Below are 144,179 nucleotides of genomic sequence, written 5' to 3'. Positions count from 1 at the left end.
CTCTTGACCAAGGACACCAAAATAAAAACCTTCCTTTGCTCCCTGGACCTATCTTAGGTCTATTCATACCTGAAAATCGCGATTTTCTAAGACTTTTCTTTATTGCTTGAAATCTTAAAGTTTTGGGATAGTGTAACATTTCGCCAGTGTTACCATGTTAAACCATGAAAATAAGTAAGCAAAATTAATCAATTAAACTTGAGGATGATATTTTCCGTTAAAATTCAAACATTAAATATTTTCCGATTCTTTCATTTCTTCGATATTTTTCGATTCTTTCAATATTTTTCGATCTTTGTAAGCTATTTGGGTGCCTTATTTTTGGCTGATTTTTTACCCATGTTTTTTTTTTATTCTTAGCCTGTTACTATGAAAAGCTGCATAACTGTGCATGGATTCTCTTTTCATTAAAAACTGATATCAGAGTTTTTAAGACATTGTACAGGTTTCCTATTCAGCAGTTCAAACAACCTAACTGTATTTTCACTGTCCTTGGGACTTTAGGGATCTACGCAGATCCCTGCGTAGGTAGGGTATTGTCAGGTACTGGTTACCCTAAGAATATTTTTAAAATCTTCTGACACTATCCTAGATTTTCAACTTAATTTGCCTATCTCTAATGTTTTCTTAATCCTGTGCTCCCTGTAAAAAATTACGCCCCTAACCAATAACGCACACATGATTTTTGTGAGGGGGGTTGATATGAAAAACCACATTTTATTTCATATTCTGAATAAGAAGTGACTATAAATTCAAGAGAATTTAGAGTTTTAGGAGGATTCGGGCCCTGAGGCCCTTGGCGTATGTCCCTGTCCTCAGAAAATGTTATAACTATCCAAAATAAATGTTATACCCATTCGTCTGCACCTGAATCTACTTATTTTGTCGCTGTTTATGTCAGAACTGGGGAGATCACGACTGGGAACTTAGACGGAGAATTGATGGCAAGAATAGAAGTAGCCACGTGGGCTAAGCAAAATTATACCCACGTAAAACTTAATCCGGAACATCAGTGATAATAATGATAACACAGTGATCACATTGATATCACTGAACAAAACTTGAATTTTGCATATTCTGCAAAATTCAAGCAACACGAAATCATTGACATAGGGAAAAACTCAAACCAAAATAACAACTTGCGAAAAACTGGGAAAAAAAAAACCGCTCAACCAAGGGCATATCCAAGAACTATTTGGGAGTGGTGGTGGCAAAAAAAAAATGAAAAACGCACAAAATTTCTTTCTATGCATTTTTGTTACGTTTCTACGAGTAAGACAATTTTTTTTTGGGGGGGGGGGGGCGGGGGAGGCCATAGTAATAGAGCAAATTTTATTTGATTATTTGAAAAAGAGTTGCCAAGAAATTCAGGCAAATTTTGAAGTTTAGGGGGATTGGGCCCCAAGCCCTCCATCCCCTCCGTACGTCCCTGTTTCAGAAGCTTTCATTTTTCAACCATTTCTGCAAGAAAAAAAAGATGACGTAGCATTTTGGAAAAAGATAAACTCCAAATATATTGGGAACCAAAAAAGATAGGTGGGGACAGATTGAACCATTGATAGAACTAGCTTGTTTCAGGGGTTAGATTTAAACTCACGTGACCCGAAAACACGGCATAACGCCTTAATTGCAGCAACAATTTGCGACAGGGACTTGAGTCGGCTGGTAGTTGTGTGAAGAAATTTTCAAAAGAAATAGGTGTGCAGCACAGAGGAAGGGGAACATTACCCTTTTTCTGCTGAAACCAGATTTACTGTCTTGCCTGATGCATTTATATTAAAATTATTTGAAGGAACGTTTATCTCCGATCGGGTCGTTAACACGGGCAAACGTCAGCCAGTTCTTGTCCCAACTATCCCTTCTGATATGAACCCACGGCTCCAGCAGGGTTGCCACCCCTAGTGGCTTATCATTATTTCTAGTGATTTCTCTTGTTTTATAAATAAAAACTAAATCAGTACATAAATCGCTAGATTATTGAAGAAAGTCACTAGATCAGCCGAAAAATCCCTAAAATTTAGTGATCTTTTTTCACTGGGTGACAACCCTGGGCTCCATACCCAATGTACTCAGTTGTATTATAATAACTTGAATCATTTGTATACAATAAAGGAGGTCTTTTCAAGCACAAAGTTTGTTCATTTTTGACTAGGGATGACTGTGGATAGTTATTTGAGGGAATTTTGGGAGGGGAAAAATTTCGTAAATTATCAGGAAATCCCCAAAATACTAATTCCTTGGACCCCTATTTAAGATCCCCTTGTATGAACAATTAGACTTTACAGTCCCTACCCACGGTGCTGATCATTGTTTCATGGTCCTTCAGCGAGGAAGTACAGTGAGGGGTGGGGAGCCTGCCATCCTTTGCTTTCGCACATCCTTCCTGGTTACCTTCCGCAGATTTCTCCAGGTACCCATTTATAGCTGTGTTGACTCAGGCTGAGCTTACAGAGTCACAACACTGAATCCCGTTCCAAACAAAAAAAAATGGATACACTAGGATTCGAAACAGAATGAGTAATACAGAATAATACAAAATTTAATATAAAAGCGACACCAGGACTCGATCCCTTGTCCTCACGAACAAGTCAAGTCTAGCGCGCTAACCACTTGGCTAGGACTCGGCTAGGCATTCCCGCTTATGGGAATGCCTATAATTGACAGCCAAGAACCCCTCATATTCACATTCATCAAAATTTGAGGTAATTTTTCAATGTTAGCTTGTTATGCTTAAATAAATTAACTGCATTTCCAAATTTATGCAGGAATTTGTCAGGTCTTATCAGCTGTAATCTTTGCAGTGTGAAATTTCATCACGTAGTCATGTTATTACAATAGCTTATATTTAGGCCTTGGCAATTAGTAATTATTCTGTCAGTGACCGTTCAACTCCACCAAATGACTTTCAAATTTAACAGAATTTGTCAATTCGACTTTATTTGCCTATGATCTTAGCTACGTTAAATTTATGGACATATTGATGTATATCATAGCTTATTTATACTATTTCTATTATATCACGTAGGTATTTACATTTAGGCCAGAAACTTACATTTAGTCAATAATAAAGGAGAAAGCTTTACAACTCAGGTATTTGAATGAATCCTATCAATCGGTACTTTTATGATATACCCCATACCTAATATTCTTCTAATGTGTTTCTCTGACGCTCAATCCTAATGAAATATACTTAGGTATGATAAAAATATAATACTTTAGAAGCAAATTTTGCTATGTATTAGCACATCATAGGGTGGGGGTAAAGTATAGTGGATCAGCATGCCTAATGTGTTAGATACACCTATTCTGCATATTATGAAGTAAGAACTGTTTTCTAACTTCACACGATTCAAATGCTTTAACACCACCCAAAGTGCAAATATGTAGCCCAAACTATATATTTCCCGTTTATTCAGTCTCTTCTCTTTGTCTTGTCTCACTCTTAGCTGAAATAAACTAACTAAAAAAAAACGGTTCTACTATGTGTCAATGGATGAACAACTTGGGAAGTCGGGGCTATATCATAAAAGTGCCCAACCCTCTTCTAGCCAATGAACCGGAAATTATTTATGACCCAGAACTAATTGTTTTGCTCTGTATAAATATCATTAATTTTAATTGTAATACTTTAGTTTATCTGCTGTTGACGATCACTGTTGTATGTGATCAAAATATCCAAAGCTTTTTGTATCTGTTTCACTGTCTAATAAAAGGACTTATCCCTATTTTGAAATTTCATTTGTTCTAGTTACATCATTTTTTTCGTCTCAGCCGAATAAAATAATATATATAATTAAATATATACTATTTAATTTAATATATATATATATATATATATATATATATATATATATATATATATATATATATATATATATATATATGTGTATATATATATATAATTAAAAAAACGAATTTTTCCGAGGGTAGTAAAGAGTGAAGTTGAAACTTAAAACGGACAAAAATTATTACTTCACAACCTATCTAACATATGGCATTAAAACTAATACAAGTAAACTAACTAATTATGTTTTCCTATGTTTCTAGGGTTATAGAAAACTAGCGCTTTACTGAAAACGCAAAAGTCAAGTATAAAAAAAAGGAATATTGATTTGGGAGTCAAAAGTGAGTATGTAGCCTGACAATAATAAACTAATCTTTAAAGTTTTTCATAGTCTTGCACCAGTTGCATCAGTAACTTTCAATATACAGAAATATTGGATTGATTTGTCAGGTAGTATTTTGGTCTCTCCAGCTATAATACCAATAGTGATTAATATCACTGCATATATAATTAGTGGAGTATAGTAATATCCTATTATATATACAGTGGAGTAATATACAATCTTAAATTGTAAGACATATGCTTAAGTATTACTTGAAATAAAGATCAAATAAGACATAATATGAACTCTGGAAATCCGATTATTTCTCTCTGTACAACAGTGAATTTCAAGCTATGATACAAATTCTAAAGCTAGTGTATAGTCCTAATACTATCAAGATGGCTTTACTTAGAACTCGTATAAAAACTAATAATGACATATCCTTATCAGACCCAAAACGAGAACCAGTTATTGAACTGAGCCATTGTGCAGAAGTGATACTAAATTAAACGAAAAAAGTAAAGTAACAATCCTGAAATACTTTATTTTTATTCCATAAAAAGTGTCCTTAATTGGTTTGCTTTTATTGTACCAAAAATCCTATATTATTTTGTGTTTTCAGTAAAGTTGTGTTTTCTATAATCCTAGAAATATAGGGAAACATAATTAGTTGGTTTATTTGTACTAATGTTATTGATGTATGTTAGATAGACTGTGAAGTAATATTTTTTTTCCGTTTTAAGTTTCAACTTTGCTCGTTTTTGATAATTTGATGTAGAAACAACGCCGCCATGATCATTTTTTATTTATGCAGAATAACCTCTGTTCCTGTTAATTTTAATGTCACTCCTACTCCGTAGTTTCAGTTGAATTTTTTAATATTTTAACTTTAATATTTTAACATTTTTGAATATAATTTCTGATCATCACCGATCTAGGGGAGATAAGATACCTCTAGAAAATACTGCAGAAAGGACTCTATAAAGGACGTTCCTTCCCCTCAATTACTGCAGTTAGAACTAGCACACAGGCTTCATCGCAGAATGAAGTCTGAAGGTTCAATTCAAAACTGTTGATTATTCAAGCTTAATTTTTGGTAGATTTTTAGTTGAAAAGTTTTTAGTTTTAGTTAATTTGTTTTCGCAATAATCTTTTAATTTTAGGATTAGTAGGTGATTTATGAAACTTAATAAGAGGGCTTGGAGGGGGAGTATTCTTGAAGGGTTCTTAAAAAACCTCCAGTTAAGGGCTTCGAACCTAAACTATTGCAATGGTATTCTTTTATACTTCCAAACTCTTCAGCTTAGGAAGCAACACCAAAAGTGTCGCTTTTAGTGTTACATGGCACTTATGGACAGTAAAATTGATAAAAAGCACGTAGATATGAGTAATAGCTTTAAAATGAGTCTTCCCGGGATATACTTTGAAAAATGAGTGCACCACATTTGCAAAACTAATGAATTATCTGAAAAGTAATTATAAGAAGGGACAAACCATGATAAAAAACATAATCCAAGCAGGAATCGAACGCATGATAATCTACATGATGAAAAAGCACGTAGATTTTTTTTTTTTTTTTTATTCCAATATTCACGGCGCCAGGTACTTCAAAGTATCTGATATGCCGCTATTCATTTACCTCTTTCAATGGCCTCGAGGTTTTAAATGTCTGTTGAACCTTCTTTTGAAGGTGTCAACAGAGGGATTTGCAGGGATAATATCCCCATGAAGATCGTTCCAGAAAGAAGTGCAACGCCGGATGAAGCTGTTCCTCAAGTACTCGGTTTTCGGCGTATCCTCCTTTAGATAATTGGACCGAGCTGTGTACATTCTTGTCTGCCTTGTTGGCTGGACAAAGGGAAGCACAATTCGAGAGAGCTCGTCTGAGGGAAGTAAATTCATGTACATGTAGAAAACAGCCATTGACGCTATGTTAAACCTTTCATTCAGAGGCAGGAACAAATCTTGTGTACAGGCGTAGCCCACCCTGATCGCCCACTTTTGGATCTATTTTCTGAAATGGTGCCAACAGCGTTTTCGGAGCACCAGCAAATAGCGGGCATCCATATTCAGCTATGGGTCTGATGCAAGACTTGTAGAGTGGGATGATCGAGCTTGATGGAAGAAGGTTTTTGCAGTGAAGAGTAACTCCCAGCTTTCTTGCGCAGTAGGTTTTCACCCAATCAAGGTGGTTGTTCCAAGAGAGATCGGTGGAGAAATGAATCCCCAGTAGACGAGGCTCGTCGACTCTCTTTATAGCTTCATTTTTTGAAGATGAAACTGGGGTGTTCACGTGGCACCTTTGATCGGGTAATTAGAAGCTCCTTTGTTTTCGATGCATTAAAGTTGATCATCCATGCATCAGACCACTTTTCAATTTTCAAAAGATCCATCTGTAGGGAAAGGGAGGCTTGTGTTGGGTCTTCGTGTTTAGGGACGGCTGAGTGTGTCGTGGTATCGTCGGCAAAGTGATGCAGAGGGTTTGCGAGCTTGTCTCCCATGTCGTTTATGTAGATAAGGAAGAGCGTAGGTCCCAAGAAACTGCCCTAGGGTACCCCTGCTTTCACTGGATATTCGCGGGAAATAAACCCGTCAAGAACAACCCGCAGTAAACGATCGGAAAGAAAGCTCTCAATCACTTTTAACAGACATCCACGAACACCATACACATAGAGTTTCTTTAGCAGGCCACGGTGCCACACTCTGTCAAAAGCTTTCGCAATGTCGAAGGATAGTAGCCTGATGTCGTCACACCTCCTAGGGAAAGGATTGTAAGTTATGGGATGGGGTCATAAAAGGTTTTTATAGAATCAAGTGAAAATTTCGAGATAGCCATTTTTTTTAACGTAGTTGAAGGTTCTGGAAATTAGGTCTATGAGGATGACAACCACCCCTCCCCCCACAACCCACAGGGCAGGGGTTGCAAGCTACGCCCTGGGGGTATATAAGGTTCTTATAGAAAGTGTTGTCGTAGAAACTTAAAAAGGGGCTCATTCGATTGGAAATTGAAAGAGCTAGTGCCCTTTTTAATATTTGAAAGAGATAGGAGGGAAACTAAACCCCCTCTTACGCTCACCATCTCCCCGACCATATTCAATCAAAATTTTGAAATAACCACTTTGTTCAACGTAGTTGAAAGGTCCGGTAATTGTGTCTGAGGATGAGAAACTTCCCACAACCCCCAGGACTAAGGTTGTAAGTTATGTCCTGGGGACATATAAGGTTTTTGTAGCAAGCGTTGTCGTAGAAACTTCAAAAAGAGCTCGTTTAAATGGGAATTGAGAGGGCTAGTGCCCTTATTAATAGTCAAAACCGATCAGAGGGTGAATGCCCCCCCACGCCCATCATTTCCCCAAACACTTCCAATTAACATTTTCACATAGCCATTTTATTGAATATAGTTGAAGGGTTTAGAAATTATGTCTTTGAGTATGACAACCCCCCCCCCGCAGCACTCAAGGCTAAGGTTTTAAGTCATAACCTGGGAACATATAAGGTTTATATAGAAAGCGTTGTCTTAAAAACTTCAAAAAGGACTCATTGGATTGGAAACTGGGAGGGCTATTGCCCTTTTTAATAGTCAAAAGTAATCGGAGCGAGAATCGCCCACCCCCCGCCCATGCCCATCATTTCCCCAAACATTTCTGATCAACATTATGATAGGGCCATTTTGTTCAACGTAGTTGAAAGGTCTGGAAATTATATCTTTGAGGATGACAACCCTCCCCCTCCATAGTCCAAGCTTCAAAAAGGGCTCATTCGATTGGAAATTGAGAGGACTAATGCCTTTATTATTAGTCGAAAGTGATTAGAGGGCGAATACCCCCCGCCACGCCCATCATTCTCCCAGACACTTGAAATCAAAATTTTGAGATAGCCATTTTGTTCAGCGTATTTGATTGGTCTGGAAATTATGGCTGTTCCCTCCTGAACGCCTCGCTCTTTACGCTAAAGTTTGACTCTGTCTTGCAACTTTATTTTTTAAAACAATAAAAAACTTTAGCGTAAAGAGCGAGGCGTTGAGGAGGGGATAGACCCTTTCATATGCGCAATAATTTCTGTTCGTTTTAAGTTTTAATGTCGCTCCTTACTTTCAGCTAAAAAAAACTTGTTTTTTTCAGTTAATTTCTGAACGTTTTTGAATTAATGCAGGTTTCATTATGACTCACAGTACATGAATAATTAAAATGAAATTTGCATATTAATTTTACTTTTTTTGGCTAATTGGCTTTCTCAAAATTTTGTTCTGACGTAACTTACGAATTAAATTACGTAACGAATTTCTATATTCGTATGTTTTTATTACGTATATTAGGGAGTTCGCCCCCTAGTTAATGCCTCGCTCTTTACGCTAAAGGTCAAATTTTGTTAGAATCAAAAACCCCTGAATCACAAAGGCCGGTTAATTAGAATAGATAGCTCTTTTGAAAGTACTAAAAACAATTTTAGCGTAAAGAGCGAGGTATTGACTAGGGGGTGAACCCTCTCATATACGTAATAATTTCTGTTCGTTTTAAGTTTTAATATTGCTCCTTACTTTCAGTAAGTTTTTTTATTTAATTTCTGATTGTTTTCTAAATAATGCTGGGAAATCTGGCACCCCCTTCATGGAAATGTCCCTTCTCCCTATGAAACATCCTCTATGGAAAGATCCTCCCCCTTACCCCTACTCCAACCCCGACCCCCCCCCCTAGAAAAAATTCCTCCTGAAAACACTTGTATACTTCTTAATAACCAATACTATATGTAAACAATGGGCAAAGTTTATAACTTGCAGCCCTTTCCCCGGTAACTGTGGGGGATTAAGTCATCCTCAAAGACATATTAATTAGATTTTTGACTATGCTGAACAAAATTGGTATCTGAAAATTTTTATTGGGTGACTTCGGGAAAAAAATGAGCATGGGAGGGGGCCAAGTTGCCCTACAATTTTTTTGGTCACTTTAAAAGGGCACTAAAATTTTTAATTTCCGTTCGAATGAGACCTTTCACGATATTCTAGGACTACTGGATCGATATGATCATCCCTGGGAAAATAAAAAAAACATAAAAAAACAAATAAACACGCATCCGTGATCTTTTTTCTGGCAAAAAATACAAAATTCCACATTTTCAAACAGTTCGTGGTAACGAACTGTAAGTAAGGAGCGACCCGGCTCAATGGTAACCGAAACTCTAGAAAACAGGTTTTTGATACCAATAGATATATCAAAAGAATCAGATTTAAATTCTGATTTCAAATAAATAAATTTCATCAAGTTTAGTGCTACCCATCAAAATTACGCGCCTGAGAAAATTTGGCTGATTTTCAAAAAAAGGGGAAAAGACCACCTAAAAGTTATAGAACCTTAATGAAAATCACACCATCATATTCAGCGTATCAGAGAACCCTACTGTAGAGGTTTCAAGCTCCTATCTACAAAAATGTGGAATTTTACATTTTTTGCCAGAAGAAAGATCACAGATGCGTCTTTTTTTTTTTTTTTTTTTTTCCAGGGGTGATAGTATCGACCCAGTGGTCCTAGAATATCGTGGGAGGGCCCATTGGAACGGAAATTAAAAGTTCTAGTGCCCTTTTTAAGTGACCAAAAAAATGGAGGGCAACTAGGCCCCCTCCCACGCTCATTTTTTTCTCAAAGTCGCCCAATCAAAATTTTGAGACAGCCATTTTGTTCAGCATGGTCGATAATATGATAAATATGTCTTTTAGGATGACTTAATCCCCGAAGTTCCCAGAGGGAGGGCTAAAAGTTATGAACTTTACCCAATGTTAACATATAGTATTGGTTATTGGGAAGTATACAGAAGTTTTCAGGAGGTTTTTTTTCTGGTAGTGGGAGGGAAGGGTGGGTCGGTGGTTATGTTGGAGGATCTGTTCATGAAGGAATTTTTCATGGGGGAAGGGAAATTGCCATGAAGGGGGCGCCGGACTTTCCAGCATTATTTATTGGTTATTGGGAAGTATATAACCATTTTCAGGAAGGATTTTTTCTAGAGGGGGGGGGGGCCTAGAGGAGGGGTTACTCTGGAGAATATTTCCGTGGAGGATGTTTCTTTGGGGTAAGGGACATTTCTATGAAGGGGGCGCCGGATTTCCAAGCATTATTTAAAAAACGATCAGAAATTAAATAAAAAAAAAACAAGTTTTTTCAACTAAAAGTAAGAAGCAACATTAGAACTTAAAACGAACAGAAATTATAACGTATGTGAGGGGGTTATCCCCCAAGTCAATACCTCGTTCTTTACGCTACAGGTTTTTTTTTAGTGCTTTAAAAAGAGATATAGATTCTAATTAAACGGCCTTGGTGATTCAGGGGTTTGCGAATCAAATTTTTTTTTTAACTTTTAACGTAAAGATCGTGGTATTGACTAAGGGGAGAACCCGTTCGTCTACGTAATAGCATATATGTAATAAAAAAAAAACAATAAAAAAACAAGCAATACGGCTCAATAGTAATCGAAACTTTTGAAAACGGAATTTTGATGTCAATAAATGTATCAAAAGAATGTGTTTATAATGCTGATTCTAAATATATAAATTTTATTAAGTTTAGTATTACTCATCAAAGGCTACGAGCCTGAGAAAATTTACTCGATTTTTTAAAGAGGGGGAAACATCCCCTACAAGTGAAAGAATTTTAATGAAAATCACACCGTCAGATTCAGCGTATCAGAAAACCCTATTACATAGGTTTCAAGCTCATATCTGCAAAAATGTGCAACTTTGTATTTTTCGCCAGAAGAAAAATATACGAATATAGAAGTTAGTTACGTAAGTTAATTTGTAAAGACATCCATTTAGCAAAAGAAAAGTAAAATTTTTATGCAAATAAAAGCTGCATTAACTAAAAAACGATCAGAAATTAAATAAAAAAAACAAGCTTTTTAAACTGAAAGTAAGGAGCAACATTAAAGCTTAAAACGAACAACAATTATTCCGTATATGAAATCGGCTGTCCCCTCCTCCACGCCGCGCGCTTTACGCTAAAGTTTGACTCTTTTTCACCACTTTACTTTTTAAAACAATAAAAAACTTTGGCGTAAAGAGCGAGGCGTTGAGGAGGGGACAACCCCTTTCATATACGGAATAATTTCTGTTCGTTTTAAGTTTTAATGTCGCTCCTTACTTTCAGTTTAAAAAACTTGTTTTTTTTTTTATTTAATTGCAGATAGGAGCTTGAAACCTGTATAGTAGTATTCTCTTATACCTGAATCTGATGGTGTGATTTTCATTAAAGTTCTATGACTTTTAGGGGTTGTTTACCCCTTTTTTCGAAAATAAAGCAAATTTTCTCAGGCTCGTAACTTTTGATGGGTAAGACTAAACTTGATAAAACTTATATATTTGAAATCCAGCATAAAAATCTAATTCTTTTGATATATCTATTGGTATCAAAATTCCGTTTTTAGAGTTTCGGTTACTATTGATCCGGCTCGCTCCTTACTTACAGTTCGTTGCCACAAACTGTTTGATTAAACTTGGTTATTGTTTGTCTAGAAACCTTTTTTATGTTTTGTCTAGGTCTCATTTTTAACGTTAGTACCCATTTTACGAAGAGATCTGGGAGTTTTTTTTCAATTGAAACACTAACAAGAAGTTCCTAATCTAAGGTGGAAATTCCCCCCCCCCCTTCAAGTTTGCACCCTCGCTCGTAGGTATTTATTTTATTTTCCCATTTTTTGCCGTTAAAAGAATTCTGAAGACGATCAATTTTTCGAACAGAGGCCGTTTTAATTCGATAAATTCATCGAAATCAGGCCATTAGTTTTTGCTTGAGTATGTCTATAACTCTTTTATAAACAATCGTCTATTAAAAAAAAACGAATGCTAACTCGAAATTAAATCTGAATGCTAAACCAATGATCTACGAAAACCTCTTAACGTCAGATCACTGCCTTACAGCCAGTTCATTTAACCATTTAAAAAATTATTTTTGGTCTCAGAAATTGTAGTTGGAGCAAAGTATAATCATCTACTGTTCAGTAGATGATTATCAAAGTATAAACACATACTGAACAAGTACTGACAAAACCTATCATCTCCACACAAAAAAAGTGACCCTTTGTCCGCGTCTCCGGAGACGATTCCATACCTATGCGAACCTGGCGAGTAAATCACAAGTTCCGTAGGTGATTATACCTGTTCAGTAAAAGCTGTATTAAATTTAATTTATTGGCTCGGAGCGATTAAGTAGTACAACATTTACCCTCTAGAGGCGCTGAGGTGCGCGGGGTCACTTTTGGAGAGTTTTGTCAGTACTTGGTCAGTATGTGTTTATACCAGGGTTGCCACCGTCAGTAGGATTTTACTAGATCAAGTAAAAAAAAAAATCTAGTAAATTTAGAGGATCTAGTAAATTTCCCAAAAACTAGTAAAAAGTCATGATTTATAGTAAACAAAACTTTTATTTTATTTTTCATGAATTCAGGGAAAAAATTATCGTAAACATATGACAATTTACAACTTTTGCTTGTCTGTCTCAGAGACAGATAAGCAGTCACCTATTTTCATAAAAAGACACTTCACTTCCGGCGTCTAAAGGTCGACAAAATCAGCTTTCTGTGTATCAAATCTTACCAAGTAAAAATGAAGCTATAATGACACTTGGATTTATGATGATTGGGAATCTATTGGAATCAAAACAAAAGTCAATCACCCAAGGTGATTAGGTGATTCTCGACGTGATTCTCGACGTGATTCTCGATTAGGTGATTAGGTGATTCTCCTCAGTTTGAAAATTTTATTGAGGAAAAAGGAGCTTTTTGAGAGAAATTAAAAGTAAGAAGAAATGTAACATTATATATATATATATATATATATATATATATATATATATATATATATATATATATATATATATATATATATATATATATATATATATATATATATCCAAAAAAGGGATTTTTGAACTTGTAGGTTTCTGGAATTTTTAATCATACTATGAAAACGAAAGAAAAAGAGGGAAATGAGAAAAAAAATGAAGAAAAAAGGAAAAAATATTGTAAAAATCGTATTGATTATCCTCCTATAGTAAAAACCGACGCTTGATGGTGCGCGTGCGGCGTAGCCGCACGCAAAAAAAATTTTTTTTTAGCATTTAGTAAAAACAGATGCGATCTAGTAGATTTTTCCTCTACGATTTAGTAAATTCTTCCAGGTCAGGGTGGCAACCCTGGTTTATACTTTGATGATTATACTTTGAGTTGGAGGTAGGTATTTGACTAAGCAATGCCCGGGCCACGCTACATTTACATTTGCTGATAAAAAGAGTCAAAGTTTAAGAATTTTCTTGGTTCATTTTAACTTCATACCTGTACTCAGGGTCATACCCATTTTTTTTCAGGGGGGGTTACAAAACTTTAAAAAACACATCAAAATTTGTTTGTATTAATTTTGTTATGTTTTTATGAGTCGGACAAACATTTCAGCGGGGGAGGGTCAAACCTTCTACACCCCTTCCCTGGATACGGCCTTGACTGTACTATAGAAGCAGAAAATCAAATGTGAGAAGATACCCTTTTTTCTCCAAATTCCACATTCAAATAAGGATTCATACGATTTGTCTACTATATGGTGTCATGGTTTATATGGTGTCAGGGGCGAATCTACAACATTTTCATTGGGGGGGGCAAGAGGGGTCTACTTTCGGATATTCATGGAGCATGGGCTAAAAAATAATTTTTATCCACATTACCTGGGGGCAACTGCCCCCCCCCCCCTGCCCCTCCCAAACGACGCCCCTACATGGTGTCTATATATGGTGTCTCTATATGGGGTGTACTATATAGTGAATAATTCTGAAGATCATTATTTTTCGAATAACGGTCGTTTTGATTCAATAAGATCATCAAATATAGCTACTAAAGTTTGCTAAAGCCCATCAACAATTCTTTTGTAAATAACCACCTTAAAAAGCAAGATCTGAATGGTAATCAGAGATTAAATCTGAATACGAAATCAGTGATTTATGAAAACGTTTAGTGTGAGATCACTGCCTAAAACAATTTATTCAACAATTTTTTTTCTAAATTGTTTTCAGCCTCAGTAATCGCATCATGAGGCAGCTAATTAATAAACTAATGCCCGGGCCACGCAACTGTCATGTTTGCCTATAAGAAGCAAGTTTTTGCGAATGATATTAAATCAGTATACCTACATAACTGTACTACAGAAGCAGAAAATTGAAAGTAAATTTTTCTTCAAATTCCATATTCCAATAACTGCTACTACTAACAACTCACCGCAGCATCAAGCCGCCTGAGGCCAACACAGCTACGCACGCTTCTCCTCCATCCCAACCTATTCAAAAACTCCCTTGCTATACCCTCCCAAGAAGTTCCCATTTCTCTTAAATCTTTCTTTATTAAATCCTCCTACCCCAACCGCAGACAACCTGCTTTTCGTTTAGCCCTTGACGGCTGGCCGAAAAGGACAATCTTCGGCAATCTGTCATCCCTCATCGACAAAACGTTATATTTCTATTTCTAAAAGAATTTAATATAATATTTCTACTATATGCTGTTTTGAAGAATTCTAAAGGTTATTATTTTTGAAAAAAGCCGTTGTAGTTCGATAAGCTTATCAAAATTTAGCAAATTAATTTTGCTAAAGTCTGCCAAAAATTATTAATAACCATCTGAAAAAAGATAAGTCTGAATGCGAATCTGAAATTAAATATGGATAGTAAACCAGTGATCTATGAAAACGCTTAACGTCAGATCACTACTAAAAACCACTTTATTCAACTATTTTATAAATTGCTTTCAGCCTCAGCAATTGCAACAGGAGGCAGTTAATTAACAAAATAATTCCAAGACCATGCCACACTCACATGTGCCAAAAGAAAAATTTTTATGAATGTTTTGAGTTCAATTTACTTTCATAACAGTACTATAGAAGCAGAAAATTGGATGTGAGAAATTGCCTTCTTTACTCAGGATTTTGATTTGGCACACAAAACAAATAAACACAATATAATAATTATATAATAAATATAATAATAAATAATATAATAAAAAAATAATATAATAATATAATATATTACGTAATATAATAATAAAATAAATAAATAAAATAATATAATAATATAAAATAATATAATAAAATATAACAAATATAATAATAAACACAATAAACACAAATATTCAAAAAGAGCCAACAGGGAGCTCGAAGCGAAGCGAATTCCCGCATCGAAGTCTAGTGAAAAAAAGTGACAACAATAAAAACAGTACCCCTACATATGGCAACCTAGGGCAGGAAAAGGAATAAGGGGAAAAAGAATGAATCCCAGTGCGGCCCATCCACAACAATGCACTACAAAAACAATAAAGTATAAAATATAGGCTTGATATTTGATTGGAAAGCTAACGCCAAAAATATTATTTCTATGCTAATACTGTCTCTTTGTATGTTTTTTTCAGGTTCAGCAAACAGATGGAAAAGATTATTCGAAATTTCAATTTTTCATAATTAGAGAAATTTGCCATTAAAGATTCTGATTCGTCATTAATAAAATTACTCTTTAAACTTGAAGATACAATCCATCAAATTACGTAGAGATGTAGCTGTGGATTTTTGGCAAATGTAGACACTTTTGGTACTTTTTGTTCGTGGGTTACATCATGACACTACCCAATTAAAAAGTGACATCTTTTTTTCAGTGGCACTGTTAACAATAAGGACTATTTTTGGTCTATTGTATTAGAGTTGTATTAAAGGGAGGGGGTGGGGGAGGCTTCGGGGAGGGGTACATACAAACTATAAAAATCCATCCAAAATTTGTTTATGTGTATTTTGTTACGTTTTTACGTGTCGGAAAAACATTTCGGGGGTTCAAACTCTTTATCCCCGATGGATACGGCCTTGAACAAGATTTATTCAGAATGAAACATACATACAATAATACAATATACAAGATCCCCTCAAAGACTCCTTGGCCTAAAAAGGGAAAGAGATACATGTCCCTCAGAGAAAAAAATATAGAATGCAAAAACTAAAATTAAATAGATTAGATAAATTAAATAGGTTAAATAAATGAAACAGTTTAAATAGACCCAATGAATTGGACCCAAGAAGGAGGAAAAGGGAAAAAAAGAAAGAACTTTTAATAGGCCAAATAAATCTTACCAAAGTGAAACCGCACAATTTCTGTAGAAACTGTGTTTTTTTTTCTTATTCAAATGCTTAAAAACATATTCTTGCAAAAAAAAGGCAAAAAATCTGCTTTCAATGAAAAAGTCGGATACGTCTTTTAGTTTTTGGCACAGCGATATGACTAGAGATCATTTTGAATAAAGTGCCTGCTGACATGAATTTAATGATGATGATGAATTTGATGATGAAAATGATGAATTTAATGGGAGGTCACATTAACCTTTCAACCGTTCTTTAAATCTATCCCGATTCAATGACCTCGTAAGCAAATGCGATTTCCAATCTAGTATAGAAAACATTCCAGAGGAAACTATAGACGATTGCTTTCTCATCTAAACGGAATCTGTTTTTGAACGAAATTTCGCATTACTGTATTGAAATGCGTGGGGGTTCGTCTATTAATTTTTAGACGGTGGTTGGTCTAGAAGTTGGGAGGAAGGCTTCCTACAATTTTGACTTTTTTTGTTTCCTTGTTTGCTCGGTTTGCTGGGCAGGTTTGTATAAGTACAAGTGATAACTGACCACAAGGTACTAGAGGGGGGGTATCTATTTTCATTCCCCCTTAGATTCTTGATACTTGATTCCATCCTTATTAAATTCTTGTCAAAATTATCACACTTGGAAAAACAGCAAGTTATAATTATTATTTTTTTTTTCTTTCGTTTTTTTGCTTGGCAGATTTGTATAAAAGTTAAAATTCTACGCAAACGACGAGGGGCGAGTAGGGGTAACTTTCTCCCTGCCCCTATATCCTTGATTTCTTCTGTCTCAGATTTTTTTTTTTTTTTTTTTTTTTTTTTTTTTTTTTTTACACAGAAAGATTATCACACTCGGAAAAAACAGTAAGTTCTAATAATCTTTAAGACAAAATTAGTAAAAAAAAAATAAAGGGGATTATGCCAATCAATCAAGTGTATTTTGTTAAAAAGTATGGGTTATAAACAGAGTCGGGTCCAGGGGGTAAGGGGGTGCACGCCCCTAACGTAGTCTAAAGTGGTGTCATTTACTTAATTAACGCAAGCTTGCGTTAATTAAACTTGCTCCTAATGCAAGTTTATCGGATCAACCTATTTTGCCCCCCCCCCCCTAAAAAGATCCTGGATCTGGCCCTCGATATAAATATCAATTTTACATAAACTGGTTGCAAAAGCATGATCCCTTTTCTGAACAAAAAAAGTATTTGAATTTGTTGTGCTATTTTTTTTTTACTATTGTTTTTTTTTTTTTTTAATCACCGCTTCTTATTTAAATTAAACTTTCTCGTGAAGTAACTGCCCCTTTATAATACCATTTAGTGAAAAATTATAGCAAAAGATAAAGATATATTTTACAAACAAAAACATTAAATAAATTTTTGTATTTGTTGTTCTATTTTTTTTTACTATTCTTTTTTTTTTTAATAACCGCTTATTATTTAAATTCAACTTTCTCGTGAAGTAACTGCCCCTTTATCATCCCATTTATTGAAAAATGATCGAAAAATATCATGATATATTTTCTGAACAAAAACATTAAATAAATATTTTTAGTTTTTTTTCTATTTTTTTTTTTACTATTGTTTTTTTTTTTTATTAACCTCTTATTATTTAAATTAAAATGTAACTTGAATTAAATGCCCAGTTATCATCCCATTTAGTTACAAATTATAGCAAAATATAATGATCTATTTTCCGAACAAAAACAGTAAAGGAATATTTGAACTTATTTTGCTATTTATTTTTTTACTATTGATTTTTTATAATCACCGCTTCTTGTTTACATTCAACTTTCTCGTGGTGTAACTGCCCCTTTATCATCCCATTTAGTGACAAATGATCGCAAAAGCTCAAGATCTATTTTCTAAACAAAAACAGTAACAAAATATTTGAATTTGTTTTGCTATTTTTTTTACTATGATCGCAAAAGCTCATGATCTAATTTCTGAACAAAAAAAGTAAAGGAATATTTGAACTTATTTTGCTATTCATTTTTTTACTTTTTATTTTTTTTAATCACCGCTTCTTATTTACATTCAAGTTTCTCGTGAAGTAACTGCCCCTTTATCATCCCATTTAGTGACAAATGATCGAAAAAGATCATGATCTATTTTCTGAACAAAAACAGTAAAGTAATATTTGAAGTTGTTGTGCTATTTTTTTTTTTACTATTGTTTTTTTTTTTTAATCACCGCTTCTTAATTACATTCAAGTTTCTCGTGAAGTAACTGCCCCTTTATCATCCCATTTAGTGACAAATGATCGCAAAACATCATGATCTATTTTCTGAACAAAAACAGTAAAGAAATATTTGAATTTGTTGTACTATTTTTTTTTTACTATTGTTTTTTTTTTTTTTTTTAATAACCGCTTCTTATTTACATTAAAATTTATCGTGAATTAAATGCCCCTTTATCATCCCATTTAGTGACAAATGATCGCAAAAGATCATGATCTATTTTCCGAACAAAAACAGTAAAGGAATATTTGAACTTATTTTGCTATTTATTTTTTTACTATTGATTTTTTTTAATCACCGCTTCTTATTTACGTTCAACTTTCTCGTGAAGTAACTGCCCCTTTATCATCCCATTTAGTGACAAATGATCGCAAAAGATCATGATCTATTTTCAGAACAAAAAAAGTAAATTAATATTTGAACTTATTTTGCTATTTATTTTTTTACTATTGATTTTTTTTAATCACCGCTTCTTATTTACGTTCAACTTTCTCGTGAAGTAACTGCCCCTTTATCATCCCATTTAGTGACAAATGATCGCAAAAGATCATGATCTATTTTCAGAACAAAAACAGAAAAGGAATATTTGAACTTATTTTGCTATTTATTTTTTTACTATTGATTTTTTTTAATCACCGCTTCTTATTTACATTCAACTTTCTCGTGGTGTAACTGCCCCTTTATCATCCCGTTTAGTGACAAATGATCGCAAAAGATCAAGATATATTTTCTAAACAAAAACAGTAAAGAAATATTTGAATTTGTTGTGCTATTTTTTTTTTACTATTGTTTTTTTTTTTTTTTTTAATCACCGCTTCTTATTTACATTCAACTTTCTCGTGAATTAACTGCCCCTTTATAATCCCATTTAGTGAAAAATTATCGCAAAAGATCATGATCTATTTTCTGAACAAAAACAGTAAAGAAATATTTGAATTTGTTGTGCTATTTTTTTTTACTATTGTTTTTTTTTTAATCACCGCTTCTTATTTAAATTCAAGTTTCTCTTGAAGTAACTGCCCCTTTATCATCCCATTTAGTGACAAATGATCACAAACGCTCATGATCAATTTTCCGAACAAAAACAGTAAAGGAATATTTGAACTTATTTTGCTATTTATTTTTTTACTATTGATTTTTTTAAATCACCGCTTCTTATTTACATTCAAGTTTCTCGTGAAGTAACTACCCCTTTATCATCCCATTTAGTGACAAATGATCATAAACGCTCATGATCTATTTTCCGAACAAAAACTGTAAAGGAATATTTGAACTTATTTTGCTATTTATTTTTTTACTATTGATTTTTTTTAATCACCGCTTCTTATTTACATTCAACTTTCTCGTGGGGTAACTGCCCCTTTATCATCCCATTTCGTGACAAATGATCGCAAAAGCTCATGATCTAATTTATGAACAAAAACAGTAAAGGAATATTTGAATTTGTTTTGTTATTTTTTTTACTATTGTTTTTTTTTTTTTTAATCACCGCTTCTTATTTAAATTCAAGTTTCTAGTGAAGTAACTGCCCCTTTATCATCCCATTTAGTGACAAATGATCTCAAACGCTCATGATCTATTTTCCGAACGAAAACAGTAAAGGAATATTTGAACTTATTTTGCTATTAATTTTTTTACTATTGATTTTTTTTAATCACCGCTTCTTGTTTACATTCAACTTTCTCGTGGGGTAACTGCCCCTTTATCATCCCATTTAGTGACAAATGATCGCAAAAAATCATGATCTATTTTCTGAACAAAAACAGTAAAGAAATATTTGAATTTGTTGTGCTATTTTTTTTTTACTATTGTTTTTTTTTTTTTTTTTAATCACCGCTTCTTATTTACATTCAACTTTCTCGTGAAGTAACTGCCCCTTTATCATCCCATTTAGTGACAAATGATCACAAAAGATCATGATCAATTTTCCGAACAAAAACTGTAAAGGAATATTTGAACTTATTTTGCTATTAATTTTTTTACTATTGATTTTTTTTAATCACCGCTTCTTGTTTACATTCAACTTTCTCGTGGGGTAACTGCCCCTTTATCATCCCATTTAGTGACAAATGATCGCAAAAGATCATGATCTAATTTCTGAACAAAAACATTAAAGGAATATTTGAAGTAGTTTTGTTATTTTTTTTAATATTGTTTTTTTTTTTTTTAATCACCGCTTCTTATTTAAATTCAAGTTTATCGTGAAGTAACTGCCCCTTTATCATCCCATTTAGTGACAAATGATCTCAAACGCTCATGATCTATTTTCCGAACGAAAACAGTAAAGGAATATTTGAACTTATTTTGCTATTTATTTTTTTACTATTGATTTTTTTTAATCACCGCTTCTTATTTACGTTCAACTTTCTCGTGAAGTAACTGCCCCTTTATCATCCCATTTAGTGACAAATGATCGCAAAACATCATGATCTATTTTCTGAACAAAAACAGTAAAGAAATATTTGAATTTGTTGTTCTATTTTTTTTTTTACTATTGTTTTTTTTTTAAATCACCGCATCTTAATTAAATTCAACTTTCTCGTGAAGTAACTGCCCCTTTATCATCCCATTTAGTGACAAATGATCGCAAAACATCATGATCTATTTTCTGAACAAAAACAGTAAAGAAATATTTGAATTTGTTGTACTATTTTTTTTTTACTATTGTTTTTTTTTTTAATCAACGGTTATTATTTACATTCAAGTTTATCGTGAAGTAACTGCCCCTTTATAATCCCATTTAGTGACAAATGATCTCAAACGCTCATGATCTATTTTCCGAACGAAAACAGTAAAGGAATATTTGAACTTATTTTGCTATTAATTTTTTTACTATTGATTTTTTTAAATCACCGCTTCTTATTTACATTCAACTTTCTCGTGGGGTAACTGCCCCTTTATCATCCCATTTAGTGACAAATGATCGCAAAAGCTCATGATCTATTTTCTAAACAAAAACAGTAACAAAATATTTGAATTTGTTTTGCTATTTTTTTTTTACTATGATCGCAAAAGCTCATGATCTAATTTCTGAACAAAAAAAGTAAAGGAATATTTGAACTTATTTTGCTATTCATTTTTTTACTATTGATTTTTTTAAATCACCGCTTCTTATTTACATTCAACTTTCTACGTGGGGTAACTGCCCCTTTATCATCCCATTTAGTGACAAATGATCGCAAAAGATCATGATCTATTTTCTGAACAAAAACATTAAATAAATATTTTAATTTGTTGTTCTATTTTTTTTTTTACTATTGTTTTTTTTTTTTAATCACCGCTTCTTAATTACATTAAACTTTCTCGTGAAGTAACTGCCCCTTTATCATCCCGTTTAGTGACAAATGATAGCAAAAGCTAATGATATATTTTCTGAACAAAAACAGTAACAAAATATTTGAATTTGTTTTGCTATTTTTTTTTACTATGATCGCAAAAGCTCATGATCTAATTTCTGAACAAAAAAAGTAAAGGAATATTTGAACTTATTTTGCTATTCATTTTTTTACTATGGATTTTTTTTAAATCACCGCTTCTTATTTACATTCAACTTTCTCGTGGGGTAACTGCCCCTTTATCATCCCATTTAGTGACAAATGATCGCAAAAGATCATGATCTATTTTCTGAACAAAAACAGTAAAGAAATATTTGAATTTGTTTTGCTATTTTTTTTTACTATTGTTTTTTTGTTTTTTTTTAATCACCGCATCTTATTTACATTCAAGTTTCTCGTGAAGTAACTGCCCCTTTATCATCCCATTTAGTGACAAATGATCACAAACGCTCATGATCTATTTTCCGAACAAAAACAGTAAAGGAATATTTGAACTTATTTTGCTATTTATTTTTTTACTATTGATTTTTTTTTAATCACCGCTTCTTGTTTACATTCATCTTTCTCGTGAGTAACTGCCCCTTTATCATCCCATTTAGTGACAAATGATCGCAAAAGCTCATGATCTATTTTCTAAACAAAAACAGTAACAAAATATTTGAATTTGTTTTGCTATTTTTTTACTATGATCGCAAAAGCTCATGATCTAATTTCTGAACAAAAAAAGTAAAGGAATATTTGAATTTATTTTGCTATTTTTTTTACTATTGATTTTTTTAAAACACCGCTTCTTATTTACATTCAACTTTCTCGTGGGGTAACCACCCCTTTATCATCCCCCTTAGAGACAAAAGATCGCAACAGTGTTGCGGACTGTTGCGTTTTTTTCGGTTATGGTCAGCTTTCAATGTCATTTTAGCTGACTATATACAGTGATATTATGGGAAATAAATACCGTATAAATTCAAACCGCATATGGTTATATCTTAATATTTTCCTACAAAACTATATATAGCACTGCTTTAATTTTCAATGCTGTGGACTTTTATGTGTTTTTATATCAATAATCAGTCTTATTATCCTCTTTAACGACATGCTATGAAATTAGGTAAAATAAATACCTTCTAATCTCAAAACTCCATATATTTACGTCCGATGTTCTCATGTGAAAGTGTATACGGGTACTGCTATAGTTTTCAATAACACGAACTGTATTATTTCAAAAAAGCATATGGAATAGTTAAGCGTCTCCAGCAACCGACCTATGTTGCACGCAGGTTTAAACACCGCATGGCTTCGTGACGTCCAGAGACAGTTGCTTGATGTCTATCTCTTGAGTATTATCCTTACAACTAGAAGGTAACAATTTAGGCGGTATTTTCACTTAAACACATTGGACATTACAAAAGAAAAATGCTGAGTTATTTATAATTAATTCTGAGTTTCTTACTATTAGGGAGAAATTTAAGAAGAGATGTAATTGGTTTTGTGTATCGCTTTTAATTTGTATAATTGACACAATATACCTTTGAAGTCCGTGTTAGGATTTAATAAGGAAATTTAATTAAAAAGGGCTGATTTTCTTGGCCTTTGAAGTCATCTAAGGTAAAGCCGAAGAAAAAAATATATACCGTTTTTTCTAGATTTTCGAAATTTTCTAGAGTTCTTTTTCTAGAGGATTCTTGTTTAGATTCCAGAGAACGTGCGATAAGTGAAGTTTCGTTAATGCTAATGATAAAATATGAAATAGGATTAAAATATAATAGTTTAGAAACAAATTTGCACTATATATTTGCACATTAGGGGGGGGGGGTAAAACATAGCGCATATTTAATACGTAACCTAACCTAACCCAACCTAGGTAACTTTTATTCCCCCTAAACCCCAAAAAAACTACAAGTTTAAATATAGCTTCCGGAGTGAGAAACCCTTTGTTTATTCAGCGTCTAGGCATTACCCGGTATAATGCCTATCTGATCTTCAATATAATTGTCGTGTGTTTTCTGGATTCTGAACAAGCACCGAAAACGAAAAAGTATAGCTCTATTTTCCTTGGGAAGAAAAAAAAGTGAGGAGAAAAAAAAAACCGCCGAAAAAATAGTTATGTCGTAAAACGCGTATGTTAGTTTTATTGATTTGCGTCTTTGAATAGCAAAAGACGTCGATCAGGACAACCTACGACGGCAATACCTCTGGGACCTGACAGTGTGAAACTGTCTCTTCAAGTACAGTGGGAGGATGTCATGGCTTAGGGGCCACCCACTTTCCGTCATCTGGTGTACATGAAGGAGTGCCACACGTTCCACACAGTTCCGCCATGCGTGTCGCATTCTTCAAAACTGCTCTGACATGCATGGCACACTTTTTCTACGCTTGACACGTGCCATGGGATATACATGATTCCTGAAACTTGGTGACTACTCTGTCACGACTGTAACGTGTGTGAACTCTTTACACTAAAATTTACCTTTTTCAAAAGACTATTAATAAATGATATGAAGCGTGAAAATCGCTTAAATATTTTCTGTATGTTAAATGTGTTAAATGTTGTTAAACGTGAAAATCGTAATAAATGTTTGGTAGCGTGAAAATCGGCCAAGTAGATAGTATTACCTACGTGGGTCTTAATATTAGCAAGGGTATATCCAGGATTTTTGCTCGGAGGGTTTATTTTTTTAAGAGATATTTAAAAAAAAAACGATACTCCTATGTTAAACTTACTCTTTTATATACTGCAATGGAAACCAGTCACCAAAAACCTATTTTTGACGGGTTAATTCAACACACCGCTATAGGATAATACAATGTATAGCGTAGTTTTCATTGCGTACACGATATTTAAACTGTTGTTTTTTGGGGTTTAGGGGGGGGTGAAGGTACTTAGGTTAGGTCCAAATAATATATGCTATACTTTAGCCCCATCCCCCTAATGTGCCAATATATAGCCCAAATTTGTTTCTAAACTATTATACATTCATCCTATTTTGTTTTATTTTATTAGCATTAACCAAACTAGCACTATATAAAAGAGTGCGTTTAACATAGGAGTACCAAAAAACTAAAAAAAATGTATCAAAAATTTCTTTATATACATTTTTGTTACGTTTTTTGCGAGTCAGAAAAAAATTATTTGACCCCTCCTGGATACTGGTGATGGATACCCCCTGGATACACTTCCACCTCCTGGACTATAAGTGATGGTGGTGGATGCAATGGAGAACTAAAGCAGTATAATACTCGAGGCATAAGGGGGTTTTCTCGCGGTTGATAAGTTTCTGTTTTCTTTAAAACGCGCTTTATCTCTCTTTATTAAATGCAGAAGCATTTGTAATTTTTGCCTTTATATCAAAATTAGGTCTATAATTGTGTCCTTAACGCTAACTAAAGACCTTTTTAATAGAAAAACTTTTCAATAATAAGGTTTAAACAACCCAAAATGTATTTTCAGCATTCTACCTCCCCCTCCAATTAAAATTGTATACTGTAAGACAAACCACTTTAAATTACCTAACCATTAATTACTTATTACTAATAACTAATTAATAACCCTTAATTACTTAATCTTTAGTATGTAGCTACTCCACATCACAAACTAATAATGACGAATAGAGTTCTTAAACATAGGTAAAAAAAAAAAGGTGGATAACTTGCTTAAGACACCAAGGACATCAATTTTTTTTCCCCCCCCCCCCCAGGGCCCATTTTGGTTACCTGAAAACCACGAAGAATCTAAGATTTTCTTTGGTTGTTTCAAAATTAGGTACTTGTTAATTATAAGAAACAACCTCAAGAATTTCGCTCTGTAAGATCTGACAGAAACTGGTTTGCCTCTCTGCAAACAGTCATGATTTTCTTATTTTGAAGTCACAAAAACTATGATGCAAGTATATTGTGATTAAATTTTCAATATATAGAGGTGTTTAGGGGTTAGGTTAGATATTTAATTTTATGCGTACTGGATCTGGGCGGCCTGCCTTTCATAATTTTTTTGCTGTAGTTCGCATAATTTAGTGTCTAAAGTATTATATTTTCATCATATTTTGGTATATTTCATTATAATTAAACTAAATTCACTTCTTGGGTATGTTCTGAATAAGCAATTAGTACCCCAAATTGTAACCTTTTAAGGACAGTGTCACATTTTAGTCAGCGTTGCCACGTTGAACCGTGAACATAAGAAATCTAAACTGTCTAAATTTGAAAACGCTTTTCGTTCGTAAAAGTTTAAACATAAACAATGTGATGATTCCTAAAGACAAATACAATGGAAGGCTATACCTTCTTAAGCTGTATGTCCCATATTTTTAAATTCATTTTTGTGGATTTTTCAACCCGTTTCTTCTAAAGAAAAATAGAATTAGAACTCGCTACTACCGATTATGCAAACCACTTTTTTAAATTAAGTGACTGAAATTAAATTTAATTTAAGGTATTAATCTTCTTTTAATTTTAAATTTTATTTAAATTATCATTTAATTATAGTTTTAACTAATATAATTTTAATTTTATAAAATTTTGATTGAAGGTATTAATTAAATTAAATTAAATACTAAATACTGAAAAACTGCATATTGATGTCTTATCATAGGCAGCGCGCTAGCGCTGCCTAAGTAAAGAACGATGTGGGCACAATTTGATTTTTTTTTCTCCATACCCGGGCACTTCGTATCGAAGGAGTTGTCGTAGGAAGTTCGAAAAGGGCTCATTCAATTGGAAATTGGAGTGGCTAGTGCCCTTTTTAATAGTCGAAAGTGATTGGACGGCAACAAGCCCCCCCACACCCATCATTCCCCCAAATACATCCAATCAAAATTTTGAGATAGCCATTTTGTTCAGCGTAGTTAATTTCCAGATCGAAAATATGTTTTTGAGGAGGACACTCCCCCACAACCCTCAGGGCAAGGGTTTTAAGTTATGCCCTGGGGCATATAAAGGTTTTTATAGAAGACGTTGTCGTAGAGACTTCAAAAAAGGTTCATTCGATTGGAAATTCAAAGGGCTGGTGCCCTTTTTAATAGTTGAAAGTGATTGGAGGGCAACTAGCCCCCCCATGCCCATCATTCCCCCAAACACATCCAATCAAAATTTTGATACATCCATTTTTTTTCAGCGTAGTTGATTTCCAACTAGAAAATATCTTTTTGAGGAGGACACTCCCCCAAAACCCTCGGGGCAAGGGTTTTAAGCTATGCGCTGGGGGTATATAAGGTTTTATAGAAGGTGTTGTCGTAGAAACTTCAAAAAAGGCTCATTCGATTGGAAATTCAAAGGGCTAGTGCCCTTTTGAATAGTCGAAAGTGATTAGAGGGCAACTAGCCACCCCCCCCCCCCATCCTTCCCCCCAACACATCCCAGCAAAATTTTGAGCGTGCCATTTTGTTCAGCGTAGTTGTTTTCCTGATATAAAATATGTTTTTGAGGAGGACACTCCCCCACAACCCTCGGGGCAATTGTTTTAAGTTATGCCCTGGGGGCATATAAGGATTTTATAGAAGGCGTTATCATAGAAACTTCAAAAAAGGCTCATTCGATTGGAAATTTAAAGGGCTAGTGCCCTTTTTAATTGTTGAAAGTGATTGGACGGTAACTAACCCCCCTCTAATGCCCACCTTTTCCCCAAACACATCCAATCAAAATTTTGAGATAGCTATTTTGTTCAACTTAGTTTAAGGTTCTGGAGATTAGGTCTTTGAGGATGACAGCCTCCTCACAGCCCTCAGGACAAGGATTGTAAGTTATGCCGTGGGTGCATATTAAGTTTTTGTAGAAAGCGTTGTCGTAGAAACTTCAAAAAGGGCTCATTCGATTAGAAATTGAAATGGCTTTTGCCCTTTTTAATAGTCGAAAGTAATTGGAAGGCAACTAACACCCCTTCCACGCCCACCATTTCCCCAAACACATCCAATCAAAATTTGGAAATAGCCATTTTGTTCCACGCAGTTAAAGTTCAGGACATTATACCTTTGAGCAGGACACTCCCCTCACAGTCTTCAGAGCAAGGGTTGTAACTTATGCCCTGGGGACATGTAAGTTTTTATTGAAATCCTTATCGTAGAAACTTGAAAAAGGGCTCATTCGATTGGAAATTCAAAGGTCTATTGCCCTTTTTAATAGTCGAAAGTGATATAAGGGTAACTAGCCACCCTTTCTCGCGCACCTTTTCCTCAAACACATCCAATTAAAATTTTTAGATAGCCATTTTGTTCAGTGTTGTGGATTTCCAGATAGAAATTATGTTTTTGAGAAGGACACTCCCCCACAGCCCTCAGGGCAAGGGTGGTTTGTTATGCCCTTGGTGCATGTAGATTTTCTTCTGAACGCATCGTCATAGAAACTTCAAAAAGGGCTCATTCGATTGGGAATTTACATAGCTAGTTCCCTTTTTAATAGTCGAAAGTGATTGGAAGGCAACTAACACCCCTTCTTCGCCCACCATTTCCCCAAACATATCCAATCAAGGTTTATAGATAGCCATTTTGTTCCACGCAGTTTAAAGTTCAGGAAATTATACCTTTGAGCAGGACACTCCCCCCACAGTCTTCAGGGCAAGGGTCATAAGTTATGCCCTGAGGGCATATAAGGTTTTTATTGAAATGTTTGTCGTATTAACTTGAAAAAGGGCTTATTCGATTGGAAATGCTAAGGGCTAGCTTTTTAAAAGTCGAAAGTGATTTGAGGGCAACTAACCCCTCTCTCACGGCCGCCTTTTCCCCAAACATATCCAATCAAAATTTTTAGATAGCCATTTTATTCAACACAGTTGAAAGTTTTGGACATTAGGTCTTTAAGGATGACAACCCATCACCCCCCCCCCCACATCCCTCAGAGGAAGGGTTTTAAATTATGCCCTGGGAGCATGTAAGGTTTTTATTGAAAGCAATTTTATAAAAAAAAATCCAAAAGGGCTCATTCAATTGAAAATTGAAAGGGCTATTGCCCTTTTAATAGTCAAAAGTGATTGAAGGGCAACTAACCCCCCTCTCGCGCCCACCATTTCCCCAAAAACATCCTATAAAAACATCAAGATGTACATTGTTTTCAAGGTATTCGAAAGTTCTGGAAATTAGGTCTTTTTGGATAATAGCGCAATCAGAGCCTTCACTACAAAGGTTATACGTTGTGGCCTGGGGGCAAGTATGTTTTATATAGAAATCTGTTGTAGAAGTTTCAAAAGGGGCTTATTTGATTGGAAATTGAAATTGCCGTTTTTAATAGTCGAAAGTCAGTGGAGAGTAATTAACCCCCCTCTTACGCCCTCCATTTACCCAAATACTTTCAATCACAGTTTAGAAATACCCATTTTGTTCAACGTAGTTGATAGTTCTGGAAATTATGTATTTGAGGATGACAAACTCCCCAGAACCCCCAGGACAAAGATTGTAAGTTAAGGCCTGGGGGCATATAAGGTTCTTAATTACAGAGTTGTCGTATAACTTCAAAAGGGGCTGATTAAATTGGAAATTGAGAGGGCTAGTGCCCTTTTTAATAGTTGAAAGTGATTGGACGGTAACTAACCCCTCTCCCTCGCCCACCATTCCCCCAAACACATCCAATCAAAATTTTCGGATAGCCATTTTGTTCAACGTAGTAGAAAGTTCTGGAACTTTGGTCTGTGAGGATGACAGCCCCCCCTCCAGCCCTCAGGGCGAGGGTTGTAAGTTGTCCCCTTGGGGCATATAAGATTTTCATTGAAAGTGTTTTCGTAGAAACTTTAAAAGGGCCCATTTGATTGGAAATTGAAAGGGCTAGTGCCTTTTTTAATAGTTGAAAGTGATTGGAGAAAGACTAACGCCCTTCTCACGAACACCATTTTCCCAGACACATACAATCAAAATTTTAAGATAGCCATTTTGTTTAACGTAGTTGAAAGTTCTGGTAATTAGGTCTTAGAGGATGACAACCACTCTCACAGCCCTTAGGGTAAGAGTTGTAATTTATGCCCTGGGGGCGTCTTAGGTGCTTATAGGAAGTGTTGTCGTAGAAACTCAAAAACGGCTCATTTGATTGGAAATCGAAAGGCTTAGTGCCCTTTTTAATAGGCTAAAGTCATTGGAAGGTTTGACATTTTTATAGTAAAGTTCGATGTGGGTATAATGTATTATTTTTTTGTTGTTGTTGTTGTTTAGACCTGGGCACTTGGCATTAAAGGAGTTGCTGTAGGAACTTCAAAAAGGGCTCATTAGATTGAAAATAGAAAGGGCTGATGCCCTTTTTAATAGTCGAAAGTGATTGAAGGAAAACTAATAACTCTATTAAACAAAAATGAGCAAAAATAAAATCAAATAATCTACCAAGCGTGAAACTACCACAAATCAGTATCGGTAAATAAATGAAACCCAAAACGAACAGAAATTACAATAAATAACTGAGTCGAACTCAAAACGAGCAGAAATTAACATAAGGTGGGCTCAAAACCCCTATACCTTCCCAAGGCCAGAACATAATTTGCAGTTTACTGAAAAAATACAAATGAATGTGCATTGCCAGTTTAATATACGCATACTGATATTTAGTAATCAAAATCTTAATATTATTTGATTTATTAAAGTTTTAAAAGTAAAAAAAATTTATATTTTTTGACATTTCTGTTGAAATTTATAACTCTACAGCACGATCCAAATTTCAAATTCCAAACTGTATTCTCTATTTCAATTCAATGAAGTACCATATTTATCCTTCTTAGATTTTTTTTTCGGTTGCTTCCAAATTTTTACGCTTTTAAGGCAGTACCACATTTTCGTCAGTGTTGCCACGATGAATCATGAATTTCAATAAGGCAAAATTAGTTAATTGAATTTGACAACGCGTTTTGTTCGTAAAAATTCTTAAGTTAACAATATGCTGTTTTCCAAAATTCTAAAGCTAACAATCTGCTGTTTTCCAAAGAAATTTCCGGCTTCTTAAGTTATTTGGCCTCATGTGTTTTAGCTAATTATTTGTAGATTTGTCAACCACGTTTCTTTTTCTTAATTAGGAACCCGTTACTACCAAATGCTTCATAACTGTATATTGAGGTCGTTTCCGATAAAAATCAAATTCAAGATTTTATCCTGATTTATTGAGATTTAAATTTCTTTAGTTTTCACTTAACCAATTTAAAGTATTAGATTTCATTGTTCTTGGCATTATAAATAAACTGTTGGAAAATTTCTAATTCCACGGCACGTTTGAACTTCCAAATTCCAAATAGCCTTCTCTATTTCAATTGGATAACATTCTTTTATTTCTTGCTGAGAGTCCCATTTGAGCAATTTGATATTCCCATCATTGATTTCCTCTCAATCAATTGAGTGACACCAAAAATCTCTTTTTTTATTCGCAAAATTGACATAGATGTCCACTTCAAAGAGAATGTCAATTTTCTGTCATTTTCTGTAGCAAACACAATGCAACATTGAGAAGATAGTCCCATTTATATAGTCTCTGACAGTTCCGTTTGGGTAATTTGATATTCCTATCATCGATTTTCACTCGATCAGTTGAGTGACACCTCATGTTTTTTAAAAATCTCTGTAAAAAGTTCTTTTTTTTCAAAATTGACATAGATGTCCACTTCAAAGAACATTAAAATTTTCTGTCATTTTCTATAGAAAACAGAATATAAAATCGAGAAGATATATTTTAGCAATGGACAAACACTAGAAATCCTCATAAGAGATGATATGGATGAATGAAGTTTTGTAAGATAATATTTGCTCATTCTAAGACATCATTATTTGGAAATTTTGTTCCTTTTCAAAAACCAAGAAAAATAAACAAATTCTTCTTGAAGTTGAAAACTAAATCATCTTGTTGAAACTAAACATTCTCGAGGCTTTTAAATTGGTCACAGTAATTCAAAAGGAGGTATGTTACACAAAAGGTTGTATTTAGGGGAGAGGTTGGTAGTTTGAATCATCCCCCTAAAAAAATATTTTTCCAAATCGTAAAAACGTAATAAAAATTCATTAAACATATTTTTGAAGCGTTTTTAAAAGTTTCCACGCCCCCTCCAACAGGAACTCCATGTTCCACGATTTGTGGAACATGTTCCACGATAGGTCCACGCCCCCTACATGTTCGCCCCCTCCAACAAAAACTTGATATGGCCTATTGTTTAGGCCAGGGCACTTCATATCGAATGAGTTGTTGTAGAAACTTCGAAAAGGGCTCAATCGATTAGAAATTGGAAGGGTTTGCGCCCTTTTGAATAATCGAAAGTGATTGGAGGGCAACTAACACTCCTTCCACGCCCATCATTTCCCCAAACACATCCAATCAAATTTCCAGATTGCTATTCTGTTCGACGTAGTTGAAAGGTCCGAAAATTATGTCTTTGGGGATGACACTCCCCCCACAGCCCTCAGGGAAAATGTTGTAAGTTATGACCTGGGGGGCAAATAAGGTTTTTTATAGAAAGTGTTGTCGTAGAAACTTCAAAATGGGCTCATTCAATTTGAAACTTAAAGGGCTAGTGACATTTTCAATAGTAGAAAGTGATTGGTTGGCAACTAACCCCCTCTAACACCCACCATTTCAGATCGAATGAGCCCTTTTTGAAGTTCCTACGACAACGATTTCTATAAAATTATTATATGCCCCCAGGGCATAACCTACAACCCTTGCCCTGAGGGCTTCACACAATTTGCATGGATTTTTCATCTAAAATTTTCATTTTGGTTTTAATGGTTGTATCTTATTATAAGTCTCTTTTCTTTTATATGTTTTTCTTTTCTGCTTGTTGTTGATGTTTACTTATAGTTACAACGAAGTGTTTGATTAACCTAACTTAGATACAAAAAAAACTCACAATTCAGCTATTTCTGTACTTAGTTATGTTTAACTTATAGTTTTTGAGATGGGCGCCACCAGGGGGGGGGGGCAGGGGGCCATTGGCCCCTGGAAATTTCGGAGTATAAAGTAATTAGCCTGTAAGAATACCAAAAGAAAAAAAAGGCAGAATATAGAAAAATCATGGAAAAATGTGTGTTGCCACATCGTTGAGTGCCTACCAATAGATTTCGACCCTATAGCAAAAGTGTAATAGCCTAACAATGGATAACACTAAGTCAAAGAGCCAGCCGTTTATGGCGATCCTAAATATGTATCTGTTTTATCAGTACTTAGTGCAGTTATTAGTGCACAAGAAAGTTCGTATAAATAAGGAAAACACAAGGAAAACAACTTAATAAGGGTCAATTTCGGTATATACTGCCGTTAACTTTTGCTTGCATTGCCAGAGCACCCATGAGCTGATATATGAAGCCACTATAATCAGAAAAGCTTCCCCTGAACGGAATGCTGGAAATATTGTATTTTTCCCCTGAAGGGATACGCTTTTTTGTATTTTATTATCATTTATCTATTTTCCTAGGAGTGATTGTATTTATCTAGTTATCGCTTTGAAAAAGACTTAATTTTTTTACAGTTATTAAGTATAAAGATGTCAAATATATTGGTTTTTAGTATTCAAAATTAAATTAAAAATATCGAATTAAAAACTTTTATTTGATTTTCTTAATCTTAGTTTTAATATTTTAATTTGAACGAACCACTTTGATCATACGTTACTTTTTATAAATAATTGAGTGTAAAGGCATTAAATATTTTCGTGTTTGATAACCAAGTTCTAAACTGTCGATATTGTTAAAATTAATTAAAAAAACCTTTCCGAAAAATAAGTTTTTCAAAGAAAAGTAAATGCCATTTTAAACCTAAGCTCAGAAGATACAAATACCTGTTAAAATTCAAACTCAAAACGACCAGAAATTACTATTAAAGAATAAATGTAACCCAAAACGAATAGAAAATAAATAAACAATCATAGCAAAAAACATACAACAAGTAATAATATAAATGAATAAATAGATCTTAAAGCGAGTAATGCTTAGATTGAATATGAAAATCAAGCTTAAAACGAAAAAAACAGTTTGCTATTAAAGTATAAATTAACCTTAAAACGCATAGAAATTAAATAAACAATCAATGCAAACAAACATACAATATATATTAATGTAAATGAATAAATAAATCTTAAAACAATTGAAACTTAAATTGAATATGCAAATCAAGTTTGAATCGAATAAAAATAACTACAAACAAGATTTTGGGCATCGCCTAACTGCAGAAGCCTAAAACCTACTGCGTCATTGGCGCCTTACTGAAAACCTATATGAGTCTTGAACGGTCTTGGAAAGTATAAACAAAATCAAATTGAATATTAGATATATAATGATAATAATTGTTGAAAGATCCATCAGTTCAAGATTTTTTTTTCACTGTAATTTTTATTTTCATTTTCAATGCTGTAAGAACAGGAAAAGAATAAATTTGTAATATACGAGTAATTCATTTTCAGTGAAGCGCCAATGACGCAGAAGGCTTTAGGTTTTTACAGTTAAAGAAGGGGGCAGTATCCAAATTTTGTTTGTAGTGAAACTATATTCGTCTTGACCAATCTTGAAAAGAACTAATAAATTAAATTATTAGAATTAATATTTATTAGAATTAATATTTATTAAGACGAGGCTGGAAAGTCCTAAAATTAATTAGGTAAATTAATTAGGTAAATTTAAGGAATTAGGTAAATTTTAAGTTTCAAAGTTTTTCCATGGAGTCTTAGAATCCCTGATTAAGACTTTAAACACTGTTTTTACAGGTAACTCACTTTCTGTCATCTGACTAAAAGCTCACATTAAGATGATTTTTTTTTTCCTTTACAAACACTTATTTTGTTGATTTTTAAAGACTGCTGCACTTTCAAAGGAAAAAACACCTTCTTAAACTATTCGGTGCTGTATGTTTTTAGCTTATTTTTCGCTGATTTTTCGCTGATATTTCATTTTTTAAACTTGACGCCTGCTAATACTAAAAGTCGCACATCTACATATGGTGGTGGTTTTCATTAAAAACAAATTCCAATTTTTTTTCAGATTTTCTTTTTTTTTTAATATATATGGTTTTCTAAGTTCCCCCTTTTTAATTCAAAGAATCAGATTTAATTTTCAATTGACAAATATGCTTGGTATTGTAATAATTATGCTAAAACTGAATTTTTGAGGGGTTTTGAATACAATTTTCAGATCGGACTTTTGAATATCAACTCTTTAAAAAGCCCCTTAATACAGATCCAAGATTATTGTCATGTTGAATATCCAGAAACAAAAGACAGGTTGGCAAATTATCAAGAAAAGATTCACTTTTTCCTAATTGATTGCACACTTGAATTCGAGGAGGGGGCTTTTTATTCTTATCCTTGACAGGCTAAAAAGTGCAAATTGTTTTTAACTTAAAATTTTTAAACAACAAAACAATCCAAACCTCACTCCCTCCTTATTTGAACAAGGAGGCTTCGTTTCCCAATTACTTGTACAGGCGCAAGTTGGAGTTTTAACATCTCCTCTTTCCTCTGTTCATTCAGGAAGGGTGTGCGAAAGCATAGGATGGCTGGCCCTCAGCCCCATTGCACTTCCTGACTGAAGAGCCTTGAAACGCAGATCAGCACCGCCTGTTTAGGCTTTAAGGATCTAGTGCCATTTCCTTTACCCTTACCCTTTTTCCATCGGGAGTAACCTTGTTCGTAGCTCCCTGTTTTTTCTTTTTGTTCTTCTAAGGATTGACGTAAGTTTCTACTAATTTTAGATTTTTGTTGCGTGATGTGGGTGCGATGATAACGTGCGAGAATTGCTATAGCACCAAAATGCGAAATGATTCTCATTTCTATATTGATGACTGCCTGTTTCCAAGAGATCTTAGTTCGTATGGAGTCAATCAAAGCGAGTAAACAATTGTTCGTGTCCAAAAACGATTTCTTTCTATTGTTTCTTTTACTGATATGCAGAACATCTGCCATCTAAAAAGAAAAATAATCTAATAATTTATCATATTATTATATTATACATGACAAGTTGAGTGCTTCGCAGTTGCAATTGTTATGCAACTTATAGTTATAGGTGCAAACATGGGCGTCAAGGCCGTATCCAAGGGGGGGGGGTACTCAATTTGCACCCCCCCCCCGAAATGTTTGTTTGACTCGTAAAAACGTAACGAAAATGGACATAAACAAATTTTGGTTGCGTTTTTGAGGTTTTTTATGTAGCCCCCCCCCCTAAAAAATAGTACCCCCCCCCCCCGAACAAAAATCCTGGATGCGATTCTGATGGGCGTATCCAGGATTTTTGTTGAAGGAGGGAGGGGTACAAAAAACTTTACAAAACATATTAAAGAATTGTTTATATACATTTTTTATGCTCTTTTAGGAGTCGAAGAAAATACAGGAGAAAATCAAGAAAATGCAACTTATGCAAGTACAAATGGCAAACCGGCGCCAGGCAGTTGCAATTCTTCCGCAATTTATAATTATAGTTAACTATAAATTGCGGAACTTATATTTACCCGAAATTCTAAGTCAGGTGCCAGAGAGTTGTAATTCTTATGCAACTTACAATTATAGTTACAACTTATGCTACTTGAGCATACATAAATGGTGAGTCGGGTGTCTGACAGTTGCAATCCTTATGCAACTTTAGTTACAGTTGCAGCTTATGTCTGACAGCAACGATTCTTATGCAACTTACAACTATAGTTACAACTTATGCAACTTGAGCATACATAAATGATGAGTGGGGTGTCTCACAGTTGCAATCCTTATGCAACTTATAGTTACAGTTGCAGCTTATATCTGACAGCAAAGCTTCTTATGCAACTTACAATTATAGTTACAACTTATGGAACTTGAGCATACATAAAATGATGAGTAGGGTGTCTCACAGTTGCAATCCTTATGGAACTTATAGTTACAGTTGCACCTTATGTCTGACAGCAACGATTCTTATGCAACTTACAACTATAGTTACAACTTATGCAACTTGAGCATACATAAATGATGAGTCGGGTGTCTGACAGTGCAATCCTTATGCAACTTATAGTTACAGTTGCACCTTATGTCAGAGAGCAACGATTCTTATGCAACTGACAATTATAGTTACAACTTATGCAACTTGAGCATACATAAATGATGAGTGGGGTGTCTTACAGTTGCAATCCTTATGAAACTTATAGTTACAGTTGCAGCTTATGTCTGAAAGACACCGATTCTTATGCAACTTACAGCTATAGTTACAACTTATACAACTTGAGAATACATAAGTGATGAGTCGGGTGTCTGACAGTTGCAATCATTATGCAACTTATAGATACAGTTGCACCTTATGTCTGATAGCAACGATTCTTATATAACTTACAATTATAGTTACAACTTATGCAACTTGAGCAAAAATAAATGATGAGTCGGGTGTCTGCCAGTTGCAATCCTTTTGCAACTTATAGTTACAGTTGCAGCATATGTCTAACAGCAACAATTCTTATGCAACTTACAACTATAGTTACAACTTATGCAACTTGAGCATACATAAATAATGAGTCGGGTGTCTGACAGTTGCAATCCTTATGCAACTTATGGTTACAGTTGCAGCTTATGTCTGACAGAAACGATTCGTATGCAACTTACAACTATAGTTACAACTTATGCAACTTGAACATACATAAATGATGAGTCGGGTGTCTGACAGTTGCAATCCTTATGGAACTTATAGTTACAGTTGCACCTTATGTCTGACAGCAACGATTCTTATGCAACTTACAACTATAGTTACAGTTGCACCTTATATCTGACAGCAACGATTCTTATGCAACTTACAATTATAGTTACAACTTATGCAACTTGAGCATACATAAAGGTTAAGTCATACATAAATGATGAGTCGGGTGTCTGAAGGTTGCAATCCTTATGCAACTTATAGTTACAGTTGCAGCTTATATCTGACAGCAAAGATTCTTATGCAACTTACAACTATAGTTACAACTTATGAAACTTGAGCATACATAAATGATGAGTCGGGTGTCTGACAGTTGCAATCGTTATGAAACTTATAGTTACAGTTGCACCTTATGTCTGACAGCAAAGATTCTTATGCAACTTACAACTATTGTTACAACTTATGCAACTTGAGCATACATAAATGATGAGTCGGGTTTCTGCCAGTTACAATCCTTATGGAACTTATAGTTACAGTTGCACCTTATGTCTGACAGCAACGATTCTTTTGCAACTTACAACTATAGTTACAACTTATGCAACTTGAGCATACAAAAAGGATGAGTCGGGTGTCTAACAGTTGCAATCCTTATGCAACTTATAGTTTCAGTTGCACCTTATGTCTGACAGCAACGATTCTTATGCAACTTACAATTATAGTCACAACTTATGCAACTTGAGCATACATAAAGGGTAAGTCATACAAAAATGATGAGTCGGGTGTCTGAAGGTTGCAATCCTTATGCAACTTATAGCTACAGTTGCAGCTTACATCTGGCAGCAAAGATTCTTATGCAACTTACAACTATAGTTACAACTTATGCAACTTGAGCATACATAAATGATGAGTCGGGTGTCTGACAGATGCAATCGTTATGAAACTTATAGTTACAGTTGTACCTTATGTCTGACAGCAACGATTCTTATGCAACTTACAACTATAGTTACAACTTATGCAACTTGAGCATACATAAATGATGAGTCGGGTGTCTGACAGTTGCAATCCTTATGCAACTTATAGTTACAGTTGCACCTTATGTCAGAGAGCATCGATTCTTATGCAACTTACAATTATAGTTACAACTTATGCAACTTGAGCATACATAAAGGGTAAGTCATACATAAATGATGAGTCGGGTGTCTAAAGGTTGCAATCCTTATGCAACTTATAGTTACAGTTGCAGCTCATTTCTGACAGCAAAGATTCTTATGCAACTTACAACTATAGTTACAACTTATGAAACTTGAGCATACATAAATGATGAGTCGGGTGTCTGACAGTTGCAATCCTTATGCAACTTATAGTTACAGTTGCACCTTATGTCAGAGAGCAACGATTCGTATGCAACTTACAATTATAGTTACAACTTATGCAACTTGAGCATACATAAATGATGAGTCGAGTGTCTGACAGTTGCAATCCTTATGCATCTTATAGTTACAGTTGCACCTTATGTCAGAGAGCAATGATTCTTATGCAACTTACAATTATAGTTACAGCTTATGCAACTTGAGCATACATAAAGGGTAAGTCATACATAAATGATGAGTCGTGTGTCTGAAGGTTGCAATCCTTATGCAACTTATAGTTACAGTTGCAGCTTATATCTAACAGCAAAGATTTTTATGCAACTTACAGCTATAGTTACAACTTATACAACTTGAGCATACATAAATGATGAGTCGGGTGTCTGACAGTTGCAATCATTATGCAACTTATAGTTACAGTTGCACCTTATGTCTGATAGCAACGATTCTTATACAACTTACAATTATAGTTACAACTTATGCAACTTGAGCATACATAAATGATGAGTCGGGTGTCTGCCAGTTGCAATCCTTATGCAACTTATAGTTTCAGTTGCACCTTATGTCTGACAGCAACGATTCTTATGCAACTTACAACTATAGTTACAACTTATGCAACTTGAGCATACATAAATAATGAGTCGGGTGTCTGACAGTTGCAATCCTTATGCAACTTAAGGTTACAGTTGCAGCTTATGTCTGACAGAAACGATTCTTATGCAACTTACAACTATAGTTACAACTTATGCAACTTGAACATACATAAATGTTGAGTCGTGTGTCTGCCAGTTGCAATCCTTATGCAACTTATAGTTACAGTTGCAGCTTATGTCTGACAGCAACGATTCTTATGCAACTTACAGCTATAGTTACAGCTTATGTAACTTGAGCATACATAAATGATGAGTCGCGTGTCTGACAGTTGCAATCCTTATGCAACTTATAGTTACAGTTGCACCTTATATCTGACAGCAACGATTCTTATGCAACTTACAATTATAGTTACAACTTATGCAACTTGAGCATACATAAAGGGTAAGTCATACATAAATGATGAGTCGGGTGTCTGAAGGTTACAATCCTTATGCAACTTATAGTTACAGTTGCAGCTTATATCTGACAGCAAAGATTCTTATGCAACTTACAACTATAGTTACAACTTATGCAACTTGAGCATACATAAATGATGAGTCAGGTGTCTGCCAGTTGCAATCCTTATGAAACTTATAGTTACAGTTGCACCTTATTTCTGACAGCAACGATTCTTATGCAACTTACAACTATAGTTACAACTTATGCAACTTGAGCATACATAAATGATGAGTCGGGTGTCTGCCAGTTGCAATCCTTATGGAACTTATAGTTACAGTTGCACCTTATGTCTGACAGCAACGATTCTTATGCAACTTACAATTATAGTCACAACTTATGCAATTTGAGCATACATAAAGGGTAAGTCATACATAAATGATGAGTCGGGTGTCTGAAGGTTGCAATCCTTATGCAACTTATAGTTGCAGTTGCAGCTTACATCTGACAGCAAAGATTCTTATGCAACTTACAACTATAGGTACAACTTATGCAACTTGAGCATACATAAATGATGAGTCGGGTGTCTGACAGATGCAATCGTTATGAAACTTATAGTTACAGTTGTACCTTATGTCTGACAGCAACGATTCTTATGCAACTTACAACTATAGTTACAACTTATGCAACTTGAGCATACATAAATGATGAGTCGGGTGTCTGACAGTTGCAATCCTTATGCAACTTATAGTTACAGTTGCGCCTTATGTCAGAGAGCAACGATTCTTATGCAACTTACAATTATAGTTACAACTTATGCAACTTGAGCATACATAAAGGGTAAGTCATACATAAATGATGAGTCGGGTGTCTGAAGGTTGCAATCCTTATGCAACTTATAGTTACAGTTGCAGCTCATATCTGACAGCAAAGATTCTTATACAGCTTACAACTATAGTTACAACTTATGCAACTTGAGCATACATAAATGATGAGTAGGGTGTCTGACAGTTGCAATCCTTATGAAACTTATAGTTACAGTTGCACCTTATGTCTGACAGCAATGATTCTTATGCAACTTACAACTATAGTTACAACTTATGCAACTTGAGCATACATAAATGAAGAGTCGCGTGTCTGACAGTTGCAATCCTTATGCAACTTATAGTTACAGTTGCACCTTATATCTGACAGCAACGATTTTTATGCAACTTACAATTATAGTTACAACTTATGCAACTTGAGCATACATAAAGGGTAAGTCATACATAAATGATGAGTCGGGTGTCTGAAGGTTACAATCCTTATGCAACTTATAGTTACAGTTGCAGCTTATATCTGACAGCAAAGATTCTTATACAACTTAAAACTATAGTTATAACTTATGCAACTTGAGCATACATAAATGATGAGTCGGGTGTCTGCCAGTTGCAATCCTTATGGAACTTATAGTTACAGTTGCACCTTATTTCTGACAGCAACGATTCTTATGCAACTTACAACTATAGTTACAACTTATGCAACTTGAGCATACATAAATGATGAGTCGGGTGTCTGCCAGTTGCAATCCTTATGGAACTTATAGTTACAGTTGCACCTTATGTCTGACAGCAACGATTCTTATGCAACTTACAATTATAGTCACAACTTATGCAACTTGAGCATACATAAAGGGTAAGTCATACATAAATGATGAGTCGGGTGTCTGTAGGTTGCAATCCTGATGCAACTTATAGTTACAGTTGCAGCTTACATCTGACAGCAAATATTCTTATGCAACTTACAACTATAGGTACAACTTATGCAACTTGAGCATACATAAATGATGAGTCGGGTGTCTGACAGATGCAATCGTTATGAAACTTATAGTTACAGTTGCACCTTATGTCTGACAGCAACGATTCTTATGCAACTTACAACTATAGTTACAACTTATGCAACTTGAGCATACATAAATGATGAGTGGGGTGTCTGACAGTTGCAATCCTTATGCAACTTATAGTTACAGTTGCACCTTATGTCAGAGAGCAACGATTCTTATGCAACTTACAATTATAGTTACAACTTATGCAACTTGAGCATACATAAAGGGTAAGTCATACATAAATGATGAGTCGGGTGTCTGAAGGTTGCAATCCTTATGCAACTTATAGTTACAGTTGCAGCTCATATCTGACAGCAAAGATTCTTATGCAACTTACAACTATAGTTACAACTTATGAAACTTGAGCATACATAAATGATGAGTCGGGTGTCTGACAGTTGCAATCCTTATGCAACTTATAGTTATAGTTGCACCTTATGTCAGAGAGCAACGATTTTTATGCAACTTACAATTATAGTTACAACTTATGCAACTTGAGCATACATAAAGGGTAAGTCATACATAAATGATGAGTCGGGTGTCTGAAGGTTGCAATCCTAATGCAACTTGTAGTTACAGTTGCAGCTTATATCTGACAGCAAAGATTCTTATGCAACTTACAACTATAGTTACAACTTATGAAACTTGAGCATACATAAATGATGAGTCGGGTGTCTGACAGTTGCAATCGTTATGAAACTTATAGTTACAGTTGCACCTTATGTCTCACAGCAACGATTCTTATGCAACTTACAACTATAGTTACAACTTATGCAACTTGAGCATACATAAATGATGAGTCGGGTGTCTACCAATTGCAATCCTTATGGAACTTATAGTTACAGTTGCACCTTATGTCTGATAGCAACGATTCTTATGTAACTTACAACTATAGTTACAACTTATGCAACTTATAGTTTCAGTTGCACCTTATGTCTGACAGCAACGATTCTTATGCAACTTACAACTATAGTTACAACTTATGCAACTTGAGCATACATAAATGATGAGTCGGGTGTCTGACAGTTGCAATCCTTATGCAACTTATAGTTACAGTTGCACCTTATGTCTGACAGCAACGATTCTTATGCAACTTACAGCTATAGTTACAACTTATGCAACTTGAGCATACATAAATGATGAGTCGGGTGTCTGCCAGTTGCAATCCTTATGGAACTTATAGTTACAGTTGCACCTTATGTCTGATGGCAACGATTCTTATGCAACATACAACTATAGTTACAACTTATGCAACTTATAGTTTCAGTTGCACCTTATGTCTGACAGCAACGATTCTTATGCAACTTACAGTTATAGTTACAACTTATGCAACTTGAGCATAGATAAAGGGTAAGTCATACATAAATGATGAGTCGGGTGTCTGAAGGTTGCAATCCTTATGCAACTTATAGTTACATTTGCAGCTTATATCTGACAGCAAAGATTCTTATGCAACTTACAATTATAGTTACAACTTATGCAACTTGAGCATACATAAATGATGAGTCGGGTGTCTGACAGGTGCAATCCTTATGCAACTTATAGTTACAGTTGCCTGACTGCAACGATTCTTATGCAACTTATAATCATTTGTAATGAGACAATCACACTGTAAAGCAGCAATAGTGCCTTTTTTTTCATCTTTTATTTTATTTAACTTACACGGTTTTATCTCGTGGGCTCCTCGGGTAAGCATAACCTTCTACAGCCTACCCCTTCACAAGTGCTCTAAAATTACAGCTCATGGGCATGGGTATAACGCATACAAAGTTATACTTCTTTTTTGCACCTCTTTGTAATACCTTATTGTGGATATCATTGAACTATTAATATCTTAAAAGTTTATGAGTATGATATATATATTTTGTGAATATTATTAAGTTTTCATTTCTTAGCTATTACTTTCATTAAAGAGAAAGAATTTCTAAAAAATAATGTTAATAATGAGAAACTGTTGTTCAGTGACCTTGTCAACAATAACCAAAGCTCTAAAAAATTAAAAATTTGAAAACAGTACTAACATCACAAGGATTGATTTTTATGCTTATTTCAGGTGTATCAAATGTATTCACTTTAAACTTGCTTGTCAAGAGTTAGTACGAAAATTCTACGAAGTTGCACGTTTTTTTTATCTTTGTACGTTTTACCTTCGTTTATTGTAATTTTTTTAATTTGTTTTAGATTATACGAGATTGTACGAAAAAGTACACGAAAACTGTACGAAACTGTACGTTTTTTAATTTTTATGTTTGTTTTATTGTACGTTCTTTTATTTTTTTACATTGTACGAAATTGTACGAAAAACTACATGAAAATCATACGAAAATTAGCATAATTTTAGAGACAAGAGTAAAACATCCATGAAAAGAGGCGTGACCTTAATGACGATTACGCCGCCTAATTCAGAAAGTTTAATATCCCCAGAACGAGGGATCCTTCTAGCCTCCAAAATACTGAATTTTGAGCCTCCAAAATACTGAATTTCAAATTTTTTCAAAAAATACATTTAACATGTTAAATGGTTAATTGGTTAATTAACAAAATGGTTAATTGTATTTAAATAGGGAAGGTTTATTTGGACGTAAATTTGAAGTTCTAGTGCTTTTCTAACGGAACTAAACAGATCACGGCAAATTATAGGGCTGTCACTGGACTCAATATGAGTAGGTAGGGAGGAAGGGGCATTTGTACCCCAGATTTTTCCTCCTCCCCCCTTGGATTTGGTCAAATACCTTTTTGTGATATCTTTATTTAAAAATCCCCGTTTTTTGGTATTTTCATTTAACAAAGTCCTCCCAGGCTTTGAGAAATACATTCCTCCCCACCACCCATTTTCTTTAATTGGCTCCACTGAGTGTTTTTTACAGCCACTTTGTGCCTTATAATCACGATTTTACCCCGAAAGAGGTAAACAGGTGGGGGGAGGAATGTGGGGGAGGGAGGGAGGCATGAAACTTTTGTGGGGGGAGGCAAGAAACTTCAGGAACAGTTCTTGACATAGTTTATTCAACTTTGAGTGAGGATCTCTCGAGTTTAGTGTGAGGAAATGTGCTTTTGGGGACTTCCAAAGTAGAAAAAACTAAAAACCAACATTGATCGGCAATGAGGGGTCTACAATTAAAATCCTAATAAATAAAAGTTTTAAAATAGATTAGTCTATGTGTAAAAAAAATTTGCTTTATGAAGATTTGATATATAAGAAACAAATTGCAATGAAATATTATTCATCAAAACTATTTAGCATATAAAAAATTTCCAGGCTTTTAGAAAGAAGTGAAAAACATTCCCATAAAGGGATAGGATCTTGATAAAAATTACAACGAGAAACTCAGCATGTTTGAGAACCATTGAACAGAGTTTTCCACAACGAGAATACGATACAGAATTTTCTATTTTACCTTAAGAATTTAACAACCGACGTGTTTTTGATTTTTTTTTCGGGGGGGGGCGAAAGGTGCCACAGGGGTAACCTTGATGAGTCAGTGGTCTGAAAGGAACAGTAGAACGCTCATTTAAACGAAAATTTGCCAATTTTAAGTAATAAACGAGAGGGTGGCATTACAAACTTTTTTTGGCAGTTTTTGTGCCAAATTCAATTTTGACCTGCGTAAGACCAAATTTCATTTGGTCAAAATTCTAAATTTCCTAATATTCCACTTCCTTCAATAAGTCTCTAATTTTACAACAATGCTCACTAGGCTTTTGTCTATCTCTATGTTTTCATGCACATGCAAAGCAGGGGTGAAATTTGCTATGGGGAAGGTGACAACTGCCCCCCAGACTCCTGTTTGCCCCCCTCCCAGACCCAAGTTTCTCCCTAGCTGAAATTTAGTTTCTTCAAAAATCTTGTCAAAACTAAGATAAGACTGCATAATTCAAGCATCCAGAGAAATGGTTCAGTTTTCTTTAGTATATCTTTGCTTTTATTGTACTGTGTGGCTCATTTTTCAGTTTCTACTGTCATTTTCACTTTATTTGGCTCCAACTCCCCTCCCCCAAGGATTTTGAAGAAATTATACCACTGATGAAAAGGTGTATTACGTAACCCATTTTTAAAAACTAAACACACATCTACTTTATTAAGAATATTAAAGAAATTTCGCAATTTATTTTATTCCATTTTCTTTTATAGGTTTTATGTGTCGTTAGGATAACTTTATCCTTTGACCAATTTATTGCAGTTTTCTTCGGAATAATACAACATTCTGAGAAACAGTTAATTGGAGTTTAGGTATATTTGAAAGATACCATACGCAAGACCTTCGGAAAAAATAAATACACCTGTTTTATTTCCAGGAATTCCCTTGTTTCTTCAAATGATAAGTACTGAAAAATATATCTTTAATAAGACATAGGCAAATCCACTTTGCCTTTGAGGGAATACAAGCTCGTGGCAAGGATGAAATTTTTGATCTGTTTTTGCAGTTTAATCTTCCATTTCTGGCAAAAACCGAAAATAAAAATTGAAATTAAACTTCATCTTGGTTTTTTAAAGAAAAAAGAAATTTTGAGTTCTTTTGTAGGGTCTCTATATGTATCAAACTTTGACATACAGAGTTCAGCAATATTGAGAAGAATAAGTCACTAAGACAATGAATAAGTGAAAGTGAAGAGGCTGATAGTTTCATTTACCTAGGTAGTATCAGGATTGCAGCAGTAGCTTGTAACCTAGTAAGAGACGATCACGTCTCATAGTAAAAATCAAAATAGCTCATAGCTCCTAAGAATAGGGTCAGATTAAAAGAAAGAAGTACACTGCTAGAACCGCTTTGTCCAATACCCCTATATAGAAAACTAACTGTCCCTTGGCTTGAATAACAAAAAAATATATATTGGTTTGAAAATCAAGAAAAGTGGCTGAAACCACGATATTCTGCATCGAGGGCATCTTTTTTTCCTTTTTTTTCGCCTCAGCTAGCCCGACACTGGAAAATTGTAAAGAGCAGTTTAATGGATTATTTGAAAGGAAATTGATGTATTTAAAAACATTTGATAATTAAAAAATAATAGTTTCAAAAACAAAATCTTATTTTTTTACAAAAAACTGCATTTTTCTAGAGCTCTGTAGTAGGAAATGTTATTACCATCTGCTTGCCTCCTGGAACCAATTTTTTTTTTGCCCGACTCCTAAAGTGCGTATCTCTAAAACGCAGTGCTTTGTTTCCATAAAAAAAAATATTTTGGTTCTCAGTTCAGGATCGCTAAAGTTATTATGTAAACTGCAAAAATATTTATGGCGTCTGAGCGATAAATTTTTTTTTTTAATTAAAACTAGAAAATTAGCTGAAAATTTAAAAATTAGTTTCAGTTATTATGTTATATAAGACGTAATAAGTTAATGCAATATTTATACACGTTTATCTTTCGACAAGATAATTTTATTTTATTTCTCAGTTCGGGATCGCTAAAGTTGTTATGTAAACTACAAAAATATTTATGGTGTCAGAGCAATAATTTTTATTTTTTCATTAAAACTAGAAAAATACCTGAAAATTTTAAAATTAGTTTGGTTTTCGCTAGGTTTTATAGTAAAGAACAACTGGTTGCAGTGGTAGTTACAATCTAATAAAAGGCAAACAAGTCCCATAATAACAAAAATTATAGCCCAAAACTCCTAAAATTATTGTCAGATGTAAAGAAAAAGTGCATCATAAGAACTTCTTTGTTCGGAAACACTGTAAAAGAAACTTGTAGTCTCTAGGCTTGAACAAGAAGGAATTCCGTTTGTTTGTAAAACAAAAAAAAGTGGCTGTAACCATGATATTTTGCATCAAAAGTAACCTTTTTCTGTTTTTTTTTCAACGTACCTATTGGGGCACATTTCATCAAAGGGATACGGGTTGCAGTGGCAGCTAGCAACCTAGTAAGAGATTATATAAAGGATCTGTATAGTTGAATCCGGGTTGCAGTGGTAGCTAGCAACCTAGTAAGAGACGATCACGCCCCATTGTAAAAACTAAAGTAACCCATAACTCATAAAAAGAGATCCAGATCAAAACAAGAAGTAAACTATTAGAACCGCCTTGTCCAAAACCTCTATATAGCAAACTTACCGTCCCTTGGCTTGAATAACAAAGAAGACATATTGGCTCGAAAATCAAGAAAATTGACTTTAAACACGATATTCTCCACGTACGGCATCTTTTTTTCTTTCCGTTTGATTTTCCTCGTCAGCTAGCTGGGAACTAGAAAATCATAAAGTTGTATAATGACTCATTTTAAAGGAAATTACTACATATAGTCACTTTTGTAATTAAAAATAAAACAATTTTTAAAGTAGAATCAATTTTGTCAAAAAAAACTGCATTTTTGATGTATTTTCATACTGCAGTCTTTCAAAGATATTTGATTTTTGAATCAAACAGTCAAACAGTTCAAACAGCAATCAAACAGTTCATGGTAATGAACTCTATAGTAATAGCTACTCGTCTCAATAGTAACCGAAACTCTAAAAAACTAAATTTTGATACCAATAGATACATCAAATCAAACAGTTCGTGATAACGATCTTTATCCGGGTTGCAGCGGTAGCTAGCAACCTAGTAAGAGACGATCGCGTCCAATGTTAAGAAATATAAAAACCCATAGCTCCTAAAAAAAAATTCAGATCAAAACAACAAAGTACACCATTAGAACCGTCTTGTCCGAAACCCCTATATAGGAAACTTTCTGTTCCTTGGCTTGAACAGAAAGGGAAATATTTTGGCTTTAAAATCAAGAAAAGTGACACAATATAAAACGACCAGAAATTTTTTTCCACTTTTTCCACACAACAAGTTTTTCAAAAAAAAAGTAAAGAATTCCATTAAAAAAAAAATGAACAAAAATAGAATTAAATAATCTACAAAGCATACAACTACCACAAATCAGTATTAATAAACAAATGAAACCCAAAACAAACAGAAATGAAAATAAATAACAGAGTCAAACTCAAAACGAGCAGAAATTATTATGGGTAGGTTTTGAAACCCCTACGTTTTCTAAAAGCCAGACTATAATTTGTACTTTACTGAAAGAAATTCTTTTAAATGTTTTTTCAACGTAACACTTTTAAATCAGGTGTTGTTTTCTTAGACCACACTGCCGTTCTAAGACGAATAGATAAACTTTCAAAGGGGGATAAATCCATTTATTTAGACAGTGAAAAAACAGGTACAAAAGTCCATTCTTTAATCTTACCCAAATGTAAAACAAATTTCCAGTGAAAGTGGCAAAGCCTTCCGTGTCTTCTAATTGCAAACCAAATGTTGAGTTTATAGATGTTTACTGGGTTGGTCTCAAGACCAACCCAGTAACAAGTTTACATCAAGAACTTTGATTGAACTTTGTCAATCAACTCTCTCTGAAAATAATCTAGTGAATAATCCGGAAGTTCATTATTTTTGGAATGACACGAAAAGTATTTATTTTGTTTTATATAAATATGCTCGTTTCAATTTTATTATTTTAGGATTTCTACTGAACACGGTCGCTGTATATGCCGTCAAAATATCTGGACTTTTATACCTGTTTTTTCACGGTCTAAATAAATGGATCTATCCCCATTTGAAAGTTTATTCGTTTTAAATGTTTTCATTTTTATAGCTTTAAGAAATCAATATTATTTCAGATTTTAAGGAATAAATATCAGCATATGTATATTAAACTGACAATGCACCTTTTTTTAGTAAATTTATTTGGATTTTTTTCAGTAAAGAACAAATTATATTCTGGCTTTTACAAAGCATAGGAGTTTAGAACCCTACTCATATTAATTTCTGCTCGTTTCGAGTTTGAATTATTTTAATTTCTGTTTGTTTTGGGTTTCATTTGTTTATTGATACTGATTTGTGGTAGTTTTATGCTTGGTAGATTATCTGATTCTACTTTTGTTCAGTTTTGGGCTAATGGAGTTCTTTACTTAAAAAAAACAACTTATTTTGTGGAGCAAGTTTCTTTATAATTAATTATTATTTATAATTAATTATTAGTAAAGACAATGGGTGCAGTAAAGATGTGAAAAGTGGAAAAGCAAAGGCCTAGGGTGTTTTTTTTACAGTTGAAAAAAGTTTGGAAGAACAAGAAGATAAGTGTGCAAACCAGGATTAGAATATCTGAAGCTGCAGTGATGCATCCCTATCAAGAGATGCATCACTGTACAGTGATGCATCACGATCAGGTATGTTTCTGGAGAACGGGCGCTCCGAAAAACGGAGGATTTACTAGATGTTTTCCAGAGGAATTGTCAACGGATTGTTTTGGGTACCCAACTGAATAACCATATCTCCGCTATTAAGCTGTAACTAAAAATGTGGCTCAATCTCACTTTCTAGGGCTATAATAAGAGACAGGATGGGATGGCTAGGACACGTTCTTCGGATGAAGAATGACAGATTGCCAAAGATTGTCCTTGTCGGCCAACCGTCTAAGGCTAAACAAAAAGCAGGTCGTCCCTTAATGGGTTGAGAGAATATGGCATGGAAAGATTTAAGGGAAATGGGAACTTCTTGGGAGGATGTAAAGAGGGAGGCTTTGAAAAGATTGGGATGGAGGAAGAACAGGCGTAGCTGTGTTGGCTTCAGGTCGCTTGGTGCTCCAGTGAGTTGTTAGTAGTAGTAGAAGTTAGCAATATAGTGATTATTTGTTATTTAGAGTAGTAAAAAACATAATTGTTATGAAGAGTCTATCATCAGGGTTCAAGCTCCAAAATAATGTTCCTTGGACAAAATGACGGAAACTTAGACAAAAAAAAAAAAAAAAAAAAAAAAAAAAAAAAAAAAAATTAAGTTCAAAAGCGATCCAAATATTTAATTATAAATTGAAGAATATTTAAAATAACACAGTACAAGCTTTTTAGTTTTTTGGCGAATGAAGAAAAAAAACTTAAAAAACCACTGTAAGTCACAAGACCAAAATTGAAACTAACAACCGGTATTTTTAACGGCTCTAAGGAAAACCAGGCAGATTTGAAGCGGCTTTATTCAGGAAAAGTAAAATCTGGTGACCCGAAAGCCGTTTCACCTGGGAGACTTTATCTGAAAAAGCTTTAATGAAGCCAGGACTTATAGCTCTGTCAGACCTAAGTAAAGGATGGGACACTACATATCACACCTTAAGAAGTTGGGACCGCCGTTTAATCCTACCTGCTGCCAAGTCAGCCTACTGAGAAGTGAGATTCTAAAGATAAATACAGCCAGGAAACAGACATGACCTAGCACTGCTTTGATGTTCTCAACGGGTTATTCTGCCAAGGGTTGCTATTAATTTTTATGAATCTTGTCTGCTTCTCAAGATAGCTGAAAGTCTCTTTTTTTAAATAAAAATAGAACCTTTTTTTCTTGTTTTTTTTGTGATTTTTTTTTTCAGAAGAGACACAGACACATATTAGGATAAGCGAAGAGTTGACTGTGTCCCGACTTGATATTCCAGAAGGGTCTAGGCTTGACTTTCCCTGACTTCAGTGACAGATCCGGGGGGGGGGGGCGATGGGTTCGCGTGTCCCTCCCCTGACGTAGTATAAATTAGTGTAATTTACTTAATTAATTCAAGTTTGCGTTAATTAAAATTGTTCCTACCATAAGTTTATTGGATCAACCTATTTTGCGCCCCCCTCCCTAATTTTTTTATCGGATCAACCTATTCCCCCCCCCTAAAAAAATCCTGGATCTCCCCTGCCTGACTGTTCCTGAAAACGCATAATAAAGCCATATTTTGACTATTTCTTGTGGTTTAACTTTCTTGCCGACAGTCTTTCATCCTTCATCCATAAAATGTGCCCTAAAAATCTCACTTTTTTCATATTATAGCCCTAGAAGGTGGGATTGAACCACATTTCTCGTACAGTTTACTGTTTGAGATACGGCCAGTCAGTAGGGTAACCAAATAATGCGTAAACAATTTCTCCGGAAAACATCTAGCAAATCCTCCTCCGTGTTTCGGAGCGCCCATGCTTCAGAACCGAACTTCATCACTTCAGCTTCCAGTATTCATATCTTGGTTCACAGACTCACCTTCCAAAATTAAAAAAAGGAAAATTATTAACAAAAATTACATGAGACATTACCCGTTTTTTACGGTGTTAATACCAGACAATTAGCTTCGACTCACTAGGAAAATACATTGTAGCCATATTTTAATTAAATATTTAGTCGACATTTGGGTTATTAATATAACACGCTCTGGGCAGTTCCCCTTCCATAGTTCTTTGTTGTAGTTTTCACGATTTTGTTAATCAAGTATTATATTTTCATAATATTTTGTTTTATTTCATTAGCATTAACCAAACTTCATTTCTCGAGTGTTTCTCGTATAATACATAAATACCCGGAAAACAACGAATCACTGTTAAATCACCACAGAACGGGAAGCGTTGTTAAATTTAACTCGCTAATTTTCACGACACAACGTGGTAACACTGACAAAAAAGGGGCTGCAACCCAAAAAACTTCCCAATTTTAAAACAGCCAAAGTCAAAACCTTACAAAACCGCGGTTCTCAGAAGCGGATAGACATGATTTGGGGCAAGAAATACAAAATGTTTTATTTTAGTGTCATCGATGATTTAAGTTTAAATCTTCATTTGCCTATAGGTTGAGAAGAAAATCTCCAAGTAAATTATTAAAAATACAACTGCAAATTTTTGTTCTTTCTTGAAATGTTTTGGCGATTTCAGAGTACTTTATACAGTAGAATCTTCCAAAATATAAAGCCCTTATCAATTCCCAGATCAATGCGATTAAGACTAAATTTTTACTACGATGCTTTGACTCGCACCAATTTTTACCTGGTTCGAAGTGCCAAAGTTCTATTTTCGTGTTTAATTTTTGGGGGGATAAACTAACCAACTAAATTCAGAAGTAAATTATCTATCGCTTCGCTTTAATCTCAGGGAGAATGCCCCCTCCCCTGCACAGGATAAGATTAATGACATGCCACATAACCTTTTTCCATAACCCTATTAAAAAGTGCGAACTTCAATTGTAATGAGAATTAAGCTTCCAGAAGCAAGAAGAAAATTGTTTCTAAAATTTGTTAGTGAAATTTTGGGAATTGTTGAAGAAACATTTTTGATGAACATGGAGACATTACAATTAAACAATATCCTGATAAAACAGCAATCCTCTCAAAGACTGAGGCAATTGACCAAATTTCCCTTAGAAAGTTTATGTCCTGATTTCCCAAAAAGTGATTCCAAATTGTGTGATTCCAAAATTTTCCGAAAAATCTCGTTCTTCTTTTATCTCATAAAAAAAGTGTTGTGAGCATACATTTTACAAAGTTATGTAAACCAGACGTATCTCTAAGCTAAAGGCTGAATCCTAAATTCTGCCGTCTTTCAAAACCCCAAAATGAAACCTGATGTTTGAACTGGCTCAGTAGAAAATTTCCACTTTTTAATAAAAATTACCTCCATATACAAATATGCAATTTCAAGTAAAAGCAGGCACCAAATAAAAAAAAAAAAAATCAGATATGGGTAAAAAATCAGCAGAAAATTAGCTGAAAACATATGGCACGAAACAGCTATACAAGGTGTAACTTTGCTTTGAAGGTGTTGCCTCTGGGAATCATCAGGCCGTTAATTCTTACAGATGAAAAGCACTGCAAAATTTAACTAATTTCTGCTAATGTATCTTCTCGATTTTACGTGGCAGCACTGACAAACGTGAACTATTCTTAAAACTCCATAGTTTGAAACAACCAAAAGAGAAGTCTTAGAAAATCACAGTTTTCAGGTGAACAGATTTTCGGCGGCTCCGGGGGGGGGCAAAAATATTTTCATTTTGGTGTCTTTCTAGTATCTTTTCATCACGATTTACCCCTCCTTTCAACTAGTTGATGACGTATCAAATTTTTATATCATAGCGGGCAATTAAAACCCAGACAAAAGATAATTTATTAAGTATAAGGAGGTTGTTATTGAGGAAAATTCCGTTAAATCAGGAATTCAAAGTTGTTTGGCAAAGCGTTGGGATTTTCTCCCCTCTAGATTTTAAAACGCTTATTTGGAATTCTTCACTGGAAAAAACATACCCCCCTCCTAGATTTCGAGTAATTTTTTTTGAAGTATTTACTAAAATTTTCACGGACAGAAAACATTGTCAAATAATTAACCAGTTTTGCAATTTAATTTTCACGATTCAACATGGCAACACTGAAAAAATTGCTACCATATTTAAAACTTCATAATTTTGAAACAAACAAAAGACAAAATATTAGAAAATCATTGTTTGAGGTGTGAATTGACCTAAGACGAGTCTAAAGGGCAAAGTGATTTTATTTTGATGTTCTCGGTACTTGAAAGGTCAAAAAAGAAAAAGACTTTTGAAGACTTTTGACCTTGAAAGGTCAAAAAAGAAAGCAATAGCTTTTGATTACAATTCGCACCCCCCCCCCAATTAGCTGATGACGTTCCAAATTTTTGTTTCGCAGCGGGTAACTAAAAACCCAGATAAAAGCAAACTTATTAAGGATACGGAGGTTGTTATTAAGGTAAATTTCGTTAAATAAAGCACTCAAAGCGATTTGGCAAAGCGTCGGCAATTGCTCTCCCCAAGATTTCACAACATTTATTTGGAGTTTTTAAATAGAAGAGCTTACACCTCCCCCCTAGATTTTGAGAAGATTTTATAAGAAGGGCTTTGCTCAGTTTTCACGGATAAAAAAAGCTTTCAAATAATTAACTGATTTTACTTTTTAATTTTCAAGATTCAACGTGGCAACAATGACAAAATTAATTCTACTCTTTAAACTTCACAATTTTGAAACAACCAAAAGAAAAATCTTATAAAATCATGGTTTGAGGTATGAACTGACCTAAGGCGGATCTAGAGGACAAAGTGATTTTATTTTGATGTTCTCGGTACTAGAAGAGTCAAGACAGAAATGGACCTACAGCAGTATCTTTTGATCGCGATTCGCACCACCCTTAATTAGTTGATGACATATCAAATTTTATTTCACCGTAGGTAATTATAACTTAGATAAAAGAAGATTTATTAAGGTTAGCGACGTCTGTTAGTGAGGTTGGTAAATTCTGTTTAATGGAGCATTCAAGGTCGTTTGAGGATTAAAAAGTTGGCTTAGGATGGGCTTACTCACATATTGATTCCATAGAAATGAATTGAGAAAATAGACTTAGATCAGTAAACATGAGATTAAATGGGATTTATCCAAATTATGAAGTTTTATGCATAATTTTTATCCTTGTCACTGTTGCCAACAGCGGCATGGTTACACCATTCTGGCAACGTTTATGAGTAATAGTAAAAACGGTAGAATCACCCAAGCTTCTGTGCATCTATAAAAGTGTGGCATCTTTTAATTTCATCTTATTTCATCTTCAATTTAAATATAAAATATAATATCTTCAATTAAAATAAAATATTAAAATATAAAATTAAAATTGATTTTAATTGAATCTTCTTCTTTTTTATGACACTTGATTTGCTTATTTGAAATCAGTCTTGCCTTGAATTTTTCAACTTCTGATGGATAGCACTGCCCAATCAGTGGCACTTTCCATTCATACTGAACCCAATTTAAACGGTAGATTCCTTTCTTATCAATTTCAAGTACTCTTCAACATTTTTAATCTAAAAATACTTTTTAATTTAAATAATTATTTAATAAAAATAATTTTTAATTTAAAAATACTTCAATACTTTTTTTTTAATTCTATGTTTAGTCAAAAATCAGACTACCGTAGGCAGGGGCGTAATTTGCTATGGGGCAGGAGGGCAACTGCCCCTCCGAGGCCCAAGTTTGCCCCCAACCCACCAGATATTTGTCAAAACTAAGATAAAAATGCATAATTCAAGCATTCACAGAAACAGGTCAGTTTATTATATATTTGCTATATTGCTCATTTTTTAGTTTTCGCCATTTTCACTTGTATTAGGAAAATTGGCTCCAATTTGCCCCTCCCCCCTCCCTAGGATTTTTACGAAATGACGCCACTGACCGTAGGGTTGTGAAAAAAAAACACACGTGAAATAAATCCAGTAACCTTGAAAAAGATGGCATTCTTTTCAATCGTTATTCATTTGACTGCCCAGCTCAATTATTCATTTGAAGCTGTTGTTCATATTTTACATCTTGCTATTTTACGTAATCTTACTAAGCGAATTTTGTCCCTAATACTGGTAGCGCAAAGTTGACTAGTTCTTCTGAAGAGTTTTGCGCTACGCAAGTTTATGCCATGTTGTATAAAATTTCAACATAACAGCAACAAAATCAAATTTCTGAATGAGCAATTAATAAATTTTGAAAACAAAGTGATCAACTGTTTCCTAAAACCCTTTCAGGCTTGATGTAAGCTTAATAATCTCTATCTCTTCATCTCAATCCCTTGTTTTTAATTTTTGAAAAATTTGCTTATGATGGCTGTGGTTGTCTTTCATTCTTTCACTCTTCACCGTAGAACCTTCCCCACTACCACAGCTTAAGGATTTTTGGCACTGGTGCGTTACATGGTCACTTCTAAAAAGCCAAGTTTGATTAATGCTAATGAAATAAAATAAGATGAATATATAATAGTTTAGAAAAAAATTTGGGCTATATATATTCACATTAGGGGGGGGGGGGGGGTAACGCAAAGCATATATTAAAAACGTAACCTAACCTAACCAAGGTACAGCCCCCCCCCTAAATCCCAAAAAACAACAATTTAAATATCATAAACGCAATGGAAACTACTCTTTGAATCCATTTCTGAATAGCGGTCTCTTGAAAATAACCAGTCTGGCGGGTTTCGTCTGTCGTTAGTATATTTAACCCTCGTGTCAATTTAAACCAAATTTCAACCTTTTCTTAAGGTGCGTCGACAGTACCGCGTGGATCGCTTGGGACCAAGCAGAAGAGGGGAGAGAACCTGCCGGAAGCACCGTATAGGTACCTGCCGGTTTTAATTAGCCTTAAATTGCAGGGGACAGGTGAGCAGATCTCGAAGCTTCCTTTGGTCCCGGCGATCTCTGTGCGGCTATTCAACCTTGTTTCTGACTAAGTGAGATACCTGCTGTATGTTTGTTTGCTACATAAAATGTGGAGCCAGCAGCTTGTATGGTCTCCAGTCTTAAACTTTTTATACCGTACCCGGGCTGTGGGGAATGTTCTCGCCGATACTGCGAAAACTGGTGCAGACTTTTTTTTAGCACGGATTCGGTAATGGAAGCAAAGAAAATATTGTGGAATTTTGCAAACTGCCCGAATCGCCCAAGTGACCGACAGAAAGCTGCAGATAACTGTCTGGACATGCTAAAAAAATTTGAAAAGTGTGATGAAAAGCAGATACCCCTACCCCGTTTCGTGCTGTACGAGCCTGACGAAGTACCAGTTATCGCAGGAGAATCAAGTGCTACACTTACTCGTAAAGTTAACGAACTATGTGTCAAATTCGATAATTACGTTCTGCCGAAGCGCGACCCGCTGCCTTCTTTGTCTCAAGCCCCCACACAATCATCCAAACCCTCTTTTGCCGTTATATTAAAGAATCCACCTAAAACACTGAATGACCCCAAGGACCGCAAAATTTTTATTGATAACTTGTGGGGTGACTCGAAGTCAGCGATAACTGAGCTTAGACTGGGAAAAGATACTTGGTGCATCGTCGTAAGTGATAAAAATGAAGCTACTGCTGTACCTGATGCTATTAAATCTAGGGAACAATCGCTAAGCTTACAGCTGAAAGTTCCATCGTATTGTGGAATTGCCCGTTTCGTTCCTGACACTGTTACTGACGGTCAGTTGCATAACTTGATAACTAACTGTACCGAAGTCTCCCGTATCGGCAAAACTAGGTCCTACAAGCTTCGGTTCTCTCGCCAAGAAGACTCATTAGCAGCAATTTCCTCGTCAAGAATAATCGAGTACGAGCGAATCCGCATTGATAAGTTTCACCCTCTCCCTCCTCGCTGCTACTACTGCCAATCTTACGGACATCTTGTCCAGCACTATAAAACTCTTAATCGCTGTTCGCGCAGTGCGAAGATAGGACACTTGAAGAAGCTGGAAACCACCTGTCAAAATTAAATGGAGAGTGCATTATGCAACCAAGCTGACTATCCTTGTTACAGCTACAAATGTCCTGTCACACAGAAACTTATGAATGCCCTAAAATGAGCACTGATCTACGAGTTACATCATGGAATATTAATGGAGGCGTCTCAGTGAAATTACCCATAATCCAAACTCTATGTAACACGAATGACGTTTTCTGTCTACAAGGTCACCTTCTCACTGCCGACAGTCTATGTTTGTTGATCAAGACTACTTCTACTGTCGTAATAAGTCGTGCCGCTAGACAATCCGGTGCTGGTCAGCCGAGTGGAGGTACTGCTATTCTTTCTAAAACGTTCTCATGCCCGAACACTTTCGTGACAGTGATTATTTTGCGGCAGTCAAAATTCAGAATTATGTGGTGGTCTCAGTGTATTTACCCACCGATTACCGTAATGCTACATCACACAGACAATTTGATCAAGAATGCCGCCAAGTCAGTTCCCTCGTGTCTAATTGTGAAGTGAAAAACCTAGCAGTAATCTTTGCTGGTGATATGAACAGTAACCTTTTTGACGACAGTAGCAGTTGTGCTAATATTCTGAATAGTATGTGCCCTCGGCTCTTGGTGGTCGAGAATAACCAATGTTTCACATATATCCATTACTCTGGCAGTACCTCTTCTCTTGACTTCTTCATGTGTTCCCCGAACGTAAAACCAGACTCAGGATCCTCACTTATCTCCATTCTCCAAGTCTCGGACCATATGCCTATCAGTAATGTATTACCTGTTCAACTTACTGTACCGAGTGGTCCAAGTCCAGACAATGATAGTAAATGGCATGAAACCCCTGACTGGGCTCCTGCAGATATATTTATGTTCCGGGCTGTTAGTGATTCTATTTCTAAAAAGATCAAAGTGCCGTTTCATCTACTTTTCCAAAAGAAACTATTAACCTTTGCAGAGAAGCAAATATTGCTGAATATTTACTCTGCAGAGATCGTTCACGCTCTACGCTCTGCCGAGCGTGCTAGTTTACCCACACGAAGAGTACGTCTTGGAACTGAGAAGCATGGTTGGTCAGGTAACCCTGGCTTCGTTAATACTTGTGCTAAATCGATGGTTTGGTTTCTAGAAGGAATGTGATATCTCACGACAAAGTTTGGTGAATGAAATTTGTCTAAAAACAAAGTGATATTTTGCAAAAGTACTTAGGCAACACCATGCTAAATCAGTAGCTGAACTATCAAGTAAAGCCACAAGTAAAACCAATTTCGTGTGGAAACTGCTCAAAAGAGATAATTCAAAAGCCAATAATGCTTTCAAAATTAACAGTGACCAGTGTTATGGTTACTTTAAAAGTGAATTTTCCGAGGATGATCCATCATTGTCAAACCATGAAACATATGAAAGGGAGCTTGATGGTTGCTTAGGCCAATCAACTGATGAGATCAGTTTTATTGTTACTCGATCTGCGGTTACTGAGTGCATTTCTAAGCTACAAAAGACAACTTCTTGTGGTGTTGATGGCCTCTGTTCAGAGCATCTAAGATGTGGGTCCTTTCTCCTGATTGAGCATCTGACCTTACTCTTTCAGATGATATTCTGTAGTGGTATAGTTCCTGATTTGTTTAATACTGGTGTAATAACCCCGGTATTAAAAGGGGAAAGCCCAAAGACCACTTTTCCTCTTTGAGACCAATTACGATGTCGCCAATTTTGTGCAATGTTTTTTAGTTACTAATTATTGACGAGACACCTGATATGTGTTATACACCGGATAACCAATTCGGCTTCAAGAAAGGAGTAGGCCGTGACCATGCTCACCATTTGTTTGCTAATTTACTTCTACATACTCATGAAAAAAATGAAGTATTATATTTTACCGAGTTAGACGTATCTAGAGCTTTTGACACGGGTATACATCCACATATCTTATTGACTGCTTATAAGCACTGAGTTAATAGTTCTGTCATTAAATCGATATGGTATATGTATAAAAAGATAAATGCCAAAGTTAAGGTTACCATCTCATCTGGTACGGTGGAACTCACTGCTACAATTCCATTAAAAAAGGGCATTAGACAGGGCACTGTTACTTCTCCTCCCCCTGTTTAATAATACTACCGTTGTGCCACAACAAAAAGTTCATACCACGTGTATATTTGATGGTATTGATATTTCACTAGATAACTATGCTGATAACATCCTGGACATTAATAGAATAGTATTTGTAATTGAGGAAAATTTTGGAATTCTCGATAGGGATCGTAAACGCATTAGTTTTCGATTTAATGTGAGTAAGACTGAGTTCCTGGGTTACAATTACCCCTTAGATTGTTCAAAAAAGATTGGGTTGGCTGAAATTTTTATGAAAGCTCAAGATACAATTGCGTTTCTTAGTGTACCGATTTGGTCAAATCTTTGCGCCACGCGTCAACTTTTGAAAGGTTTTTTCGCCAGAAAAGCTAGGAATACGTATGGTTTACTAATTGCATTAAAGTTTAAATTTAACCGCCGTATCTTAGCTAGCGTTTATAATGCATTTGCTGTTCCGCATCTACTTGCCCTTGCACCATTTTGGTCTCTTCTTACTACTACTACTACTAACAACTCACCGCTATTATGTTTACTATATTTATATGTTATATAGATTATGTTTACTATAACATAATCAATAAGGTTTGCCGTCTTACCATCACGCGAATACCATGTTAACTTAGGAGCCATTTTATGACCAAACACCGTATTGGTTATAACTAGATTGTTATACCTACAAAATTGCAAAAGTCTGTATCCATTACTGTTTTTTTTCCTACACCAAATTTACCTAGGCTTGGATACCATCTATCCCTATTTCTACAAACCTGGGCGTTATTAGGGATATACGGAAGTGTTTCTACAAGTATGCGAAATATTTGCTAAGGCTGCCTCTCTGGATTAATAACAGCTCGGTGTCCTCGCGGTATGGAGTTGCTAGCCAGCGTCCGTGGTGAAAAAAAGAAATGAGATACATCGGAGACAGGCTATTGGTGAAAACACCTCTGAAATTGTCCGTCTTTGATGATAGGTTTGTTCTTACATATAATTGCCCCTATTTGGGATTTTTTTCTTCTTCTTGTCTGTTCTTCTCTGTTTTGGTTCTGTTTGTATTTGTCAGATTTTATTTGTTTTTTTTCCATTTTCTTTCTTTATACTCCATCAGTGTTATATTTTACATTTATGATGGGCAATGAATTTATACATACATACATATAAAAGCGACCATATAACGCAACAGTATCGGTTTTTCTTATTGTGGAATCTTACTGAGCAAATTTTGTCCGTAAAGTAGGCAGCACTAAGTAGACTTAAACTCTACATCATGGCCATACCCAGGGAGGGGGTGGGGGTTTTCAATCTCACCCCCTTAATTTTTTTGCCCGACTTGTAAAAACGTAACAAAAATGCATAAGCAAATTAGTAAATTTTTCGCAGTTCATATTATTGACCAACAAATAAAGTGAACATATCACTTGATGCCTTTTTTTTTATCCTTTTTACAAATATAATAATCGCTTCTATCGGAAATTCAAATTTACCTACCTCCACCCCCCTAATGTGCAAGTATATACATTGAATTGTTACTACATAAAGAAGTTATCAATGATAGTTACGTTATTGAAGTTGTTAAAACATATCAGTACTTAATAAATAAGTTGTTCAAGAGTAACATATTCCAAAAATACTTATTTATAACAATCCAAACCTTGTTTATTAGGTAGCTCAAATATAAAACGTTTTCCTGCCGTTTCAAGTTTTTCGAATGCCGTCGATAAAAATAGCGCTGAATTTTGCACATTAGGGGGGTGGGGTGGGTAAATTTGAATTTCCGATAGAAGCTATTATTATATTCGTAAAGAGCTCTAAAAAAAAGGCATCGAGTGGTATGTTCACTTTATTTGTAAGTCATAACAGGAACTGCAAAAAATTTACCAGCAAATTTTTGGTGAGCTTTTTAGGTTTTTTGTAACCCCCTCCCCTTGAGCAAAATACTGGATACGGTCTTTATCTATATATTAATTTATGTTGCGTAAATTCATGCCACTGTGTGGAAAAGTAAACATAGTAGCAGCCGAATGAAATTGCTGCATGACAAACTGATAAATTTTGAAAGCAAATTCTCTCTTATTTCTAATTATTAGCCTATTTGAAAGCAAATTCTCTCTTATTTCTAATTTCAAATTCTCTCTAAATTCTACTTATTTCTCTTAAAATATCATTCACACCGCCTTTTCACCACATGCCATCCTTCTGCAATGACCATAAGATCTTCATCAAATCTTGATCCTTCATCTCCATTTCACATTTTTGAATAGTTTGCTAATGATGACTGTAATGACCTTAAACGACGATCCTGCTTAATTTATGAGTTTATACACTGGCCTAGTCCAAAAGGACTTATTTAAGTGTAAAAGTGTATACCTAACGTAATGTAACCTAACCCAAGGCCCTACCCAGAGGGGGGTTAGGGGGGTTTGAACCCCTCACGAAATGTATTTTTGACTCGTAAAAACGTAACAAAAATAGATATAAATAACTTTTGTATGCGTTTTTTTGTGTACCCCCCCCCCCAAAAAAAAGAAATCCTTGAGTAAAACCCCCTCCGAAAAAAAATTCTGGGTATGGCCTTGACTTAACCCCTAAGTTTAGAGAATTACCTAGGTTGTGTGAAAGCTGCTTAATAAAGCATAAATTTCCAAACTTCATTGTTCTGAAGTAGCACCTTAAATCACCTATAAAAATCCTTCTAATTAGTGTTTACTCCTAAAATAAATGCTTTCAACTCCAAAAGTAAAAGCTTTCATTTCCCAAGCTATAGATTTCAATTCCCACAGTCAATGCTGTCAATTTCCCAAAGTATCACTATTAAGGTCCTCGAGCATCTTCATCCTCTCCCCTTCCGTTCTGCAGTCTCTAACAGCAACATGTTTAAACCTCTGTAGAAGAGAGAAAAGGGACATAGTCTCGTTGCTCATAGCTTTCAGTGGATCCAGAAGTTCTAAAGATGTAAGAACAGGGTCATCCAGTCTTATCCTAGAACGGATCTGCTTAGCAAGTTCAATAAGATAAGCAAGGCAGGCTTTTCGAATAGCTTGCACCCAGTGACGTCGATCTTCCACTGACAGGCTTTCAAGGTGCAACTCGGTATTCATCTCAAGTTTAACATTTTCAAGCTTCACAAATTTTTCAGGACTGCTCTTGTTCAGGGAAGTAAAGTTACCTTTGAGCTTCTCAGGACGAAGGAAACACTGCAGAGTAGACAAGTAAAGTATCGATTCTCAAAGTTAATGCTTTTTACTTCCGAAATTAATGCTTTCAATTCCAAAAATTAACACTTTTGATTCCCTAAGTTAATGCATTCATTTCTTAAAACTATTGATTATTTTGTTTCAGTTAACGACTTAAATTCTCAAAGTTAATGCTTTTAGTTTTCAAATTAATGGTTATATTACCATAATTCATACTTTAGATTCCCAAAGCTAATCCTATCGATTTCCTAAGCTAATGCATTGAAAGTCAATTGATTAAATTAAAATTTCTTTACTTTCAGTTAAAGCTCTAGAAGCCTAAGTAATTTACTAAGTAAATTACTGTAAAGGCCAAATTGCTTTCGCTTTTACAGAGGTTCTGAAATTTTTTACATGGCAGGGCCGTACCTATTTTTTTTTTTGGGGGGGGGGGGGGGGTTACAAAATAAGTTTTTTCGGGGGGGGGGGGAGGTTACAAAAAATAACTTTAAAAACGCATCAAAAATTTGTTTATGCTCATTTTGTTATTTTTTACGATTTGGAAAATATTTCGCGGGGTGGGGGGTCAAACCCCTCTTGAGCTCATGGCATATATAGGCACTAAGAGTTTCTAAATGCTGAATAGTACTTATGCTAAATTTTTTATTTTTTAAATTAGCTTATTAATTAAATTATATTAACTTAAAATTGCAACTATATAGTTACAGATCCAGGTAATGTATGCTTGTAGATCTAATCATTGAGTTTTTAAAGACTTGTAACAAAGGACGTGTCCAAGATTTTCCTTTCAAGAAAGGAGGGGGGGGGTATTTTTCTCTTCCATTATAAAAGGGCCTTCTCCATAGAAAGTTCTTTGATTCAACGTTTCTTTGATTCAAACAGTTTTTTACCGTTCAATAAATGCAATATGTTACAATATTTTGTTGCGATAAAACTGCAAATGTTGCAATATCTTATCGATTGCAAGGATTAATATTTAACTCTAATTAATATTAACAGAAACATATTGAAAATTCCATTGTCCTAGGATATCGTTACTTAAAATTGACATTAAATAGACTGAATTCACTTGAATAATGAACCATCCAAGCATAGAAACAGAAGAGAGAGAGAGTGAGAGAGAGAGAGAGAGAGAGAGAGAGAGAGAGAGAGAGAGAGAGAGAGAGAGAGAGAGAGAGAGAGAGAGAGAAGGAGGGAGAAGGACTGCTAACAACATGAATTTCCGTTATATATTGTCTACATATGCACTGAAGCTTAAAAAGTGAAAACTAACTTTCATTATATTGATTAGACAAATTCAATCAGCATTTATTTTATTGAACTAGAAAAACAAAGGTTCACTTCGCCGTACATCAAGGCACACAATAGTTTACCTAATTTACATCTCATGTTTTGGAGCTTCTTGCCTCTACTGCCAAAGTAGACATAAAAAGTATTTTCTCTCTATTTACTTTCTTTCCCTTATAAGTGTTATAAAGACGGCCAATCTTGTATTTGACCAGGAAAAAAAAAACACTTAAAAAAATAATTATTTGAACAGAAAAATTATGTAAAATTGCTAATAAACCTACCTGATTTACTTTTTTTTTGCCAGTAAACGTAACTAGACGTAAACGTAACCAAACTAGACATAAACTTAAACAAGACGTAAGCGTTCTCTCTCTTTTTTAGTTTTTTTTTTTCTCAAAAAATGTACTTAAGAGAGTCAATCAACTTTGTATTTGAACAAGAGAAAAAATATTTCAGTTAGAAATTATGTATAATTGCTAATATACAGGTCTAAAAAAATTGCCTGTAATTTCCAAAAATGCCAAAAATTACCAAAATTTTGCAACTTTCAGTTAAAAAAGTATGTAAAGTTGCTAATAAACCAGAGAGATCTTGAGTGGTTCAACATGTAGGTTTTTGGCTTCATGCCAAAGGTTCACGGTCTTTAGTTATACAGTAGTTGACCGTGTGCTTTGAACTAATTTCAAGGGGAATCCCCACCCAACTCAACATGCGCATAAGCAAATGATAATACCAACTATAATTAAAAAACATAAGAAAAATAATTATAAAACAAATAAAATGATAATTTTCTTACAAATTAATAATTAATAAAAATAATGTCTTGTCTAATTACTATAGTCTAAATTTAAGTCATTCAAGAACCAATAAACCGCGTGTTTAAATAAGATGGTAGATAATTCAAAGTGAAGAATTCCTAATTTTTTATTAAATTTTAGAATATCTCTTACATTTAACTTATTGCATGTTAATTTCCTACAAATTGATTCCACTGTAAATTCATTTCCTGCAAATAAATTCCACCCAAAACCTCAGGAGTCTTCTGCTTTTTCTTATTTTGTGTTTTCAATATATACCATTTCTACATTCCTATTTCCATATGTTAATTTACATACGGTTCTTATATACGTGTTTCATGAAACGTATTTCATATGTTTTTTCCACGTTTTCCAAGTAATTCAACTATTGTTTATTTTCAATGAAAGTTGTGTCCCCCCAAACAATCACCCCCCCCCCTCTAAAAGCTTCCTGTATTCGTATCCAATCCAGCAGGAATACAAAGAGCCTTGGGCCCCTCCCTGAATCTAAAAAATGCTAAGATTTCCTTAATTTTTAATATAATTAGCCTTTTTTTAATCTTAGAAAATGTGAGAAAAGTAAAAGAAACTTACTTAAGTTTAAGAGGTTCATCCAGAGATCTTTATTTTTTAGACATTTATTTATTTTAAACATTTTTTAATACACTTAATTTAGAGATTTCCTAAACAAAACAAAGAAAAAATATAAATCCATTGTTAAGCTTTATTTCTCTGGTCGAAAAAATTTTTAAACTGAAGAAAGTTCAACGCTAAAATAATTTAGAAGGTAACTAAATGAAACTTGCAGAATTGATTCATTCTCTGGTGGAAAAAGTATTAAACTTTTTGAATTAACATATTTTTAAGCACATTTTAATATGAAGAGATTTTAAGTACATTTCATTCTATCAGTAAATTAATTATAATCGGTTTTTATAAATGTATTATATAATAATTTATTATAGATGTTAATTGAACATTGCTTAAATTATAATAAATATTGTGCTATGACACTATTTATTATAATTGCCTTTAGATTCACGATTTAGTAGCCATTATTTTTTTATTTATTTAACTCAATTGCTCAATGAACAACTATAATTCTATCAATTATTTCGGGCATGCAAAATATAAATTAGACAATTATTTAGATGTAAAAAAAAGTGCAAAAGCTAAAAAAAATCCAAAGCAACTATGTGTAATTTACATTTGATTTTGGTATTCATTGATGTTCATTGAAGCAAATAACAGGCATCTAATTTTCATAAAATGTGTTACTTCGATTTGATATTTATATTCGATGGCGAAATTATTTATGTAGAATTGATAAATTTTCGGAAAATTTTGAGCGTCCATATATAAACTAGTATTTCTTAAATTATTAAGTCACATTACCGCTATATAAGCCAAAAATAATTTTCTTTGGTAAATCTATTGTTTTGTCAGCGTATATTTTTTTTTCAGTTGTTGCTTATATTGATTTTGTTGATGTTGTATCCCCCTTGTAGTAGGCTATCGTAGTAGGCTAGAGTAGGCTATCGTATTTCAAATCTGTATTTATTGGGGAATAATCTTACTTACTTAATTAATAAAATTAATGAAAATTGCACGAGTGGTACATCCTCTGCTGGATTTTTAGATTTTTTTTTAGAATATTTAAGTACATCTTAATATGAAGATATTTTAAGAACATTAAATAATTTCATAAAATTTTACTGCAGTTGGCTTCTAAAGAGAATGTACGATTTAGTAGCCATTATTTGTTTTTCTTTTGATGCATTAAGCCTATAGAGAGTATACACAATACAAATTAGGGAATTAGTTAGGCTTACAAGAAAGTGCCAAAAAAGTAATAAAATAAATAAAATTTGCACAACTGGTTCATCCTCTGCTGGATTTTGTGTGTTTGAATATTTATTTAAGTACATTTTAATATGCACATATTTTAAGTACATTTTGTAATGTCATTACAATTTATTACAGCTGGCTTCTAAAAATTATGTATGGTTTATTACCCATTATATTTTTTTATTTGATGTAAATACATCAAATAAAAAAAATTGATAGAAAAATGGTAAAAAATCAAATAAAAAAAATACATCAAGTAAAAAAAATGATGTATAGGTTTTTTATTTGATGATTATTTAGGGACTGTAGAATACGAATTAGTGAATTATTTCGGGGCGTGAGAGGGTGCAAAATATTAAAAATTAATCCAAATTCATAAAGATAAATGTAACTTAATCCTCTGCTGAGTAATTTATTTTTTAGAATTTTGAGTATGATTTTAAGTACATTTTAATACAAAGCTATTTAACGGGCACTTCATTATATTAGCACAATTTATCAGAATTGGGTTCCAAAAATGATGTCTCATTCAGTTTTTTTTTAATTAATTTTTCATTTCATCGATATTTTTTTCGTTTTGATGTAATAATTCTATTAATTATTCAGGGAGTGCAAAATACGAATTAGGAATTATTTAGGGGCGTAAGAGGGTGCAAAATATTAAAAATTAATCCGAATTCATAAAGATAAATGACACTTACATCCTCTGCTGGGTAATTTATTTTTCGTTTTGTTGTTCGTTTCGTTGGTAATATTTTTTTCGTTTTGATGTAATAATCCTATTGATTATTCAGGGAACATAAAATAAAATTACGCAATTATTTAGGGGTTTAAGTGAGTGGAAAAACTAAAAAAAACTGTTTTTAATTTTTTTTACTGTTATAAAAAAATATACAAAGCAGATTTTTTAGGCATCAAAGGGAGATTTCAAATTACAAAATTTCAATCAAACAGGACGGCAACTATAAGTAAAATTTTTTCGACTTTAAGAATAAAGGCCAAAAATTCTATTTTGAAATTCCATATTTAAAAGTTACAACAGCAGAGATGGCTCATTATTATATTGCCAAGAGAAATGCTGATTTATTGAGTAGGTATTTTCAAACACCAGACAGCTTTTCCATGACGTACAATTACCAGTTCAATAGGGACAAATCCTTTTATTTGACAGAGAAACAACAACAAAATTTCTGGATATTTCGGTCATATACATAGTGGCCGTCTTCAGCAGATAACCAGTCTGTCTGCAGAAGACAACCACTGTATATGTGACCAAAATATCCAGAGATTTTGTTGTTGTTTCACTGTCAAATTAAAGGATTTGTTCCTATTGAACTGTTAGTTGTACATGATTTATTCAGATGCCCTTTTTACGCTTAGCAGAGTAGTACGAGTATGCACAGATATAAAAAGAGAAGTGGCAAGTTTAAGAATGTAGGCTACAAATCCCAGTTAGACAAACATGCCACATAACACCTTAAAAATTACCACAGCTAAAATGAACCTAATTGTAGGAAACCTGGTTTATTAAGACACAGTTTTTCGTTAAGTACAGCAGTATATCATGGTGTGGAGGTAAGAGTTAAAAAAGAACTAAAGCTTCGATATTGCAAGAGACAGTAGTGCCCAAAAGCACCTCAATTCAACCTAAGAAGCGGAATGTGAATCTACAAAATAAATTAATGCTACAACCCTACAAGATTGTTAATTAGGATATTATACTACAATAGGTGACATTTAAATACTCGAATAAAAACAAATAATAAATTACATTATATGTTACTTAAAATAAATGCATACATTTTTAAAGAAAGAAAAGTGTTGAGAGGATAATCATCACAATAAGTACTCCAAAAAAAAAAAATTAAACGATTTACAAGAGAACTATCGGAACTAAATAAATTCCTAGACACATGTAAAAAATGGCACCATATCAATTATTAAATAATAGAGCTTCCAAAGCCTTGATCTTGCAACATTCTTCGCAACACTGACATCTCACTCAAAACACCACTAAGCGACTGTTGCATGCCACCAAGCGAGTGTTGGAGGGATCGAACCTGCAATAATTATTACAGTAATAATTAATGTAAATTGTAAAAATTAAATTAATTTAATTAACTCAACAAATTTATATTAATTAATTTACATAATTAAATAATTGATGTAGTAATTAAACCCACTTACACCCCAAAGAAGTGCTGGAAGGATCGAACCTGCAATAATCATTACAGTAATAATTAATCTAAATTTAAAAAATTAAATTAGTTTAGTTAATTCAATTAATTTGAATAATTAAATAATTAATGTAGTAATTAAAGCCCACTTATACCCCGAATAAGTATTGGGGGATAGAGACTGCAATAATCATAACAGTAATAATTAATGTAAATTATAAACATTAAATTAGTTTAAATAATTCAATGAACTTAAATTAATTAATTTAAACACTTAAATAATTAATGTAGTAATTAAACCCCACTTACGCCCCATAGAAGCGTTGGAGGTATCGAGCCTGCAATAATCATTTCAATAATAATTAATGAAAATTGTAAAAAATTAAATTAGTTCAATTAATTCAATCAATTTAAATTAATTAATTTAAATAGTTAAATAACTAATGTAGTACTTAAACCACTTACACCACAAAGAAGTTTTGGAGGGATCGAACTTGCAATGATCATTACAGTAATAATTAATCTAAATTTTAAAAATTAAATTAGTTTAATTAGTTCAATTAATTTAAATAATTAAATAATTAATGTAGTGATTAAAGCCCACTTACACACCGAAGAAGTATTTGGAGGATCAAGACTGCAATAATCATTACAGTAGTAATTAATGTAAATTATAAAAATTAAATTAGTTTAACTAATTCAGTCAATTTAAATTAATTAATTAAAAAATTAAATAATTATTGTAGTAATTAAACCTCACTTACACCCCGAAGAAGTGTTGGAGGGATTTAAACTGCAATAGTCATTACAGTAATAGTTAGGAGCAGGCAACAAATTTAAAAAAAAAAGAAACGTGAGTGAAAAATTAGAAAAAAGCTAAAGAATTATATGCTAAACAAATAAATAAAAATATGGTAATAAAAAAATAAGCTTAGCTAAAAGCATATGACGCCAAAAAATTTAAGAAGACACAGGCTTCCATTGAAGGTTCATTTCAACATGGCAACACTGACGGAAAAGTGATATTACCCTAAAAAATTCATAGCTTTGAAATGTTCAAAATAATTTTTTTAGTTTTCAGGTACGAATAGACCAAATATGGGACAGGGGACAAAACATATTTTATTTTAACGCCTTTGGTGCTTAAGGTCCAGTATTTCCACTGTCTCCAAGTTACCCCAGAGGAAAATTGGGCTCCATAAAATCTTCCCTGAAAATTAACACCAACGACTTTTTATTGGCGTTCGTCTATTTACGGTTGTTAAATTTCGGGGGAATGTAGGTAAGCCCTATTTTTTGAGGGGGAATCTAGGAAACTTCAAAAATCCGGAGATAATGTTTGTACTACCTAAGTCGTAAGATATGTGTTCTATCTGAAGTAGGCGATTTCACGACAAGCCTGCGGCTGTAACCAAGGCCGTATCCAGAGCGGGAGGGGGGAGGGGTAGGATGTTTGATCCCCCCGAAATGTTTGTCCGACTCGTCACAACGTAATAAAAATGAATATAAAGAAACTTTTATGCGTTTTTAAAGTCTTCTTTTTTGCAATCCCACCCTAGAAAACCCTGTTGAAAACTGTTGACTTTCGTTAATATATTGAAACCGTGTGAGAGTAGAACACTAAGAGTCTAAAAATTGTGCAGGGGCATAAACCTTAAGCAGGGCACATTCTTTAGCAACAATCTGTTGCTTTGTCGGCTCAGTCAATTGGTAATCTTCGTTCTTATTGTAACAATAATTGTGGCTTGTCTGTCCAATGCCACGTTTCATGCTCTGTTTTGCCACTGAGAAGCATCAAACTTACAGGGCATGCAGACGGTGGCCGGACTTTATCCCTCCGGAAAATACCCCCCCCCCACGGAAAATACCCCCCGTGGAAAATAAGGCTTTCGAAATTTGAGAATTTTATTTTTATTTTTATTTCTGTAGGGGGAAGGAATTTTGGTATTTCTGTATTATGCGCCACTCACTCAAGCTTACGCTGTGTAAAATTCGAGAACATACCCGTTTTTTCGTTAGTTTCTTCCGTTACTTTAGAAATAAATTTGGGCTATAGATTTGCATATTAAGAGGGGAGCTAAAGTATAGCGGGTCTGCATGCAAAATATGTTTGGTACAAGTATTTTGCAAATTAGATCGATAGATAGAGAAGTGTATTATAAAGCCAAACATAGAGTATTTATATACTATACTAATATATAAAGTATTGGGACAGTTTGAAGTCAGAAAACAATTCTTTTTAGGTATGGCTACTAAAAAATTATTTTGTTAAGTAAAAAAAAAATAATAATAAAAAAAAATCCAGCCTAAAGTAAATGTAATGTTTCGTTTATATGTTTTTGCGAAGTGTTAAGTGTTTTTTTTCAATGGCCAAATTTCCAAATAATAAGTACTATTAATAGGTTAATGCAGTGTTTCATTTAAGTGTTTTATGATGATCGCTGATCAAAGTTTATTTTATGTGTGCCTTTCATTTGTTATTTTACTTTGTTCATGGCCGTATATTTGGCTTTAAAGCACAATTCTCTATCAATCTATCTAATATGCAGAATAATTGTACACCACACATTTTGCATGCAGACCCGCTATACTTTACCCCCCCCCCCCCCTAATTTGCAAATCTTTAGCCAAAATTTATTTCTGAAGTAACAAAGAAACTAACAAAAAAACGGGTGAGTTCTCGAATATTACACAGCATAAACTTGTGTAAGTGGTACATAATATAGAAGTACCAAAATTCCACCCCCCTACGGATATAAATAAAAAAAAAACTCAAATAAAATTCTCAAATTTGGAAAGCCTTATTTTCCACGGGGGGGGGGGGTATTTAACGGGGGTATTTTCCGCGGGGGGGTAAAGTAACGAAGAAACTAACGAAAAAGACTGGTGTTATCGAATTTTACAGAGTAAACTTGAGTGAGTGGCGCATAACACACAAATACCAAAATTCCTTCCCCCTACGGAAAAAAAAAAAAAAAACTCAAATAAAATTCTCAAATTTGGAAAGCCTTATTTTCCACGGGGGGGGGGGGGTATTTAACGGGGGGGGGGGGCTTTTTCCGTGGGGGTATTTTCCAGAGGGGGGGGGTAATCACCGGGAGGGTAAACACCTAGAACCTTGCAGACAAGATTGGGTAGACCTCAATTATCTACAATTCTACATCATCTTAAAGTCACATATAATGATTCCTTTTGTTTTCACATAAATTATCTCGCTATGCCGGCATTACCAAGATTTTGTGGGGTTTCCATGGTTACCTAAGTAGAAGACTCACACTCGTCAGATAAATGAGTGGGTTGTCGTGTTATGAAGTTGAATCTCAAGGCCGTCGATCCCGATATGAAAGAGGATATAAAAGTTCTTTGAAGAAGGCGAAGCATTTTGTGTTTTGTGTCCTGTTTTAGTTTTTTTTTATTATATAATTGTTTTTTAACGACTGGATTAAAGCATTAGTACTGCTACTACTGACAACTCGCTGCAGCACCAAGCCACCTGAAGTCAACGCAGCAGCGCACGCTCTTCCTCCATCCCAATCTATTTAAAGTCTCCCCATTTACTAAAGCAGTTCCAATTTCTTTTAAATCCTTAAGTTACGACCTCTTCCCGCCACATTCAGGGATGAATGTGGCTCTTTGTTTGTCCCTAGATGGGTGGCTACGTTATACGCAAAACGCCATCTAGCCATCTCAATTTTTCTTTCATTATAGCTCAGAAAGTGGGATACAGCCACATTTTCCATAGAGCTTGGTAAAGTAATCGGCTACTTCGACGGTTTGAACTAAGATCATACCGTTATTTTTCGAACGGTTATTTTGATGTTAAAATAATGGTATGATAAGATAAAGGTTTAATCACAAAAGCGAAATTTATCACAATAAAAATGAAAAAATTGTCACCCAGGGAAAAACACATAAAAGAAAACAATGAATTACGAAAAAGAAATATAAAACACATAACAATTAATTAGAGCCTTCAATAATATCACAGAAGCCAAAGCTGAAAAAGAACTTTAAAAACAGTTTCGAAGCAATGATAATTACACAGTAAACCTTAGAAACACACCGTTTGAATACACGATACACGTGACAAAGACAATAAGAACAAAAAACGATACCAAAGGTGACAAACACGATTACATTGTCACTTTCATGTTTTCAAAATCTTTACAAGATAGTTTAGCCCTTCTAGCCAACGTTGGAAGGGTTCACTGCTTTAGATTAGAGCAGCTCCAAACCAATTTCAGCAAGGGTGTATTACACATCGAGTGATTATAATTAATGATGCTAAGAGGCGGGGCTTAGTAACGTTTTTCGGTGATTAATCATCATTAATTACGATTAATTTACGATAATAATTAAGTATGATTAATTACATGCCTAAAGCTCCAAAGCCCAAAGCCTTGTCTAGAACGTAATTAATGATGATTAATCACCGAAAAACGTCACTAAGCCCCGCCTCTTACCATCATTAATTAGAATCACACGACGTGGACTACATCCTTGCTGAAATCGGTTCCCGAAATCAGCTACGTGTGCCTAGCCCTTTACTGTTGATTTGGAGCTGCTCTAATCTAAAGCAGTGAAGTTCGAATTATATGACAACACAGATGACAAACACGATAAGAACAGAAACACTACACCGAATGTGAACACGAAACCAGAAACCAAATGTGAAAAACACTGCAAGATGTCATCCCTGAGTTTCCACAATTTTAACGAGATAATCTACCACTTCTAGCCAATGTTCGGACTATTAAAATAAAGATTTTTTTTTACTATTTTTAATAGAAATAATTACCTTTTTATCCGAAATTTTAATCATATGAAATTTATTTTATACATTGTCTTATTTTTAATTCAACTATTTACATTTCAAGTAAGTTACTGTTTAAACTTAACTATCGCCTTTGCAATAAGAGGGGAGCTTTTACCCCCCACAGCGCTCATACTGCACGTTTCATCTCATCCATATATATATATATATATATATATATATATATATATATATATATATATATATATATATATATATATATATATATATATATATATATATATATATATATATATATATATATATTTATATTTGTGTTATATATATATATATATATATATATATATATATATATATATATATATATATATATATATGTACATATATATATATATATATGTACATATATATATATATATATATATATATATATATATATATATATATATATATATATATATATATATATATATATATATATATATATATATATATATATATATATATATATATATATATAAATTTTGTAAATTTTGTATTCATATTTTGTAAAAATACAAAATTACTTCGTATTTTTGTAAATAGGGATTTGAAGGATCCTCAGACATGCTCAATTTGATGGTGTAATTTTCACGAAGAACACTAACCATTTCGGGGATGTTTCCCCACTTTTTTGAAATCCACCAATTTTTCTCGCGCTCGTAACTTTTGGTGGATAGTTTTAAACTTAATTTTTTTTATTATTTAGAGTCACCATAAAAAGCCGATTCTCCTGATGCATATTGTTATCAAAACTCCTTTTTTAGAGTTTCCGTTACTGTTAGCACGAGTCACTAAATACTTACAGTTCGTTACCACGAAATGCTTGATTCATGCTTGTTTGTTTAATTTTACATTACATGCATGCTTGATTGAGTTTGTTTAATTTTTTTCTGTTTACCGTGTGGAATTACTAAGAATAAAAGTATCTCCTCTTCAATCTTAAGAAAGATTTCTGCACAGATCTAGTACATGGTTTCCAGCTTCACTAATCAAACAAATGCTTTCTTGTTCAAATAAAGGATACAACTAGAGTATTGCAAAGATCCTAACCTGATCTTACCCACAATATACCTTTCAATAGATCTTTTAACAAGAAAATGAGTAGACTATTTAAATATTTATTTTTCCCATAAAAATGAGAGGGGCAAACAAGAAGTTATCCTTTCCCAGACTCCTTCCCAAGACGTATCCTTTCCAAGACTCTGTGTTGCTTCATCCTTTCCTGGACTCTCATTGGTACATTGATAATCAGAACGGATCTTAGGCTAAATCAGGCACGAAAGCAGTTTTTCCCGTCTAAGTGAGAGACAATCACTGAGATGATAAAAAAAAAAAAAAAAAAAAACAATGTATCATTCATGCAGAATCCCGGCTCTTATTGCCCAATTAATCTATTAGCCAACACCAAACCTTCCAGCCTTTTCTGTTGGTTTACTACTAACATACAAGGGCCGTATCCACAATTTTTGTCCGGGGGGGGGGGGCTAAAAAAAAAACCATTAAAAAAGGTTTCGTATATTTGTTTATATGCATTTTGATACGTTTTTACAAGACTGACAACACATTTCAGGGGGGTTCAAACCCTAGCCCTCCCCCTGTATACGGCCTTGTAACATAATAAAATGATTCTACCCCCCCCCCCCCAAAAAAAAAAATTAAGTATAAATAAATTTCAAATTTTACGTAAGAAATGGGGGAAAGTATCTCTCATATGCTACATTATCACTGAGTATAGTATTGCAAGGGATCAGATAAAACTCGATAATCTTTATTACATATTTAAGTTATATTACATATAAATATGTATATAATAGTTATATTTTATACATATTTAAGTTATATCTTTATTACATATTTAAGTTAAAAGGTACTAATGTAAGCATTGTACTAGTAAGGAAATAAATGCAATCGAAGTGACTTCAATGCTTTTATTTTCGAAAACTTTTTTCCGACCTTTCAAATGCATCTCTCTCTCAAAAGCCTGTCTTGATTGACATCATTTACCCTGACAGCAGCAGGGCAGGCTTCGACTGGACAGCCAATCGTAGCCGTCGGAATATTTGAAGGCTGTCCAGTTATATTGATTGTCCAATCATAGCCATCGGTTCAAAAATGATCTGTCTACAAAAAATGCTGCTGGAAGGGTAAATGATGTCAATCGAGACGAGGCTTAAGTCTAATCTCACGTTGCTCATGTGAGCAGTAAATGCCGGAAGAATATGTGAGCAAGGCCGTATCCAGGAGGGTAGTGGGTTTGACCCCCCCCCCTCTAAATGTTTGTCGACTCGTAAAAACGCAACAAAAATGAATATAAATACATTTTTGATTAGTTTTTTGAAGTTTTTTTTAACCACCCCCCCCAAAAAAACTCTTTGTAACCCTTCCCTCTAAGAAATCGTTTTTTAACCCCCCCCCCCCCACACACACACACAAAAATCTCCTGGATACGTCCCTGTATATGAGATTAAGGAAAAAGTTTGTACAAAGATGACATGAAAGACAATCAAACTGAAAGTCGTATAGCGATATAGCTCAACGTCGTTTACCATTTTTGGGTCTGGGTCAGGTAGTCAGGGTAGTTGCATTAGAAAGTCAACTAGAGTTACAATTCTTGGGGAACGTGAAGCGTTTCACTAACCTTTGATCGCTTAAACGTTTGATCGTTGGCAGGAGCAAAACTTTGGTTTTCATTTTTTATCATAAAGCAAACGCTGGCGGTCTCTCAAACTTTTAAATGTTATTTCCCAAGAATTAAAAATTTTTTTATTAAAAAGTAAAAAAATGAATAAAATATACTACTTTCCTTGAAGACGTTCTATAAACATGCTGTTTCTATTTAAAACAAACTATATTCTCTGTTTTATGACTTTTCATTCTATGTTTCCTGTTGATTCTCATCAATTACTTTACTGCTAAAATAGACTACATCATGTATACACGCTAATACAGTGCTACTTTGCCAAAAAAATTGAGTCCGACAATTTTTTGTCGGATTCATAACAACGTTCTAACAACGTTGATACGTTGTTAATAACAACGTTAATATATGTTAACGATAATAATAACAACGTATATAACAACGTTAATAATAACAAAGTATAATATAACAACGTTAATTAACAATGTTAATAACAAAGTTCTACGTTGTTATTATTATAAAAAAACATGTATAGACTGAGGCCTAGTTACTTTGCCTAAAGTCAGGTCATCTATCATTTGTTTCTGATGTAATTAATGGTAAGAATAATTCAATTTTATATTTATCATTGAGCATCTGCCACATAAACACATTAATATTAATTACGAAACCATGTTCTATTATTATACTCTATTAACATTTATAATCATTCTGTAACAAGTTACATGAAGAAACACTTCTATACCCTAAAATGCATCAGAAACAAATAAAATATAGATTAATTAGCATAAGGTGGTAACCCCTCACCCTCTGAAGATGAACATGCTTTACGAATCTCCCCCGTGATGGAGGAGAAATCCAACGGTAATACCCCTAAGAAGTCTGGTGACGTCTCAGCTTTAATGTATAATTTACCGATTAACATCTCTTTAATGTAGGTACCAGCACACGAAACTTTGAGCAAATCAAGATGACGCTACATTCTAATGACGCTACAAGTTTTAATGACGCTACAAATTTTAATGACCCTACAAATTTTAATGACCCTACAAATTTTAATGACGCTACAAATTTTAATAACACTACATTCTAATGACGCTACATTTTAATGACGTGGATTTTAATGGCGATACATTCTAATGACGCTACAAATTTTTATGACGCTATATTTTAATGACGTAAATTTTAAAGACGCTACATTTTAATGACGTAAAATTTATGACGCACATTCTAATGACGCTACAAATTTTAATGACGCTATATTTTAATGACGTAAATTTTAATGACGCTACAAAGCGGATGGTCAATGGAGATCAGTAGTGGCGTGCGCCACTAAAATTCATGTCCTTCTGTCCTCTTGGCTCAAATTACTTGCCATCTAATTTTCAAGTAGACTTGAGCCTTTTTGTCCAAAGGTCGGAGATGGGGAGTATGCCTCTAAAAAACATTATTCTCATGTCCCATCGGCCCAAGATACTTGATCCGTTAACTTCAAGTGGATAAGAAAAAAAATTGCTTATTTTGCTGCTGAAAATTTGTTGGAAAATGGTAGGGTAGTGGTGTTGTTGCAGGGCAACGGGTCAACTTGTTAAAGACTGACAATGATAGTATTTTTCCATTTGAAACGAGGTGCAAAATCCCTGAATTTTTGCCAAAACGTTTGCGAAAAACGAAGGCAACTTGAGGGCCAAGGAACCATTCTACGCCTGAATAGATTGAAAATTATTACCTGCCTTTTTTTAAACAATGTGCAACATTCCAACCCTTCTATTAAAAATTTGGCAGAAAGAGGGGCGACAGACTGAGTATGTTTCTCCAATAATACAGACTGGAAATACTTGCATGAATCCCGATGAAACAAAGAAGCATACCTACCGCTCAGATAAAAGTTGACATTGAGAGGGGGATTATTGTTGTTGTTGTTAGAAGAACCAAAGGCCCACTTTTTAGAGCTTCTCTTTATAAGCATCTCTCCAAATTATTACCATATTCATCAATCCAGCCCGAGGTTTACACTTTTCACAGAGGTTAGATGCTTACGGACTAGGGGGAAAAAGGACAAAAGGACTAAAGTGTTGCATTTGGTAACACAATAAAAGCAGAACAAACAAAGAATTGCTTTCATAAAAAAGCTTTCCTAATTGATAAGAACAGAAGTGAAAGCCATAAGTGAAAGCCCTTTACAATAAGAAGTGCTCTAAATTTGTCCCACTTCGTTTCATAGCAACAATGACTTAAGTCGACTTGAGTATAAACTTTTTAAGTCGACTTGAGTTCTTTTCATAAACAAATCCAGATCTGTATAACCAAGAATCTTTAAAAATTTTCGCACATTGGCAGCAATTACCTTAGAAAGAATGGCTCATAAAACTGGGAACTAATAGAAAAAGTGCTTTCGATTAGCAAAGCTTATCTAATTGATAAGAACGGAAAAGAAAGCCATGAACGACCACTTATCGAAAAATGAGACTAGGTAGAAACAAGTTTTTGCTTTCAAAATATTGAGAAATTAACGCTTAAATGAAGAATAAGCTCATTTCGTGTAAGGTCTCTAAAATACACAAGGAATTAAATATTAACAAATGGGCACATTTATTGAGATGACCTGACCCCCTATAGCCCCTGGGAGAAGGGCTGTAAATTATACAAGTTGCTTATTGTTTCATGTTTTATTACTGGAAAAGGTATATATTTTATCCTGGGTCTCAATAAGACTAAGGGTATTGTGGCGAAAATTTCATAGAATACTTAGAGGGGCGTTGAATTAAATCCAAAGACACTATGCGCATGCAGGTTGTCAGATGGACGTATCTGCAATATCAGGAACAGTGGAGGGTATCAAGTTGAAACTTTCCAGGCATGTTGAAGGGAATTTTGAAGTAACCAAAAGACACTATGTGCATCCAGATTGTCAAAAGGGCGCACCTGCAATATCTCAGGAAGATCTGAGGGTATTAGGCTGAAACTTTCTAGACATGGTGGATATAAAACTAAATCTAAAGACAGTACTTTCATCCAGGTTGTCTAAAGGGCTTATAACCAATATCTTGCTTATTTGGCATCTTGTCATTTTAATTTTTCAGCCTTTGACGTTGTTTTTTTTTTCAGAAACCATAATCGTATCTAAAAATGTTCTCCACGATGGAGGTTAACTTTCGGCATACTCCTAATGTTTTACAACAACGAGCTTACCATTTATAACTTTCCCTTTTTCATTATATTATATGCCAAGGGGTTAAGCGATCTTGTTCCTGATTGGAAAGGCCAATATGATTCATGATTCAGATGAATTATACCCTTCCGGGTTAATACTACTATTCATACAATGTTAATCATAACATGGAGATATCAGAAATTTTGCTTTATTTTTTTACCTGCATAACCCTCAATTTGGACGTTTCCCGCAAATTATCCTTCCATACCCATCTAAAGGCTAATTGGTCCTTATTTGGGTGGCGACAAACTGTCGCCATTTAAATACAACTTACCTCACTCTTCAGGGTCTCCACTTCCCCTCTAAGTGATAGAACCTCCTTTTGTAACTCATCAGGATTCGATGATAGAGCCACATTTTGACTAGCTGCTGCCACCAGAGGTCCACCGATCATTGGTGCGGATGGAAGTTTCCCACCCACTGATTTTTGAGGTTTTGAAACAGGTGGGCTTGGATGTGTAACCTTATTAGTAGAAACTGACGATGGTTTTATGGGTATATACGGTTTATCTGTAAGAATGGCAAATCATTATAAACATTGCTAAGTACAAGCCTATAAATAAGTATTTACTTCTCAATCAACACAATAAATTCGTTTTCAGTTTTATATACGACCTTTTTTAACTGAAAAATTGCCGTTTCAATTGCCAAACAATTCAGCCGAGTTAGTTCAAAGCACTTCAACTAATAGCTTTTACAGTCAAATTATACGAAAAAATAAAACAGAGTTGATCTATTAAACTTCTGAACATTCCAGAGAATGAACAGTTCAGTTGTTCTAGTCCACAACAGTTCAGCCGAGTTAGTTGAAGGCACTTCAACTAATTGATTTTGCAGTCGAATTACAACAAACAGAGTTAATCGAACAGAGTTAATGTTTTATAAATAAAACAAACAGAATTAATTGACTTAACATTTAAAGAGTTCAAAGAATGAACAGTTCAGTTATTTCAGTTATAAAACTGAAAAATTGCCGTTTTCAGTTTTATATACGACCTGATCAGTGCGATAAATGATAAATTACCAAACAAACACAACTTAGAAACAATAGGGAAATTCTTCTCTACAGGAAAACTTACATTAAAATGCCAACTAATAGACGGGTCATAATAATAATAAATTTATTATTATTGCTTCAGAAAAAAATATTATAAGAAATTATTATTATTTCTTCCATATTATTTCTTCAGAAAGAAAATCTTTTGAAAATTTTTTGTTTGAAAACCTGTCCACTGTCCATTTTTCTCAAGTTGTTAGATTAGAAAGGAATTTGTTTAGCCATAATTTTCGCTTGTCAAAGGAACGTCTCCATAAAAAAACTGGAAACCTTGAGAGATGCATCTTCAATGAGAAATCATATTTATTCTCCAAGATTCACACCTGGACCCGCTATTGTTAACCTCTCTTCTAGAACGTTTGAACCCCAGGAAATCAAAAATTTTTTATTCAACCAATTGACAATAGTATTGAACCCGTTACAAAAAAGACCTTTGAGGCTAGCTGCCAAAAAAGCAAGATTAGCTTTGAAAGCTTGTATTTAATTATTTTATTTTATTTCGTTTGAATGAATTTGTCATCTCGAATCATTATATATATATATATATATATATATATATATATATATATATATATATATATATATATATATATATATATATATATATATATATATATATATATATATATATATTTGGTGTTGTGCTGAAGACGGCTCTTGGACAAAGGGCCAAAATATTTGCTGAATTGAATTCCACTATCTTGAGAAAAATTTCCCTTTTGTTTCAAAGTTGCGTTTGTTTGTTATGGAAAGGCAGTGTGGTCTTCGTCACTATTTACAAATAGCCAAAAATGGTAACTCGACCTTTGTACAATTTTTGGGCTGGATTTCCATGTTAATCGATCTTCAAATCAAGAATAGGGGGTTTGACCTCCCCCATCCCGAATTTTTTGTCCGACTCATCAATATGTAACAAAAAACAAAAAAAGTTTAATGCGTTTTTTATAAAGTTATTTTTGCCCCTCCCCTCCCAAACAAAATACTGGATATGGCCTTGCGGGTATATCTTCAGTTTCATTTAGTATATTTTGGAAACTAAAACCAAATAGAAATTAGAAGCCAGGCTATAGCGTTGTAAGTTATGCGCTGGGGCATATATGGTTCTTATGAAAGGGATGCTCGTATAAACTTCAGAGAGGGCTCATTTGATTGGAAATTAAAAGTTCCAGTTCACTTTTTAATATTCAAAAGAGAACCGAGGGCAACTACCCCCCCCCCCCCCAACGCCTTCTATTTCTAAACCCATCTGACGACGATTTTTAGGCAGTAATCTTCTCAAAAAAAATAGTTAGAAGGTCGGGTAAAAAAAATTGTGGTGCCAAGATAACCCGACAGGGCCTGGGAATCGGGTGTATAAAGTATACCCTAGGTGCTATTATGGTTGATTCGGCAGGGATACTCGTATATACCTAATAGAGGACTCGTTTGATTGGAAATTGAAAGTTCTAGTTCACTTTTTAAGAGTCAAGAGATTTAAAGGCAACTAGCCACTCCCACGCCCTTTTTTCCCCAAACCCATCCGGTACAAATTTTTTGATAGCCAGTTTTTTTTAAATTTGTTCAAAAATTAGATAACAAAAACTCCGGTGTCAACACAACCCCCCAGGGCCCGGAGGGTAAGCGTTGTAAGTGTTGTTCTGGGGGCGTATATGGTTCTTATGAAAGGGATGCTCATATAAACTTCAGAGAGGGCTCATTTGATTGGGAATTGGAAGTTCGAGTTCACTTTTTAATAGTAAAAAAAGATCCAAGGGAACTAGCCCCCCCCCACGTCTTCTTTTTCCAAACCCATCTGATGAAAATTTTGAGATCGAGATTTTATTAAAAAAAATAGTTCAAAGGTCAGATAAGAAATACTCCGGTGTCAATACAACCCCCCAGGGCCCGGGGGAAGGCGTTCTAAGTTATGCCCTTAAGGCATGTATGGTTCTTATAAAAGGGATGCTTGTATAAACTTCATACAGGGCTCATTTGATCAGAAATTTAAAGTTCTAGTTCGCTTTTGAAGAGTCAAGAGATTTAAGGGCAACTAGCCATCCCCCCACGCTCTTTTTCCCCAAACCCATCTACTACAAATTTTGAGATAGCCAGTTTTTTTTTTAAATTGTTTAAAAATTAGACAACAATAACTCCGGTGTCGACAAAAACCCACAGGGCCCAGGGGGTAGGCGTTGTAAGTGTTGTCCTGGGGGTGTATATGGTTTTTATGAAAGGGATGCTCGTATAAACTTTATAGACGGCTCATTTGATTAGAAATTGAAACTTTTCATTCACTTTTTAAGAGTCAAAACATATCCGAGGGCAACTATCCCGCCCACACACCCTTTTTTCCCAAAGCCTATCCGATAAAATCTTTAAAATAGCCATTCCATTAAAAATAGCTCAAAGCTCATAGCTCATAGCTCATATATATCATAGCTCATAGCTCAAAGGTCAGATAATAAAAATTCTTCTGTCGACGCAACCCAACCAAGGCCCGAAGGCAGGCGTTGTAAGTAATGCTCTGTGGGCATATATGGTTTTTATAGAAGGGATGCTCGTATTAACTTCGGAGAGGGTTCATTTGATTGGAAATTGAAAGTTCTCGTTCACTATTTAAGAGTCAAAAGAGACCGGAGGGCAACTAGCCCCCCCCCCTCCACGCCCGAAATGCATGCGATAAAAATTTTGAGATAGATATTTTGTTAAAAATAGTTCAAAGTTCAGATATCAAAAACTCCGGTGTCAACACATCCCCCCAGGACCCGGATGTAGGCGTGGTAAGTTATGCCCTGGGGTATATGGTTGTTATAGAAGGGATGCTAGTATAAACTTCATAGAGAGCTCATTTGATTGAAAATTAAAGGTTATGTACAAAACAGTTCCGGGTTTGAATACCCCCCAGCTCTAGATAACAAGGTTGTAAATTATGCGAGCTATTAGTCTTTAACACCTAACGCTACTATGCAACGCGTGGTCGTATAAACTCTGGTGGAAGTTTATTCAACAAGAAAATAACCTTTATTATGCCCCTTTTCGGACTCGACCGTAATCAAAGATGCACACGCCCCCCCCTCTTTCGTCTTTCCCCCCCCCCCAAATGCATCTTATCAAAATTTTGAAATAGCCATTTTGTTCAAAATAGTACAAAATTCACGCTGTCAGAACATTGGGGTTCACATATCCTCCATAGCCTCCGGGCAAGGAGAAGAATCCATGTTAGTTTCCTATTAGTAGAAAATAAGTTTTTTGTGGAAGGGGAGGTTACACTAAGTCTGGAAGGTGCGCAGGTTATCGAAAACTGATACTTCTAGTTTTTTTTAAGAGTCAAAAGTGATCAATAGGCAACTAGCCCATACCCCACTGTATCCAAGAGCATCTCGTCAAAATTTTGAGATTGCCATTTCGTTCAAAAAAGTTCAAAGACCAAACAACTATGCTTCCGGGATTGAAGCCCCCACCCTTAACCCCTGGGAATTACTCTGAGTTACGGAACTTGCTTATTGTTACTTTGACACTTTATTTACTTCAATACTTGGATTTAGTGATTTATGTGGCAACTTCGATTTACGGTGCAAGGGCTGTAAGTTATGCAAGTTGCTTATTATAACTTTGATACTTTGTTTACTTTGATGCTTTCTTTACTTTGTTATTTTTTTACTTGGTATTGTTACTTTGATACTAGTTTTGATAATTTGATGAACATTTGATGTTGAAAAAAAAGTTTGATTTTGAAATAATGTTATATTAAAAACTTAAAACTTTTTGCAATCAAAAACGAACAAAAACTAATTAAAAAAACTTTTCGTAAAAGAAGTTTTAAAAAAGAAGAGTAAAGGCCATTTTAAACTTAGGCTCAGCAGATACAAATACCCATTAAAATTCAAACTCAAAAGGACCAGATATTAATATTAAAGATTAAATGAAACCCAAAACGAACAGAAATTAAATAAATAATCATAGCAAAAAAACATGCAACAAGTAATAATATAAAATGAATAAATAGATCTTAAAGCGAGTAATACTTAAATTGAATACGAAAATCAAGCTTAAAACGAAAACAAATATTTTGCTATTGAAGTATAAATAAAACTTAAAACGAACAGAAATTAAATAAACAATCAATGCAAACAAACATACAATAGATATTAATGATGATAAAATAAATGATGATAAAGTGAATGAATAAATAAATCTTAAAACGAGTGAAACTTAAACTGAATATGCAAATCAAGCTTGAAACGAACACAAATCAATACAAACAAGAGTTTGGGCATCGCCTCCTTCTCTCACTGTAAAAGTCTAAAACCTACTGCGTCATTGGAGCTTTACTGAAAAATATGTGCGTCTTGAACAGTCTTGGAAAGTATAAACAACATCAAATTGAATATTTGATCTATAATGATAATAATTATTGAAAGATCCATCAGTTCAAGACTTTATTTCACTGTAATTGTATTTGTATTTTCATTGCTGTAAGAACTGGAAAAAAAATATTTGTAATATAATTCGTTTTCAGTTAAGCGCCTAGGACGCAATAGGTTTTTGGTTTTTAGTTACAGTTAAGAAAGGGGGCAGTATCCAAACTCTTGTTTGGGGTGAAACGATTTTCGTCTTGAACAGTTTTAGAAAGAGCTAATAAAATAAATTGAATGTTTGATGTATAATGATATGAATTGCTGAAAGCCCAACAGTTTATAATTTCACTATAATTTTAATGTTTATTTTCAATATTAAGTACAAAAGAAAATATTGTAATAAAATTGGTTTTCAGTACAACTCCAATGACGCAAGTAGGTTTTAGACTTTTACAGTGAGAGAAGGAGGCGATACCCAAACTCTTCTTTGTAGTGATTTCTGTTTGTTTCAAGCTTGATTTGCATATTCAATTTAAGTTTCACTCGTTTTATGATTTATTTATTAATTTTCATTAATATCTATTGTATGTTTGTTTGCATTGATTCTTTATTTAATTTCTGTTCGTTTTAAGTTATTTATACTTCAATAGAAAATTTTTTTTTTCGTTTTAAGCTTGATTTACGTATTCAATTTAAGCATTACTCGCTTTAAGATATATTTATTCATTTATATTATTACGTGTTGTATGTTCTTTGCTATGATTGTTTATTTAATTTCTGTTCATTTTGGGTTTCATTTATTCTTTAATATTAATTTCTGGTCGTTTTGAGCTTGAATTTTAAAAGGTATTTGTGTCTGCTGAGCTTAAGTTTAAAATGGCCTTTACTTTTCTTTGAAAAACTTCTTTTGCGGAAAGATTTTTTTAATTAATATATAAAAATGGGCATAACTTTTTAATAAAACAACGGAAAAGCAACAACAACAGAAAACCTATTTTCACCGATATTACCAAAGTACAAACAAACAAACCAACGCAAAATAAAGTTAAATATAACACAAGTAAGAAAAGATAACACATATAAAGTAAAGTAAGAAAATATAAGAAAATATATAAAATATATTATAAGAAAATATAACACAAGTAAAGTAAGTAAGAATATTTCAGCTTCATGTCCGGAAAAAAAAAAACCCAGGGAGAACGGGAAAAAACGGCAAAAAAAAAAAAAAAAAAAAACAGACTAGCCTAAAATGAACAAAGCATAAAACAACACAAAACACAATGAACACAAAAACAAAACAAAAAAAAAATGAAAAGTGATGTCACTGCAATGTTTCTTCTTTTATTTCTACTGCATTAGTGGGTTTTTTCACGTTTCTTTATACACTTTGTGAATTTTAGGATAGTTTTTGCTGTTTTCTACATTTAGCCCCCCGATGCGAGGCAGAAATATTCAGACTTTTATTATTATTAGTGAAAAAATATTCTGGTTACTTTCTCATTGTAATATTGAAAAATTATACCCGTTTTTCTAAATTTTTATATTTCGACTTTATTTTTTATAATTTCGACTTTTATTTTATATTTTGGCTTTAAATTTTATTTTCGACAAAAAGTCACGGTAGCCTATGAAATTAGCTATGTGTATTTTGACACTTATGTTCTTTTCCGGCATGTTTTCCAAAATGTTTTATCTATATTCTACGACCTTGATAAAAAGAATAGCAAGACTATTTTGACCCCATTCTGAGGTCAAACCCCAACCCCAAGAAACAACCCCATGAACAGAAACGGATTTTTTTTGCTCTCTTGCAAAACCTGAATTTTTGCTACTTATCCTGTTACCGCACTGACAAAGCAATATTACTGTTTTATAGAATTGATCATTTCGATAAAAGTACAAATTCGCCTTATTTCACTTACAAGGAATTTAATATTATCGTTTCATAGAATTGATCATGCCGGAAAAAGTGCGAATTCACGTGTCATGCTGGAAACCCACTCTATTTACTATATTCTGACACAAGGTTCTTTTCCTCCGGGTTTCAGGTCCATTTGACAATTACCTATATGACCTTGAGAGAATGAGCATTTACACTATTTAGATCTTATTACAACCCCGAGAATTTATACCCAACCCCGGAATATTACAACCCCGAGAAAATATTACAGCCCCGACCAAAACAGAGTTTTGGTCTTTTGTAAAATTTGGGTTTTGTCCCCTTATTGTTAAAATAAAGCAATATTGTATTTCAATAGAAACTATAAGATTGCATTTTTAATAGAAAAAAGATAATAAAAACTTAAATGCAAAGTAAATAAAGATATGGAAAATTGCAAAAAAAAATCTTTGATATCTCCGTTGATAAATAACGTCCATGTTTTAAACTCTTATGGATACGCCATGAAAAGAAGTTCCTTTGACTCTATGCAATTCCTCGCTCAAATTCGGAAAAAATACGACAAAAATAAAATCATTCTTCTTTTCTTAATGTAAATCAATTACATTTTCCTTTACAACTTGGTTTAATTCACTTTTCATTTTTTTTTTGTTTCAATCGTTCTTTCCAGATACTTATCATTGAAAAATAAAATAAAATTGTAAAAAGAAAATACAAATCATCAAAACAATGGAAAGAAACACTCTTTGATGTTCCTTCCACTTTTTTTCCCAATTTACATTCAACCCAGAAATTGAATAGATAGTTAGAGAAACATAATCTAGGTTCTATTTTCAACGATAATTTCTCATAATGAACCTGGAACAAAGGAAAATCTCCCTTGATAAATACGATGGGGTTTACAGGATACTTAGTTGTTGTGGAAATCTTAAATAAGCAGAATTTCCCACAATATTGATTATAGAATTCAACAAAGCAAACGTTCAGTAGATTTGAAAGCTTTGTTTCCACCATTCTACTAAAGAGAAAAAGAGAGTTTACGAAACTATACTTCCGGGTTAAAAAGTATGCATTAATTCCATTGGTTTATTTTTGTAAGGTTTTTAAACAAGCCTTTCACATCGCTCCTTGTTTCTTGTGACTAAAATAGTCTTTAAAAAGATAGGCTTGTGACTATAATAGCTTTTAATAAGGGCTAACTATTCCTTCGGGTTAAACAGTGCTGAGCAACAAATTAGACAGACAAAGAGATAAAATTCCTGGAGCAATAAATTACTCTGTTCTTTTTAAAACCTGGTTGTTTCTTTGGTGACATTTTTTTAGCAATAACATTTTTTGACATTTGGCAATTTTATTACCCAATGCTTGAAGAAAATTTCAAGATATTCCAAATTTTTTTGGGAAATGGTAAAAAATTGCTTCGGGATATATATATAGCTGGGTGAAAAGTTAGACAGAAAAGGAGATAGAATTTCTGAGGAGATAAATTACTCCACCTTTTAAAACCTGATTGGTGCTTTGGCGAGATTTTTTCAGTAAAATTTTTTGCGACATTTGGCAATGTCATCACCAAATGCTTAAAGAAAATTTCGTGATATTTCAAGCCTTTCCCACAAAAATGCTAAAAATTGCTTCGACTTATATATAGCTAAGCGACAAATTAGACATACATAGAGATAGAATTTCTGGAGAGATAAATTACTCCACCTTTTAAAAGCTGATTTGTCCTTTGGCGAGATTTATTTTAGTAAATTTAGTTTTGACATTCGGCAATTCCATTATCAAATGCTTGAAGAACATTTCAAGATATTTTACGATTTTCCCGAAAAAAATTACAAAAAAAAATACTTCGGGGATATATAGCTAGGTGACAAATTAGACAGACAAGGAGATAGAATTTCTGGAGAGATAAATTACTCCACCTTTTAAAATCTGATGGGTCCTTTGGCGCGATTTTTTCTAAGTAAAATGTTTGTGACATTTGGCAATGTCATTACCAAATGCTCGAAGAAAATTTTCTCGATATTTCAATGTTTTCAATTTCTGAAGAGATATATTATTTCACCTTTGGCGAGATTGTTTAAGGTTAATTTTTTTTTGTGATATTTGGCAATGTTATTACCAAATGCTAAAAGAAAATTTCATGATATTTCAAGATTTTTCCAAAAAATAGTAAGAAAATGCTTCGAGTTATATATAGCTAAGAGATAAATTAGATAGAAAAGGAGATACAATTTCTGGAGAGATAAGTTACTCCTCCTTTAAAGCCACAAAGTTTTAGTAAAAAATTATTGAGACATTTAGCAATGGCATTACTAAATGCTTGAAGTAAATTTCAAGATATTTTACGATTTTCCCGAAAAAATGACAAAAAAAAAAGAAGCTTCGGGTATATATAGTTAGGCGAAAGATTAGACAGACAATGAGATAGAATTATCAGGAGAGATGAATTACTTCACCTTTCAAACCCTTATTGGTCCTTCGGCGAGATATTTTTAGTAAAACTTTTTGAGACATTTGGCAATGTCATTAAAAAATGGGAGCCCAAACCTAGTAAAAACAAAAATAGGAACTAATTTGAAAATTATTTTTTTCAAATTATTAATGAAAATTATTTTAAAAAACTATGAAAACTGTGAAAAATTATGAAAACTATTGAAAATTAAGTTAATTTAATCAATTACAAATTTTTCTTTTCAAAACAAAAAAATTCATTCAATTTTATCAGACAATAGTTAAAAGATTTTAAATCTGTTCTGATTGTAATAAATTTAGCCTTGGCTGTACGTAAGACTCTTAAATAAAAATATAGTTTCATAGTTTCATAAACAGTCATTTATAAACAGTTGACAAGTGAACATCTCGCTATATTCCGTTGTGCGCTGGCGTCATGCCAGTATTCTGGGATGGATTGCTGAACTATATTTCGCGATGCATTGACAGTGAGATTGAAATTGATAAGAAAAATGTGTGCGTTGTGGCTTGCGATTTTTACAAAAAAGGATCGATTTTGATCTCGAGAAAATGTTTAGATAAAGCTGGTGGTCAGATAAATGCCAATAAGGACGGTACAAAACGACTGCTATGTCGTTTTTCGAGAAAAGGATATTAGAGACGAGACGGTGATCTGCATGTATGCTCCTTCGGTGGTCCCCGAAGCCAGTTTTAAGGCACGTGCAGATTTGTTGCGCCGGCTGCTAAACATCGAACGCAAGTTGGAAGAAGTGCTGAACATAAAATTCGAAACACCAACGAACTCACCCGTGAAAGGTGGTGCATGTGCGAACAAGGAGATAGCGAACGTTTCTGAGAAGACTTTTCTCCGTTGTTGTGGCTAATCCACCTGAAGTATCGAATCTCGCGGAAAAAAGATAGTTGATTGAGAAGTGTGCATTAGCAATACTGATGTTTGTGTCAAGTCATCAAAAAGTCGTTGGCTGATCAATGTTTCCAACCGAGTTTCAGCTGAAAACATTGCAAAAAACCTGAAAAGCGACACTGTGACAACGAAAGTGACCGAGCCCGTCTCCATTGGCGTTGTGAAAGGGATACCTAGTTGTATAGCAGAAAAAGACTTAAAAACTGCCTCACCAGAATGCACAAAAGCTATCCGTATCGGAAGCTCGTCAACTTTCAAAATGTATTTTCCGACAGAAAGTGCCCTTTCCTCTGCAATCCGACTCGGTATTCGGATCGAATATGATTGCTTTCGGATAGAGAAATTCTTGTTTATTCCGAAACACTGCTACAATTGCCAACATCATGGACCGTGTCGTGAGCACGGTCCATAAGTCGTGAGCACAGTCGTGAGCAACCGTGTTCTGCCCCTATGAAATGTGCAAATTGTGGAAGTAAGAGACATTCCTCTTATAGCATCAAGTGTAAAAAACTAAACCAAGTTTCGAAATTTTAAAAAAATAGGAAGGGAGGGGGCTCATATGCCTCATTCATGCAGCAAATGGTGTTTACTTTAAAATCTTAGATGGCATCCGTCACAAAATGTTGAAGAACTGGAACTATCCAGAATCTTAAATTGTTTAGTCGAGGAAGAGCCAGGTCGCGCGCTCTTAATACAATAGGCACTAGTTACCACATTCGTTATCTACACGGAGAGAAAATAAAATAGTTTTGTCTGAAAAGATATTTTGGAAAATGTGCACATAATAAAACATTCAGACCTTCGCAACCTGTACTATATATTTCGATAAAAGTAATAAATTTCCTGGCTGACTCACCAACTCATCCGTTGTTACCCTTGCTGAAAGAGCAGTCTTCCTGATATCAAATTGATTTATGGTTTATGGTGAGACAATCAGAAAAGGTTTATGGTTTATGGTGAAAATAAGTTTTTAGTGCTCATGTTCTTTTTTTCTTTTTATATAGTACTCCGTCATTCCCCTTTTTGTAGACGGGTAAGAAATACATTATTATTATTATTATAATGTTATAAACAATTATTATTAATAATGTTATAAACAATACTATATAACAAATAATATTATGTCATTGCAGTATTATATACGGTAAATTAAAAAGAGTATACCTGCATGATGTCTGTGTGTGATTTTCATTTATTATATGAGTATTCCTTTGGTTTTTCATTTGTCTTTGTGAAGCGTTTGTATGTTGTTCTCTTTTTTTTATGTTATTTTGTGTGTGTTTTAATTTGTTTCATCTAGTTTTTATTTCCAATTTTCCATTTTTTTTTGTTACCTTTTTTTTCCTTTTCTGATTTTTCTTGTCGATAAGGGCTTCCGGAATGAAGCCAAAATATTCGGAAATTTTTTGGTATTCGCATAAAAAAGTATTTTTTCAAAGATTCACGATTTTTTATATTTTTATTTAAAAGTTTAATTCGTTTTTTTTCATTTAATTTTAAATATTCACCAGCTTCATGGACGAATAAATGAAAAAGAGAATGATAGAACCTTAAAAAAGAGAATGATAGAATCATTGAATAAAACCTAATATTCATTAGGAAGATGATCGCAAAAAAAAATCTTCTAGTTTTTGCATAGGAAATATTGGTTTACTGTATGATAAGGTAAATAGTAAGGTAATTTTGAAAAAACAGGAAAATGTAAAAAAAAAGGTGATTGCAAAAACAGGAAAAGAATACCTTCTGAGTTTTGCACAGGAAATGTTGATTTATTGTATCGTAAGATAAATGATAAGGTAATTTGTAAAAAGAGGAAAAAGTAAAAAGAGAAAAATGATCATAAAAACAGGAAAAAAAAAATACCTTCTCGTTTTTGCACAGGAAATGTTGGTTTATTGTGTGGTAAAGTAAACGGTAAGGTAATTTGTAAAAAGAGGAAAAGGTAAAAAGAAAAAGATGATCATAAAAACAGGAAAAAAAATACCTTCTAATTTATGCACAGGAAATGTTGGTTTATTGTATCGTAAGATAAATGATAAGGTAATTTATAAAAACAGGAAAAGGTAAAAAGAGGAAGGTGATCGTAAAAACAGAAAAAAAAATATCTTCTGGTTTTTGCACAGGAAATGTTGGTTTATTGTGTGGTAAGGTAAACGGTAAGGTAATTATTAAAAAGAGGACAATGCAAACAAAGGAGGGTGATTGCAAAAAGAGGAAAAGAATACCTTCTGATTTTTGCACAGGAAGTGTTGGTGTATTATATCGTAAGATAAATGGTAAGGTATTTTATAAAAACAGGAAAAGGTAAAATGAGAAAGGTGATCGTAAAAACAGATAAAAAAAAATATCTTCTGGTTTTTGCACAGGAAATGTTGGTTAGGTGAATGATTAGGTAATTTATAAAAACAGGAAAAGGTAAAAAGAGGAAGGTGATCGTAAAAACAAAAAAAAAATATCTTCTGGTTTTTGCAGAGGAAATGTTGGTTTATTGTGTGGTAAGGTAAACGGAAAGGTAATTTGCAAAAAGAGGAAAAAGGTAAAAAGAGAAAGATGATCATAAAAACAGAAAAAAAATATCTTCTGGTTTTTGCAGAGGAAATGTTGGTTTGTTGTGTGGTAAGTTAAACGGTAAGGTAATTTGCAAAAAGAGGAAAAAGGTAAAAAGAGAAACATCATCATAAAAAAAAAAAAAAATATCTTCTGATTTTTGCACAGGAAATGTTGGTTTATTGTATCGTAAGATAATAAATGGTTAGGTAATTTATAAAAACAAAAAAAAGGGAAAAAGAGAAAGTGATCGCAAAAACAGAAAAAAATACCTTCTGTTTTTTGCACAGGAACTGTTGGTTTAATGTCTGGTAAGGTAATTTTGAAAAAGATGAAAATGTAAAAAGAAGAAGGTAATCGCAAAAAGAGGAAAAAAATACCTTCTGCTTTTTGCACAGGAACTGTTGGTTTAGTAATTCCAGCCAGCTTTCCAACTGCATTATCGATGCCACTCTCTTCTTTTACTGCCATTTTTGAAATCCTATTTTCTTGCTTTTCAGAAAGCTCCTGAAAAGAAATAGATGAAATTTCTTAATTTTTCTTCGTTTTTGTTCTATTTTATGGAATTCCTGCGTGTAGCTACCATTGGGACAATTTACACTGTACGCAGGCTCATATCCAAAATTTTTCCGGGGTGGGGGGGGGGGGGTACAAAAGGATTTTTTCGAGGGGGTTTTAACACACAAAAGAATGCCAATTTTTTTTTTCATTTTGTTACGTTTTTACGAGTCGTAGAAACATTTTGGGGTGGGGATTCAATTCCTCTAGCCCCCCTCCCTGGATACGGCCTTGAATAGATAACTGACTATATGTATTTTTTATAAGGCAGGTTGTTAATAAATAAATAAATAAGTAAAATCTATAATTCTTTTTAAATGGCCAAAAGTGATTGATTCGTCCGGATCGTGCACAGGAGGGGGAAGGGGTATACTATTTTTATTAATAATTATTATTTATTTTTATTTTACTTTGGTTTATTTTATTTTGATGATATATTTTATTTATGTTTGATATTTTATTATTATTTATTTTGATTACTGAACCCAACCACATATTTTGACACGGGGGGTAGGGTGTTAGGGTGTTAGCAGTAAGGCCTGGGACCAAGAGGCATCTAATGTAAAAGAAAAGTTAAGGGACATGCTATCCCCTCCCCCCAATAGAATATGGGACAAGAAGTTTGTTTCTGATTGTCTCAAAACTTATATCCATAAGTCCTTGAATTTAGTGGACCCCAGTGGAGAAGGCTCAACTGGGGAAAAAATGTGTAGCTTTCTCTGAAAACAGGGCCCAACAAACGAACCGACAAGCGATAAAGCTTTTTTCAAACAGCTTGACAACGGACAACGGACAAAATTCTGGCTCAAGGGGATCCTAACGCAAAATGAAAAAAAAAAGGAAAAAAGAAAAACGCTGTTTCAGAAACAATTTTAGCTTATGGAAATGGGCCCCTGAATAGGGCTACTAGCCGAAACTATAAGGCTGTTAAATAGTTTTTAACCTTCATCCTTTTTTTTTTATCAAAAATATACTATAATATTGAAAAAATACAAAATCATTTTCTAATTCAAATTCAAGTCCCATTTATTTCCATAAATAACAATAACAAAAACAGTATCCCAAAGGGCTCTATGGCCCGTTATTTGGGAAACGACACAGAATAAATGACTAATATTAAAACTTGGCATAAACAATACTAAACAATGTCTAACTTATAAACCTATAAGGAAAAGGAGTCAACTCACCGACAAGGAGTCAACCACAAAAGGAGTCAACCACACGAAACATCGACCCTCCTATCACGAGAATAAATAAAAAAATTAAATTCTCTACATCATCGAGGATCCAATGCATCTTTTAAATTCTTCTTCTTTTCTTTCTTTTATCCATCGGTATTTGGTCCTCCTTTCTGCGTTTAATTTTCTTTTTCGATCTCTTAATAATAGGTTGGTGATACTTCACGTAATGGATAGAATGAAACCGGTTATTAAACCGGTTAACCTTCATTAAACCAGTTATTAAACCGGTTAACCTTCATTAAACCGGATTAAACCGGTTGACCTTCATTAAACCGGTTAACCTTCATTAAACCAGTTAACCTTCATTAAACCGGATTAAACCGGTTAACCTTCATTAAACCGGTTAACCTTCATTAAACTGGTTAACCTTCATTAAACCGGTTAACCTTCATTAAACCGGTTAACCTTCATTAAACGGGTTAACCTTCATTAAACCGGTTAACCTTCATTAAACCAGTTATTAAACCGGTTAACCTTCATAAAACCGGATTAAACCGGTTGACCTTCATTAAACCGGTTAACCTTCATTAAACCAGTTAACCTTCATTAAACCGGATTAAACCGGTTAACCTTCATTAAACCGGTTAACCTTCATTAAACGGGTTAACCTTCATTAAACCGGTTAACCTTCATTAAACCGGTTAACCTTCATTAAACGGGTTAACCTTCATTAAACCAGTTATTAAACCGGTTAACCTTCATTAAACCTGATTAAACCGGTTGACCTTCTTTAAACCGGTTAACCTTCATTAAACCAGTTAACCTTCATTAAACCGGATTAAACAGGTTAACCTTCATTAAACCGGTTAACCTTCATTAAACCGGTTGACCGTCATTAAACCGGTTAACCTTCATTAAACGGGTTAACCTTCATTAAACCGGTTAACCTTCATTAAACCAGTTATTAAACCGGTTAACCTTCATTAAACCGGATTAAACCGGTTGACCTTCTTTAAACCGGTTAACCTTCATTAAACCAGTTAACCTTCATTAAACCGGATTAAACAGGTTAACCTTCATTAAACAGGTTAACCTTCATTAAACGGGTTAACCTTCATTAAACCGGTTAACCTTCATTAAACCGGTTAACCTTCATTAAACGGGTTAACCTTCATTAAACCGGTTAACCTTCATTAAACCAGTTATTAAACCGGTTAACCTTCATTAAACCGGATTAAACCGGTTGACCTTCTTTAAACCGGTTAACCTTCATTAAACCAGTTAACCTTCATTAAACCGGATTAAACCGGTTAACCTTCATTAAACCGGTTAACCTTCATTAAACCGGTTAACCTTCATTAAACCGGTTAACCTTCATTAAACCGGATTAAACCGGTTAACCTTCATTAAACCGGTTAACCTTCATTAAACCGGATTAAACCGGTTAACCTTCATTAAAAAGTGAAAAAAAAGAAGAAAAGAAATACCTTTAGCCAAGGTGGAGTAACATTTTTCTCTTTTTGAGGCCTAATGAGGCCGTCATTTTCTTCTATGTTGTTATTAGTCTCTTCATTTGCTGCTGAGTAGCCATTAACCTTTGGTGGCGTTGTTTCCGTCGCTATGGTCACGTCCTTAAAATTATGAACGTATAGTTTGAATACCACTAATTCAGTGACAATTTTTTCGGATGAGGGGGGGGGGGTGGATTGGCTGGGTGAAAAAAAAACTTTACAAAAAGTATTAAAAATTTGTTTATGTGTACTTTTGTTATTTCTAAAACGTCGGACAAAATTTGGGGGGAGGGAAGGGCAAATCCAGTAAGTAGTAACCCTGCTCCTCCTTCCCCTAGATACTGCGCTTACGTTATGGATTCTATGTACACTCGTAAACAATTGGCAGAAAGATTTTTGTCAAAGAATTAAAACCAGTTTACATTTTACCCACAGAATGAACTCCGCAAAATTCGTAGGCTGAACTCCATTTTTTCTGGGGGGAGGGCATTTTTCGTTACAGCAGAAAAAATGGCGAATTATAAGAAGACAATAATAGGAGAGTTGAAAAAACTTCGAGATTTCAGAATATAACATTCAACTAGACATGGAACTTTTGCGAATTCTATTTAAAAAAAATCGACTGTCGTCAAGCATTTTATGCCAGAATATATTGTGGCGAGGACCACTATGTACCAAATACCGTATTTGGTATTCGGTACCGAATAGCGAATACGGGGACCACTATGAACCAATATATATATATTGAACCTTATTGAAAAATAGGGAAAAGAAAGAAAATTCACTCCAAGAAATTTTTTTTTACCAATATTAAACAGCATAGAACAGCCAGATGAGACGGTGATGAAGGGTCAACTTCATGGACGCTTCAGAAATAATTTCCTGTTGATGATGCCGCAGAGTACACATAATATCAGTAGCAAAAAACCGAGAAATTAATTTTCTATTCCGGTAAGAACGTGGCAAATTATATATACATAATTATATAATTATATACATATATATATATATATATATATATATATATATATATATATATATATATATATATATATATATATATATATATATTTCTTCTACATAATTAGGAGCAATCGAAGGAAATACAGAAAGGAACAGCTCATCTCCCACTCCCTGAAAAGCGATCCCCAGATCGAAAAAAGCTTGCTACATCTAGATAAATCGTTAATCCATTCTCAGGAGAGACTCGAATTGGACAAACAATACCGTCAATTAGTGTAAATTAGGACGGAGGAATGTATTTGACAAAAAAAAGGGGGGGGGGCAATTTTTTGCTTCTTAAAAGTACTAGAATAAAGCTATTTTTAATGAAAATACCAAAAAAGGGTATTTCTGAAAATCTAGAAGGGGGCAAAAGTCTTCCCCCATGATTAACGCCATTGATAACAAGTATAATATACCAAATCTCTCGTCAGGGGATTCCCCTTTACCCAGGGAAGGGTTTTGAGCGTTTCTATGAAGTGAGTTAGAGCGACAACTTTTGCGAGGGACTTTTTGAACTTTTTTGCAACTTTATAAATCTGATTTATAACTTATTTATGGGAGAAGTAGGGAGGACTTGAAAGTGTGTGAGTATAATATATGTATAATAAATTTATAATATAATCTCATGTTATAATATAATAATAATATATATGATATCTTAATATAATGTAATAATAATATGTATAGTAATTTCGGTAGTGTACGCTATCAAAAATATATGGTAGACATTATTATTGTTGGTGTACTTACTAACTTCAAAATAACAAGAACAGGAAAATCACAGGAAACAGCCAGAGGTGGTTTTAGGGGAGGGAAAGAGGAGGCACTTGACCCGGGAGCAGAAATTTTAGGGGCGCAAAATTTAAAACAAATTATCTAACACCTATAATCATTTCCTAATTTTTGAATTTATTTTTATTAAAATAATGTAGAGGGTAGAGTTAATAAATTAAAATAATAAATACAATAACAATTAATAAAAAATATTAATTAAATTAATTAATAATAATTAAATAATCTGAATAATAAATTAAAATTAAATTATTAATTAATTGATAAACTGAAATTTGTTAATAAATCAAAATTTGGCCTGAAAATTATGTGGCAGACAAGGGGGGGGGGGGGTAATCAACATTTTTTCCCCAGTGCAAGAGAGGCCAGAACCACCACTGGGAAAGGGTACAGGACCCGAAAGTACCTCATTTGATCAAAGTCCCATCAAATCTTCTTCAGGAGAGTAGGATAAATATATTGCAACTTTGGTTACTGACCTGGTCTTTGATGTATGAAGAGGGCGGTCTTCGCTTAGGTCCAGCCGGACGAGATGTCGTTAGGTGTTGCAGATTTGTAGATTTATCAGTAATTAAGCTATCCAAATCTAAATCTTGAACTAAAAGATAAATTCATCGTTAGAATTTTATATTATTTAACATATATTTTTCACGTCTATTTAAAGTGATTTTTTTTTTAGCTTTGAAAGGATTCGTTTACAAACAAAAATACAATAAACAATGAAAGTAAAACATACAAACGAAAAAAAAATGAAAAATATGAAAATGAAACACAAACATACAACCCAGAAAACACCGACTGCCTTAAGAAAACGGGGATACACTTGTTACATTAATATCAACAACACGCAACCAAAATATATATATTTCATAGTGGAAAAGGTTGGGTAAGAATAAAAAAAAAAAAAAAAGCCTGATTGACGTTTCACATGAAGGTTTATAGAAAACTCGATCTTCTAAGATTGTCACTTCGATCTTCGTCCTTCCCCTTTCCTACTTTGAAATGCAATATCATTTTTGAAAGAAAACCTTGCTTTTGATAAACGTTTTGTCTGTTATTGAATGTGAAGTTTTTTAGAAGTTTCTTCAATAGCGACGCACATAAATGAATTTTGAAGATAGCGCGGCATTTAGCCGGATTTTTCAAGATTGAACACAATTATATTGTGAAAAATTCGGAATTTCTTAGAAACTTGAAAAAGAAGGAAAGAAGTGAAGATAAAGGTTCTCCCGTAAAAAATATCTTAATTAGGATTATTCTACATATCATGAAGTAAGAATTGTTTTCTTAACATGTTTCCTTACGTACTGCACTAGCCCTGTACTTACACCTTCCATAAACGACGACTGATTTGTACCAAATTTGGTAGAACTGATTTCAGCGAAGGCAATTACTGTAATAACCATTTTTAATTTATGAGCAAGTACGAAGAGACAACCTATGTCATCTATTGACAGCCAGCAAAATTGTAAAACTGATAAAAAAAAAACTATTGCCACCCGGCTAAGATCCGAAAGACTTTTGGTTCTGAAATTCATCTGCGTGGCTGTATGTGGCTGCGTGACTGTAGCTAGATTTTAACTGTCCATGGTTCTCTCTTAGAGCCAATTCATCTGCGTGGCTGTATATGGCTGCGTGGCTGTATGTGGCTGCGTCACTGTAGCTAGACTTTAACTGTCCATAGTTCTCTCTTAGAGCCAATTCATCTGCGTGGCTGTATGTGGCTGCGTGACTATGTGTGGCTGTTTGACTGTAGCTAGACTTTAACTGTCCATAGTTCTCTATTAGAGCCAATTCAATGTATAGTTCACAAAATGCGACTATTCAACGTTTAGAAATTCCCACAGTCATGTATGAATGTGAAACATGGATACTAAAAACCGAAGACGAAATGAAATTTCTAGCTTTCGAGATACCCCCTTCGTATCGCTAGAATCAAATACACTGACCGCATCACAAAAGTGGAAGCACACCGAAGACTCCAGTCCATGAGGCCATTCTCAGTAAAATCTAAAATAGTAAATGCGCTAGTTCGGCCGCGTCAAGTGAATGGAGTCAAGCCACTTCCCGAAAATCGTACTAAAAGGATCTCTGCACGGCCTTCATCACGGTCGTACCCAGGATTTTTTTGGAGGGGGTTTTACTCTAAAACAATTTTCATGGGGGGCGGGGGGTACACGAAAAACCCTAAAAAGACGCATGCAAATTTTTTTTACATCCAATTTTTTTACGCTTTTACGGGTCAGACAAACATTTCGGGGGGGACGGGGTTTCAAACCCCCTAACCCCCCCCCCCCCCTCTAGGTACGGCCTTGGCCTTCATGCGTAAGGCAGACCCACAAAAACGACGGACGGAGAGCTTAATGTTTACGTCAAGTTAGCCCAGCTATCACGTACCAAAACTGATAGAACTAGCCTACGCGTGAGCAAGCAGGAGAAGTGGTCCAAAATGGCGGTAAGAGAGAACTTACCAGGCCAGGGAAATGGCCAGGTAAGTTCTCCCTTTGGTTAGCTTTCCAAGAGTAATTTTAACAAGTTTCAGCTTCTTTTTTTTCTCAAATTGAAGTGGTATTTTTAAAATATCTTAAATGTTTACTTGGTTTTGCTCTAAATACTCGTAATACATCATTGACAAGTATGTATAGAATGAATGACCTGCTTGAGACACGCGCGATCTCCAAGGCAAAAAAAAATTAAGTGATATAATTCTATGTCATCTTTATGAAAAGACAAATTAAGCTTACATGCATGCATTATTTTACTTTTTTTTTTGTTTTTGGTGTGAGGTTTCAAATTTGTTAATTTGAGTTTATTTCTTTACGTTGAAGTGATTACAATTTTTTCCACATGGGATAATAAACCCTCAATTTTTTTATTGGTATTTTTTTTTCACAGTTAAAAAAAGTTCGGAAAGATAGAGAGATAAGTCCGCGAAACAAAATTAAAATATTGGAAGCTACAGTGGTTGAACATAGTTCCGAAGCATGGTCGCTCCGAATAACGGAGAAAGATTTACTAGATATTTTCCAGAGAAATTCCTTACGAATTGCTTTTTGGTATCCGACGGATTGACTATAACAGTAGGCTATAGGTTATAGTAGGCTGTACGAAAAGTTTGGTTCCATTTTTTTAATCCCATTTTTTAGGGCTATAATCAGAGAAAAGTTAAGATGGCTAGGGCACGTTCTGCGGATGAAGGATGACATTTTACCAAAGATCGTCCTTTTCGGCCAACTGTCTAAACGGAAAAGCAGGTCGTCCTAAGTTAGGGTAGGAGAAAGTCGTAAGGAGATTTAAGGGTAATGGAACTTCCTGGGAGGGTGTAAAGAGGGAGGCTTTGAATAGATTGGCATGCAGGAGGAGCGTGCGTATCTGTGGACTCAGGCGGCTTGATACTGCGGTGAGTTGTTAATAGTTGTGATTTTGTATTTATGAAGGAAAAAGCAAAATAATACTGTTTTTTTTTGTTTTTTTTTAATTCTGCTGTATGGTTATATAGTCTTTAATGCTTACCTTTGGCGTTGGGAATACCAGCTGATAAAGGAGCTTTTGGCAAGCTGATAGGAGTAGGAGATATTGAAAGCTTGGGAACTGAACCGGCTGACACACTTTTGTATAAGGTCTGTGATGGCAGGGAACTTGTTGACTCTGAAAAAAAAAAGCCTTAAAAGAACCAAATATAAAAATATGCAAATAACAAATCATTATAAACAAATATAAAATAAAATACAAGATTAATCTAGCCACTATTTTTAAATCGCGAACACTCTTTCAAACTGTGAACACCCATTCTATAGCCAAAACAAATACGATGAATAAAGTCACTATTTTTGAAGTTTATGCCTCCAAACTTTACGCCTCTAACTTCAAACACTCTTTCAACATCCAAGAAAGACAGATTTAATCTTAGCCGATATTAAAAAAAAGAGGTTTTTTCAACTGAAAGTAAGGGGCAACATTAAAACTTAAAACGAACAGAAATTATTACGTATATGAGGGGATTGCCCCCTCCGCAATACCTCGCTATTTACACTTAAGTTTGACTTTTTGTTCCAATTATATAAGAATGACTCTCGATACACAAGGCCCGTTTAATTAGAATAGTAAGCTTTTTACAAATTAAAAAAAAACAATTTGCTGCATAAGTTAAGCTGCATAAGTTATAAGTTAAGAATTTTACTGATTTATTTTTTTTTCATTTTTTTTTTTTATATTCCTATTGCTATACCTGGGATATTCAAATAAAGCGGGGTGGAATTTCAGAAACGCGACCCTGATATTTGGAGATGACATACAATAAGGAATCCAATGACAGAATTTCATTTGTTTGGCATTTCCTTTCCCAAGTGGCCAAACACTAAATATTTACCGAAGTGGCCTTTTCTTTATGTTAACGTACTGTTAACATCTTAAAGAAGAAGATGATCTGTTAAGCCTTGTTTTGATTGGCATCGTTCACCCTACCAGCAGCTTGCTATCATAGACAGCTGGCAATGATTAGACAGCCAATATAATTGGACAGCCTTTGAAGATTTCGAACGCTATAATTGGCAGTTCATTCCAAGCCAGCCCTGCTGTTGGAAGAGCGAATGATTTCAGTCAAGACAAGGTCTTAGTCTCTTGATTTCCCATACCAGCCATAATGGCTGTTTTACAACCCCTATGAGGCAAAAGGACATGCATGGTGGTCCGTATACCTCGCTACAAAGATGAAGAAGAAGAAATACCAAATATACATTTCGCCTGCTACCTAGAGGTAGAGATATTGCTACCTAGAGGTGGAACAAGCATCCGCAAGCATTCAACGATGTTCCGTGATTCAGTGATATTACTCTATTACGTGATTCAGTTCCATGATTCAGTGATTCAGTGATATTACTCTATTACGTGATTCAGTTCCGTGATTCCGTGATTCAGTGATATTACTCTATTAAGTGATTAAGTTCCGTGATTCACTGATTCAGTGATATTACTTCAGTGATTACTGAATCAAAGATGCTTGAATTGGCTTGCACTTAATTGCACTGAAATTGAAAAATGCATTTTCAAAATCTAGGGGGGGATAATTCCGTTTTTTTTTATCCAATGGAAATACCAAAGAAATGATTTTATGGTAGTATTTAGTGTTTGGCCACTTTGGACAGAAAATACCACTTCGGTAAAGAAAATGCCACTTTGGTAAAGAAAAGGTCACTTCGGTAAATATCTAGTGTTTGGCCACTTGGGAAAGGAAATGCCAAACAAATGAAATTCTGTCATTGGATTCCTTATTGTATGTCATCTCCAAATATCAGGGTCGCTTTTCTGAAATTCCACCCCGCGTTATTTGAAGATCCCAGGTATAGCAATAGGAAAATAAAAAAAAAAAACTGAAAAAAGACTAAATCAATAAATTTTTAATTTATAATATGCAGTAAAATGTTTTTTTGAATTTGTAAAAAGCTTATTAAAATTTGTTTATATTCATTTTTGTTACGTTCTTACGAGTCGGACAAATATTTCAGGAAGGGGGTATTCAGACCCTCCCCCCTGGATACGGCCTTGCCGAGGAGTATATGAGTATAGCGAGGAGTATAGCGAGGGAAACATAAGTGAAACTACCGAAATATATCAACAAATAGAACAAAGCAGCGATTTACAATATGCTTAAAACATCAGTGAACCGACTACATCAAATAAAGACACAGCTCTTTAATTTTAAATCTTGAAACTAAATCAGTGTTACTAAAAAAGATAATTGAAAAACAAAATGAACATCACAAAAAATTACATTATTGACAAAAATATAACGAATTATAAAATATATACAAAAGTTATCACCTCCTCCCAGGTGGGTATATAAAAAACAAATAAATAACACACGGGAACCACTTCGCTCTTTACTCTAAGTTTCATCAAAAGTAAATACCTCTATCTCTGGCGTTTCAAATAACCTCTCCAGCATTTCTTTGCTATTTCAAATAGTAAGCGCGATTTGGTGGAAACTTGCCAATCTTAAAATCCCGAAAAAGGAGAGAAAGATGGAAAACACGCAGGACAATTATCGCGTTAAAGTATAGATCCGCGTTACATGGTTTTTATATCTAAGTCTGAACTTAACAATCAAAGACTGTTACAATTAGCACGATATGAGACCAAGAAAAAATAATTGGCGCCAAGCCCATTAAGGCACCAAGAAAAACTAATTGGCCCCAAACCCTATATGGCACCAAGAAAAAATAATTGGCACCAATCCTAACATGGCACCAAGAAAGAATAATTAGTAGAAAACCAAATATGGCACCAAGATATAACAACTGGTACCAAGACCACTATGGCACTAAAAATTGGCATAATTCCCAATTTGGCACCAAGCAGTCCCAGTGTAAGAATTAATAAGAATATTTTTGGTATTATACCCCTTCTGTGATAATATTATAAATAGGAGGGGCTAATATTTAGTACTATTTGAATGTTCTAGTGGAAATTACTACAACTAATTAATGATATTTTATTGCATTGACTTTAGGAATGCACCCAAACCCTGAAAACCCAAACACTACTCACGGTACATCATGGGTAGGGTAGCACCTTTAACTGTTTACCTTTCCTAGTTAAAGCTTCTGCTTTATCAGGTACAGAAATGGGTTTCGAGGCAGAGACTGAGGTTGGTGCCGTAGGCGTGGCAGGACTAGTTGAGGATAATATTGCTGTTGGCTGAATTAAACCAATCGGTTTCTCTGGAGGACGCTCAGGACGAACTGGCTTGATGGGAGACTAGAAAAATATTATCAAGTTTAAGAATATATATCAAAACGAAGACATTTTGTTGCTGTGCGGTAAAAATAAATTGTCATAGCATACAGCTTAAAATTGAGACAAATGCTGCAGCGAGATCGATCACCCCACCTAGGGTAAAACACTCCTCCCTCCCCTTGTACTTAACAAACCGTGAAAAAAAAACGCTCCTCCCCCTCCCCTTGTACTAGACAAATCGTGCAAAAATGAAAAAATTTAAATTGATAAAAATGCTGCAGCGAGATCGATCACCCGACCTAGGGTAACACACTCCTCCCTCCGCTTGTACTTGACAAATCGTGAAAAAAATGAAAAATGTAAATTGATAAAAATGCTGCAGCGAGATCGATCACCCGACCTAGGGTAACACACTCCTCCCTCCTCTTGTACTTGACAAAACGTGAAAAAATGAAAAATGAAAATTGAGACAAATGCTGCAGAGAGATCGATCACCCAACCTAGGGTAACACACTCCTCCCTCCCATTGTAATTGACAAACCGTGAAAAAAAAACGCTCCTCCCCCTCCCCTTGTACTTGACAAATCGTGCAAAAATGAAAAAATTAAAATTGATAAAAATGCTGCAGCGAGATCGATCACCCGACCTAGGGTAACAAACTCCTCCCTCCCCTTGTACTTGACAAAACGTGAAAAAAAAACGCTCCTCCCCCTCCCCTTGTACTAGACAAATCGTGCAAAAATGAAAAAATTTAAATTGATAAAAATGCTGCAGCGAGATCGATCACCCGACCTAGGGTAACACACTCCTCCCTCCCATTGTACTTGACAAATCGTGAAAAAATGAAAAATGAAAATTGAGAAAAATGCTGCAGCGAGATCGATCACCCAACCTAGGGTAAAACACTCCTCCCTCCCATTGTACTTGACAAAACGTGAAAAAAATGAAAAAGTTAAAATTGAGAAAAATGCTGCAGCGAGATCGATCACCCGACCTAGGGTAAAACACTCCTCCCTCCCCTTGTACATAAAAAAAAAGCATCGCTAATATTCATTATTTGCTGAAAGAAAGGTAGAAAAAAAAGAAAAAAGAAAAAGAAAAAAGAAAAATAAGAAAGAAAAAGGACAGTTCATCCTATCTCTTGAACTAAAACTAACAGTAACAAAAATCATCACTTTGCTACATTTAGGAAATCTTTACTTATTGGATTTCTAGAGCCACTTTCAGTTTAACAGCATCCTCCCCCGGCCCCCTTCTAGAGCCACTTTCAGTTTAACAGCATCCTCTCCCTGCCCCCCTATTGCACGGGTACTACTAAGTTTCTCAACACATAGACAACCCAAATACTTTAGTGAGGCTTCAAATAGTCATTATTGAGGTAGTAATAAATTCAGTCGGACATATTACAGAGGGATTTCTGACGTTTATCTGTTCGTTATTTCAACGAAGGGATTTCAAACGTTATTCCAACGTTTTTCAACGTTGGGATACATTCCAGCGTTTAATGTATCTTACAATACCTGGAAATTTAAGCTAAGAGATCTCTTAGAATTCTTAATGAATTGTTCAGCCACTAGGTGTTTACAAAAAAAAAACTTTTTTCTCCACAACTTTTTTTTTTATTATTGTTTTTACTTGACGAAAATTTTTTTTTGACAGTTAATGAGAAAAAGTATAGAAATACTGAACCTTCTAAATCTAAAATACTCCGTGAGGTCATTAAATGATAACGGTGTCTGGTCTTAATACTTAACTGATAAAAAAAAATGTGTCGATTGAAGTATCCCTGAATGGGCGTGTTTATTGAACAAACAGCAAAACTATTCAAGCTAAAAAGTGATTTTTTTTAGGATGTCAAAAAAGAGAGTGAACTGCTAAGCCTCGGAAAATTTTGACTGAAAATAAGATCATTAAAACATATAAGAAATAAAATAATTAATTTTACCCCTGGATGAGATTTCTGGCATAATATTATTTGAGGGTGGAGGGGGTAGGAGAGTCCAAAAGAATGTGCATGTAGCCAATCAGTGGTATTCACGAGTAGGTGAGACCAACTCCAGGCTATTTTAAATATGAAATTGGACGGTAATCACTATTCGCTCTATTTCATCCTTAGAAAAATATATTGAAATGCAATCTATTAGTGGTGTCAATTCACCGAAATGCAAGGAGGAAGGGAGGGGGGGACCAATTTCTCAAAACCTATTAGGGACAATTCTTAAAAATATTTCAATGAAAATCCCAAAACAGGCATTTTTGAGGGAAAACAGCTAAAAATAGGGGAATTTTTCAAAATCTGGGAAGGGAGGAGGTTGTTGATGTATTTTTCCTTTTTTTATTAATAGAACTACCAAAAAAGAAATTCTTAATGGAAATACTAAAAAGGGTATTTTTCAAAATAAAGGTAGCATGGGGGGGGAGGGTTGAGAGAAGAATTCTTTTTGTATTTTTCACTTGTTCTAATGAAAATTCCAAAAAAGCAATTTTTTTAATTTATCGTTGTTTTATTTTAATTGATAGGAATACTAAAAAAGGCATTTCCGATGGAAATATTTTAAAACGTACTTTTCAATGCAAATACAAATGGGGCAGTGGCAGTTTTTTTTTTTTTTTTTTTATTAAAATACCAACAGGAAGTTTTTTATTTAAAATACCAAAAAGGTACATTTCAAAATCTATGAAAATAATCGTACAAACATCCTTTAATGTTTGATATTAATCGTTGATCGTTGAATCGGGGGGGGGGAGCAATCCCCCTAGTAGGACACAAAAATGCAAGAAGTGCAAAGTTCTATATCCTATTATTAAAAAAATGTTTTTCGTCGAAAAAGAAATTAAAGTTTGACTCTCAGAGTATGGAAGTTAGATAAGAGATAAAACTTCACACCTGTAACATGGGTTTGGTATGAATTGAAACCTACAGGTACCACTGACGCCACAGGGTTGCCATTTGAATTAGAAAAAATAAGATTAAAGTTGCCTTTGGTATATTAAACTTGGAGTTTCAAATAATCTGAGATCATTTGAATGGACGTACCTGAAGCAGACGGACTTATTTGTTTTAATCTATTTTTTATTGTTTTATTTTTTCTATTGTTGTATTTTTTATTATTATTATTAATTTGCGTTGACTATATTCATGTTTTCTGATGTGCCCTTTTGTGTGTACCCCTATATGTGCCCTTTTTGGCTAGACTTGTCCTTTTATCAACAACCTAATCTAAAGCAAGTTAAAAGGGGCAAAAAAAACAAGTTAAAAGGGGTAAAAAAAAGCAAGTTAAAAAGGGGTAAAAAAAACAAGTTAAAAGGGGTAAAAAAAGCAAGTTAAAAGGGGTAAAAAAAAAACAGAGCTAATATTTTCATTTAGGTTTTTAAAAATTACTGTATTATTCCACTGGGTAGTTTTAATGGCGGTGGTTGTGTTTTTTTTTCTACCTAAGACCTTTCCTATCTTTTCAGTTCCCACTATACATGGCTGTCAACAAACGTTTAATTCTGAACTATTTTTCTGTCTTTGAAGGGAAAACAACTAATCCCATAGAAATACACTACAAATTCAAAAATTAATCTGCATAACTCATATAAAAATTCTAGTTTTCTACAGTTTTTTCCCAAAATAGAGACGATTTAAGCAAGAGTTTAGGATATGGGTTAGGGACAAACTAACAAAATGGAAAAACCAACGCCTCAGCTCATATTCTTTATGCATTATTATCACTTCTCTAAAAATCTTGTGCTGCTATATCTAAAAGACCACCTAAATTTGAAATTAAAAAACTCGTTATAACACATTTTACCCATCTTTACCCATCATTTTACCCCCTTTCATGTTGGTAAAGGCAATTATGAAAAATTCAAGCATCATCAAGTTTAACGAGATTCATCAAGTTTCACGAGCATCATCAAAATTCAAGCATCATCAAGTTTCACGAGATTCATCAAGTTTCACGAGCATCATCAAAATTCAAGCATCATCAAGTTTCACGAGATTCATCAACATTCAAGCATCATCAAGTTTCACGAGATTCATCAGGTTTCACGAGCATCATCAAAATTCAAGCATCATCAAGTTTCACGAGCATCATCAAAATTCAAGCATCATCAAGTTTCACGAGATTCATCAAGTTTCACGAGCATCATCAAAATTCAAGCATCATCAAGTTTCACGAGATTCATCAACATTCAAGCATCATCAAGTTTCACGAGATTCATCAGGTTTCACGAGCATCATCAAAATTCAAGCATCATCAAGTTTCACGAGATTCATCAAGTTTCACGAGCATCATCAAAATTCAAGCATCATCAAGTTTCACGAGATTCATCAAGTTTCACGAGCATCATCAAAATTCAAGCATCATCAAGTTTCACATTTGTAAGAAGTATTAGCCAGAGCTGGTTAAAATTTTCTCAGAGAAATGCAAGAATGCCATTTTGTATTTTGTGGCAACACTGGCAGCATTCATCCCCTCAACTAGCGGAGAAAGAGTTTTCAGCAGGATTTCAAGACCTTCGGAGTAAATTTTTTAGAATTTGAGGCTTGATTTTATAGTATTTATAGGTAATTAAAATCGTATCTCCAGAATCAAGACAGAATAACAATAATTATTAATTATACAAATAATCAACTATTTAATAAGAACAATTTTTTTTTTCACTATTTGATCCAAGTATGAGGCGTCAAGATTAGGCGCCAATTATGATCCAATTATGAGGCGTCAAGACAAGAAGACCCTGATGGCGTGACGTCATCATCTTGACTCGATCTTTATACTCTTATTAAAGAGTATAGTGTCATAAGCCCTTTCAAAAATTATTAAACATACCACGACCCGACACTTCTCTCTTTACCCACATATATTATTTATATAATATCTACTTGCTATGTATAAATATATTGGGCAACAATCTCAGTTGCCTAATCGCCTATGGACATGTTCAGTTCTAAAAATTGGAATGATTTTTTTTTTCAGGGGGGGGGGGATCAGGGCACTCTATGCTTATATACCTTAGTTCTACACTAGGATGGATGATAGACTATTGCTCAAGACTTTTCATTACTTCCACCAAGTTGATCGAGCTGATAGTCTATCTACCTAGTTTGATAGTCTACCATCCTAGGGTAGAACTAAGTTAGGTAGAGCACCCTAATCCCCTAAAAAATGATTCAAATATTTATAACTGACCATATATATATATGGTCGAGTGGTTGGTGCTAGCCGAGTGGTTGGTGTGCTGGATTTGGAATCCTTTGTCCGAAGGGCGAGGGCTAGAATCCTGGTGAGGCCAATTATTTGGTTTGGGACAGGGGTCGGTGGCGTGACTGTAAGTTCAGCCAGAGTCAACCCAGCTCTAAATGGGTACCTGAGAAATTTGGGGAAGGTAAACAGGAAGGGTGTGTAAAAACACAGGAATGCCTGGAATCTGGTTTATTTCGACATTCATAGGTGGATGTTCGGAATTCCTTTTTCCATGCTTGGATTCGATTAGCTTTGCGAGACAGCTTTTTACGTCTTATGCAAGCTATGACGGTAAAAGGTTAGGTTAGATTATTTTAGATTATGTTAGGTTAGGTTATGAATATCAGAAATGGGTTAAAAACTTAATCTAAGCTAACCCAACCTAACATCACCAAGCCTAATCTAACCTAAACTGTCATCATCAAACCTTGCATTAAACTGAAAAAGTTAACTGGCAACACTGACTAAATCCAAGGGGAAAAGCCAGTTGAACAACATTTGGAGATAAAAGTTATTTAGTTAAAATTTTTCATATTTTGCTTATTTTAATTCCTTATTATTTTTGTATACTAACTTTCGTTTTCTTCTTCTGTTTATAAAACAAATTGCTTTCTATTGCTTTAAAAAAATTGTTCCTAAAACCGAAGCTCACCGGAGGGCAATATACATTTTCGCGTTTTTGTTGTTGTACATTTATTGTTAATAGATGAACTAATTGGAGATAGAACCCATCTGAACAACATTATTAGTAAATTAAGCGAATTTGCACCTTTGCACCGCGAATTTTCATTTGGCTAACCTCTATAGCACGTTAAAATTCGAATTTTATGTAGAATGATCTCTATAGCTCGAACTATGCCTAAATCGAGCAATACGCAAGTCGAAAAAAAAAATCGTGATTCCATGAATTTTGAGTTACCAAGAGTCATCTACATTAAAGGCTATTAAAGTATTCTGAGAAAAAATCACTGTATTTTAGTTAAAATTTTAACCTGTCTAAGTCGAAGAAAAAAACCATGCATAACTCGAAATAATTTTGCAGTTTCATTTTACCTTTGCAAGTCAAAGTGACCCAAAAATTACCAAAAATACAAGAACATAGAAGAAACACTTTTGTCAGCAAAGGGTTCAATCTTGATATCAATTAACAAAATAACAAAGTCCTTTTAATTTTGTATAGATTGTTCACGGGATTCCATCCATGCCTGGAGAAAACATTCCTCGGTGGCTCTTCATAATTTGTTTCAGTCCCCTCTCTGGGGACTGAATTACCTCTATTACCTCTCAGGTTTTCTCCAGGCATGGATGGAATCCCGTTAACAATCTATACAAAATTAAAAGGACTTTGTTATTTTGTTAATTGATATCAAGATTGAACCCTTTGCTGACAAAAGTGTTTCTTCAATGTTCTTGTATTAATAATTGTGTTTTTGTATTTCAAAAATTACCTCTATAACTCAAAATTCAGTAGATAAGTCGTCATTCAATTTTCATTTTACCCTCAACAAGTTAAGAGTTTACTTCTATATCTTGAAGTTTTTCCAACGGACCTCTGCTAGTGAAAACCCCGGTATGCAGGTTGCAACGTGTAAATTTTGTAAAGTACAAAATTTGCTTAACCTATTTTTGTATCAGATTACGTCAATGTTCAGGTGTCTGGACATTTAGCAAAAATAAGTTTAGCAAACTACATTTATTATTGACATTTGGAAGTCAAGTCTTGGCATTTGAAAGTAAATTCTTGATATGTCGAGTCTATAATACACGAATTAAGTTATTCTTAACTATCTAGTGGCTGTAGGGAGTATATTAAGCGATTTTGCACCTTAGTACCACTGATTTTCATTTGGCTTACCTCTATCGCATGTTACCTTTATAAGTGGAATATTATGTGAATGATCTCTATAACTCGAACTATGCACAAGTCGAACAATACGTAAGTCGAAAAAAATCGTGGTTTGAGTTAGTGAGAGTCGACTACATTATAGGCTATCATTATAACTTGAAAAAAAAACATTGTATTTTAGTTAAAATTTCAATATTAAAAATAATAAAATTATTTAAGTTGTTTAAGCTTTTTAAATTGGTTCTTTTATTTTTTAATTAAATTTTTTTTAATTAAAATTAGGTACTCCTAGGTTAAACGCACTCTTTTATATAGAGCTAGTTTGGTTAATGCTAATGAAATAAAATAAAATAGGATGACTATATAATAGTTTAGAAACAAATTTGGGCTATATATTTGCATATTAGGGGGGAGGAGGGGGGCGGTAAAGCATAGCATATATTATTTGAACCTAACCTAACCTAGGTACCTTTAGCCCCCCCCCCCCTAAACCCCGAAAAACAACAGTTTAAATATCGTATACGCAATGAAAACTACGTTATACATTGTATTACCCTATAGCGGTGTGTTGAATCAACCCGTCGAAAACAGGTTTTTGGTGACTGGTTTCCATTGCAGTATATAAAAGAGTGCGTTTAACATAGGAGTACCTAAAATTATTTAGTTAAAATTAGAAAAAATATTAGCATTTTATTTAAATTTTTTGTACTTACACTTGCTGCTGCAGGAACAACTATCAGTTCAACGAAGTTGTCAGGGAAAACTCCAATTTTTCCGTTGAGTTGTCCTTTCCACCAGCCCTTGTCCTCGCACTCTTTAGAAAGGATTACAACCATATCTCCTTCATTCAACTCTAGCTCATCAGGATGTTGGCTGGCATACGGAAATAATGCTCGAGCCATCTCTCTCACTAGAAAAATAAAGTTGATAAAAAAAAAAAGAATTTTTGGTAAATTTCAAGAGTAACTAACAATTGAGATAGCTAAGAAATAGAGATAGTCTTGAAATCAGGATTTTATCCTGAATACAATATAAGTTTCACTTGCAAGCGATGGATTTTTACCTGGTTTTGGAGGCAAAGAAGGCGCACTTGTATCTTCCACCGGAGTCAAAATCTCTATCTGACTAACATTTGCCGCATTTCGTGCCTCCGATATTGGCAAATTTCCAGGTGTTGGTGTGGCTGCTGAAGGTAATGCCTTCGTTGTTCCTAAATTAGGTGATGGTGAACTCTTTGCTTCAGATACTTCAGTTGGGACAGAGACGAAATTGGAGGGGAAAACACCGATCTAGAAAAGGTATGCACATGAAGCACAAAAAATTTCTGACATGAAAATTTATTTTCTATAGGTCTCTCTCCCCCTCTATCTTTCTCTCTCCCTACAGAATTTTATGTCTCTCTTTTTTTTTCTCCCCCCCCCCCCCCTCTCTCTTATTAACATCTTAGCTGAGCATAATAAAAATGAACAAAGCACTAAAAAATACTGTCTAATGTATTTGATTATTCATAAAAACAAGGGGGAGGTGCCCCTATCCTACGCCATTGGTTGAACCATTTCTTATTTAAGTGCAGAGGCGGTCTTTTGATAACGTGTCAACTACACAATAAAACGTATAATAAATATAAATATTAAATTTGGTTCATAAATCACACATAATTACAAATAAAAATGGCTGTGTTATAATATAAAATCAAGTATTACCAATACTCATTTTACTTTGAAGCAAGTTCTCAACGCATACTCTTCTTGAGCAATCTACTACCCTTCTCCGGTGATATCAATTGTACAAGGGAGGGGCAGATACCCACCTAAATTTTGACTTTTGAGGGAAATTTTCACTGAAATTTTTTTTTTTTTATTAGAAGTTTGAAAAAACCGACAAATTTGCGTCCCGCTAGCTTTCAAAAACATATTTTGCCCTCTCAACCACCTCCTAACTTTCGTGACTTGACAACGATGCATTTCTTTAAAACATGACAACGATGCATCTCATTAAAATGTAAATACTTTCAATTAAAAGATATTTGCTATGCAATCAGAATCACCTTTTCTTCTTTTTGTTAAATTTGTATGACATTACACAGATTGATATCATTTTTTTCGCTAGCATCTGTACTTAAGTTTTTTTTTGTTTTGTTTTTTTAAGTCAGTCTATGAATGACGCTAGTATGCAATTATGTCATGGGAAAAAATTAACAGAAAAGGGCTGGAGTAAAAACAGGCGGGAGGCTTTCATCCAATAGCGTCAATTACAGGGGGAGAGAGACAAGTGCTCTCCCATGTGTTGAAAAATACCTCTTTAGGGGGATATTTTCATTGAAAAATGCCTTTTTTATATTTTTATTTAAAAAATTGAAAAAAACGAAAAATTAGCACCCCCCTAGGTTTTAAAAGCACATCCCCCCTCGTAATTTTCATGAATTGACAACAATGCCCTTCTTTATGGCATAGACCAATAAATGTAAATATTTCCAATTATAAGATATTTGATATGCAATCAGAATCCTCTTTTCTTTATTTTAAATTTATATGACATTCTACAGAGATTTATATCACTTTTTCTTTTTTTTTAGATTTTTTTCTTTTTTTTTTCAGTCTATGAATGACACAAGAATGCAATTATAACGCGGAAAAAAAGAACAGAAAAAGGTTGGAATAAAGACAAAAACACTAGTGAGTAATACCAATCATTCATACAAAAGTCAAAACCGGAAATTTTGTTCTTCTTTTCTGCACTAAGTTGCAAGACAAAAATAATCCATGTCTAATAAAAGTCTATAGGACATTAAAGATTGACGTTCGAATGTCTTCCTGTGTGATTAATATTAGACAAGAACATTCAGTAAATCTTTAAAGGTATCCTAAATTTAAATTGTGAAAGTAGACAGGAGAGCACAAACGGAAAGCAGGTCGTCCGCGGTTGGGGTGGATGATGTAAAAATTTTTTTAAGGGAAACGAGAACTTCCTGGGAGGATGTAAAGAGGGAGACTTTGAATAGATTGGAATGGAGGAGGGGGGGGGGGGTGCGTAGCGCTGTTAGCCTAAGGCGGCTTGGTGCTGAGGTGAGTTGTTAGTGGTAGTATTAATTTAAATTGTGAAAGTAGACAGGAGAGCATAAACGGAAAGCAGGTCGTCCGCGGTTGGGGTGGAGGATGTAAAAAAAAAGTTTTAAGGGAAACGAGAACTTCCTGGGAGGATGTAAAGAGGGAGACTTTGAATAGATTGGAATGGAGGAGGGGGGGGGGGGGTGCGTAGCGCTGTTAGCCTAAGGCGGCTTGGTGCTGAGGTGAGTTGTTAGTGGTAGTATTAATTTAAATTGTGAAAGTAGACAGGAGAGCTTAAACGGAAAGCAGGTCGTCCGCGGTTGGGGTGGAGGATGTAAAAAAAAAGTTTTAAGGGAAACGAGAACTTCCTGGGAGGATGTAAAGAGGGAGACTTAGAATAGATTGGAATGGAGGAGGGGGGGGGTGCGTAGCGCTGTGAGCCTAAGGCGGCTTGGTGCTGAGGTGAGTTGTTAGTGGTAGTATTAATTTAAATTGTGAAAGTAGACAGGAGAGCATAAACGGAAAGCAGGTCGTCCGCGGTTGGGGTGGAGGATGTAAAAAAAAAGTTTTAAGGGAAACGAGAACTTCCTGGGAGAATGTAAAGAGGGAGACTTTGAATAGATTGGAATGGAGGAGGGGGGGGGGGTGCGTAGCGCTGTTAGCCTAAGGCGGCTTGGTGCTGAGGTGAGTTGTTAGTGGTAGTATTAATTTAAATTGTGAAAGTAGACAGGAGAGCATAAACGGAAAGCAGGTCGTCCGCGGTTGGGGTGGAGGATGTAAAAAAAAGTTTTAAGGGAAATGGGAACTTCCTGTGATGGCGTAAAGAGGGAGACTTTGAATAGATTGGGATGGAGGACTGTGCGTAGCGGTGTTGGCCTAAGGCAGCTTGGTGCTGAGGTGAGTTGTTAGTGTTAATATTAATTTAAAATATGATGAATTTAATATCAACCCTAAATCCTCTTTTAAAAACTAGATTTATATATTGATGTTTTTTTCACTTTTTTTCTGTTGCTTGTCTTCTTAGACAAGGGATAATTATACTTATCACTGGGTTTTTCCTTTTATGTTTAAGTTTCTATATTTTGTTTCAGTCAGTAATTTTTTTTTTATTTTTTGTTTCTTTTCTTCTACTCCAACTGTAATGTATTTGCTTCTTAAAATTGGTAATACAAATTTCATTTCAAAAAGACCATGACTAGCCCTCATGTCCAGTGCTGGCAAAGATATTCAAATGACTGCTGCATGGGGGAGAAGTTTAGAAGAGTTTAAATCGTTAGCCTAACAACATTCATTGGGGCATACAGTTCCAACCCTGAGAGAAGAGATCAAAGATTTTCCCTGGCAAAAAGTCAAAAATACCAAACAGAGGATGGGCGTCAACAAAAAACAGCAAACTGCAAAAAAAAGGTCACAATTAAAAAAAGATCAAAATTAACATGCTAGAGTAACGTGTTAAATATATTATTAAATTAACGTCATACAGAACGTTTTAAAATAACTCAATAAAAATATGGTAAATGGCAACATAAAAATAAGGGTGCTTGTTAATTATACGGAACACACCCAAAAAGTAAAGTTGGGTTAATCCTAATTAATCCTAATTAAAGAAGTGAAGTTGGGTAATATACCAAATTATGAGGGAAATACAATAGGCTACTGTATTAACAAAATTATAGGAACATACCAGAAAATTACGGAAAGCAGGCCGCCCACAACGCATTATATTAAATACTTAACCTAATGCAGCAGTTCTATATATTAGATATTTAATTAAAATATACCTACAACGTAGTTTTTCTTGCAGATCAAACTTCTTGAGTGTGTTCCGTATAATTAACAAGTATCATAACAAGAATTAAAAATTAAATAGAAATAATTATAACACAACACAATTAAAAGGACAGAAAGGACAAAGAGAGTCTGGGCAAAAGGGCAAACAGAAGAGCATTGGCAGGTAGAAAAGATTCCCCGAGACACATACTGAACGGGATCGAACTAATTCGTGCGAGGTGAGCACGTCCTGGCCAACTCTCATTCATAATATCATTCCAAAGCCATTTATGTGAAAGCCAAATTTCCTATTATCCACTTCCAATGTTGAAGCTACTAGAGTTTCAGGGCCATATTCAGCTACATTCGCAGCACCTTCTTCCCATACTCTGTTTCAATCTAAACTGGGTACAATTGCTTTCCTCAGTTCAACCCATTTCAAGGGCCACATACTGTGGGCCGTGATAATATAATATAATAATATAATATCCTCAACTCTTAATTTGTGTGTCTTCGGTTACATTGAGCTAAAAGTACAACAACGTTTAGATTGCCCGGAAGCAAATCAGATCAGAGGACACAGGACAAATCAGAGACAAGGACTTTTAAGCCCCTTCTCCCTCCCCCACCAAAAAATTTGAAGTCCCATTGCCCCCCCCTCTCGCTTTCCTTTGCCCAGGAGCATTTTAAACTGTCAACTTCATTCCAATGCCGTCCCCGAGAGTCCTCAAAATCCTCCCTGATAGTATTAACTTGATTCCCATAGACTTCCATGAGACATTGGAGTAATTTGAAAACTCCGGCACACGTAGCGTGCCTTGACTTACTCCGGCACAGGAGCCGTTTCGCGATATTGGAGGTTTGAAACCTCTTGCATTTTTGGCCTAGTGAGCGATCCCAAATAGCTCCTACCTGATTGGACAACCAAGACCAAACATTCAATCTATTTCACTAAAACGTATAGACAAGTCTAAATAGATAATTTAGAATAATTGAATAACAAATAATTTAGATTATTTAGAGCCATTTGCCACTGTTCAATATTATGAGAGGAGGGGCGGTAGGGGTAAGAGGTGGCAGAAAAGAGCAGAGGAAGGAGGCTGGTTGCCCTTCAGTCAAATTTGGTTCTTAAAAGGGGCACTAGAACTTACAATTTCAAATCGAATGAGCCCCAATCTACAAATATTACATACCTTGCCTTGATGTGAGCCTCGCCACCATCCTTCTTCTACTTCTTCAATAAAATCAACTGAGTCGCCAACAGCTAAAGCTAACTCATCTTCATGTTGTGGTGCGTAACTGAAAAGAGCCACACATTTACGGCGCATGTTGCCTTCTGAAAATACAAATTTGAATGAAATTGAAGTTGTCAGCTAAAGCGCAAACATGTGACAAAATATTCAATAGGACCAAAATCCTTGTCTAAAGGGCTACATATATAATTGTAAAGGGCTAAACATCTCGGTCTCAGGTATCCTTCCGAAAATGCGCAACTCAGATTCAAGCTAATAACAAAGGAGCAAAATACAGCGACAAAGCACCCATTACGAAAAAGGACCTTATCTAAAGGACTACACATAAAATTGAAAAGGGCTATATATTTCAATCATATGTATCCTTCTTAGAAAACAAATTTGACTGAGATTGATGAAGTAGAGAGCAAAGGCACAAAAATTAAGCGACTAAAGTCCTATGTATATTAAGACAAAAGTCACTTTCTAAAGGGCTACATATACAATTGTAAAGGGCTAAACATCTCGATCTCAGGTATCCTTCCAAAAATGCGAAACTCGGCTTCTAGATAACAATAAAGGAGCAAAATACCGTGAGAAATTTGACTGAGATTGATGAAGTAGAGAGCAAATACACAAAAATGAAGCTACAAAAAATCCTTATGTACATTAAGACAAAAGTCCTTATCTAAAGGGATTTTAGGTCGTAACTATCAGGTCTAAACATTTCCCTTATAGGTTAGTTTCTGAAAATAAAATTTGACTGAGATTGAAACTAAGGTGAAAGGTTTAAAATGAAGTACCACAGATCCTTATTAAAACGCAATAAATAAGGACAATAAGCCCTCATTTCTATAATTGCATCCGAAACTAGAAACAGGAATTGAAATAGAAAAGACAAAAATAACAGAAAATAGGAATACTGACCGATAGACATTGAATGTAAATTTATGGAGTTTATATGTTAATTCTACTTGGTAAGTTCCACATACTAGTAACAAAATGAGTTTATCAGTGCCCTTTGGGACGGTGATAGCGAACCTTGTATTAATAATTTAAAATCGAAAATTCGCGAGGTCAATACAAAAACTCATTATCCAGTTAGCTATATATTTAAGTAAAAAAAAAGATTGTATCACTATTTCAAAGTAACAACTTACAATATTTATAATTTTTATTTATAGTGACAGCAATTCTTAAATTATCATTTAGAATACCGTTCAAAAACTCTCATACGGATAGCTTAAGCATTTAAAGTTGTGAAGGGTTCACTACAGTAGCTAAATTAACTGATCTTTTGAAGTTTGAAAACTAACCTTTAAGAAAGCAGAAAGAAAGCATTGTTATAGTTCCAGACAAGAGCGGATCCAGGATTTTTTGTTCGGGGGGGGGGGGTTTACTAATTTTCGACTAATTTTACTAATTTTTACTAAGGTTTTACTAATTTTCGACTCGGTCAAAAATTTCGGGGGGGGAGGTTCAAACCGGGTTCTAACCTTTAAGAAAGCAGAAATGTTTACTTTAAAAGGTTTTTGTGCGTGTGTGTTTTTTTAGTTTTGTTTTCTGGGCAGAGGACGGTTTGTCAGAGGTCCTTGCCGAAACACTGTGTCTTTACGCTTCTTTCGGTCCACTGGCTGATAATCACCCTAGTTTTCATCGTTATGTTTCAAGTTTTTTTTTATATTTTTGCAATTTTTACAAACATAAATATCTGGTATAGCGCCCTCTTCTTGCCATTCCCAAAAGCGGATTTTTTCTAGTCACACACAAAACAAAAGTCAGTCAAAAATAATCTGGTTAATAAAAGACCTAAAGTAAGACCTGCCCTGACGTAATCACCTGACGAGAACCTGACGTCATCACCTGACGTAAGACCTGCCCTGACGAGGACCTGACGTCATCCCCTGACGTAAGACCTGCCCTGACGAGGACCTGACGTAATCACCTGACGTAAGACCTGCCCTGACGAGAACCTGACGTAAGACCTGCCCTGACGAGGACCTGACGTCATCCCCTGACGTAAGAACTGCCCTGACGAGGACCTGACGTAAGACCTGCCCTGACGAGAACCTGACGTAATCACCTGACGTAAGACCTGCCCTGACGAGGACCTGACGTCATCACCTCATGGAAATTTCATTGAAACCTTTCCCTTTTAACTAGAAAAAATAACAGACCTAGGACAACACTAAACAAATGCTTCCATGTAGAAAACAGTACGCAAATATTTGAAAAGCTCGGGCCTTTAATTTGAGTGACATTACATATTTTCTTATGGAAGGCGTCATAATATCTAACCGTCAGGAGCACTAAGGTCAGGACATCGACAAAATCCGTCATAACATTGATAAAAGAATCCGTCAGAACCACTAACCATCATAACATTTAAAATTTTTAAACTTTAGTTTTTTGGGGTTTAGGGTGGGGGAAAAGGTACCTAGGTTAGGTTACGTATTTAATATATGCTATGCTTTACCCCACCCCCCTGATGTGCAAATATATAGCCGAAATTCGTTTCTAAACTATTATAAACATATTAATATTATATAAACTTATAAATTTTTTGTCGATGTTATGACGGTTAGTGGTTCTGACGGATTTTCATTTTAGATGTTATGAAGTCTAGTGCTTGCAACGGTTAGTCGAAAAAGTAGCACACCATTTTCTTAGTCTGAACTTTCTGACTGTCTGAATTCTGACTGTCTGAAATTTCTGAAAAGTCTGAAATTAGTCTGAAATTTCTTAGAACTGAGCTTAGAAATAGCAAAACTAATGTTCACGTCACTTAGGTCCAATTCACATGGTTAGGTACCCATCAATTTCTAGACATAATCATTATCAATCAATCATAATTTGCTTCCTCTTTTATAAGCAGTCATGATCGGTCCAAAATGATGAGGCTAGAAATGAATATTTCGCCAAGCACATGTGTGAATTGGGCTTTACAACAGAACCTGGCGACATACTGCAATTTAAAAGGAAAGATTTGTCTACAGTTTGCAAGGGCAAAAAAAATAAATAAATAAACAATTAATAATAACAAACAAAAAAAATAAAAAAGCTGTGTAAATAAACAAAGTTGCTGCAGCATTTGGAAGTTTTTTAAGATGTGAGTTTTATTTATCTGTTTTGTCTTTTTTTCTGTCTTGTTGTCTTTGTTTGTCGTGTTTCTTTAGACGATTTAACTATTTTTTCTCTTTTTATTCTTGTTGATAAATGCTCCCGGATGTGGAGTTGAAATAGTTGGAACTTTTTTATTCATTAACGTGTTTTTTTTTATTCTTTGTCACTGATTTGTTTAAATTATATACGTTTTACTCACTCAATTTCTTAATTTCTCGCTTCTTTCTCGTTTTTCTTTCTCTTCTTTCTTTCTCGCTTAATTTCTCGTAGAATTGTTTCTTTTAGGATAACAGACTGGTGCAGAAATGTTTCACGAGATGAGAGCACAAAATTGAAAAAGGTGTTTTGTGAGAAAAGTGTAATATTTTCGAATGCTACAAACGTTTACATTTTCATTTATTGTATCATAGAAGGAGAGGGCGGGGGCAAATTCCTGTCTGGTGCAGTCTCCTCGGTTGAGTAAGGTTAGGTTACGTATTTAGTGTACACTAAGTGCAAATTTTAGGAGTGCAAATTTGAAGTAATAATCTAACATTTAAAATCATTTTGTAGTTTTTGAAATTTGATCTTTATTAAAATAAACTAGAGGTTGTTGTTGGCAGTAAGTTACTTACTGTAATACTTATATGATAATACTTGATACTTATTGTAAGTAGAAGCTCATTGAAGAAGTCAGAAACGCCACTGCTTTCCCTTGCAGAAATGTTTCACGAGTAAGAGCACAAAATTGAAAAAGGTGTTTTGCGAAAGTGTAATATTTTCGAATGCTACAAACGGTAGCATAATAGTAAAATATTGTACTGGCACGTTAACAAATTGAGAGGTAGTAGTCAATCCGGACTTGTCCCAGTTAAAGATAGGAATGGGGTGGCAATTAGCGATAAGACAAAAGCTAAAGCGAGATGGACCGAACATTTTGAGAATTTGCTTAACCGTGATAGAGTTGCAGGAAAAAATATAGAGGAAAATGAAAAAGTTTGTGATACCTTGGATGTGAAGGGAGATTTGTTTTGTGAGGAGGAATTAGAAACAGTACTAAAAGGATTAAAGAATAATAAGGCTCCAGGTGCTGATAGGGTAGTAAATGAGTTTCTTAAATATGGTGGCTCTGAGGTTAGAAATAAGTTACTGAAGATTATGAAAATGATTTTTGAAAAAGAGGAAGTACCAAATGATTTTAGGAAAGCCTTAAATTAAGCCATTGTACAAGAAAGGTGATAAAAATGAGTGTGGTAATTATCGAGGCATTAGTCTGGTGTCTGTAGGCAGTAAATTACTTATAAGTAGGATAATTTTTAGACTGAGAGATGCCGTAGACAAAGTTTTAAGAAAAGAGCAGTGCGGTTCTAGAAAAGGCAGAGGATGTATCGACCAAATTTTCACTCTTAGGCTAATAATTGAGAAGTGCCTGATTTTTCAAAAACCTTTGGTCCTCAGTTTTATAGATTATGAGCAAGCGTTCGATTCTGTTGATAGAGGAACTTTAGTAAAGGTTTTATCCTTGTATGGTATACCAGACAAATACATTAGAGTGATTAGTGCTATGCACCAGAATAACGCTGCAACGGTTAAGGAAGGAAATTAGGTTAGCTGCTGGATTTGTATTAAACCACGAGTTAAGCGGGAGTGTTTTCTATCCTCATTTATATGAATTATTTTGATGGAATTAGTCTTAAGGAGCACAGGAAAGGCAATGGCGAACCATGGAATCAAATTAGGAGGGAAAACTCTCCTGGACTTAAGTTATGCTGACAATTTAAGCCTCCTAGATGAAAGTGTGACCAAATGAATGAACTTTTAGAGGTTTTGCTACTTCAGGATGCTAGTATTGGTTTGAAAATTAATGTTAGGAAGACCAAGTCACTAAGGCTAGGAATAAGTGAAGATGAAGAGGTGACGTTGGGTAATGAAAAGATTGATCAGGTGGACAGTTTCACTTACCTTGGTAGTATTATTAGTAAAGATGGTGGGAGCAGTGAAGATGTTAAAAATAGAATAGCCAAGGCTCAGGGTGTTTTTTCACAGTTAAAAAATGTCTGGAAGAATGGGAAGATAAGTCTGCAAACCAAGATTAGAATCTTAGAAGCTACAGTGATGACAGTGGTCAAATATGGCTCTGAAGCATGGACGCTCCGAAAAGCGGATGAAGATTTGCTAGATGTTTTCCAGAGAAATTGCTTAAGGATTGTTCTGGGTACCCGGCTGACTGACCGTATTTCAAACAATAGGCTATACGAAAAATGTGGTTCAATACCGCTTTCTAGGTCTATAATGAAAGAAAGGTTGAGGTGGTTAGGGCATGGTGTGCGGATGAAGGATGACAGAGTGCCGAAGATTGTTCTTTTCGGCCAACCATCTAGGGCTAAACGGAAAGCAGGTCGTCCCCGTCTGGGTTGGGAGGACGTCATAAAGAAAGATTTAAAGGAAATGGGAACTTCGTGGGCGGGTGTAAAAAGGGAGGCTTTGAATAGATTGGGGTGGAGGAGGAGCGTGCGTAGCTGTGTTGGCCTCAGGCGGCTTGGTGCTGCGATGAGTTGTTAGTAGTAGTAGTAGTAGCTACAAACGTTTACATTTTCATTTATTGTATCATAGAGGAAGAGGGTGGGGGCAAATTCCTGTCTCGTGCAGTATCCTTACGGTAGTCTATGCAATTTTAATCAAGTCGAATTTAACACCAAAATCAGTCAGAAAATTTTGTAGTTAAAAAAAGGGGCCATAAAATGATTACATCTTGACTATCTCCCTTGAAACATTTATCTATGACATGAACCACAACTGCTGGCCGTCCGACAAAATTAACCAGGGAAACTTGAAAGAGTAAAGGTAAAAAGAGTAGAAAGATGTAAAGATAAAAACAGAAAGATAAAACGAGTAGAAAAATGAAAATAAGAAGATGAACATGAAAGAAGATTAGTTTTTACGCTGCAGAAAGCCTGAAATTTCAATCCGAGATTGAAAAGATGATTCTTCTAAAAACTGTATATAGCAATCCCTAGAGCTAGAAATTTGGCTCAAAATAGAAGGCTTTTATAGAGCTGAGTTCACTAGGTAAATACATCGTGTAAGTAAGCAGTGTGTAAATTTTTGTAAAGAATGGAACTTCAACCGGTGTGACAAATTATAAAATTATAAAAATTAATATGTCTATTACCTGCTAAAAAGTATAAAAATACAAAGAGATAACGCAATGAAGAGCAAAGAAAACTTTGCAAACATACAAAAAATACTAGTAAATAGCCGAACAGGATAGTGGGTGAAAGAGGTAAATGATAACATATAGTGCTCCACAAGGCTCTGCATCCTCTATCTTATTGATGGCTTGTGGGGGAATAACCATCTAACGATTTTATTTGCGAATGATCATCTGATATCATAAATCATAACATAATAGTATGTGTATTACCTGCTAAAAGTACAAATAGACAAGACGAGAACACAATAAACAACAAAGACAACTTGTACAAACAAACAAAAAAACTATTTAATAACGGGACAGGATAGCAGATAATATAGTGCAAACGATAAGATATGGTGTTCCACAAGTCCCTACAGTGGCCTCTTTTATTCTTGATGCATTCTAGTAATTTCTGCAATGCTTGTTGGGGAATAACGATATAACTATTTTATTTGCGAATGATCGTCTGGATATCATAAATCATAACATAATAGTATGTGTATTACCTGCTAAAAGTACAAATAGACAAGACGAGAATGCTTGTTGGGGAATAACGATATAACCATTTTATTTGCGAATGATTGTCTGGATATCATAAATCATAACATAATAGTATGTGTATTACCTGCTAAAAGTACAAATAGACAAGACGAGAATGCTTGTTGGGGAATAACGATATAACTATTTTATTTGCGAATGATTGTCTGGATATCATAAATCATAACATAATAGTATGTGTATTACATACTAAAAGTACAAATAGACAAGACGAGAACACGATAAACAACAAAGACAACTTGTACAAACAAACAAAAAAACTATTTAATAACGGGACAGGATAGCAGATAATATAGTGCAAACGATAAGATATGGTGTTCCACAAGTCCCTACAGTGGCCTCTTTTATTCTTGATGCATTCTAGTAATTTCTGCAATGCTTGTTGGGGAATAACGATATAACTATTTTATTTGCGAATGATCGTCTGGATATCATAAATCACAACATAATAATATGTGTATTACCTGCTAAAAGTACAAATAGACAAGACGAGAACACAATAAACAACAAAGACAACTTGTACAAACAAACAAAAAAACTATTTAATAACGGGACAGGATAGCAGATAATATAGTGCAAACGATAAGATATGGTGTTCCACAAGTCCCTACAGTGGCCTCTTTTATTCTTGATGCATTCTAGTAATTTCTGCAATGCTTGTTGGGGAATAACGATATAACTATTTTATTTGCGAATGATCGTCTGGATATCATAAATCATAACATAATAATATGTGTATTACCTGCTAAAAGTACAAATAGACAAGACGAGAACACAATAAACAACAAAGACAACTTGTACAAACAAACAAAAAAACTATTTAATAACGGGACAGGATAGCAGATAATAGAGTGCAAACGATAAGATATGGTGTTCCACAAGTCACTACAGTAAGTCCTCTTTTATTCTTGATGCATTCTAATAATTTCTGCTTTTGATGCATTCTAATAATAATTTCTAATAAATTGATGCATTCTAATAATAATTTCTAATAAATTTATTTTCGACTGTAAGTTTAGTATAAACTTGAAAACAAAGGTCTATCTTCAATTATTTAGTACTAGATTTTCTTAAACTAATTTTATGGTTCTTAGTCGTTCAAAACGGGATTGTCGAAAAATTTCATTCCAGGAGCTTGTATGTGAGCACAGAGTCTGTTGCGTCAAATGCTACCATTACTTGGAGTTTTTTTCCCGTGTTTTTCATTTTGAATTTAAATTGACCGTTTACGCAACAAATTTTCATAAAATATAGGATTTATACATCATCTAAAACAAATTTTCAATTTTTGGCCTACAAATAGTTTATCACAGTTTTATTTTTATTAGTAATAACTTATTTCCCCCCTCCCCCGCCAAAAAAAACACAAACAAAATCAATCGGTGGCCCACCAAAAGCATTGCTTGCGAGGGTGTGCTACTAACAAGAAAATAATAACAACAACAAATATATTGTATAAAGAGTGGCGGGGGGGGGGGTTGGTGAAACCATGTTTCAAGAAATAAAACACAAGTAAAACATACTAAATAAACTAGATAATGCCATGATCCCGAAGCAAGAATAACCCTAAAGAAAATAACCAATTAATAACAAAAAAACAACCGAATTAATTATAACATTAATAATAAATTTAAAAACAAGTATTATAAAGTTTATTGCCATTCAATTTCAATTCTTTACGCTGCATCAATCGGTTGCATCTTATTTAAGAAATGAAGAATCACAAGCAAAAACACATCCTAAAATGTCTTTGTCCAAGTCATACACCTGCTAGTAAAAAGTATTTATTATGTTGTTAACATTAATTATATATTTATATGTCAATCTTACATGGGCCTATTACATTATTTTTATCGTACTTTAAATTATATTATTTATACTATATTACAATCAAACCTCATGACGAACTCAGGGTTTGAGAGGCTCGCTGGATTAAGCCTGTATATATTTAATAAAATATATAATCATACAAGTCTGAATATTCTAGAAGAGTATTATTACTTAAACTGGAAAAAAAAGGAAGTGACATACGTTATCAACCAACCTGATAAGGAGTAAATTATCAAGGTAACAAACTACATTACAATACAAAAACATTTTGAAACAGAGAGAGCATTTTTTTTATCAAGTACCATTAAGGACATTGACATATATTAAAAAACAAATAAAATATACAAATTGTTTATCAGCTATTAAATAAGTAAATGGCTATAGTCATATACATAGTCATGGCTAGATTAGATCTTTTGGGAGAGATTCTTAAGGCGGAGGGGATGTCTGATACTTCCTCTTTGTTTTAAAAAAGTTCACGACACCATAACGATGATATACCATTAATCGAAATGACAATTCGGAAAAAATTCACAAGTCAGGTTACTGTCAGGTCACTGTGTCGATTTACTGAATTATCTACTTTAACAAGATATATTGTCATATTAGTCTCAAATTCTACAAAAAAATAAATAAATAATATTTGGGCCTTCAAAAAAGAAGTCACAAATTCTATCTACGAGCCTGAACAGAGGCGGATCTAGAGCAAAATCTTGGGGGGGGGGAGGGCACCAGAAAACAACTTAGAAAAAAACTGGGGGCGGGAGCCCCTGGCCCCCTTGGATCCGCCAGTGAACCTGAAAATAAGCAAATTATTCAGTCAAAAAATTACATTCACAGTATTGAAACGAATTATTTAATCTTTCTTTAGAATAAGAATTTTTTTAATGCGTTTTTGCGGGGGAATCGTAAAAACGTAACAAAAATGCACATAAACAAATTTTGATATGTTGACCCAAAAGCAGAAAGATTGAGACAAAGCGTTTTATCCCCAAACAAAAAAGAACAATGAAATATAAATAAATAAAGCAGGCGGAAAGTTTAGTTGTTGGATACAATTGAAGGAAACATCTAAATAAAATAAAAGCAGTAGATTCTTTAATTAGATTCTTTATTTTATGCTCTTTCCGAATATCCCAGTCGCTTTGTCTGACAATAATAATTTCTCTGTTAATTGAATCTCATGATTCGTCAGATACTCTTCGTTCAAAGGGGTTCCCAGAGTCTCAACTGGATGAAACTCAGTTGAGACTGAGTAAGTTAAAATAGAATGTGGATAAATATTATTATGGATAAAATTTCACTTGAAATGATCCTAAAAAATAACCAACAATCGAATAAAATATGGTAAACTAATGTGAATAACAGAAACACCCTGAATATCATTAAGTAAGAACTTCATTGTTTTAATGTTTTCTTTAGTTTTTTCTAAAAAAAAAAAAAAAAATTAAAAGAGAAAAAAAAAATCAATCATGAGTGCTGAACATGTAAATTAAAATTTTGACGCTTTAACGACTCAATAAATTAAAAGATTGGTTGTATGGGGTGAATCAAGCATATTTTTTATGAGTCATCTGTTATCTTTTCAGTTGACTCTTATCAATTAAAATTTTGTTTGCTCGATGAGGAGCTGTTTACACCGTCTGGAATCCTAAATTTATTGTTTTTTTTTGTTATTAAAAAAAAGAAAATTATAGTTAAACCTGCAAATCGTTATATTTACTAATTATTTATATAGATAAAATAGTATATTAAAGAATAAACTGTTACACAGATAAGTAGATTTCACTATGAATAAAAATGCACAAGTCCTTTACTAATTAGCACAAGTCCTTAAACCGTTTGCCATCACAATTTACGCGACTTTGATGCGTTTTTCTTGCGCTACAAGCTTAGTTGCGCACGTCTCTTGGTTCTTAATTCCTTGAAATGCGCATATGAACGCGCCTATAGAGCCAAATGAACACGCACAGACACTTTCACAATGAGAGAGAAATATTCTCAGTAACGTTGAACATTCCTCTGACCTTAAGTAATGATACTGATGAAAAATAACGTTAAATCTATCGCTACAAATTGTTTACTCTGGAGTTTACATGTGAAATACCGTTAAGGTATCTTTAAATATGCAAATGTACGTACATGTTTGTGTCAGTGTTGACAGATTTTTGGTATAAGGTAGAACTGCCATAACATCAAAAACGCACCAATAGCGACGATTTTCTTGCAAAGACATTGAATCAGAGTTGCCACCCCTAGTGTTTTATCACTATTTCTAGCAATATTTTATATTGCCTAAACATAAAAATCACTAAATCAGCACATAAATCACAAGATTATTGAAGAAATTATTAAATCAACAAAAAAATCAATAAAATCTAGTGATTTTTTCTCACCGTGTGGCAGCCCTGTATTGAAGGTGGGCATGTTCACAAAAAATAGCATTGAAAATACGCTGATTTTAGGAATCAGTTCGCCAACATTCCAAAAAGCACTCAAATCTTGCAAATGGTTTTAGAAGAATTTATACAACCAAACTTAGAAACTTATAAATTCATGTATTCATATTCGGTGATGTAAATTTCAAAATACATTTTCAGCAGTTTCATAAAATCTACAGGACAAAAACATAAACTAAAGTAAACCCAAAATGAACAAACTGGACCATCAAATGAGACAAGATAAAGAGAACAGCCTGAGAGATGTAAATGCGCGGGTGAAAATGAACAACCTAGACCATTTAAAATGACAAAACCAATCCGAGCAGCAAAAGCAAGGGGCATTGAAAAGAGTCTGAAGCAATGATAAACGAAAATGAAGAAAAAAGAAATATGTAATTAGAATACTTGCGAAAACGACACTTACAACGAGTCAACAACGAAATTGAAGAACAAAGAGATATGCTGTTAAAACATAAATGGCAGCGAGAATTACGACGAATCAAAAATGAAAATGAAGAACAAAGAAATATGTGGTTAGAAGATATACGACAGCGAGAACAGTGAAATATGTAGTTAGAAGATAAGCAGCAGTAAGAATTACAAACAATAGCGGGAACCAGAACGTGTCAAAAATGAAAGGGAAGAAAGAGAATTGAAGGGTTAGCAGACACGCGAAAGCAATTATCAGAATGTGTCAAAAATTGCAGATAAGAACAAAGAATTGTGCTGTTAGAAGAAAAGCGACAGCAAAATCAGAATGAGTCAAAAATTAAAGTGAAGAAGAAAGAAATATTACGCTAGAAGAACAACGTCGTCGCAATATGCGACACCAACAAACTGTGGCGCAAAACCCAAAACCCAAAAGGCGCAAAGCCGTAAGCTACGCAAGTCTTAATTAAAAGTGGGACCTTTCAACGTTGTATGTATTCACTGTGGAGTCCTTCATTTTCCCACAGGAAAAGTAGTCAACAAAGATGATTTATTTGAGGGCTGCTGCCTACTTGGTCGAATTCCACTGCTACCTCCATAGTCTCCGAACGAATTGGTTTGGCCTGTTATCACTTTGTCTCTACAGATTTCCACAAACAAATGCGAAACTTGAACTCACGCTTTGCTTTAGCTTTATTCAACGTGACCGTATGACTGTATCATAGATAATCATAATGTTTTTAACTTCAAAGTAGATGGACAAATTAATCACAAAATCAATTTAGTGGCACATTTATCACAAACCCCTGAAGGTGATTTTGAACCACATTCGTATAGCCAATGTACTTTTTAGACCCCGGTGAAGCTGCTAAAAAGCACCTTGCACATCCTTTAGGTCAGGGGATGTCTCGTAACCTAACAGGTCTCTTGGAAGAAATATTGCGAGACACAAACATCAATGCCAAATGTTACATGAAAATACGAGAAGTGGAGGATTATTTAAATCAATCTGATGCTTCACTAAAAGCCTAGCCGTTGGTCTCTCGGTATATATATATATATATATATATATATATATATATATATATATATATATATATATATATATATATATATATATATATATATATATATATATATATATATATATATATATATATATATATATATATATATATATATATATATATATATATATATATATATATATATATATATATATATATATATATATATACTAAATTAGAATTTTACTTAAAAATTTAATATATAGAGAGGGCTTTGCGAAACAAATTCCAATCGGGCCCCACAACAAGTCGATCCGGCCCTGATTACCTGTGAGGGAGGAGAACGGATCCATTAGGAGAACGGATCCATTAGGAGATTAGGAGAACGGATCCATTAAGCAAGAACGGATCCATTAGGATCCGTTATTAGGAGAACGGATCCATTAAGGAACGGATCCTAATAACGGATCCGTTATTAGGAGAACGGATCCATTAAATTAGGAGAACGGATCCATTAAGCAAGAAAAATATCCAATAGCCATTTTAATGTCAAACACGTTGCTATTCCGTCGAATTTTAAAGTGGTCTATAAAATTATTTTCAAAAAAAAACAAACAAAAAAAGTTAAGAACCATTTTAAATCTAAAACGAGCAGAAATAATGCCATTTAAAAAATCAAACTTATACCGAACAGAAATTACCACAAACAAGATGGAGGCTGCCACCTCCTTAAACCCCAGTGAAGACTGGGACATCATTTGTACTTAACTCAAAACGACTTTTCTTTCGATCAGCCTATTTTCATTCGTCGTAACATCGAAAAAAAAAATTATAATTCTAATCAAATTTTACGGATAAGAATGGGGATACTCCACCCGTTTTCCCTTTACTGAAAACAACCTGTATTAAAAGAGTGACTTTAATTTATCAACAACAAAAAGGAAGAAGATCGCGATATGTCAAAATTACAGGAAAATAAAATCGAATAAATTACATTTGTGACTTTCAATATAGTTTTGCCATTTTAAAAGTGCACTCTGTTGTAAAACTTTTCTTCGTAATATATTTCATTGAAACAGTGCCATGTACATTTCCCCCTTCTCCCGGAAAATTCCCTCAGCGTAAAATTCTTCCCCAGAAATTCAACCCACATGTAAAATTGAGCAGCAAAAAACAAAATATGACAAATAAAAATAATGAAGAAATACAGGAATTTTGGAATATTCGGTACAATCCCATTACATGGGCCTCTCGGCTTAATCACTACAGACTGGCAAAGACAAAACCCGTTTTGTGATGTCTTAACTGTTGTAGAGCAGGCAATGATCGCAAGGTTTTCATTGCATATACAATATTAAACTTTGTTATTTTGGATTTTAGGGGGGGGAAGGTACCTAAGTTAGGTTAGGTTACGTATTTAATATATGCAATGCTTTACCCCCCCCCCACCCCCCTAATGTGCAAATATATAGCCCAAATTTGTTTCTAAACTATTATATATTCATCCTATTTTATTGAATTTCATTAGCATTAACCAAACTTGACTTTTTAGAGAGGCCCATATAATGGGATTGTACCGAATATTCTACCTACATCCCAAAGTATAAGCAGATTGCATGGTGTAAAATATCCTATAGCAGTCAAAAGTCGACAGGGATCCGACCCATCTAACCAAAATTCTTAATCTTGGGACCCACCTTTTTGCCACCTTTCTAAAAAAAATAATATTTAAATTAAGTTAACCTGTTTAATTAAATTTTTAAAATGAAATTAGTGAGGCAGTCGTTACTAAAGAATTGCAACAAAAAAAAATATTTCAAAATTCAAATTAATTTATTTAACATAAAAAATAGAAACAAATTTACAGCAGCCATCTACAAAAACTCGAAACTTTGTTTGCGATGGCTGTAAATCCATTATTATAAAGCTAGAGGGAGAGATGCTTCTAACTAAATCAACTATGACAAAATTAATAAGTATCATATAGGCTATAGAGCCGACGCTGTGCGCTTTGGCTGGGTAATTTCGCGAAAATGCGACCTTTGTCTGTCCAAACAATTTTCATACCAAGCATTATTCAAATTCAAATTTCCAATCATTCCAATTATAACTCAAAAGGTAACGCTTCAATCTACTCTTGAGCTGGCTTACATTATCAGCTTGTCTAATAACATAAAAATATGTTTTAAAAATATTGTATTTTTTAAACAAAATATACCAGTTCGGCTCTTGCTGCGGGAATATTTTGATATTATTTTGATTCTTACATAAAACGTGTTTACTTTCATCGAAGCGGGGGGGGGGGACCATGTCCTGAGAACAACATTTGTCTGAAGATATCGCTCACTGAAAAACGTAAAACAGATTAATCTTGTACATTTTAGAGTACTTGGAAAGTATTTTAAAATTAAATCTAAATTAACCATTTTTCTTTAAATAAGAACAAAGGTGGTAACTATTATACTCTACAACTTGATGAGTCTACCATCGTGCGGCCTATCACAACTGCTAGTTTTCGTGGGTTACATATGGTAAAACAAAGCGCAAGAAGATATCTTATTCTGCAAGCAAATAAGTCATAAAACTGCTCAGGTAATTTGCAATACAACTGATTCCCAATTACCATAGAAAAAGAAAAAGCATTACAGTGGAAGACCTATGTCGGTATATACACTGACGGAGCGCGGACTATGTGCGGGAAAAAAATAGTAGTATACTTTCGAGAGGTCTTGAACAAAGTCCGTATGCTTTGTTGCTACACAGTAGCCTCCATAGAGAAACACTGGTTTCTAAAGCATTGCCCGATGATTTCAAAACAGTACTTGATACAGCTGTGAAAATCGTAAATTGTATTAAAACGAAACCCTTAAAAGCCCGCCCATTTCAAAACTGCAAAGATATGGGTAGCGGCGATACATTTCATTCTCTTCTTCTGCATATAAAAGTCCGCTCGTTATACAGGGGAAAAGAGCTGACACATTAGTGGAATTGGGAACCTCCCTTTTCGTGTCTTTAGGGGTTGAGTGATCATAGCAAGGTAAGATAAAGAATAAAGAAATGAATTTAAAAAAATGAAATTAGTGGCAACTGCAGAAGAAGTGCCTGATGATGGAAGTGCACAGAGATAACACGCTGGGACTAAGAAGTATGATTAATTATTTCCCATGGACTTGGTCTGGTGCCACCCAGAGGCGTCGCTAGCCAAAATGTTAGGAGGGACAATGATTTTTCCGACTTTCTGGTCATTTTTACCAACTGATTTGGGTGATATAATGATTAAAACTACTTCATTAAAAAATAAAATAAAAATAAAAAAATACACGTACCCATGATTTTTCTTCTGGGAAAGAATACACAATTTTATATCTTTGTAGATAGGAGATTGAAACAACCACGGAAGGGATCTAATGCTGTAATTTTCATTATGATCACTTCCCTCTTTGATTTTTTCCCCATTTTTTTTTTTTTGAAAATCAATCAATGTTTATCAGGTGCATGGTGTTTGATGTGTACGCTAACATTAAACGTTATGAAGTTTATATAGTTGGAATCAGTATAAAGAGAATATACTGCAGTAGTACAACCTTATTATGCGTGAGATTGTACTGCAGCAGTATAACCTTATTATGCGTGAGGTTGTACTGCAGTAGTACAACCGTATTATTTGTTACTTTCCTATTTGCTTCTTATAATGAATGATGATACATTATAATGAATGAAATATTATAATGAATGAAATATTGAGATTCTAGCCTCCTCATCCTTAGCCAAACTGGAGGACTCTCCTGGAGGCAAAATAAGAAAAAAGTAGTGACTAGGACCTGTGCAGTTCCTGTGCTTCTGTGTTCTGAATGCCTCTGAATAGTCAATTTTTGTCATTTTTCCTTAACGGAAAAGGCCCTAAAGTCACTTCTCTCGCGCATCTCGTTGCGACCGACCCCTGCTAATAGTTCGGTACAACCAACTGTTTTATTCTAAACCATATATTTTTATGTAATATTTGGCAAAACAGGCAGAAAATACATAATCCCGAAAATTCTCTTCATTTTTTTTTTTTCGTAATTTCCTTTTGGCCACATGTGGAGATAATTTTCTAGGAGGGAATTGTCGAGAGGGGGCAATTTTCCGGGGAATTGTCTGCGAGAGAAGGAATTTTAAATGGGCGAAACGCTGGACCCGCATTGAAACATTACTGAAAATTGATACCTAAATAAGACTTTTAAAACCAACATTGGTATTTTTTGAAGAGATATCTTTTGTTCAAGGAACATTTACACCTGACGAATAAATAAAATGATTGACCAATGGATTGTCTAAACATTTCAAAGGGATGTGTTTGAAAGGAAGAAACTATAAAAATTTACCGGATATCAGATTAATGAAACTAGTTGATTGTTCAAATAAATGATATTAATTCCCCGAGCTATTTGTAACGCGTTCGATTAACACTGAGTGAAAAATCTAGAATGACGACGAAGAAAATTCGTGGAGAAACAAATAACACTACTTTTTTTTTAAATATGATTGGTTATTTAATAAGAGATATTAAGCCAATAAAAAATAAGAAGAAAAGTTATGAGTCACAACGAATTAAAGAGTAAGCTAAGTTAAGCTACTGGGCATTTTTTCAAGTAAAGTCTGTTTCTCTACATTTAATTCAGCTTGTTTTTGTTACGCTATTATCAATGTTTGCTTAAATACATTCAACGAGTAGAGAGAAAAAATACCAGCAGAAGATATATGAAAAAACAAAATAAGTAAAGAATAGGTTATTCCCCGGCAAGCAGTTATTCCCCTCGGAGAATATTTTATTCCCGCGAGGGGAATAATCATACCCAGAGGAGGAGCGTGCGCAGCTGTGTCGGCCTCAGACGGCTTGGTGCTACGGTGAATTGTTATTAGTAGTAGTAGTTGTTCCCCTGGGTAAATAGTGGGCTGTCACAGCTAAACTCTTTCTTCCGCTAGTTATAATAGATTGCACGCTTTACTGAAAACATAGGACGTTGTGGTTGGAAACTTTGATTTTTCTGATGTTTCGAAAGAAGAAAAAAATCAATAAATGTACAGCTAGGAACATACACAAAATGGACTGGCCTCAGACCCGTGCCGCCCTGAAATTATCTTCTGTATACATGAGAAAAACAAGTGAATATTTTCGACATTTTAAAAATTTTACTTTAGGTTCACTTTTATAATTAATTTTATATAATTCATTTTAATAAATTAATATAATTAATTTATAATTAAATACTTCACCCTTCTGCACCAATACTTCTCTGAGAACCTATATTGTACGAAAAAAAAAATACTTTTTAGGTAATGTATTTACTACATGACTCACTGTCAAGAAATATTTGAAGCAAGAAATATCTATATAGGAATATTAGAGTTAACAAAATATTTTCAATGCTGTATTTTCCAAATCTAGGGGGAAGGGACAACTCTTTTTGATTTTTACAATGAAAATGGCCCAAAAGAATTTTCAATGAAAACACACACAAATATTTTTCAAAATATGAGGGGAAACCCACCCGAATTGAGGCCAAATGAGACTGTAACACCACCAAGCCTTGATTCGCCAAGGAGCTAATTCTTATGCGTCGTAGCCAGCCAATTATATACCGAAGATGGAAATACACAAGGATATAAGAGATAACTGATTGAACCTTAACCGTCTGAGAATTATTGAAACTGTATGGTATCGGTACGGAAGAACCGAACGAAAATGCATACAAAGCAGGGCCAACATGTAACCACAGATGACCACAGAGACTTTATATGAAAATGTATTGTGACTCAAAAGTTTTCCTTTCTTTTATTGGCTAAAAAATTTCATGCAAAAGAACCAATCAGGTTTTGCTTTCTTTTTATCAGCTACAAATTTGACATAACAACAATCAGTTGCTACGGGTAAAAAAAATATGGTATTATTTGGCTTAAAATACCTTAAAATAATTTTGGAGCATCAGCGTCGACTGACCACGTCAAAACCAAAAAGCCCATTAGTGAGTTTTCCTGGCACCACAGGGAATTCCCAAAGCTGTCAAATCGCTCAAATAATAATTCCTCAAAATTTTGATAAAAACTGAGAGGTGATCTTGAATGCATTAATAGTTCGAAAATCTAGCGGGAGGCTAGTTCAAAATAAAGAAAAAAAACATAATCTTTTACTAATCAAACAGTTCGTGGTAACGAAATGTAAGTAGGACTAAAGAGAGGCTGGGCCCAATAATAACTGAAACTTTAAAAAACAAAATTGTGTAAAAACTGATAAATCAAAAAACTGGCTTTATATGCTGATTCCAAATATATAAAATTCCCTAAGTTTAGTGTTACCCATCAAAAGCTATGAGAAATGAGATAAATTGATTGATTTTCAAAAAAAGGGAAACATCCCTTAAAAGTCAAACAATCTTAATGAAAAACACGCCATCGGATTCAGCATATCACAGAGCACTAATCTAGATGTTTGGACATATTGCCTACAATAATGTGGAATTTTATTTTGTTTTTGTTTTTTTGCCAGAAGAACGACCACAGATACGTTTTTTTTCAGGAGTTATTGTAACGAAACAATGGTCCTAGAAGATTGAGAGAGTGCTCACTCGAACGGAAATCAAAGGTTCTAGTGCGTTTTTTAAGTGACCATAGATTGGATGGCAACTGCCCCCCCCCCCTCCTGCACCCTTTTGTTCCTCAACGGCATCCGATTAAAACTTGTGGATAGCCATTTGATTCAGCATAGCTGAAACGTCGAATAATTATACCTATGGGGATGACAATACCCCCATAGTCCATAGGGAAAGGACCGAAAGTTACGCAGTTTACCCATTGTTCACATATAATATTTGTTATTGGAAAATAAGCAAAAAAATATTGGGGGGAATATTTATGTGGGATAGGTTTGATTTTGTAAGGGGGAAATTTTATGTGCCAGGAAAGTTTCTGGAGTTAATTTTCAGTGGAACTGAAAGTAAGGAGCAACTTTAAACCTTAAAACGAACAAAATTATTCCATATACGAAATGGGCTAAGCCTTCCTCAATCCGCGCTCTTTACGCTAAAATTTGACTTTTTGTCACAATTCTTTAAGAAAGACTGCTTAAACACAATGAGGGTTGAATATGAATGAAAAATATTTTGCAGAAACCAAAGACTTTTGCGAAAAGAACGAGGGTTGAGGAAGGGGTAGCCCCCTCATATTCAAAATAATTTCTATTCGTTTCAGGTTTTACTGTTGCTCCTTACTTTCAGCTGAGAAAACTTGCTTTTTTTAGTTTATTTAATTTTGAAGCAAAGCGCTGTCAATTCAATTTACCTGCAGCGTAAATGATAAGTCCCCGTGTCGGCAAAGTTTTCAATCAAAGCGGGCAGTGCCACAAGGGGCTTAAATAAAGGGCATGCGTCCCCTGTGTCGGCAAGGTTTTCAATCATAGCGGGCAGTACCACAAGGGGCTTGAATACAGGGCATACGTCCCCTGTGTCGGCAAGGTTTTCAATCAAAGCGGACAGTACCACAAGGGGCTTGAATAAAGGGCATACGTCCCCTTTGTCGGCAAGGTTTTCAATTAAAGCGGGCAGTACCACAAGGGGCTTGAATAAAGGGCATACGTCCCCTGTGTCGGCAAGGTTTTCAATCAAAGCGGGCAGAACCACAAGGGGCTTGAATAAAGGACATACGTCCCCTGTGTCGGCAAGGTTTTCAATCTAAGCGGGCAGTACCACACGGGGCTTAACTAAAGGGCATGCGTCCCCTGTGTCGGCAAGGTTTTCAATCAAAGCGGGCAGTACCACAAGGGGCTTGAATAAAGGGCATACGTCCCCTGTGTCGGCAAGGTTTTCAATCAAAGCGGGCAGAACCACAAGGGGCTTGAATAAAGGGCATACGTCCCCTTTGTCGGCAAGGTTTTCAATAATAGCGGGCAGTACCACAAGGGGCTTGAATATAGGGCATGCGTCCCCTGTGTCGGCAAGGTTTTCAATCAAAGCGGGCAGTACCACAGGGGGCTTGAATATAGGGCATACGTCCCCTGTGTCGGCAAGGTTTTCAATCAAAGCGGGCAGTACCACAAGGGGCTTGAATACAGGGCATGCGTCCCCTGTGTCGGCAAGGTTTTCAATCACAGCGGGCAGTACCACAAGGGGCTTGAATACAGGGCATTCGTCCCCTGTGTCGGCAAGGTTTTCAATCAAAGCGGGCAGTACCACAAGGGGCTTGAATAAAGGGCATACGTCCCCTTTGTCGGCAAGATTTTCAATTAAAGCGGGCAGTACCACAAGGGGCTTGAATAAAGGGCATACGTCCTCTGTGTCGGCAAGGTTTTCAATCACAGCGGGCAGTACCACAAGGGGCTTGAATAAAGGGCATGCGTCCCCTGTGTCGGCAAGTTTTTCAATCAAAGCGGGCAGTACCACAAGGGGCTTGAATACAGGGCATACGTCCACTGTGTCGGCAAGTTTTTCAATGAAAGCGGGCAGAACCACAAGGGGCTTGAATAAAGGGCATACGTCCCCTGTGTCGGCAAGGTTTTCAATAAAAGCGGGCAGAACCACAAGGGGCTTGAATAATGGGCATGCGTCCCCTGTGTCGGCAAGTTTTTCAATCACAGCGGGCAGAACCACAAGGGGCTTGAATAAAGGGCATACGTCCCCTGTGTCGGCAAGGTTTTCAATCAAAGCGGGCAGTACCACAAGGGGCTTGAATAAAGGGCATACGTCCCCTTTGTCGGCAAGGTTTTCAATCACAGCGGGCAGTACCACAAGGGGCTTGAATAAAGGGCATACGTCCCCTGTGTCGGCAAGGTTTTCAATCAAAGCGGGCAGTACCACAAGGGGCTTGAAGACAGGACATTCGTCCCCTTTGTCGGCAAGATATTCAATCAACGCGGGCAGTACCACTAGGGGCTTAAATAAAGGGCATGCGTCCCCTGTGTCGGCAAGGTTTTCACTGAACGCGGGCAGTACCACAAGGGGCTTGAATAAAGGGCATACGTCCCCTGTGTCGGCAAGGTTTTCAATCAAAGCGGGCAGTACCACAAGGGGCTTGAATAAAGGGCATACGTCCCCTTTGTCGGCAAGGTTTTCAATTAAAGCGGGCAGTACCACAAGGGGCTTGAATAAAGGGCATACGTCCCCTGTGTCGGCAAGGTTTTCAATCAAAGCGGGCAGGACCACAAGGGGCTTGAATAAAGGACATACGTCCCCTGTGTCGGCAAGGTTTTCAATCAACGCGGGCAGTACCACAAGGGGCTTAAATAAAGGGCATTCGTCCCCTGTGTCGGCAAGGTTTTCAATCAAAGCGGGCAGTACCACAAGGGGCTTGAATACAGGGCATACGTCCCCTGTGTCGGCAAGGTTTTCAATCAAAGCGGTCAGTACCACAAGGGGCTTGAATAAAGGGCATACGTCCCCTTTGTCGGCAAGGTTTTCAATTAAAGCGGGCAGTACCACAAGGGGCTTGAATATAGGGCATACGTCCCCTGTGTCGGCAAGGTTTTCAATCAAAGCGGGCAGTACCACACGGGGCTTTAATATAGGGCATTCGTCCCCTGTGTCGGCAAGGTTTTCAATTACAGCGGTCAGTACCACAAGGGGCTTGAATAAAGGGCATGCGTCCCCTGTGTCGGCAAGGTTTTCAATCAAAGCGGGCAGTACCACAAGGGGCTTGAATAAAGGGCATGCGTCCCCTGTGTCGGCAAGGTTTTCAATCAAAGCGGGCAGTACCACAAGGGGCTTGAATAAAGGGCATACGTCCCCTGTGTCGGCAAGATTTTCAATCAAAGCGGGCAGTACCACAAGGGGCTTGAAGAAAGGGCATACGTCCACTTTGTCGGCAAGATTTTCAATCAAAGCGGGCAGTACCAGAAGGGGCTACACAGGTTACCGGCCAAAAAATCATCAGGGGCTTCTCAACTGATTTTGACTAATTTTAGTGTTCATAGTCCGAATATCACTTTCATTTTGCTCTATCATTTCAGCTTTTTGAGATACAGCTATCGGCTTACCTGACTAGCTATACACATTACACATACTATTATCAGGTGTTTTGAGTTCAATGATATTTTTCTTAAAGGATATATTAAGTTATAACATTATGTTATTTCTCTAAAATAGCTGCATACGTGTATGCGTATTGGAAGTTTATTTGATTAACCATTAGCCAGTCAAGTTGATTCTAAGCTTCCTTGCCTGGCGTTAACCTGCATTTTTCTATTTCTTTCATTTGATTGATATGGCTTCGGCGCGACGGTTTTCTGCTACATCTGTAGAGCTTAAACGCTGTCAGTGGATAGGAGAAACATCACAGGATTTGTAAAGCTCACCTGCGAGGATTACTTTGGAGTCCAACTGGGTGACCTAGATAAGTCTTCGGCACCACACACAATGTACAAGATGTGTGGAATACCTGGGGCAGTGGACGAAGGGTGCAAACACTTCACTGAAGGTTGGAATTCCAATGGTTCGGAGGGAGCCGTTAGACCATGCATCGGATTGTTACTTCTGTGCCATCGATACTACCGGCATCAACCGGAAGAATCGACACAGCCTCCAGTACCCCGACCTTCCGTCTGCCTGCTGTTCAGTTGCTCACTGCGAATAAATTCCTGTACCAGCGTTCGCAGAACTTCCCGACAGCAGCGACAAGGACACCAGTGCAGACGAGGGAGGATACAAATAAGAGGAATATAAAGCACAAGATGGTCTGTAGCCCTCTTCACAAGGCGAGCTTAATGATCTGGTTCGGGATCTCAGCTTGTCGAAGACTTCCTCCGAGCTCTTGGCCTCAGGACTGAAAGAGAAACATCTACTTGGTGAGGATGTGCGTATCACCTTCTTTCGCAGAAGGTATGAGGACTACATGGGTTTCTTCTATCAGGAGGAAGACCTTGTGTACTGCCGAGTTGTCGGCGGTCTTCTTGGTAAACTTGGCGCTCCTCAATAGGATCCCAGAGATTGATAACTCTTCATTGACAGCAACAAGCGCTCTTTGACGTGTGTGCTCATGCAGAACGGGAACCAGTTCGCCTCAATCCCTCTATTGCACTCCACAGCTCTCAAAGTAAAATATGAAGCAGTAAGTACAGGCTTGACAAAATCCAATATGAGCAGCACCATTGGATCATCTGCGTCGACTTCAAGACAGTGAACTTTCTACTTGGTCAGCATTACGGGTTCACGAAGTACCCATGCTTTATATGTATGTGGGGCAGTTAAGAGATCCCAGAACTATGTAAAGGATGAGTAGCCGGCGCCAGAGCCGTTAGTACCTGGGGCGATAAACATCATAAGCGAACCTCTTACTGACCGGGAGAAAAGATTGATTCCACCGCTACACATGAAGTTTGAATTGATAAAGCAGTTCACGCACGCTCTTGGCAAGGATGGGAGGTGCTTCAACTACCTTTGCCGAGCCTTTCCTCGACTGACCATTGAGGAGCTGAAGGCCGGCATTTTTGATGACCCACAGATATGGCAGCTAATAAAGGACACAGAGTTATAAAACCTAATGAACACGCCAGAGTGCGCCGCAAGGAAATCGGTTTCGCAGGTGGTGAACAACTTATTGGGGAATACGAAGGCAGCAAACCACGCCAAACTAGTCAGCTGCATAATAGAGGACTTCCAAAACCTTGGGTGCTTGATGAGTATAAAGATGTGCTTCCTATTCTCACACATGAAGAAGTTGGGATGACGTCATGATAGTGGACTACTGCTGGTCGCTGAAGAGAGATAGCCTTGCAGCTTCTCACACACAGGAATCAAAGAAACGCTGATTTATGCCGTGAACTCTAAAATTTTGTGCCACGTAACGCTCATTCTTTAACCAATATTATGAATTATGCTTATCAAATTTTGTGGAATAAATAAAAACTTAATTTGGATACGTTGACTCTTATTTCTTAAGGAAAACGGTAAAAATCGTCAGGGGTTTCTCAGCTGACGATCCGCAGAAATTTGTATTTTTTTACGCAAAATGGATTTTTTAAAAACTTCTGTAGCAAAAAATCCTGACCTGATTGAGCAAAACCAAGGTCATTTTTAGACTCAGAGCATCAAAATTAGTTTTATTCAGCGGAAAAACCCTGGACGATTTAAAATATTTTTTTTTTTTTACCCAGTGTTATTATTACTTGTTATAAGATTTTTAATTTCAACATTGAAAATAATTTAGAATTCATTATAAGCAAGCACGATCATAAGATCCTATTATCGGAGGGGGGGGGATGATGGTTCATATTTTTTGAGCTGCATAAATTCAAAATGCAAAAAAATAGTTCAATCATACAAAGGGGGGTCCAGAACAAAATCTTGGGGGGCCCAATATGAAAAGGGCGCCAATAATTGACCAAATTGACAAGTTTATTTAAAAAAAGAATAAAAGAAAGAAAAAAGAGAATGAGGGCAACAGAATTAATCTTAGGGGTGCAACCCCCCCCCCTTGGATCCGCCCCTGGAATCATGTGGAGAACATAAAAAATATAACAGAAATTCACAGGCACTTACGGTTGTGCTTGTGACTAACAAGCATATTAGGTAAAAAAAAGAATTAAGAAATCTACCTAAATTTGCTAATTTATGTGAGAAAAGACGAACTTATTTACATAACAAAGACAATCGCTATTACATCCGGGAAAAACACTTCATAGCAAAAACCCAGCGAAGCTTGAACACTTTTTCCTTTTCTCATACGGATTCATGAGGAACTAAGAACTGTTGGTATAAGGTGTATTTACTACTCTTTGCACATGTTGAGACTCCAGTTTCCAGCTCCCCTTTTTTTGAACTAAACTATAAATCTTGCAATACTAGAACAAAAATTCTTTTAAAGTATTAAAATGGAGCTCCAGGACAGCTCTAAAAAATAAATACCTTTGACGTCTTCAGCCAGAAACTAACAAACAAAAATGTGTAGAGACAAAGTAAAATAATTTTTTCCATAAACTAAAGCGAAAAATATACGGTGTTTTTGCGACAAGACGTTTCTTGCGTGAGTAGCGAAAAATAAATTGAAAACTCAGCAGGCTTATAAGACAGGCTAGTAAGTATTATACCGGCTAGTCGCCAATAACGAGAGAAAAAGGAAGTTATTTGAAAACTAGCCACGTGTCCATTTTTATAATCAACGTTTATAGATAAACAAGTATTAGTCTCATTCATTATCTTGCAATGTTTTCAAAAATACTACTAATTTCCTGAAGTAACTGACAATAAGATGAAGAAAAAACTCAAAATTGGAAGTGTTATTGGTACTTACGTGTTACCTCGACCACAGTCAAGAAGTGAAGTTAGGTTTATCCTAATGAAATATATCTAAATATGACGAAAATATAATACTTTATTAACAAAATTATGGAAACTACAGCAGAGAATTATGGAAAGCAGGCCGCCCAGAACGCATTCCATTCAATACCTAACCGAACCAACTTTGAAATATACTTGCACAGTAGATCTCACTCAGCCTAAGCTGATTATTTGAGAGTGCATACAGAAAAACCGGTTTTAAACAGATAAAACTTCTTGAGTGGTCAGACAAAGTAACGTATTTTTATATTCATGAGTGCAGTAATTTGAATTTAGGGCCAGAAGCCACTAGCAAGAATCACTTTCTATTAGCGTTCTGAATTTGCTTTCCAGGTCAAGCTCAAACTCTTGTCTTCTCGCGAATAACAGGCTGATAGCTTTCCATTAGTCACGAATAATGGAAAGTAGGGAAAGCTAAGCCTAGGCCTATACTTCTGTTCAAGCCTTCTCTTTTATATTTTCAACTCTGATTTATATTCAATGAGTTACTCTATAGTTCCTCTCTCTTCGTTGCGCTGATCACGGATACGGCAAGGGATTTTTTGGG

The 144,179-nt window shown here is 34.7% G+C and overlaps 2 protein-coding genes across 2 annotated transcripts in view; both read right to left on the bottom strand.

Annotated features, from left to right (window-relative positions):
- The window catches only part of LOC148939809 (neuropeptide CCHamide-1 receptor-like), a 45,371-nt gene extending 22,371 nt beyond the window's left edge, over positions 1 to 23,000 (bottom strand). The window contains exon 1 of the mRNA XM_089105795.1: positions 22,934 to 23,000. The gene's annotated coding sequence lies outside the window, so the exon portion shown is untranslated. The remainder of the gene's footprint in view (positions 1 to 22,933) is intronic.
- Positions 23,001 to 68,068: 45,068 nt separating this feature from the next.
- On the bottom strand, positions 68,069 to 117,866 carry LOC148939808 (uncharacterized). The gene is made up of 10 exons (XM_089105848.1): positions 117,730 to 117,866; positions 112,783 to 113,008; positions 112,433 to 112,629; positions 104,486 to 104,657; positions 101,415 to 101,549; positions 98,381 to 98,499; positions 96,081 to 96,224; positions 93,235 to 93,361; positions 79,909 to 80,144; positions 68,069 to 68,849 (listed from the first exon to the last, which is right to left on the bottom strand). Exons 1-10 carry the CDS (start codon positions 117,862 to 117,864, stop codon positions 68,730 to 68,732), a joined length of 1,611 nt encoding a protein of 536 aa, XP_088961974.1. The 5' UTR covers positions 117,865 to 117,866; the 3' UTR covers positions 68,069 to 68,729.
- Positions 117,867 to 144,179: the final 26,313 nt, after the last annotated feature.

This window comes from Artemia sp. Qi Xiang Cuo, chromosome 20, assembly GCF_049724085.1.
Source record: "Artemia sp. Qi Xiang Cuo chromosome 20, ASM4972408v1, whole genome shotgun sequence".
In the NCBI taxonomy this organism is placed as follows: domain Eukaryota; kingdom Metazoa; phylum Arthropoda; class Branchiopoda; order Anostraca; family Artemiidae; genus Artemia; species Artemia sp. Qi Xiang Cuo.
This window is presented reverse-complemented; position numbering and strand designations above follow the sequence as displayed.

Coding starts and splice junctions, on each gene's coding strand:
- LOC148939808 (XM_089105848.1), bottom strand. CDS start 117,864: ATGCGCCGTAAATGTGTGGCTCTTTTCAGTTACGCACCACAACATGAA. Junction 104,658..112,432: donor TTGTTCCTGCAGCAGCAAGT/GTAAGTACAAAA, acceptor ATATTTTTCTAG/TCTCCCATCAAGCCAGTTCG. Junction 80,145..93,234: donor TCCTGTGCAAAAAGCAGAAG/GTATTTTTTTCC, acceptor CCATTCTTACAG/ATAAACCGTATATACCCATA.